This window comes from Macaca nemestrina, chromosome 13, assembly GCF_043159975.1.
Source record: "Macaca nemestrina isolate mMacNem1 chromosome 13, mMacNem.hap1, whole genome shotgun sequence".
Taxonomy (NCBI): Eukaryota; Metazoa; Chordata; class Mammalia; order Primates; family Cercopithecidae; genus Macaca; species Macaca nemestrina.
This window is the reverse complement of record NC_092137.1, coordinates 84,850,693-84,987,812: the sequence shown is the minus strand read 5'-3', so window position 1 is coordinate 84,987,812 and position 137,120 is coordinate 84,850,693. Positions and strand designations below refer to the sequence as shown.

General features: G+C 40.2%; 3 long non-coding RNA genes and 2 pseudogenes across 5 annotated transcripts; 2 read left to right on the top strand and 3 right to left on the bottom strand.

Moving 5' to 3' along the window:
- Positions 1-15,667: 15,667 nt before the first annotated feature.
- LOC105465359 (uncharacterized) lies at positions 15,668-119,361 on the top strand. Of its 3 annotated transcripts, none has more exons than XR_011611954.1 (3): positions 15,668-16,218; positions 116,598-116,778; positions 117,887-119,361. It is a non-coding gene; the product is annotated as an uncharacterized lncRNA (long non-coding RNA). The 3 variants fall into 3 exon arrangements; XR_011611955.1 differs by lacking the exon at positions 15,668-16,218 and adding an exon at positions 77,352-78,226; XR_011611953.1 differs by lacking the exon at positions 15,668-16,218 and adding an exon at positions 115,229-115,598.
- LOC139357916 (large ribosomal subunit protein uL13 pseudogene) lies at positions 39,085-49,414 on the top strand (annotated as a pseudogene).
- Positions 42,969-58,963, bottom strand: LOC105465358 (uncharacterized). Its single transcript, XR_977507.3, has 3 exons — positions 58,875-58,963; positions 54,139-54,252; positions 42,969-43,087 (listed from the first exon to the last, which is right to left on the bottom strand). It is a non-coding gene; the product is annotated as an uncharacterized lncRNA (long non-coding RNA).
- On the bottom strand, positions 78,147-79,936 carry LOC112423722 (uncharacterized). Its single transcript, XR_003014280.2, has 4 exons — positions 79,847-79,936; positions 79,314-79,486; positions 78,733-78,808; positions 78,147-78,284 (listed from the first exon to the last, which is right to left on the bottom strand). It is a non-coding gene; the product is annotated as an uncharacterized lncRNA (long non-coding RNA).
- A 16,798-nt stretch (positions 119,362-136,159) lies between the features above and the next one.
- Positions 136,160-137,039, bottom strand: LOC105465356 (FUN14 domain-containing protein 2 pseudogene; annotated as a pseudogene).
- Between the last annotated feature and the right edge of the window lie 81 nt (positions 137,040-137,120).

Here is a 137,120-nt window from a genome sequence, read left to right as displayed (position 1 = left end):
TCCTAGGATCCTGTGAGGCCACCTGCTCCTAACCAGCTGTGTCACCTCTCTCCCCTCCTACAACACCGCCACTACCTCTGATCTGAGAGCTCAGACGGCAGTGGGTAGAATTTTAGGTTCTGGTGTTTCCTGTTTCAGTTTTATTAACAAAAAAAGTGAAAGGGCTACTCACAACTCCAGTAAATTTGAAAAACTTTTGTTATGTAAACTTTAAAACATTTATAAAAGAATTGTGATGGCATAATGTACTCCCATGTACCCATCACCTAGCTTTGAAAATTATCAACATTCTACCATTATTGTATGATCAGTAAGTAATCTCCAATCCATGTCCCATAGTGGTGATGTTGTTATAAGAGTTCTTTTGTTAAGGTAAATTTTACATACTTTGAAATGCATAAATCTCAGCCATATACATTAGAGAAATGGGTGAACCCATGGAACCACATTTTCCTCATAATATAGACCATTTTATTATCTCAGAAAGTTCCATCATATCCTACCTAATTGCCTCCTCTCTATAGGTTACCCGTATTCTTTCTCACCTGAAATTAGTTTTGTCTGTTTTAGAAACAGATATGAAGGGAATCATATAGTATGTCGTCTTTTAGGTCTGACTTCGTTCACTCAGCATAGTATCTGTGGTGTTCACCCGTGTCATTGTGTAAGTAGTTCATTCCTTTTTATTGCTGAGTACTATTCCATTGTGTGGATACTCCACATTGTGTCTATCCATTCTCCAGTTGCTGGCTCTTTTGTTGTTTCCAGCTTTTGGCTGTTAGTAAATAAAGCTGCTATGATCCTTGTGTGTAAGTCTTTTTGTGAACATACATATTCTTTCTTCTTGTAGACATATGTAGGAATAGAATAGCTAGATGTAATAGCATGTGTATATTTAACTATCTTTTTTCCAGAGTAGTTGTACTATTCATGTTCTATCCCAAGAAAATATGAGCGTCTGTTTTTCCATACCTTCTCTGACATTTGGTATTTTTGTTCTCGTTAATTTCATTCTAGTGGGGATGTCAGTGATATCTCATGCTTAAATTAGTGTTTCCCTGAATAATAATTGTGCTGAGAGGCTGAGACCTTTTTTTTTTTTTTTGGAGATGGGGTCTTGCTGTGTTGCCCAGGCTGGTCTCAAACTCCTGGCCTCAAGCATTCCTTCCACCTCAGCCTCCCAAGTTGCTGGGATTACAAGCGTAAACCATCAGGTCCAGCCTAATGTTGAGCACTTCTAAGTGTGCTTTTTGGCCTTTGGTATTTTCTTCCTTGAGAAGTGTCTTTGCCTATTTTTTATTTCTTTGTCTTTTTAGGACTGCAGTTCCAACAATTCTTCCTATATTCTGAGTACAAGACCTTTCTCGAATCTATATTTTAAGAACATTTTCTCACACTCTGTGCCTTGCCCCATTCATTTTCTTACTGGTGTCTTTTGATGAACTAAGATTTTAAATTTTGATAAAGAGCGACTTATCTTTTTCTTTTTTGTTTACTGCTTTCTCATCCTAAGAAATGTTTTTCTACCCCCAAGTTCATGACACTATTCTGCTTTCTTGTAAAACCTATATTATTCATTATTTAGTTCTTATATCAACTTTGAATTAGTTTTTGTTTATTGAGTGAAGTAGGGGTCAAGATTGAGTCTTTCCTTATGGATATTCAAGTGGGTCTAGCAATATCTGTTGAAAAATCTGATCTTTGGCCATTAACTGCTTTCATTTGTAGTAGAAAGGTCAATTGACCATGTATGTATGGGTCTGTTTCTGGACTGTATTCTATTAGGCCTTTTGTAATTTAAGATAAATTTTAGAATAAGTTTGTCAATTTCTATGGAATTATGATTGTGATTGAGTTGAATTCTGTATATTATTTTGAGAAAAATTTTTATTTAACAATAGTTTTCCATGTTCTTTTTTTGTTGCAGAAATATACAAATATGCATTGATTTTTGTACATTGAATCTAAAGCTTTGCTGATCATTTTTTAGATCTAATAGTTTTAAAAATTAGATTCCTTAGGGTATTTTTTATATAGAAATTTGTCATCTATGGATAGGGTAAGTTTTACTTATTTTCCAATCTTCATGCCTATTTTGAAGATTGCTAGAAGTTGCTAGCTTAAAGATGTTCATAGATGTCCTTTAAACATGTGAGGTAAATTCCCCTTTATTCTAAGTTAGTTAAATGTCTTTGTTATTGTTGTGGGGCTTTTTTGTTGTTGTTGTTTCCTTTTCTTTTTCTTTTTATTTTTTATGTGGAAGAGGTTTCACTATGCTGCCCAGGCTAGTCCCAAACTCCTGGCTCCAGTGATCCTCCTACCTTGGCCTCCCAAAGTTCTGGGATTACAGGCATGAGCCACTATGCTCAACCTTGTTTATTTTTAAAATCATGAATGGCTGATGAATTTTTTCCAGTGATTTTTCTGAGTCTATTGAGAGGACCATGTATATTTTTTACTTTATTTTGTTAATATGGTCAATTTAAATGTTTGATTTTTAAATGTTAGCTTGCGTTCCTGTTTGTAATTGCCACTTGGTCATGATCTTATCCTTGTCATACATTGATGGATCAACTTGCTAATAGTTTGTTAAGAATTTTCGTGAACATGATCATGAGGGGTATTGATCTTTATTTTCTTGTAATAAATAAAATTTCATACACGTCCTTGCCAAGTTTGGTATCAGAGTTATATTGCCTTTATACAATAATTTGGGAAATGTTCTTTTTTCTTCTGCTTTCTGAAAAAGTTGGTGTCAGGTTGATATTGTTTCTTCCTTAAATTTAATAGAATTCGCTAGTAAAACCATCTGAGCTTGAAATTTGCTTTGTGAAAGCTTTTGATTATAAATTCAATTTCTTTGATAGATAAAGGACCTTTCAGATTTCCTATTTGACCTTGTACCAATTTTTGGTTTTTACTGCCTACTGCTTATTGGACAAGGCCTTTAACTTCTGCTACAAACTCAGAAATCTCACCCATCGTAGTGCCCCCTTCACAGGTAATCTCCTTCACTGTCTGCATGATTTGGTCACTCCACAATGCTTTCAGGTAATTGTTGTCTTATAAATAATTTGTCCTGATTTAGTAATTGTTATCTGCAGAAAGGTTAGGTGGATCAAGCTATTCCATCATTGCCAGAAGCTGGAACTCTACTGCATCTTTTAACAGAAATGGAAACCCCCTCTTCTTGGCCAGCACTGCTACTCCCCTAAAATGAGTAGCAGTGAACAGAGCAAGGCATGCCATTCTCACATGTAATCAGATTTTTCAAGTTATTTCACTGAGGGTGTCAGATTTCACCCTGTCCTGTGAAAGTCACCTGCAATGGCTTTCAGCTACATCCACATCATGGGTGAAGTTCATGACCAAGATTTTAACAGATTTCTGTAGTCTAAAGCTGTCTTGGTCACTTCTGGTCTGGTGTTATATTGCCACTGCTTTACTGCTTTGAATATCTCACACATTTCCCATCTCCCTAGATCTACACTTCCCCAACGCAGAATGTAGCCCCTTCTTGAATTCTCCACAACCCATTCTAGAAGCTTAGTTTGTGGTCGACTTTTGTCAAGAGAAGCAGCAGGGTGTGCTCAAGCTGGGAGTATCAGTCATACCTTTCTTGAGTCATACCAAGGCCACAGAGAGATCCTTTCCAGGAACTCTTCTCCTGCAGCTCCTGTTGCAAGCCTTCTCCTGCCTCAGGCTCCCCAAGCTCCCCTGCCACAGCTCTGCATCTCCACGCTGCTCCAGTGCCAGCCATTGCCAACTCTGAAAATCACTTTTATTTCCTTGGTAGAGCTTTTAGCACTTACTGCATCTTTGCCCTAGCATGTACCAGCTTTTCAGGATGTCTTGATCTTCAAAATCAAACATGTTAACACTCTCTAAACAATCACAATTACAGGTATCCCCCTGGGGGGACGAAAATACAAAATACAGTACAAAATAGGATTCTCTTTTTGTCCTGTTGCCCCAGATTCCAACCTGTAATCTGGCTGATTCCAGTTCATTGTTACATTCCAACACCAATTCATTGACACCAATTAGGTGTTCTACAGTTCAATTCAATTCTGACACTAACTACCTGAAGTTAACACAGACCTCATGGGTTAAGGGGCTCAGCCCCATAAGGCTGTTCCCACTTCCAATGCCAGTCAAAAGTCCTGGTTTTACCTTTGCCACCCACACTTTTGTCTTACTTGGTTATGAATCTGGGGCTTCCCATAATCCCCTTAAGAGTCAATAATTTGCTAGGATAATTCAGAGCTCTCTGAAGCCACCACACTTATGATGGTTACAGTTTTATCATAAAGAATACAACTCGAACAGCCAAATGGAAGAGAAAGGCAAGGTCAGGAGGACCTTCTGTCTCTGCAGAGTTGAGGTGTACCATCCTCCTGGTACACAGTGTTGGTGCTGAGATAGTAGACAGGAGCTGAGATATTTTCCAAGAAAAAAGAACGCTGAGTGGTAAAATAGGATTAACTGGAAATGATTATCATTTTTGGCCCCAGATCCTTTTTCAAATTCAATGAATACTATGGACTCTTTGCCCAGAAATGCATACCCTTGCACATCTTTGGCACTAGAGTTAGATCCTTTGACTTAAAGCTCTTCCCTGAGGCATATGTATCATAATATTCAGCTCTTGCAGAAGCAAAGACTAAATCTTACATGGGAATTACAGGATTCATTGTGTCCCTCATCCTTGAAGCTAGTCTATCCTATTCAGGCAATTTATACCTGCTGCTAGACAGATGAGCATAATTTCCCATTGTCAATCCTTTTGGCAGCAGTTTTGCTTGTTTCTGACTGGGTTTGTTTGGTCCTGTCTTTTCTAGGTTCTGGCCTTCTGGCTTTGCATCACTTACTTTGATTCCTGGTCTGACTCTTGCACTGGACATTAGGACCTATTCTCCCATGTATTTGAAAGTTGGCTTTCCTCAGTGGATTTTGGCTTGGGTGACCCTTTAGTTTTCACCACCCTGAATTGTCCCTGGTAGGTGTCCGACGGCACACCCAAAGGTGAAGCTCCCTGCTATCAGCAACAGTGAGACGTCATTGCCGTCTTTAGACATGAATTGTCAAGGGGTGGGAACTGTTCCTAAAGCCAATGAGAGGCCTCAGGCAGAAGCTGTGGCCCTGTGTAGAGGAAAGCAACCACTACCCAAGTCAAACCTGATGTGGAGGGGTGAAGGGAATAAATGCCTCACACCTCTCGGAGCTCCTGTCAGTAAGAGGATTGACTGAACTTAACTGGAAGGCAGAGAGTGGGCAAGTGCCGATTATGCCATGCAAAGAGCAGTCTGCTGGGGGTACACGGCAGGGCAGAGAAGGGTGGAAAATGGATCCAGAAGGCTGACTGGAAACATCCCAATTCCAAGTCATCTACCCTGACTCTCACACTTGGCCACCATCATGGCGGGTGTAGCAGCAGGTCCCTTTTTGGGGGAATTTGGGGAGAAACTAGATATCAGATACTGTGGGAGGTTAGCGTGGGGCACAGTGGGGCAATACCTGATGCCTCCATGGAAGTTCTTGGTGGAATTTGGCATTACCCCCTATACTAAGGGATATTCTCCAGGAAAAAAAGAATGTTAATATTTGGTGTGCTCTCAGAAGATAAAAGGGCATTTGCAGGGAAGTATACCATGGTATTAGGTTTCTTGAGTGACCCATGAAACAAGTAAAAATAGCTTTAGGACTGTTCAGGAAGTGAGGGTTGCAGCTGCAGATGAGCACCCTGGAGCCCAGGAGGTGAAAGGCCTGGGACCTGAGAGGGGAAAGGTCAGGAGGCTGGACCAATGCAGTGTCCCTGGAGAGTCCAGGACTCACACTGTATAGTTTCCCAGAGTCTTGATGGTAATTGTGCAATTGTAAGTTTTTTGGTCCTAGACTGCTCTCTGACTGGGTTTTCTTTTTCTTTTAGTTTTTATTTTATTTTATTTTGTTTTGTTTTGAATTTTTTTTCCTTCAACTGGCACTAAGTCCAGAATCTATTAGCTATTCTTCCTGAGACTCTCCCTTCCTGCCACCCAAGGACAGGCCCCAGTTTGTGCTGTTCCCTTCCATGTGTCCATGTGTTCTCATCCTTCAGCTCTCAAAGTGTTTCTCCCAGAGTCACCTGGTAGGGAACATTTTGCCCAGAGCAAGGCAGACAGGATGGGACTTCTCCCTGAGGCTCACAGGCAGGTAGCACTGGCCAAGGACACAGTTCCCTTTCTGTGGTTTCTATGTGGTCTTTGTCTCTTATTTCCTGGATGACAGAGAGGGACTGTAACTAAGAAGACCTCTAAAGATTGACCTAGCCTTATTTTCTAGATAGGAGAGCTGAGATTCATGGAGATAAAGCCTAAAATCAAAACTGAGTTGGTGACAAACTGAAATTTGAACTGGAGTGGCCTCTCCTGTCTCTTAGACCTGTACCTCACTTTGGCGAGGGGCTGCAGAGGGCATATGAACCAGTCAAAGTGGTTCAGAGGTGAAGGGGTGTGGGGGTTCAGTCAGGATGGTGGGAGAAATTGTAAAATTATAGGAAATAAACACAAACCCTCTTGGAAGGCCTGGGAGTTTGCATAAAGTGTTTGGCTGAAGGCAGCTGAATTCTCTTAAAAGTTTAGGGCGTAGAGACATGGGAATGTAGAGTGGTTTATCTAAATAACTTGTTTACTCATGTGGTCCTAAAACTAACCTTTCATCATTCACGGGCAGGATGGCACTCTTGGGGGAAGGTAACCAGGTTGATTACCCTCTAATGGTGTTGACTCAAAGCCATTGTCATTTAAAGTGTGCTAAATAAATGCCGCAGGGCCAGCGAGTCAGGGCCATGGCTGCAACTCTTTATAGCACTCTTCTTGGAGTCTGTAAGTGGCCTGGATGCTCAGACGGACTGACAGGCATAATATCTGTGTCTGTGTATGTTGTTCATCCACTGTTGGGTCAGGGTCTGCGGGACAGACCCCTGAAAAGGGGAGGAGCTCAGAATAGGCAGCATTTTTAGGGACATCATAAGCCACAGAAAGTTATTCAAACAGTGTGAATTACGCTTGTGACCTACTCTCTTTGAATTTTACTTATGAATAGGTTTGCAATGAGATGGAGGCACAGTCAGAATGTGGTCTGTAGCCATGAGACGGCATCAAAACAAACAACTGGGCAGGAGTCAGGACCTTGCCTTTGGCTTCAGGGGCTCAGAGCTCAACTCTTCTCACTAATGAGCTGACCACAGACGACTGAGATAGATGATGCAGGAGGGTTGTGGTAGCTTTAGGAAATGCCACTGGAAAAGGAATGGCAGTTCCACATCAGTTTCACTTCATCAAGAATTCCATCAAAGCTCTTCAGGGATGGGCACCTCTGATGTCAGCTCTGTGCTATCTGGAACTGAGATTTGAAATTGCTCGTGATCAAAAGCCTGGTTAGTTATGCTGTAACCCAAGGGAAAATTGAGCTGATAATGTAAAGGTCAGTACTCATAGCTTTTATTAAATAAAGGAGTTCTACCTTTTAATAACTTTTTAGCTCATTAGTATTCTGATATTATGGAAAGTAAGGCATCTTCACAGCAGCTGAATTAATGATGTATCAATATTTGAGAACTTTCATTTTGAAACAGGGTAGGGAGGGCCTCTGCAATTCTATCTGTTTTTTTCCTGGCAATTCCTAGCCACTGGGGAAGGTTAAGCAGTGACTCAGAGAAGAGTATGTCCCCTCTAACCAGGCATCTGCAGGTGACAGGTTTCCAGTGATGGGATGAAGTGAAGGAGGTGCCCACAGGAGAGTCATCCTCAAATATCATCCAAACCTGGTGTTATTTTGTTGGCCAAACCCTAAGATAAACCATGTATGTTTTGTCCTTCCCTTGACCACCTCAACTGCTTAAAATCCATCTTCTTATAAGTCTATACTTTAACCCAAATGCCGCCCCTCCTTTCCATCAATATTTTCCAAACCCCAATGTCAAAAGCTCTTAGGGACTATGATTGGCATTTGAATTCCTGTAACCCAAATTTTCTGTGCTCCTCACGGTGTTCAGCGGGGCCTGCAATTTATATTTCCTACATCTACCTATCTTGTGCTTCCCAAGCAGACTATGTTTCTGAAGGGCAGAGCCTGCATTTTATGTTGCTGTGTGTCTCTCAGAGTCATGCCCTATACCTACTTGGTGTTCAATAAATATTGAAGAATAAATGGTACTTTTTAGACCCAACTCTGCAGGCTCAAAGGAATTGTTTTATGCACAAAGTTAAGAAAGAAAAAGCCAAACTCCAGCAAAATCACTTTCTTTTGCATTCTTCATTTTGATGAGGTCTCTGAGGTGTGGTTTTCTAGATTCTTTATGCCCCTAATATACTCCAAATTACCTTATATTTCTGTTTTATCTAAAAATAGGAGGTGACATGTGAGGATACAGAGCTCCGGTCACCTAGAGTCATATACCAAAATCTGTCAGAGTAATCTCAAAGACAGATCACACCAGAACGTTTTATTAAAGGCATTTACCTTGCACCAGGTAATTAGGCACTATAAAGTTAATTCATACTGGAAGGAAGCAACAGGAATTTTGGGTGTGTTGAATGTAATTCAGCCAATTGAGACAATGATGATTAGGATTACTCTGGGACAAACTACTGTATATCATTCTGGTCCAGGCACTATTTGGAGGTCACTGAACAGATGCCATTTGAGATACTGCTATACACTAGGAAAGCAGGAAAGGGAGAAAACAGCAGAAGATTTTAAATGATTCATATTCTGTGTCCAAGGTATTTAAACCTATAAACTCTTTAACTGCCCTCATTGCAGGGGCATTCAAAGTCAATCCATTGAACCTTCAACCTGAACTCAAATTAACCTACACTTTACTTTTACGCAGTAAGTAGATAAATGATAATAGTTGAGGATATGTCCCCCTCTAAAAGAATTTTTTTTAAAAAATGAGGGCTGACCCATTTCTCTCTCACAGTCATTAGTCACCTGAGTTACTTTAGGGCAGTTGGCTACTCAGAATCAGCTCACAGGAATCCAGCTTTCAGCAAGCCACAGCCAAATCCTGCTCTTAGGCTTCTTTGCTGAAGAAGACCATTACCACATCACCACAATCCCACCTACAGAAATTCTGCCCTTTACTTCCTCACCAGGCTCTATTTCCGCCTATAAAATCAAATTTGACTGATTGCTAAGTCCACCTAAACTGTCTTACACAGAGGAATGTTTTATTATTATACATAATATATATGTGTATATGAACACACACACACAATTTGCAAAGATGCAGCAAGCAGCAGAATCCGGGGGTCAAGTGCACCCATTTCTCTCACAAGGCAGTCTTTCTATGAAAGTCTTTGAGATTGTCCTGCTTTTATAGGCTGTCATAATCTCAGCTTTCTCTTTCTCAAAAATTGCAAAGACAGATGAAAAATGCTCAATTTCTGAGACCAACAAGTGTGTCTATCTAATTCACAACTGTAGCCTCAGAATCTGGTAGACAGTAGATGTGAAATACTCCTTGGGTCATGCCCGTAGACTACTAAGTGCTCTATAATAGTCGATGAAGATGATACATTTAAGATTTAATCTAATAAATACATGTAAATTTGTTAAATGACCAAATGAGTCCTGACTGCCTACACTATTGCTTTCTTCTGGATGCTGGCCGAAATGGGAATGAATGTGGTTAGAAGGGAGTGTTAGGTCTTAATTAGATAGTTCCATTGGGAAGCATTCACCCGACTCAAGGCAATGGAGCAGGATGCAAATAGAGGTAGCTAGGCAGGCTTACCATGAAGCCAATCAAGCTTAAGCTTCAAGACTTCTTATTGCCCTTCCAAGACTCTGTGAGGGGCCTTGGTGATTCTGTATTCCCCATCTTGCATTCCTTTAAAAAAATATTTCATTAACACATCCATCACTACCCATAGTTACTCTGTGTGTGTGTGTGTGTGTGTGTGTGTGTGTGTGTGTGGTGTGGTGTGAAGACACTTAAAATATGCTGTCATCAAATTTTAAGTAAACAGCACAGTGTTACTAACTATAGTCACCATGCTGTAGAGTAGATCCCCAGAACTTATTCATCTTATAACTGAAAATTTGTGCTCTTTGATCAACATCTCCCTAATCCCACTACCCTTCACCCCTCAGCCCCTGGTAACCACCATTCCACTCTTTGCTTCAGTGAGTTTGACTTTATTAGATTCCACACATGAGTGAGATCATGTAGTAATTTGTCTTTCTATGCCTGGCTTATTTCACTTAGCACAATGTCTTCCAGGTTCATTCAAGTTGTTGCAATTGGCAGAATTTCCTTCTTTTTAAAGGCTAACTAATATTCCAGAGGGTTTGTGTATACATTCATGCACCGCTTAACAATGGGGAAATGTTCTGAGCAATGTGCCTTTAGGTACATTCATTATGTGAACATCACAGAGCATACTTACACAAACCTAGATGGCATTGCCTACTACATACCTAGGCTCTATGGTATAGCTTATTGCTCCTAAGTTTCAAACCTGTATGGCATGTTAATATGCTGAATACTATAAGCAATAGTATCACAATGGTAAGTATTTATGTATTTAAATACATCTAAACATAGACAAAGTACAGTAAAAGTACAATATACAAGAAAAAATTAGTACACCTGTATTACCATAAATGAAGCTTGCAGGACTGGAAGTTGCTGTGGGTGAGTCAGTGTGTCAGTGAGTGAATAGAGAGTGAATATGAAGGCCTAGCACATTAGTGTACACTACTGTAGAGTTCATAAACATTTTATACTCAGGCTACACTAAATTTATAAGCATTTTTTTCTTCAATAAATTAACCTTAGCTCACTGTAACATTTTAATTTTATAAACATTTAAAGTTTTTAACCATTTGATTCTTTTGTGATACTACTTGGCATAAAACACAAACATATTGTATGGCTGTACAAAAATAATTTCTTTTATTTCTTTGTATCTTTCTTCTATAAGCTTTTTACTATTTAATTTTTTTTTTTTTTTTTAAGTAGAGATGGGGTTTCACCATTTTGTCCAGGCTGTTCTTGAACTCCTGACCTCAGGTGATCCACCTGCCTTGGCCTCCCAAAGTGCTGGGATTACAGGCATGAGCCACCATGCCCGGCCAAAAAATGTTATATTTTTACTTTTTAAATGTTTTTCTTAACAACGAAGAGACAAAACACATATATTAGCCTAGACCTGCGTAGGGTCAGGATCATCAATGTGACTGTCTTCGGTCTCCATATCTTGTCCCATTAGAAGACGTTCAGGAACAATAACACACGTGGAATTGTCATCTCCTAAGATAACAATGCCTTTGTCTGGATACCTCCTGAAGGACCTGCCTGAGGCTCTTCTTGAAGCGGTGTCACTCTTTTCAGAAATATGTCCATAGTGGCTTGCTTGGTTTAGTTCTTTTTTTCATTGTAGATTTGCTTCTAAGCATATAATGCACCATGAACATTCCTCTCTATTAATGAAAACCCTTCAGTGTGAGGGTCCATGCTTTCAAAGTTTTTAAGGAGCTTGTTGAGGTCTGCAAAAGCTTCTGCTAAACCATTCACTGTGAATTTTCTTGGGGGTTCGTCTTTTTCTTCTCCCACAATTTCCTTTTCCTTGTTTCTTCTTTAACTATGTGTTCCTGCTCCATTATAATATTATGTGGTTTGTCATTGATCAAGATGTTATGTGGCTCACGACTATACCAAAATTTTTTATCCATTTATCTGTTGAAGGACACTTAAGTTGTTTCCATATCTTGGCTATTGAGATCAATGCTGCAATAAACATGAAGATATATTACAGATATCTCTTTGAGATACTGATTTCATTTCCTTTCGATATTTAGGCAAAAGTGTATAACCCAAAGTGAGGTGGCTGGATTGCATAGTAGCTCTATTTTTAATTTTGGAGGAACACCCATGCTGTTTTCCATAATAGTCGAATTTACATTGCCAATAGTGTGCAAGGGTTCCCTTTTCTCCACACCATCACCAACCTTTGTTATGTTTTTTCTCTTTAGTAATAGCCATTCTAAGAGGTGTGAGGTGATATCTCATCGTGGTTTTGATTTGAATTTTCCTAGTGATTAGTGATGTTGAGCATCTTTCCATATAACTGTTGGCTACTTGTATGTCTTCTTTGAAAAATTGTCTATTCAGTTTTTTTTTCCCATTTTTTAATTGGGCTATTTGATTTTTGCACTGAATTGTGTGGGTACCTTATATATTTTGGATTTTAATCAAACCTTTATCATATACATGGTTTGAAAATGCTTTCTCCCATTTTGTAAGTTGCCCTTTTATTTTCATTGTTTTCTTTGTTGTGCAGAAACTTTTTAGTTTGGTGTAGTCCCACTTGGTAAACATTTTTGCTTCTGTTGCCTATGCTTTTAGTGTCATGTCTACATAATCATTGCCAAGATCATTGTGAAGGAGTTTTCTAGTTTTCTTTTAGGAGAAACTGTAAAACTCCTAAAAGAAACTTTAATGCATTTTGATGTAATATAAGGCTCCAATTTCATTCTTTTGCATGTGGCTATCCAGATTTCCCAACATCATTTATTGAAGATGCTATTCTTTCCCTATTGTGTACTTTTGAAGACTTTCAGGATTAGTTGACTGTATATGAGAAGATATATTTCTGGGTTCCTATTCTGTTCCATTAGCCTATATGTCTATTTTTATGCCAGTGCTATGCTGTTTTGATAACTATACCTTTGTAATATAGTTTGAAATCCCAGCCAGTATCATGCTGCTATGATAACTATACCTTTGAAATATAGTTTGAAATCAGTGTGATGACTCCATCTTAGTTCCTTTTTCTTTTTTTCTTTTTGAGACAGGGTCTCCCTCTGTCACCCAGGCTGGATTGCAGCAGTGTGATCACAGCTCACTGCAGTCTCTGACTTCCTAGGCTTCCACAGTCTCACTAATGACTGTGAGAGAGAAGTGGGTCAGCCCTCATTTAAAAAAAAAAAAATTCTTTTAGAGGGGGACATATCCTCAACTGTTATCATTTATTTACTTACTGCATAAAAGTAAAGTGTAGGTTAATTTGAGTTCAGGTTGAAGATTCAACGGATTGGAATGCCCCTGCAATGAGGGCAGGTTGAAGAGTTGATAGGTTTAAATACCTTGGACAAAGAATATGAATCATTTAAAATCTTCCAACCTCAGCCTCCTGAGTAGCTGGGACTACAGGTGCATGCCACCATGCCCAGCTAATTTTTGTATTTTTTGTAGAAATGGGGTTTCAAAATGTTGCCCAGCCTGGTCTTGAGCTCTTAGGCTCAAGCAATCCACCCGCCTTGGCCTCCCAAAGTACTGGGATTACATGCGTAGGCCACTGTGCCCAATCCCATCTTAGTTCTTTTTGCTCAATATTGCTTTGGTTATTAGGGGTCCTTTGTAGTTTCATACAAATTTTAGGATTGTTTTACTATTAATGTGAAAAATGTCATTGGAATTTTAATAGGTATTACATTGAATCAGTCTATAGATTGCTTTGGGAGACATGGACATTTTCACAATATTAATTCTTTCAATTCATGCACACAGGATATTGTTCTATTTATTTGTGTCTTCTTCAATTTTAATTTAATTTAATTTTTTTAGAGACGAGGTCCCACTATGTTACCCAGGCTGGTCTTGAACTCCTGGGCCCAAGCAATCTTCTTATGGCCTCCCAAAGTGCTGGGATTACAGGCGTGAGTCACTGTGCCTAGCCTCTTCAGTTTCTTTCCTGAATGCCTTACAGTTATGAGTGTTCAGATCTTTTACCTTATTAGTTACATTTATTTCTAAGTATTTTATTTTTTTTGATGTTGCTGTAAATGAGCTTGTTTTCTTAATTTTGGGGGGATTGTTCATTATTAATATAGAGAAATGCTACTGATTTTTGCATGCTGATTTTGTATCCTGCAACTTTACTGAATTTGTTTATTAGCTCTAACAGTTTTTTGTGGAGTATTTGGGGTTTTCTATACATAAGATAATGTCATCTGCAAACAGACAATATAACTTCTTTTTAAATTTGGGTACTTTTTTTAATCCTTTGGGTATATACCCAGTAATGGGATGGCTGGGTCATATGGTACTTCTAGTTCTAGATCCTTGAGGAATCGCCATACTGTTTTCCATAATGGTTGAACTAGTTTACAATCCCACCAACAGTGCAAAAGTGTTCCTATTTCTCCACAGCCTCTCCAGCACCTGTTGTTTCCTGACTTTTTAATGATTGCCATTCTAACTGGTATGAGATGGTATCTCATTGTGGTTTTGATTTGCATTTCTCTGATGGCCAGTGATGATGAGCATTTTTTCATGTGTCTGTTGGCTGTATGAATGTCCTCTTTTGAGAAATGTCTGTTCATATCCTTTGTCCACTTTTTGATGGGGTTGTTTGTTTGTTTGTTTGTTTTCTTGTAAATTTGTTTGAGTTCTTTGTAGGTTCTGGAAATTAGCCCTTTGTCAGATGAGTAGATTGCAAAAATTTTCTCCCATTCTGTAGGTTACCTGTTCACTCTGATGGTAGTTTCTTTTGCTGTGCAGAAGCTCTTTAGTTTAATTAGATCTCATTTGTCAATTTTGGCTTTTGTTGCTGTTGCTTTTGTTGTTTTAGACATGAAGTCCTTGCCCATGCCTGTGTCCTGAATGGTATTACCTAGGTTTTCTTCTAGGGTTTTTATGGTATTAGGTCCAACATTTAAGCCTCTAATCCATCTTGAATTAATTTTTGTATAAGGAGTAAGGAAAGGATCCAGTTTCAGCTTTCTGCTTATGGCTAGCCAATTTTCCCAGCACCATTTATTAAATAGGGAATCCTTTCCCCATTTCTTGTTTTTCTCAGGTTTATCAAAGATCAGATGGCTGTAGATGTGTGGTATTATTTCTGAGGACTCTGTTCTGTTCCATTGGTCTATATCTCTGTTTTGGTACCAGTACCATGCTGTTTTGGTTACTGTAGCCTTGTAGTATAGTTTGAAGTCAGGTAGTGTGATGCCTCCAGCTTTGTTCTTTTGACTTAGGATTGTAAATCATGCGGCTATAAAGACACATGCACACGGATGTTTATTGCGGCACTATTCACAATAGCAAAGACTTGGAATCAACCCAAATGTCCATCAGTGACAGACTGGATTAAGAAAATGTGGCACATATACACCATGGAATACTATGCAGCCATAAAAAAGGATGAGTTTGTGTCCTTTGTAGGGACATGGATGCAGCTGGAAACCATCATTCTCAGCAAACTATCGCAAGAACAGAAAACCAAACACCTCATGTTCTCACTCATAGGTGGGAACTGAACAATGAGATCACTTGGACTCAGGAAGGGGAACATCACACACCGGGGCCTATCACAGGGAGGGGGAGGGAGGAGGGATTGCATTGGGAGTTATACCTGATATAAATGACGAGTTGATGGGTGCTGACGAGTTGATGGGTGCAGCACAGCAACATGGCACAAGTATACATATGTAACAAACCTGCACGTTATGCACATGTACCCTAGAACTTAAAGTATAATAAAAAAAAATTGGGGTACTTTTTTTTTTTCATTTTCTTGCCTGTTTGCCCCAGCAAGGACTTCTTGTACTTATTGTAGTATGTTGAATAGAAGAGTCAAGAGTAGGCACACGTCTTATTTATGATCTTAGAGGAAAAGCTTTTAGCTTTTTTTTTTTTTTTTTTTTTTGCAGTTTTCCACTGGGATACCTCACATGTTATTCTCTTTGATTCCTCAGCCTACGTACACTATTAGACTGGTGAGTTTCTTCCCAGCCACTCTTTAGGTCTTTTCAGATCCTCCAAATCTATATTTTGACCCTCTCCCTGCCCTTACTAATTTTCTTTCAGAGTAGCAGCCTGCTCATTTCTACTCTACCAATTATCATACATATTTGGCCTAGAGTTAGATATGGTTTGGCTCTGTGTCCCCACCCAAATCTTACCTGGAATTGTAATCCCCATGTGTCAGGAGGGGGCCTGGTGGGAGGTGATTGGATCATGGGGGTGGATTTCTCCCTTGTTGTTCTCATGATAGTGAATGAGTTCTTCTGAGATCTGATTGGTTAAAAGTGTGCGGCATTTTCCCCTTCTCTCTCTCTCCTGATTTGCCATGGTAAATTATGCTTGCTTCCTGTTCGCCTTCTGCCAAGATTGTAAATTTCCTGAGGCCTCCTACCTGTGCTTCCTCTACAGTCTGTGGAACTGTGAGTCAATTAAACCTATTTTCTTCATAAATTACCCAGTCTCAGGTAGTACTTAATAGCAGTGTGAGAACAGACTAATACAGAGTTATATGCCTCCTTATCTGTTTAATATCTATCTCTCCCATAAGCTGTAAGGTTGGTGAAAGTAGAGATAACCTGTTTTATTTACCCACATTGGCCATGGTAGACTCAGTGCCTGGCACATAGTATGTGCATATTGAATATCTAATGAATAAATGAACAGATACTTCCATGGCACTGAGCGAAATCACATTGCATTATGGTTTAGTTTGCTTTTGTTTATTTTGCATGTTTTTACCTTATTATTTTTTTCATTATACATTCCTGCTCTTAGAAGGTAGGAACCATGTGTTTTTTTTATCATTTGTGTCAGACATATAGATAAATGCTTAAAGATGTAACAATTTAAAAAACCCTCTTATGCTCTCCCATATTGCAGTACATATGCTGTGATTTTGCCAATTATTTGCTCTGAGGTATCTAGGACCTACTTGGGCATGGATGGTTTATTTTCCACTTTAGTAGCTGAGCTAGGGAAAGAATATATGAGCTCCTGCTACTCTTGGTATTTTCTTCCCTGTCCTTGTTGGTGAGGAAGCAAGAAATTCACGTTTATTTTGTTGGTAGCTCTAAACAGCATGTAATACACTGAAGCTGTGATCCTCAGATTATGCATAGGAGACTCCTGAGGAAGCTTCCAACACCTGGGCCTCACACCAGTGTGATTACAGCATGATCTAGGTGGTGGGTCCACCACTGAGGTGTTTTGAATTCTCCCAGGTGATTCTAATGTGCAGCCAGGAATGAGACGATTGCCTTGGAGAAACAAACATGGCTGTGGCATCTTCTGGAGATGTTTTTGTAGAGTCGCTGCTGAAACTGGTCTAATTTTTCTGTTACAAACTCAAGTAGAGAAGCTTTGCTCCCAGGCTATGATCCATTTTTGTAATACACAAATGTGGAAGGAATAACCCCCCAAAGTCCCTGTGGCTTGCAGAACTTTGAAAGAGAAGTAGAGCTTTGGGGCCTGGAGTTTCTCCTTTGATTCCCCATACTCTTGCTCTAGTCAGCAGAGCAGGCAGGATTAAATGAGGTCTGCAGCCTGTGGGGCTAAGGTGGTTTGGAACTTGATTATTTGGGGAGTCAGAATATTTACAATGGAATTGTCACCAGGTGAAACAGAAGTGACATTTATCTAGCCTTAGGCCTTTCAAGCTAGGATTCTAGGTTGTCGTTCAATTTGCAGTCAGAAGGCCTAGGTTCGATTCTCAATACTTACCATATGTGTGATTCTGGGCAAGTCACTTAACTCTCTGAGCCTCAAAATCTTTATTTGCCAAATGGGAAGAATGGTATCTGCGTCACTAGATTTTCTTGTGATGATTAAATGAATAATGTTTGTAAAATGACTGTACTGAGTACATAGCAAATTCTCAACAAATGGTATCTGCTGGTAATAATAAAAGCAAATACACGCTCTCTGAATACTTTACATGGCTAGGTTGTAGAGTCTGTGACAGCAGGAATAATTTTATTGGTGTTTCTATACCCAACCCCTGCTGTATATCCTAATAACATGTGTGGAACTGAATTGTTTCTTAAACATTGTTTTGTAATGGATGTAAAAAGTGTTTAGATCAAGCTTCTCCAATTTTCAGCCTGTGGTGGCTTTGAATGCGGCCCAACACAAATTTGTAAACTTTTTAAAAACATTTTGAGGGTTTTTTATGTGATTTTTTTTTTTTTAAGCTCATCAGCTATCATTCTGACCCAGGACAATTCTTCTTCTTCCAATGTGGCCCAGGGAAGCCTTTAAAGATTGGACACCCCTTGTTTAGATGAAGCGTTCCTATGCATTGGCATTATGTGAATCCAACCAGTCTGTTTTATAAAGTTAGGCAAATCTTTCTAATTAGAAGGTATACCTTAATTTTGCCTGGTAGAAGGCAAGTGTGATGCATATAGGGTTGTCTTCACAAAATAAACTTCCCATGACTTTCTTGATTACATAGACATTTGGAGTCTTTGTGATGACTTTAGCTTTAAGTCTCTGGCTAAGGACAGCCTATGTGTGGCTGTTGAGTCAATGATTTTCACCTGGCTGAACATTAAGTCACCTGAGAAGCTTTTAAAAATCCTGACGTCCAGGCTGCAGATTCTTTGAGGATGAGACTCAGATATGTGTCTAACTGAATGGTAGGGGCTGCAAATCTGAATACAATGCTGCATTTCCTAGATTCCCTTATGTTTTGGTTTTACAAATGACCCAGCTTTCTTCTAGCTGATACGCTCATGCAAGATTAGAAGAAGGAAGTGAACATTGTGAGGCAAATATAGTTGTGGAGGTACTTTAAAAAAATTCTATAGCATCTGTAGCAGAGGGCCTAGTGTCTGGTCTCAGCTTTGTGGGTATTGAGAAGCAAATATTAATATTTAATTTCTGATAAGGATCACGCCAGAAGTAAGCAATTTTGGAGATAATTGGTGGCTTCTTGATCCCAGCTTCCTGATCACAGCACAGGCAGCAGTTGTCTAGGTGGGCAAGTTCTGCATTGTTCTGAGAGTCACTCCTGGGAGCTCAGCTCAATTATGCTAGTTTTTTTTATAAGTCACCTAATAGTAAATTCTAAGTTCCTTTATACTAAAACTTGCCAGAATGAGTTCTGCTGTGTGCCGTGAACCTGGAGTAATCACTGCTAGAAGTGATTATAGGCAACAAACATTCAGGGGTGGGAATCTGGGGTGGATTCCGTGGCTTAGCTGGGTTTGAAGGCTCCTGGGTTCCAGTAACTGGTAGAAGAGGGGCTACTGGTAGATCATGACCAGGAGAAACAAAACTTTAAGTTACATAAGTTCCAGGGTAATCTGGAAAAAGTGTCTATTGGACTCATGGCTCTCATGGACTGAGTGACTATATAGTTGGAGTAGCAATACCTGGACCATGGGGGTGTGCTGGCTACTTAGAACAGCATTTGAAAACTTAAAAAGACTTGGAGTTTCAAATTTTTATTTTAAGATTTAGTCAGAGAACTAGTGAGTTTCTTCTGCCCTAAAATAATCTCTTATCCCTTGTTGTTGCAGAGTTTGTATAATCAAAATCATCTGCAGTGTCTGTTGTGTGTGTATTAGGGGAGGGAGTTGGGGGGTATATTAATTACAACACAGTTGGAGCTCACAGCCTCACCAGATCACCTATGAAAATTGATTGTTTATGAGAAGGAGTAGGAACCTAAAATTGGGAATTACCACATTTGGGAGGATTTGGAGAACCCCGAATCTCTCAATCCTACTGAGTCTCCCTTGTACCAGAAGCCTGTTTCTTATATCTTGGGCTCTGCAAATGCCCTCTTTCACCATGCAGACACATGCCCTTGCGACAGGGAAGGTGGCATGGACACAGGGAGGGAGGTGCTTCCATTCTGCTGCTGCCAATTATGGCAGAGGCAGTGTGCTACTGAACCAGCATTTGTGGTGCAGCTCCCTGATTCCTTGGCTTGCTTTCTGATGTGACAGAGGCTCTCTCGGAGGGTAAGTTCTGATGGGTAGTTTTAAAAGTTGTTCTTGAAATCTCAACCTTGAGCCTGCTCTTTTCGCATTTCTGCCAGCCACCTAATTACACAAAATCATTTTTTTTTTTCCGTTTCAAATAGCTAGAGTAGATTCTGTCTTCTGCAACTGAACCCAGATACAGAAGGATAACAAATTAATTCATTATCAGCTTTTAACATTCCAGCTCAGATTACATGATTAAAGTCCTTTAAGGGCCTTAAAGGATCCATTTTCTAGCCCCTAGAGAAACAGCTTCTCACAGCCATAAGAGAAAGGTGGATACGTTCTGCTTGAATCCCACCAGGGATAAGTTTTTTAGGCAACTTATTCCATTTTGAACAAATTCCAACTATTAAAGAAATTAGACTTGTCTGAAACCTATTTGTAACTTGAGCCCATTGATTTAAATTTCATGTTAGCACATTGCTTTAGCTTTCTGCTTAGCTAAAAACTCAAATTTCTCCACCTGATCCTTGTGTAACATGGTTCCCAGATTCCTTAACGCTGTGTACAAACTAGAGACAGAGGTGAGGGGGAGAGAAGAGTTAGTTATTCTTGGTGGGGATTGTGTAAGTTGTCTGCATGTGCAGAATGTGCTGGTATAAATCTTTACACAGAAAAGCAAAGCCAAAAGAGGCTGGTTGAAGTATGTAATTGAAAACCTTCTTATTTAAAAACAGTCCTGGTACCAGCTCATGTTTATTTCTATGTTTCCAGCCTCCCTGGAACATTTTCTTCTCACAATAATTTATCCTTCAACTACCTGTTCATCTTTGTGTGTAAATGAATAATTCTTGGGTCATATACTATGATGATAGCATGAATTTTATTTTATCCGAGTTGTCACCCATACTGAAAAAGAGACAGGAAAGGGGAATAAAAATTAAAAGCAAATCTTAAGAGGGGATTAAACCACATTCCCGTTATTTTTATTTCTCAAACTATCACTATCATCAAAAATAGTTGTTCATATGTTTATTTTCTGTCTTCCTCTATCAGAATGTAAATTCTAAGAGGGTAAATACTTTGTTTTAATCTTCATTGTATCCTTGAAGCCTGGTCCATTTTGTCCTCTGTTTAAACAGCGTAGATTCTAAATATATATACACATATACATATATATATCAATATCAATATCAATTTAGTGGATGAATGAATGTTTGCAGACACAATGATGAAAAGAAGGAGGTAAAGGAGCAGAAGGGAGATTGTGTTAGTTTTCTACTGTGGCAATAACAAATTACCACAAATGTAGTCACTTAAAACAACACCTATTATCTTACAGTTTGCATAGGTCAGGAATCTGGGCACTACTTGACTAGTCCTTCTGCAGGGGTCTCCCCAGACTGTGTTCTCATCTGGAGGCTCATCTGAGAAAATATCCACTTCTGAGCTCACTCAGGTTGTTGGCAGGAGTCATTTCCTTGCAGTGTGACTGAAGGCCTCAGCTTCTTAACCTGTTACTGACTGGAGGCTATTTTCTGCCACGTGGTCCTCCCACAGGCAAGTCACACATGGCTGTTTGCGTATTCTAGTAGGCTAAGACAGTCTTCTATAGTGTAACATAATCAAGAAAGTGACATCCTGTCACCTTGGCAGTATTTTGTTGTTGAGAAGCAAGGCACAGATTCTGCCCCAACTCAAGGGAGGGGATTGTACAAGGGTGTGACTTGCTGTGGGCACCTTAGGGCATATCTGCCATAGGAATTAAGGAAGGAATATAAATGATCGGGGAGTGAGAGACGTGGCATTTTGTTTTTCAAGCATTTCTTCTTCTTATGAAATTTATCCTCCATTTCAAAATCAGAATATCCTACAGCTCACAGATTCAGGTTAGGGAGCCCCCAGTCCTAGGCAGTTTAGAAATTCTCAAGGTCTGGAATTGGTGGCTTGCTTAATGATTCACATTGTTTGGAATCTCTCTCTGGATTTTATTTTCTCTCTGGTGAAGAAGAAATTTCAAGGAGAGAGTTAGATGGGACTCGGGTCCCTTACTTCTTAAGAAGTAGAAGAGTCTTTGTTAACAAGACGGGTAAAAAAATTTTTCTTTTTTCAAGATGGGTAAAATTTTAATCTGAGAACTTACAGAATCCAGCAGGCTTGCCTGCAAAACCCGTGGGTATATAGCTAAAAGGGTAGATTATATATACATATTCGAGAATCACAAGAAAAACAACAGAACAGATTGACTATGCTTGTATCAGAGGAACCTGTGAAAGACCTAACATATTCAGTTGAATCTAAGACATCATCAGTTGTTAGGCACGCTGTCATTTATATGCCACTAAGGAATAAAAAGCAAAGTGCTGGAAATTTAACAATGACAAGTCACTGGTTAGAAGACACATCACTATTTTAGACATATTAGTACAAAAAATGTGTGTCTTAGAATTGAAGACTACAGTTGGGTTTTCAGAGCAAATGTATCTAGAATTGGTATTGCCATGAGGAAGCCCTGATTCTCAGCTAAGTTGAGGTCTAGAAGACCTAGAAATATGACACTTATTACTCTGCTGTCACTAGAAAAATAAAACATTAGAGATGGCAATGTCTTCAGGACCAGCCTCCCTCCTAGGGAAGGGACAGATGGTCTTCCAGCCTCTGCCTAAAAATTCTGAGAGCTGAGGAACTCACTTCCTTACACAATACCCTGTTTCATTTTGGGGTGTATTTTGTCAGGTAATGGGATCCCAGTTGAACCCTAAACCATGCTTATATAGATTTGACTGTGTACATAAATATATTAATGGTTAATAGAGTAGGTGTCACCTGTGGAATGATAAAATGAGAGTCCTGTAGACCCTTACCCTGGGGGGAGAAGACTTTAGGCTGACAAGATGTGCCAACGACAGTGCCTCAGTTTATTCTTTCTTTAATTCAGTGAGAGTTCCTACCATGTGGAAAGGTCTAAATCAATGAGACACACAAGTTCTCAGTGTCCACTCCTCACAGCTCCCCGCTCCTCCACCTCCAGTGTGGAAAACACAGAAGCAGTGCTCTCATTGGACGGGTTTGGCTTGGGCTCCTGCATGTGGTCCCGTCAGCCACCCCCAGTGTGGCTGTAACATAGTACAGATGCTGTCACTGATCTTTCCCTCCTGTGGGACCATAACACAGCAGGTGTTTTGGGTCCTTCTGTGCACTGCATTGCTGGGTGTCAGCTGGAGATGGGATGCACCATGACACTGCTTTGCCTTGGACCTCAAAGAACCAGATTGAGAGTGAGTGCAGAGGAGGTGAAAAATAATTATGTATCAGCTTATTTTTATTAATCATAGCATAAACACCCTTGATGAATTGCCCCCAAATAGTTGGGGATTATTTTAGTAGAGTACGACCTTCCTTGAGGTTTCCATCACAGAAATCGGAGGGATAGAGCCAGTTACACATTATTTGCCAAAGCATTATGAACACTGCTTTGATCATCAGTGAAGAAATCTATGGAGAAACACGATTATATTTTTACCAGATATACTTATGATAAACTGCACCATTACAGTGGTTCTTTTCATTAATAAAAAATTAACATTTTATTTAAACTCTAGTAATACAGTAATAAAGTTCTAATGTGTTTTATCTATTCATATTTGTGCATAATCTCATTCTTCTCTGGCATAATTAATGAGAAAATATTCAAACCTTTAAAAAAATAACACTTTAAGTTCTGGGGTACATGTGCAGAACATGCAGGTTTGTTACATAGGTATACACATGCCATAGTGGTGTGCTGCACACATCAACCCGACATCTACATTAGGATTTTCTCCTAATGCTATCCTTCCCTTAGTCCCCACCCCTGACAGGCCCTGGTGTGTGATATTCCTCTCCCTGTGTCCATGTGTTCTCATTGTTCAGCTCCCACTTATGAGTGAGAACATGCGGTGTTTGGTTTTCTGTTCTTGTGTTAGTTTGCTGAGAATAGACAGCTTCATCCATGTCCCTGCAAAGGACATAAACTCATCCTTTTTTTTTTCATGGCTGGATAGTATTCCATGGTGTATATGTGTCACATTTTCTTTATCTAGTCTATCATTGATGGGCATTTGGGTTGGTTCCAAGTCTTTGCTACTGTGAACAGTGCCACAATAAACATAAGTGTGTATGTGTCTTCATAGTAGAATGATACATAATCCTTTGAGTATATACCCAGTAATGGGATTGCTGGGTCAAACGCTATTTCTAGTTCTAGATCCTTGAGGAATTGCCACACTGTCTTCCAGAATGGTTGAACTAATTAACACTTCCACCAATAGTGTAAAAGGATTCCTCTTTCTCCATATCCTCTCCAACATATGTTGTTTCCTGACTTTATTATTATTATTATTATTATACATTAAGTTCTAGGGTACGTGTGCATAACGTGCAGGTTTGTTACATATGTATACTTGTGCCGTGTTGGCATGCTGCACCCATCAACTCGTCAGCACCCATCAACTCGTCAGCACACATCAACTTGTCATTTACATCAGGTATAACTCCCAATGCAATTCCTCCCCCCTCCCCCCTCCCCATGATAGGCCCGGTGTATGATGTTCCCCTTCCCGAGTCCAAGTGATCTCATCATTCAGTTCCCACCTATGAGTGAGAACATGCGGTGTTTGGTTTTCTGTTCTTGCGATAGTTTGCTGAGAATGATGGTTTCCAGCTGCATCCATGTCCCTACAAAGGACACAAACTCATCCTTTTTTATGGCTGCATAGTATTCCATGGTGTATATGTGCCACATTTTCTTAATCCAGTCTGTCACTGATGGACATTTGGGTTCATTCCAAGTCTTTGCTATTGTGAATGGTGCCACAGTGAACATCTGTGTGCATGTGTCTTTATAGCAGCATGATTTATAATCCTTTGGGTACATACCCAGAAAAGGGATGGCTGGATCATATGGTACTTCTGGTTCTAGATCCTCGAGGAATCGCCATACTATTTTCTGTAATGGTTGAACTAGTTTACAATCCCACCAACAGTGTAAAAGTGTTCCTATTTCTCCACATCCTCTCCAGCACCTGTTGTTTCCTGACTTTTTAATGATTGCCATTCTAACTGGTATGAGATGGTATCTCATTGCAGTTTTGATTTGCATTTCTCCGATGGCCAGTGATGACAAGCACTTTTTCATGTGTCTGTTGGCTGTATGCATATCTTCTTTTGAGAAATGTCTGTTCATATCCTTTGCCCACTTTTTGATGGGGTTGTTTTTTTCTTGTAAATTTGTTTGAGTTCTTTGTAGGTTCTGGATATTAGCCCTTTGTCAGATGAGTAGATTGCAAAAATTTTCTCCCATTCTATAGGCTGCCTATTCACTTTGATGGTAGTTTCTTTTGCTGTGCAGAAGCTCTTTAGTTTAATTAGATCCCATTTGCCAATTTTGGCTTTTGTTGCCGTTGCTTTTGGTGTTTTAGACATGAAGTCCTTGCCCATGCCTGTGTCCTGAATGGTATTACCTAGGTTTTCTTCTAGGGTTTTTATGGTGTTAGGTCTAACATTTAATTCTCTAATCCATCTTGAATTAATTCTCATATAAGGAGTAAGGAAATGATCCAGTTTCAGCTTCTACTTATGGCTAGCCAATTTTCCCAGCACCATTTATTAAGTAGGGAATCCTTTCCCCATTTCTTGTTTTTCTCAGGTTTGTCAAAGATCAGATGGCTGTAGATGTGTGCTATTATTTCTGAGGACTCTGTTCTGTTCCATTGGTCTATATCTCTGTTTTGGTACCAGTACCATGCTGTTTTGGTTACTGTAGCCTTGTAGTATAGTTTGAAGTCAGGTAGTGTGGTGCCTCCAGCTTTGTTCTTTTGACTTAGGATTGTCTTGGCAATGCGGGCTCTTTTTTGGTTCCATATGAACTTTAAAGTAGTTTTTTCCAATTCTGTGAAGAAATTCATTGGTAGCTTGATGGGGATGGCATTGAATCTATAAATTACCTTGGGCAGTATGGCAATTTTCACGATATTGATTCTTCCTATCTATGAGGATGGTATGTTCTTCCATTTGTTTGTGTCCTCTTTTATTTCACTGAGCAGTGGTTTGTAGTTCTCCTTGAAGAGGTCCTTTACATCCCTTGTAAGTTGGATTCCTAGGCATTTTATTCTCTTTGAAGCAATTGTGACTGGAAGTTCATTCATGATTTGGCTCTCTGTCTGTCTGTTACTGGTGTATAAGAATGCTTGTGATTTTTGCACATTAATGTTGTATCCTGAGACTTTGCTGAAGTTGCTTATCAGCTTAAGGAGAATTTGGGCTGAGACAATGGGGTTTTCTAAATATACAATCATGTCATCTGCAAACAGTGACAATTTGACTTCTTCTTTTCCTAACTGAATACCCTTGATTTCTTTCTCTTGCCTGATTGCCCTAGCCAGAACTTCCAACACTATGTTGAATAGGAGTGGTGAGAGAGGGCATCCCCGTCTTGTGCCAGTTTTCAAAGGGAATTTTTCCAGTTTTTGCCCATTCAGTATGATATTGGCTGTGGGTTTGTCATAAATAGCTCTTATTATTTTGAGATACATTCCATCAATAGCGAATTTATTGAGCGTTTTTAGCATGAAGGGGTGTTGAATTTTGTCAAAGGCCTTTTCTGCATCTATTGAGATAATCATGTGGTTTTTGTCTTTGGTTCTGTTTATATGCTGGATTACGTTTATTGATTTGCGAACGTTGAACCAGCCTTGCATCCCAGGGATGAAGCCCACTTGATCATGGTGGATAAGCTTTTTGATGTGCTGCTCGATCCGGTTTGCCAGTATTTTATTGAGGATTTTTGCATCGATGTTCATCAGGGATATTGGTCTAAAATTCTCTTTTTTTTGTTGTGTCTCTGCCAGGCTTTGGTATCAGGATGATGTTGGCCTCATAAAATGAGTTAGGGAAGATTCCCTCTTTTTCTATTGATTGGAATAGTTTCAGAAGGAATGGTACCAGCTCCTCCTTGTACCTCCGGTAGAATTCAGCTGTGAATCCATCTGGTCCTGGACTTTTTTTGGTTGATAGGCTATTAATTATTGCCTCAATTTCAGAGCCTGCTATTGGTCTATTCAGAGATTCAGCTTCTTCCTGGTTTAGTCTTGGGAGAGTGTAAGTGTCCAGGAAATTAACAATTTCTTCTAGATTTTCTAGTTTATTTGCATAGAGGTGTTTATAGTATTCTCTGATGGTAGTTTGTATTTCTGTGGGGTCAGTGGTGATATCCCCTTTATCATTTTTTATTGCATCTATTTGACTCTTCTCTCTTTTCTTCCTTATTAGTCTTGCTAGCGGTCTATCAATTTTGTTGATCTTTTCAAAAAACCAACTCCTGGATTCATTGATTTTTTTGAAGGGTTTTTTTGTCTCTATCTCCTTCAGTTCTGCTCTCATCTTAGTTATTTCTTGCCTTCTGCTAGCTTTTGAATGTGTTTGCTTTTGCTTCTCTAGTTCTTTTAATTGTGATGTTAGAGTGTCAATTTTAGATCTTTCCTGCTTTCTCTTGTGGGCATTTAGTGCTATAAATTTCCCTCTACACACTGCTTTAAATGTGTCCCAGAGATTCTGGTATGTTGTATCTTTGTTCTCATTGGTTTCAAAGAACATCTTTATTTCTGCCTTCATTTCGTTATGTACCCAGTAGTCATTCAAGAGCAGGTTATTCAGTTTCCATGTAGTTGAGCAGTTTTGATTGAGTTTCTTAGTCCTGAGTTGTAGTTTGATTGCACTGTGGTCTGCGAGACAGTTTGTTACAATTTCCGTTCTTGTACATTTGCTGAGGAGTGCTTTACTTCCAATTATGTGGTCTATTTTGGAATAAGTGCAATGTGGTACTGAGAAGAATGTACATTCTGTTGATTTGGGGTGGAGAGTTCTATAGATGTGTATTAGGTCTGCTTGCTGCAGAGATGAGTTCAATTCCTGGATATCCTTGTTAACTTTCTGTCTCATTGATCTGTCTAATGTTGACAGTGGGATGTTGAAGTCTCCCATTATTATTGTATGGGAGTCTAAGTCTCTTTGTAGGTCTCTAAGGACTTGCTTTATGAATCTGGGTGCTCCTGTATTGGGTGCATATATATTTAGGATAGTTAGCTCTTCCTGTTGAATTGATCCCTTTACCATTATGTAATGGCCTTCTTTGTCTCTTTTGATCTTTGATGGTTTAAAGTCTGTTTTATCAGAGACTAGTATTGCAACCCCTGCTTTTTTTTGTTCTCCATTTGCTTGGTAAATATTCCTCCATCCCTTTATTTTGAGCCTATGTATGTCTCTGCGTGTGAGATGGGTCTCCTGAATACAGCAGACTGATGGGTCTTGACTCTTTATCCAGTTTGCCAGTCTGTGTCTTTTAATTGGACCATTTAGTCTATTTACATTTAAGGTTAAGATTGTTATGTGTGAACTTGATCCTGCCATTATGATATTAACTGGTTATTTTGCTCGTTAGTTGATGCAGTTTCTTCCTAGCCTCGATGGTCTTTACATTTTGGCATGCTTTTGCAATGGCTGGTACCAGTTGTTCCTTTCCATGTTTAGTGCTTCCTTCAGGGTCTCTTGTAAGGCAGGCCTGGTGGTGACAAAATCTCTAAGCATTTGCTTATCTGTAAAGGATTTTATTTCTCCTTCACTTATGAAACTTAGTTTGGCTGGATATGAAATTCTGGGTTGAGAATTCTTTTCTTTAAGAATGTTGAATATTGGCCCCCACTCTCTTCTGGCTTGTAGTGTTTCTGCCGAGAGATCTGATGTTAGTCTGATGGGCTTCTCTTTGTGGGTAACCCGACTTTTCTCTCTGGCTGCCCTTAAGATTTTTTCCTTCATTTCAACTTTGGTGAATCTGGCAATTATGTGTCTTGCAGTTGCTCTTCTGAGGAGTGTCTTTGTGGTATCATCTGTATTTCCTGAATTTGAATGTTGGCCTGCCATACTAGGTTGGGGAAGTTCTCCTGGATGATATCCTGAAGAGTGTTTTCCAACTTGGTTCCATTTTCCCCCTCACTTTCAGGCACCCCAATCAGATGTAGATTTGGTCTTTTTACATAATCCCACACTTCTTGCAGGCTTTGTTCATTTCTTTTTCTTCTTTTTTCTTTAGATTTCTCTTCTTGCTTCATTTCATTCAGTTGATCCTCAATCGCTGATACTCTTTCTTCCAGTTGATCGAGTCGGTTACTGAAGCTTGTGCATTTGTCACATATTTCTCGTGTCATGGTTTTCATCTCTGTCAGTTTGTTTATGGCCTTCTCTGCATTAATTATTCTAGTTATCAATTCTTCCACTCTTTTTTCAAGATTTTTAGTTTCCTTGTGCTGGGTACGTAATTTCTCCTTTAGCTCTGAGAAGTTTGATACACTGAAGCCTTCTTCTCTCATCTCGTCAAAGTCATTCTCCATCCAGCTTTGATCCGTTGCTGGCGCTGAGCTGCAAAGGAATGCAGCTGAGCTGCATTCCTTTGCAGGGGGAGATGTGCTCTTATTTTTTGAATTTCCAGCTTTTCTGCCCTGCTTTTTCCCCATCTTTGTGGTTTTATCTGCCTCTGGTCTTTGATGATGGTGATGTACTGATGGGGTTTTGGTGTGAGTGTCCTTCCTGTTTGTTAGTTTTCCTTCTAACAGTCAGGACCATCAGCTGTAGGTCTGTTGGAGATTGCTTGAGGTCCACTCCAGACCCTGTTTGCCTGGGTATCAGCAGCAGAGGCTGCAGAAGATAGAATATTGCTGAACAGTGAGTGTACCTATCTGATTCTTGCTTTGGAAGCTTCCTCTCAGGGGTGTACTCCACCGTGTGAGGTGTGGGGTGTTGGTCTGCCCCTAGTGGGGGATGTCTCCCAGTTAGGCTACTCAGGGGTCAGGGACCCACTTGAGCAGGCAGTCTGTCCTTTCTCAGTTCTCAACCTCTGTGTTGGGAGATCCACTGCTCACTTCAAAGCTGTCAGACAGAGTCGTTTGCGTCTGCAGAGGTTTCTACTGCTTTTGTTGTTGTTTAGCTGTGCCCTGTCCCCAGAGGTGGAGTCTACAGAGACAGGCAGGCCTCCTTGAGCTGCTGTGAGCTCCACCCAGTTCGAGCTTCCCAGCTGCTTTGTTTACCTACTTAAGCCTCAGCAATGGCAGGCGCCCCTCCCCCAGCCTCGCTGCTGCCTTGCAGTTAGATCACAGACTACTGTGCTAGCAATAAGGGAGGCTCACTGGGCATGGGACCCTCCCATCCAGGTGTGGGATATAGTCTGGTGTGCCCGTTTGCTAAGATCCTTGGTAGAGTGCAGTATTGGAGTGGGAGTTACCCGATTTTCCAGGTGTTGTGTGTCTCAGTTCCCCTGGCTAGGAAAAGGGATTCCCTTCCCCCTTGCGCTTCCCAGGCTGACCAGCACCGATTTCTGGCAATCCCTCGTGAGATGAACCCAGTACCTCAGTTGAAAATGCAGAAATCACCTGTCTTCTGTGTCGCTCACGCTGGGAGCTGGAGACTGGAGCTGTTCCTATTCAGCCGTCTTGCTCCGCCCCCGTATCCTGACTTTTTAATGATCGCCATTCTAACTGGTGTGAGATGGTATCTCATTGTGACCTTGATTTGCATTTCTCTAATGAACAGTGATGATAAGCTTTTTTTCTTATGTTTATTGGCTGCATAAATGTCTTCTTTTGAGAAGTGTCTGTTCATATCCTTTGCTCACTTTTGATGGGGTTGTTTTTTTCTTGCAAATTTGTTTAAAATCCTTGTAGATTCTGGATGTTAGCCCTTTGTCAGATGGATAGATTGCAAACATTTTTGATAGTTTCTTTTGCTGTGCAGAAACTCTTTAATTACATCCCATGTGTCTATTTTGATTTTGCTGCCATTGCTTTTGGTGTTTTAGTCATGAAGTCTTTGCCCATGCCTATGTCTTGAATGGTATTGCCTAGGTTTTCTTCTAGGGTTTTTTAAGGTTTTAGGTCTTATGTTTAAGCCTTTAATCCATCTCGATTTAATTTTTGTATAAAGTATAAGGAAGGGATCCAGTTTCAGCTTTCTGCATATGGCTAGCCAGTTTTTCCAACACTGTTTATTAAATAGGGAATGCTTGTTTTTGTCAGGTTTGTTAAAGATTAGATGGTTGTAGATGTGTGGTGTTATTTCTGAGGCCTTTGTTCTCTTCCATTGGTCTATATATCTGTTTTGGTAGCAGTACCATGCTGTTTTGGTTAATGTAGCCTTTGTAGTACAGTTTGAAGTCAGGTAGTGTGATGCCTCCTGCTTTGTTCTTTTTGCTTAGGATTGTCTTGTCTGTGCTGGATCTTTTTTGGTTCCATATGAAATTTAAAGCAGTTTTTTCCAGTTCTGTTAAGAAAGTCAGTGTTCACTTGACAGGGATAGCATTGGATCTTTAAATTTCTTTGAGGAGTATGGCCATTTTCACGATATTGATTCTTCCTATCCATGAACATGGAATGTTTTTCCATTTGTTTGTGTCCTCTCTTATTCCTTGAGTGGTGGTTAGTAGTTCTCCTTGAAGAGGTCCTTCACATCCCCTGTAAGTTGTATTCCTAGGTATTTTATTCTCTTTGTAGCAATTGTGAATGGGAGTTCACTCATGATTTGGCTCTCTGTTTGTCTATTATTGGTGTATAGGAATGCTTATGACTTTTGCACATTGACTTTGCATCTTGAGACATTGCTGAAGTTGCTTATCAGCTTAAGGAAATTTGGGGCTGAGACGATGGGGTTTTCTTTCTTCTTCTTTTTCTTTTTTTTTTTTTCCTTTCCATTTGCTTGGTAAATTCTCCTCCATCCCTTTATTTTGAGCCTATGTGTGTCTTTGCATGTGAGATGGGTCTCCTGAATACAGCACACTGATGGGTCTTGACTATCCAATTTGCCAGTCTGTGTCTTTTAATTGGGGCATTTAGCTAGTTTACATTTGAGGTTAGTATTGTTATGTGTGAATTTGATCCTGCCATTATGATGTTAGCTGGTTACTTTGCCCATAAGTTGATGTGGTTTCTTCATATTGTTGATGGTCATTGCAATTTGGTATGTTTTTGCAGTGGCTGGTACTGGTTGTTTCTTTCCATGTTTAGTGCTTCTTTCAGGAGTTCTTGTAAGGCAAGCCTAGTAGTGACAAAATCTCTCAGCATTTGTTTGTCTGAAAAGGATTTTATTTCTTTTTTGCTTATGAAGCTTAGTTTGGCTGGATATGAAATTCTGGATTGAAAATTCTTTTGTTTAAGTATATTGAATATTGCCCCCACCCTCTTCTGGCTTGTAGGGTTTCTGCTGAGATATCTGTTATTAGTCTGATGGGCTTCCCTTTGTGGGTAACCCAACCTTTCTCTCTGGCTCCCCTTAACATTTTTTCCTTCATTTTTCCTTGGGCTGCACCCACTGTCCAACCAGTCCCGGTAAGATGAACTTGATACTTCAGTTGGAAATGCAGAAATCACCTGCCTTCTGTGTCAATCTTGCTGGGAGCTGGAGACCGGAGATGTTCCTATTCGACCATCTTGCCAGCCATCTAATATTCAACCTCTTAAGAGAGATCTATGAATAGATGTCTATGCCTAAATTAGATTCTAGGAATGTGTAAGTAGACTTTTTCCAAAGTTTGTGCCAATGACTTGATGGTCATTTAAAAAGCCAAATGAAAAGGAAACTATTTTCTTTTGAAGATGAAAGTCACCTTTGTGTATCATAGGTGAAGTTAGAGATATGGATAGGACAAGAACAATTTCCAAATTCATTTCAGTGCTCAACTGTTATAGCATGTTTTCTGACTAATGCTTTTCCAGGTTGATTTATATTGATTATTGGCATCCCATAATTTTATTAATCTTAAATAAAAATTTAATTTTTAAATTAAATTTGTTACTCTTTTAACAAGTAAACATTGTTACTCTTCTCATTTTTAATTTTCCTTTCCTTTCTTCATCATTCTTTGTCTTGATATTGTGGCATTTCATTTTAGAGAAATAGTGTATTTTATTTATTCCACATTGTTATGTTAATGTTTTTTCTTTCAATGTTGCTATCCTGCACTTCTCCCTGTCCCTCGTGAGCTACGTCTATAGAAGCTTCTATGAATCTATATTCTTAATAAACTCTGTGATCTGCCTTCTTTTATCTGAGTTTAGACCCTCATCATCCTATACTACAATGATCGCAGTATCCTACCTCTCTTCACTCCACCCTCTTCTGTCTCCCAGAATACTCCTGACAGTATGTCATTTGCTTGCCACTCTTCAATGGCTTCTCATTTTGTTTTGATGAAAGTCTAATTGCCTTCCGGCGACATGAAGCCCATCCTGCTGACAGGTGGCTGCTTCTCCTGCAGCTCCCTCAAATACACCCTGTTCTGGCTGTACAAGCTCGCTGGCCATTCTGGAGTCTGCCCTCCTGGTGAGGCCTCTCTGCCTCTGCATGTGCCATTCCTCGGTAGAATGCTAAGTCCTCTACAGTGTACAGTTTGTACACTGAACAATTTCCCACTCACATTTCCTACCTCAGTTCAGTGTCACCTTCTCCATGAAACTTTTCACTACCCTCTGAGTCCAGGCAGATTGGCTGTATCCTCCTGTTTGTTTGGTATATGCTTGTTTAAGTGCCTTTCTTTTCTAGACTGTGAACTTCTTAAAGGCAAGAAGTGTGTCTCTATTTCTATTCCCAGAGTCCAGCACAATACTTGGCCTAGTTCATATTTGTTGAGTAAATGGGAAAAATAATATAGTATAACTATAAGAAAAAAGGATTTGTTTTGTAAATAATAGATAACATGAGTTTTGATTCTTGTGTGCTTTTTTCTGTTTTAATGAGAGTGACTTGCCTTCCCAGCTGCGCTGTGAGTTTTATATGGACAGGGACCACGTTTTATAATTGGTTTGTGCCCACTTGGTCCTTACTAGAGTGTTGAGTGTATAACAAAATCCCAGTAAATGTTGTTTGATCAATGAAGGACTAAGTGAAGCACATATTCTGATTACTTGTATTTACCTATATAATGTTTTCTTATTAAAATAAGGGTGTGACAAATTAGCAATAATAATGTACTAATTACATGAACAAGGTCATATATGGGGACATAGTAGAAAGGCTCAAATACCAAGGGACAAGTTCATTCCCCTTCAGTGGAGTCAATGCCACATGGCCACTAGGTGATGCTGGTTAGTCCAATGTTTCTTCAGCAGCCAAGGATCCAGGAGAGTTGCACCTGCCAATCAGGAAATCTTGAAACTTCCTTCTGGTGTATTCACTAGTTTTATTTATTTATTTTTCCTTCTTAAAAACAGAAAAGCTAACAAAACCATGTGTCTTCACTCTAAGTCTACACACAATATTGTGAGTATCTTTTCTTTTTTATTTTTCTTTCCAGGAGAGACTATCCTTCTTCTTTCCAATGATATAAAAATGACATAGGATGGAATCCTTTAACATCCAAAAGCTTATCAGTTTATTAGCCCAGTGTCCATCAATAGTTAAAAATAGTGCTTTAGGCCAGTGATTCCCAAAGTGTGGTTCCCAAGGCAGCAGCAATCGGGATTACCCAGAAACTTGTTAAAGATGTACATTCTTGGGCCTCATCTTGGATTCACTGACTCAGAAACTCTAAGGCCGCTTGTGTTTTAACAAGCTCTCCAGGGGATATTAATTCTGATGCATGCCAAAGAGTGAGAACCAGTGCTTTAGACCTTTAACAGTCATACAGCAATGCTAGAGCAAGACCCTACCAGGTCTCATAGCTGCCAGAAAGGAGGTGGAGAACAGTCATTAGGAGACAAGCTTTGAAGCCAGAGTTGGTCTGCATTCACATCCTGTCTCCACTGCTCACTTGTTTTGTGACCTGGAACACTGTACTCAGTCTCACCATGGCTCTGATTCCTCAATTCCTTATGTCTATCACTCAGATCACAGTCGTACCTACCTTATAGAGAGGGTTGTTGTAAGGAATGGATGAGTTCCTATTCATTAGTGCTTACCACAATGTCCAGCACAGAAAGAGTGCTATGTAAGTGATAAATAAACTTTTTTTGTTTTTGAGACAGGGTTTCACTCTGTTGCCCAGGCTGGAGTGCAGTGCTGCAATTATGGCTCCCTGCAGCCTTGAACTCCTGGGCTCAAGTGATCCTCTGACCTCAGCCTCCCCACTATCTGGGACTACAGGCATGCACCTTCACACATGGCTAATTTTCACATTTTTCTTTGTAGAGATGGGGGTCTTACTATGCTGACCAGGCTGGTCTTAAATTCCTGGCGTCAAGTGATCCTCCTGCCTTGGCATCCCAAAATTTTGGGATTACAGAGATGAGCCACCATGCTTGGCAAAATAACTGAAGGTTTCAAGAGAAGTGTTCCAGGATAGGCTACCATGAGAGAGACACAGAGCAGGTGGGCGGAGTGATGCACAACCCTTGCAGAGTACCCTTTGCTACTACCTGCTGGTGACCACAGCCTATGTATCAGGCCACAGCAGTTCTCCCAGAAGCTGAGGGACCAGATGCAGAGTACAGAAATATTTATCTATTAAAGTAGGATGGACATTTGTGCTGTTCTGATTGCTGAAGGAGAAAGCATCAAGAAATGCAGTTATGCTTCACCAGCACCTGGCAGGTGTCTGAAATCCTCGGGCTGTGATTTGGCTAAATCTTAGGTTTTGAAGCTTTCATATGTACTGCTTTAAAAAAAAATCAATGGCAACATCATCTAGGCACTAACATCCATTCCTGTTGGTTGGTAGTATATTCTCCATCACTTGGCAGATTTGATGTATTTTAATCCAGCCTTTAGCTTTCTCTAATCTCGCTTCATCAATCCTCCTCTGCTTAGACACGTCTGCCTTCATTTGGCAGACATGGCAGGTTTTTCATTTCCCCCATGTAAATGACTTGTTTATTACAGTGGGGGTCCCTGGTCTTTTGAAACAGCTTACAGATATCCTCAAATAGAGCTCAGAAAGGGCTTCATGAATAATAATGCCCAAGTAAACCCGAGATGAGCTTGGACGTTGTCTCTTTGAAATTCATGCATCATCCTAAGTGCTGTCATTTAAACAGAAAGTGTAGAAGGTTTCCTGTGAAGGCTGAGTCTGAAATATGCTTTCATTACAAAACTTATCATTTCAGCACAAAACAAACAAATGGTGGAAAGCAAAGGTGGGAGTAGGTGATTCCTGGTATGTGTTTTACTTGAGCATAAAATTTGCTTTTCTGATTGTATTGAGACTTTTCACAGTCCCTGGTTTTAACTTTTTAATTTGCATTTCTCTTTCTATTAAATATTCCTCAACTTCCTTGCATCTAGACTATGAATTTATAATCCAAAGATGAGGAGATGGCTATCCAGAGTGAGTTATCTCTCAATTTTGTTTTTCGTTTGTCTTGGGAGACAAAAGAGAATTGTCAGGTGTATTTGTAGCATGGACTTCAGCTTCTGTCTAGATCACAGGTTCTCAAACTTAGATGCACGTTGTAATCACTTGGAAACTCTTGAAAAATACTGATGTCTGGGATCCATCTAAGATCTTCTGGTTTGGGTACTTCCTGGATATGGGGACTTTTCAAAGATGCTCAGGTGATTCTAACATGCGACAAACTTTGAGACCACTTGTGTTTATTATGTTAACTCCATGGATTTGGAAATAGCCAGTCATTTCTGGAGAATGAGTCAGATGAACAACCAAAATTTTTGTGGAGGAGGGGCTGATTAGCTTCTTAGGGGAGAATCCATCCCCAAGGAGGAAGGAGCCAGGCATACCCAGGTACAAAGGCCATGAACTCTGCTTTTGGGAGTATTCACTTCACTCTGTCCCCTGCCTAGTGTCACAGTTGCAAATATTAGACCTAGGGAGAGAGAGGACTGTGACAGAAATGACAAGTGTTTTCCAGTAAAAACTCAAAGCATCGGGTCCCAGCAAAACTACTAACAGTGTGTGACATAATTGGAGTGAGGAATGTTCCTGTCTGCTTTGCTGCAGACCATGGAACAAATCAGGCCTCCCAGAGACTGGAAAGCAGCAGTGTAAGTTGTCCATTGAGCCACAATGACCTCCACAGACAGCAGAGGCAGAGTGGTGTGGAGAGGTCTGCACTATGGGGTCTGCAGGAACCTGGGTGGTATCTAACAGATACGCTGGGAGGACAGCAGATCTGTCAGGGTTCTGAGGTCATCTACATGAGCAGGCAACAAGAAGATAAAATTTGCTTGGATTCCATGTCTGTATCTATTTACCAGCAGGCTAGGCCTGGGGACTCAGGGCATAGTTTATCTATATAACTGAGGATGCAAGCATATAACTATACTGCTTCAAATTAGAAAATCAGAATGCTACCTTTCTGACCACATTGGTTTCATTCCCCTTAAGAATGGTTAGACTTAATGGTATGCCTTTTGTCTGACTTGAGGAGATGGCCACACAAAGAGGATTTTGCCATTGCTATGGAATTGCTGTTAGAGCAATTGTTCATTATATCATTCAGTGATCCTCATAAAGTCCCATGTGATGAATTCCTTTCAGAATTCAAGGGTGAATTTATCTTAAATAATTGCCATGCTTCCATTTATGAGATAATAAGAACAGTGTAACTAATTACATTTCTTACCTTCTCCTTCTCAGCAGTCAGGAATTTCAAAATCAAATAGGCTGCTTACAATAAATATAACCTCTGGTGTTAACAACATTGAATCCTCTTTTCTATTATGGTTTGCTGTGGTCTCATAATTTTTTGCAAGTTAATCTCTTATTTTAAACCACTCTGAAATAATTTGTTTAAAGAAGCAAAGGGAAAACAAAAATCTCAGTTTAATAGAATCCAATTAAATTTTTTTGTTGTGGTATAATATATAATTAGCTACACATATTTAAAGTATTAATATAATATCTGATAAGTTTTGACATATGTATATACCTGTGATATTGTTAAATACATATTTGTTCTTCCATCTCTTTCTTGGCATTGAATTCCTAAAATCCTTAGACTCTCTAAAGTGATGTCTTTTTGTATGCTAATATTGTGTTGACTGATGTCTGGCAGTCCCTAGGTAGCTTCAGGATTGGGGTGGTAACCAAAAAGACCAAGTCATGATTAGAGGTTTGGGACTTCCAGCCTTACTCCCCTTTCCCCAACCTGGAGTTAAGGGAGAGAAGGGAAGGGGCTAAAAGTTAAGTTAATCACTTATGACCAATGGTTTAATGAATCATTCATATCCAATGAAGTCTCCATAAGAGGTTCAAGAGGACAGGGTAAGGAGGGCTTCCAGATAGCTGAACACATGGAGGTTCCTGAAGGTTGGTATACTCAGAGAGCACATGGAAGCTCCATGCCACTTCCCTTATAACTCACTCTTTGCATCTCTTCATCTGTATCATTTGTAATATCTCTTATAATAAACTGGTAAACATAAGTGTTTCCTGAATTCTGTGAACTGCTCTAGCAAATTAATCAAACCTGAGAAGGGAGTTGTGGAAACTTTGATTTATAGTGAGCAGGTTGATGGGGAGTGTATTAGTCCATTTGCATGCTGTTGATAAAGACATATGCCAGACTGGGCAATTTACAAAAAAAGAAGTTTAATGGACTTACAGTTCCACATGGCTGGGAAGGCCTCACAATCATGGTGGAAGGCAAGGAGGAGCAAGTCACATGTTACATGGATGGCAGCAGGCAAAGAGAGAGAACTTGTGCAGGGGAACTCCTCTTTATAAAACCATCAGATCTTGTGAGACTCATTCACTCTCACAAGAACAGCATGGGAAAGACTTGCCTCCATGATTCAATTACCTCTCACCTGGTCCTTCCCATAACATGTGGGAATTCAAGATGAGATTTGGGTAGGGACACAGTCAAACTATATCAAACAGAAGCACAGGTAAAATCACCTGGGGCTTGTGATTGGCATCAGAAATAGGGGGAAGTCTTGTGGGACTGAGCCCTCAACCTATGGGATCTGATGCTATCTCCAAGTAGATAGTTTCAGAATTTAATTAGTGGGCATCCAGCTGCAGCTGCAGGATTGCTTGCTTGCTTGGTATGGGGTAAAACATCCCACAAATTTGGTTACTGAAGTTTTCTGTGTTGATCATTGTGGGATGAGAGCAGATAAAAAAACTGCTTGTGCTTTTTTTCACTCATAATTACCCTGGAACCATAAAATATCACCATGATTTAGATAATAAGTGTGTCTATCACCTCCCCATTACCACAGGTTCTTGGGCTCTCAATGCAACTGAAATTGACACAAGACCAAAATAATTTTCCCAGAGATGGTTTTATTGGAACTTATGCCTGGACATAGGGAGGCAACATGAGAGAGAGAGAGAGGGAGAGAAAAGGTGAAGAGGGAGGAAAGGGGAAGGAGGGAAAGGGAGGCGGAGGGGGAGAGGAAATATTCTTAGGCCGACTCCTGTTGGGGAGTTGGAAAGGCAGTTTTATGGGGGGTGGCTATGTTGGGAAAGGAGTGATGTTTAGGCATGTAGAGGAAGGGAATTTTTAGCACCTATGTAGTTTGTTAACATGCTTCCGCATGCATCACATCTCTTTAGCATGTTGAGTCTCCACCCCTGGGTGTGATTTTTAGTATTGTAATGAAGCTAAGGTTAAGGGTCAGTCATTCTCCTGGCATTTAGCACATGAGGGTGGTGGGAGTTTTCTTGAGTAAGATTTATGGTAGAATGTCACTTTTCTTGGTTTCTTCAGATAACTTACAGCTTGCAAGGTCTTGTGGTCAGTGGGAATGCATGAGGTAATGCTCTGGTGGGGGTGAGCTGAAGCCAAGTCCCATCCCTACTTCGTCTCATCCCTAAAATTTCCATACAGCTCTTTGTAACCCCTTTCTCTCACCACCCCCTGCATCCCCTATCCCTAGGCAACTACTGATCTGCTTCTAGTTACTTCAGATTTGTTTGCATTTTCTAGACTCTTTCACAAATGGAATCATATAGTATGCATGTTTTCTGGTCTGACTTCTTTCACTCCGCATAATTATTTTGAGATTCATCCATCTTGTTGCATGTCTAAATAGTTTTTTTATTGCTGAGTAGTATTTCACTGTTTATCTAGCTGTTGATGGACACTGCGATTGCAGTCAGGATTTAGCTATTACAGATAAAGTTTCAATAAATTTTCATGAACAGTTATTTGTATGGATATACGTTTTCATTCATCTTGAGTAAATACCTAGAAATAGAATGGCTGGGTTGTATGGTAAGTACACATTTAGCTTTTTAAGACACTGAAAAAGTGTTTTGCAAAGTGGTTATACCATTCAACATTCCTGTCAGCAATGTATGAGAGTTATAGTTGCTTTACATCCACACCAACAATTGGTATGATAGAATTTTAGCCATCCTAATGATGGCAGTGGTGGCCTCTCTGGCGTAGCTACTGTGAAGATGCTGGCAGTAGTAGGCAAGGCACACTCCACGCACTACGGAGTTGGTGGGGCAGGATTCCCACCCTCCTGGCAACAGCTGTAGCCACCCAGTGGTGGTTGTGGACTTGGGCATCCCTGCACTGTTGGGGACCAGGAAAGCCCCCATGCCTCCACAGTCTCAGAAGTGTCTGCCCGCACTGCCTGGCCTATCCCCACTCCCAGAACCCACTCTGATTGTGGAGCAAAGCTGAGGCCAAGACCAGGTGATGTTACAACCTGGCTGGGTGTGTGCATTCTTGGGGCAGCGCTGATACACCAGCCCCCTGCTGCCTTGGCCCCCCTCCAGACTTTGGATACTAGTGAGCACAGGAAGGGGGCCAAGGGTGGGGATGCTCCTCGGCAGGAATAGCCTGGGTGTGATGGACATGATTGATGGTGACAGGAGGCAGACAGGCTTCTGGGTGGAAAGGGGCACATCCCTGGTGAAGCTCCACCTTTAAGTCAGGGATAGTCTGAAGTGTGGGGGCTGGGCTGTCAATTCTGGATAGAGTCCACAGACTGGAGTGATAACTTAGTGCTTTTTCCAGGCCTGGCCATGCACTTTCTCCCTTCTGACACCATAAATACCCCAAACTCAGCCAGACTCAGACATCAGGAGGATCTGCCCATAAATAGGAGCTACCTACTTTGGGTCTCCTGAGAGCTGTTCTGTCACTTGATGAGGCTCCACTCTGCCTTGCTTACCCTCCAGTTGTCCATGTACTTCATTCTTCCTGGATATGGGACAAGAACTAGGGACTCACCAAATGGTGGAACTTAAAAAGCTGTAACACAAAAAGTGCTGAAACATGCTCCCTGCTCACCATGTTGTGGGTGACGAGAAGGAGAGAAGAGCTTCAGCCCTTTGGGGAGCCCAGGCCTAGGAGCTCCCCAAGCCAGGGCTGTTACACCCTCTTTGGGTGTCTGCAGTTCCTAGTGTCTGCAAGCTTCTGGGTGCCACCACATTCCCCTCATCCAGATGCAGGTTCTTGCAGCAGAAGCCACGTGCAGTACATCTGGTCCAGTTGCAGCCTCACATGGAGCAGACACCTGTGCTGGTACCTGGAGCTGCCTGCCTAGCTGCAGCAGCCTGTGTGCCTGGCTGTATGCAGTGGCCAGGACCTATGCTTACTTGCCCACACACCCCTCACCACTCCAAACCTGGCTCACCCTTGGCAGGTGTGGGATATGAGCAGGTAGCATGAGCTGAGCACAGCCTGCCAAGCTGAGTGGGCCCAACGAGCCCAGTGGGCATGAGCAACACTCAGGCAGAAGACACTGCCAGCCACAGATGTTTCCAGCTGGTGAAGTGACACCCCAGGGGTCCCGTGGCACTAACAGGTATGTAGTGGTATCATTATAGTTTTGGTTGGAACGAGTAATGATGTTGAGCTTCTTTTCATGTGTTTATTTGCAATTCATACATCTTTGGTGAAAAGGCTGTTCAAATCTTTTGACAATCTTAAAAATTGAGTTGTTAGTTTTTGTATTGTTTTGAGTTCTTAATATATTCTTGGATACAAGTTCTTTATTAGATATGTGATTTGAAAATATTTTCTCAAAGTCTAAGTCTTTGCTTTTCACAGAATCTGATTCTTCAGTTCACTGTTTAAGCAACCCCAGCACAGTCCAGGTCTGGGAAACTGTGACAGGTGATGTTTAGAATTATGTCCCTGAGACTCTGTAACATCTGCAGGCATCATCCCACTCTGCAGTCCTGTTCACTGAATGTCTTGGGCTAGCATAACCTATTTACAAATGAGGTCACATTCTGAGGTACTAGCAGTTAGGATTTCAACACATGAATATTTGTGGGAGACACCTCAATTCTTAACAATAGGCAATTGCATGTAGTTCAACCTAACACAAACTTTAGATCAGTCTCCCTGTTTTTAGTTCCTGACTTCCTCATAGCTTCTGCTTTGGATTGACTTGACGATTCCAGATGAGTCACTTTTCTGGGTTCTGTGGAAGGTTACTTTAAAATGCTAATGTTTTTAGAATGATGCACAGCAGTAGAGAACTCAGAATACAAATGTAGTTGGTAGATTGTTCCACACACTTGGGGTGCAAGGAAAAAACATATTAGCCTGTTTTACAAATAAAATTAGGTATAGCTCTGTGCCTGTGTTAGCAATAAATCCAATATCAATGAGGACAACTCTGCTACCATTCTCAGGTCTTGGAATATGTTTAATTGCCTGGCATCTGGAAAGTGGTAATGGAACCTGGTCCTTAGTCCGTGATTGTTCTCGGATTGCTCTCCTACATGCTGCTCCTATTGAGCTTGGGTTGACTTACTCTGCCAGCTCAGGGAGTATTTGTAACTAGCACTGTTAATTGTTTGCCTAATATCCATTTCTTCTTCTTACTTGCCAGGGTAGCTCAGATTTTGTTTAGGGTGACCACATGCCCAGCCCGAGGTGTCCATCACAGCCAGACTAGGTCATGTGACCTAATCCTGATACAAAGGAAGAGTGCTGTGAAAGCTTTTGGAAAACTTTTTTGTTTTGCTGTTAGAAAGAACAGATGGAGCTGGTATCTTTCCCTCTTTGTTTCTACTTTGAATGTGGATGTGATACTTAGAGTTTGGACTGTCATTTTGTGATCACATGAAGAACTATCATTTTGCATTTATCTGTCAGCAAAGGGAAAGACAGGATAGCATGACTGATTTGTTGAAATTGAGTTGTCTTTAAAAAATCTTTAGTCTGTTGGTAACCATGATTAGTTTTTTGGGATGTGTGAAGATCCATTCAGAAATCTCCTTTAAAGAAATTCTCCCTTATTTAGAAATTCAGTTTAATGTCAAGACAATAGAATTTGGATTTAGAACTCCTGGGTTGGCCATGGCTTTATCATTTACTAATGTGAAAACTGGATAAGCCACTAACCTCTTTGAACCTTAATTTCCTCATCTGTGCAATATGAAAATGTTGCTTGGTATCCAGATGAACTGCGGAAAAAATGATTATAGAGAAAAATAAGTGATATAATTTTCATTAAAATAACTTGTTTATGATGAGACTTTATATAATCATTAATATGTTGTCATATCTAATTATTATGACAAAATAATTATTTTGCATTTGTGGAAAACTATGAGATTGAATAATAACAGCTCATATGCACTGAGAGATTCTTTGCATCAGTTACAGTTCTTAGGCCTTTACGGATTAACTCATTAATCATCACAACTACCCCGTGAGGTGATTAGTATTTAGAGTCCATTGCAGAGAGGAGGAACTGAGGCAAAAGAGGTTAATCCTCTTTAAAAGGTTAGTCCCCCCTTTCCCACATAGCTGCGGAAGATGGCGGAGGTACAGGTCCTGGTGCTCAATGGTCGAGGCCATCTCCTGGGCCCCCTGGCGGCCATCGCAGCTAAACAGGCACTGCTGGTCCAGAAGGTGGTGGTGCTATGCTGCCAAGGTATCAACATTTCTAGCAATTTCTACAGAAACAAGTTGAAGTACCCAGCTTTCCTCCGCAAGCGGATGAACACCAACACTTCCAGAGGCCCCTACCACTTCCAGGCCCCCAGCCGCATCCTCTGGCAGACCGTGCGAGACTTGCTGCCGTGCGAGATCAAGGGAGGCCAGGCCGCCCTGGACCGCCTCCAGGTGTTTGACGGCATCCCACCGCCCTACGACAAGAAAAAGAGGATGGTGGTTCCTGCTGCCCTCAAGGTTGTGTGTCTGAAGCCTACAAGAAAGTTTGCTTGTCTGGGTGCCTGGCTCAGGAGGTTGGCTGGAAGTACCAGGCAGTGACAGCCACCCTAGAGAAGAGGAAAGAGAAAGCCAAGATCCACTACCGGAAGAAGAAACAGCTCATGAGGCTACGGAAACAGGCTGAGAAGAACGTGGAGAAGAAAACTGACAAATACACAGAGGTCCTCAAGACCCACTGACTCCTGGTCTGAGTCCAGTAAAGACTGTTAAATCCTCATGCATGGCCTGCCCTTCCTCCATCGTTGCCCTGGAATGTGCGGGACCCAGGGGCAGCAGCGGTCCAGGTGCCACAGGCAGCCTGGGACATAGGAAGCTGGCAGCAAGGGAAGGGTCTTAGTCACTGCCTCCCGAGGTTGCCTGAAAGCTCTCAGAGAATTGTGGAGGTGTCATTTATCTATGGCCAGTAGGAAGAGCAACCAGTTACTGTTAGCAAAAGGGAGCCAGAAGAGGGGCTGGAGGGTCCTGCCTTGTGAGTGGGGCATCTGTTGGACTTTCCACCTGCTCATGTACTCTGCAGCTGTTAGAATGTGCAAGCGCTTGGGGACAGCATGAGCTTGGTGTTGTACACACGGTATTTCTAGAAGCAGAAATAGACTGGGAAGATGCGCAACCAAGGGGTTACAGGCATTGCCCGTGCTCCTCACCTGCATTTTGTAATAAGAAATAAATTGCTTTTAAAGAAAGAAAGAAAAAAAGGTTAATCCCTGCCCCACACAAGACCGAAATCATTTGTCATCTTCTCTCTCCACAGAACACTCTCCCCAAATCTATTTTCTAACACTTCCCTGTGATGTCAGAGAGTAATCTCCCTCCCCTTCCTTTATAGTCTTTTCACCAGGGCTCTACATCCCTTCCCGCTGTGTCTAATTAAAACCCTCACTGTCCTGAATTCCCTCTCACTCCATATTGTCCCTGGGTTCCCATATTTATAGGTTTTGTTTCTTACCCATTCAGAAATTTATAGGAGTTCATTAAAAATAGGGAAACTGCTTGACTCTGCTGTTTCTTTTATCTCCCTCCTATTTGTGCTAATTCTTTTTCCTGTCAAATCATACTGAAAGCAGTCTATAATTAGACTTAATTAACATTTCTTTTTACCTCCTGAAATCTGTCTCCTAATCTCTCCTGCTCAAACACTGTATGGCAGCAAATCTCCTTGGCAATCTTCCTGAATTTCTTTCCCTGCAAGATTAGCAACGTTTCCTATCTGCTACCCATCTCCACCTATCTCAGACTTCAGGTAGTGTCGATCAAGCTTAACTGAAATCACACAGTCCTGGATCTTTCTTTCTTAACTTGTACTTTTTTGGGTTTGATTCAATTGCCTTCCATCCTACTGAGTTACTCTTTATTCCCTTATTCTGTTTGATTATATTTTGAGAAATTATTACCACTGGAAATGATTATATATTTTTCTTTTCTGACTGCTATAAAAATCACTTTCCTTCTTCAGGTTATCTATTTCTATAGCCTGTATTTCTATAGAGGGAACACTGAGGGGATAGAATGAAAAATAAGCCAGCTGCTTCAAAGTTTCTAGCTGGAGTGTGAATATCTCTTGGATCAAATATTTTGAGGGTCACTTAAAGACTTCCTAACATGTTCTCTTTGTTACTACTAGTGGTTCTGGAGATGTCAGAGAACACAGAGTGTGGGAGGAAAAATAGATAAGCAACGTGGCAATTAATGAAGGTACTAAGAGTGAAGGCTCCCTTCTTTCTGAGACTCAATCAGATCAAAAGCTGGTGGAGGAAGAAGTTTGAAGTAGGAGAAGAGATTGAGCCTTTGGTATCAGCAAGGATTGGAGTCAGGAGGCTGTTGAAAAAGGGCACATGAGTGATGTGAGGTGAGGGAAGAGAAGAGAGATGTAGACATTGGCTAAGAGGAGATAAGAAGTGGTTGACATCAGAGAATACTATAAACACCTCTATCCACATAAACTAGAAAATCTAGAAGAAATGGATAAATTCCTGGACATATACACCCCCTCAAGACTGAACCAGGAAGAAATTGAATCGCTGAATAGACTAATCATGAATTCTGAAATTGAGACAGTAATAAATAGCCTACCAACCAAAAAAAAGCCCAGGACCAGATGGATTTACAGTTAAATTCTCCCAGAAGTACAAAGAGGAACTGGTACTTTTTTTTTCTGAAACTGTTCCAAACAATGGAAAAAGAGGGTCTCCTCCTTAACTCATTTTATGAGGCCAGCATCATCCTGATACCAACACCTGGCAGAGATACAACAACAAAAAAGAGAAAACTTCAGATCAGTATTTCTAAGAACATCAATGCAAAAATCCTCAATAACATAGTGGCAAACCAAATCCAACAATACATCAAAAAGCTTATCCACCATATATCAAGTTGGATTCATCCCTGTAATGCAAGGTTGGTTCAACATACATAAATCAATAAATGTAATTTATCACATAAACAGAACTAAAGACAAAAGCCACATGATTATTTCAATAGATGCAGAAAATACCTTCAATAAAACTTAACATCTTTTCATGTTAAAAACTCTCAATAAACTAGGTATTGAAGGAACATACCTCAAAATAATAAGAGCCATATATATGACAGACCCACAGACCATACCATACTGATTTGGCAAAAGCTGGAAGCATTCCCCTTGAAAACCAGCATAAGACAAGGATGCCCTCTCTCACCACTCCTATTCAACATAGTATTGGAAGTTCTGGTCAGGGCAGTTGGGCAAGAGAAAGAAATAAAGCGAATTCAAATAGGAAGAGAGGAAATCAAATTATCTTTGTTTGTAGATGGCATAATCCTATATTTAGAAAAGTCTGTTGTCTCAGCCCCAAAGTTTCTTAAGCTGATAAGCAACTTCAGCAAAGTCTCAGGATTCAAACTATGCTAGCATTCCTATACACCAACAACAGGCAAGCAGAAAGCCAAATCATGAATGAACTCCCATTCACAATTGCTACAAAGAGAATAAAATACCTAGGAATACAACTAACAAGGGAAGTCAAGTATCTTTTCAAGAAGAACTACAAACTACTGCTCAAGAAAATCAGAGAAGACACAAGTGGAAAAATATTCCATCCTCATGGATAGGAAGAATCAATATTGTGGAAATGGCCATACTATCTAAAGTAATTTATAGATTCAATGCTATTTCCATTAAACTACCATTGACATTCTTCACAGAATTAGAAAAAACTACTTTAAAATTTATATGGAACAAAAAAAGAACCCAGATAGTCAAGACAATCCTAAGCAAGAAGAACAAAGCTGGAGACATCACACTACCTGACTTCAAACTATACTACAAGGCTACAGTAACCAAAACAGCATAGTACTGGTCCAAAACAGATATGTAGAGCAATGAACAGAATAGAGAATCCAGAAATAAGACCGCACACCTACAGCCATCTGTTCTTCAATAAACCTGACCAAAATAAGCAATGGGGAAAGGATTCCCTGTTTAATAAATGGTTTTGGGAGAACTGGCTGTCCATATGCAGAAAATTAAACTGGAATACTTCCTTACATATACAAAAATAACTCAAGATGGATTAAAAACTTAAATATACAACCCAACACTATAAAAATCCTTGAAGAAAATCTAGGCAACACCATTCAGGTTATAGGCATGAGCAAAGATTTCATGACAGAAACGCCAAAAGCAATTGCAACAAAAGCAAAAATTGACAAATGGAATCTAATTAAAACGCTTCTGCACAACAAAAGAAATATCAGAGTGGAGGACAGACAGCCTACAGAATGGAAGAGAATTTTTGGAATCTATCCATGTGACAGAGGTCTAATATCCAGAATCTATAAAGAACGTAAACAAATTTCCAAGAAAAAACAACCCCATTAAAAAGTTGGCAAAGGACATGAACAGACACTTTACAAAAGATGACATTTATATGCATTTATAAAGATGCATACATATGTTCATTGCAGCACTATTCACAATAGCAAAGACATGGCATCAATACAAATTACCATCAGTGATAGAGTGGATAAAGAAATTATGGTACCTACACAGCACAGAATACTATGCAGCCATGAAAAGGAACGAGATCATGTCATTTGCAGAAACATGGATGGAATTAGAAGCCATTATTCTCAGCAAACTAACACAGGAACAGAAAACCAAACACCACATGTTCTCACTTATAAGTGGGAGCTGATTGATGAGAACACATGGACACACTGCAGGGAACAACGCACACTGGGGCTTGTTATGAGGGCCAGGGGAGGGATAGCACCAAGAAGAATAGCTAAGAGATGATGGGCTTAATACCTAGGTGATGGGTTGATCTGTGCAGCAAACCACTGTGGCACACATTTACCTATGTAACAAATCTGCACATTCTGCATGTGTACCCCTGAACTTAAAAGCTGAAGAAAAGAAAAGTGGTTGATTCCCTAGAATGTATTTAGAGGGTAACACAAATGATATTTGTAGTTGGTTGGATATGGGAAAGAGAGGAGTGGAGGATTATCCTCAGTTTTGGGGTATGAGCAATAATAATGATATTACTAGTGAGGGAGGAGCAGGTTTAGGGATAAATCAAGATTTAGTTGTAGATGTGATGCTTGAAATTTTTTTTTTTTGCACAGACAAGGCGATGTAGAAGAAACTGTCTTTTTCTTGGCTGGAAGGATTCCTTCATTCTTTAGATTTAAAAAGCTTTCTCTTGCTCTGTGTTTTCTGGCATATAAAAGGCTCTGTAAACCTGGTGAAATGAGGGGTGGCATAGGTTGGTTGGCATGGCTTCCCACATTCAGCACACACGTGTAATTTATCCTATACTAATTTCCTAATCAGAGATGGCAAATGATTTCTTGTTGCCTACCAAACTAAAAAAATAGTCCTCATTAACTATTTTATGTGCCATGAATGGAAAAGTAATAAATCAGTATGATATACTGTAAAATGTTTAATAGAAGTATATTTTCATCACTGTTTCTAATAAAAACAAAACAGAGGTTTTATCAATATTGATGACATAATTTTAAATTTGTTTTACTGTGTAAAATTGTCCTCATATTTCAGGAACAAAGCAAAATTATTTTTTACTCGACACAATTTGTAATAGAGAACATTTAGAAAAATTAGTTATTGGAAAAAATGATAAAATAAAAAATCGTATGCATTAAAAGTCATGGAAAGTATTAGGTTGTAAGTTTTCAGAATAAAGATACTGCAACCATAACCCACAGACAATACAGGAAGTGTCTCTACTGATATCACTTTACAACGTGTAGGTAACTTTCTGGGTTAATTTACAATTTTAACTGCATGGTCTTTAACTGCATTCCAACTTGCTTAAATTCTTGAATGCATATAAAAGTTATTTTGGTCTTTACTTTTCAAATTTTGGAAAAGCAGAACAACTTTAAAAACAAATTCACCTTTCAGAAATTAATCCATGTAATTGACAAACATATGAAATGTACCTATGTGTCATAGTCCAGGCCAAACACTGAGTATGCACAGGTGATGAGAAACAACAAGATCAAGACTTTGTAGAGATTTTGTGATTGTTTTAGGTTCAAATATAAAGATATGAAGCAAATCTCTATTATATAATTTAAACTGCTTACATATGTTAACTTATCTATTTCATATATTTTTAAATATTAGAAAACAATTTCTCATGTTTATTTTTCTGGTGGATAGGTCTATGATTTGATTCAAAATGTCTTTGTGCAGAAAATAATATACAATAAATTGATATAAAATATGTAACACATGAGGATTTACCTTTTTCAAAATACTAGTCTGGAAACTACAATGACTTCAATCACATATATCTTTTCTGTCTGCTTTTTTAACTAGTAAGTTTTGAAGTTCAACTTGGCAGTCTGCATAATTAATTTTTAAAATAATTTTAATTTTAATTTTAGATTCAGGGGGTACATGTGCAGGTTTGTTACATAGGTATTCTGCGTGATGCTGAGGTTTGGGATATGAATGATCTTGCCACTCGATTAGTAAGCATAGTACCTAACAGGTAATTTTTCAACTCTTATTCCCCTCCAGTCCCCACCGGTAGTCCCTGGTGTCTATTGTCATCTTTATATCCATAAGTATCCAATGTTTAGCTTCTGCTTATAAGTGAGAAAATACAATACTTGGTTTTGTTTTCTAGCATTAATTCGCTTAGCATAATGACCTCTAGCTGCATCCATGTTGCTGCAAAGAATAATTACATTCTATTTTATGGCTGTGCTGTATTCCACGGTGTATTTGTACTGCATTTTCTTTATGCAATTCACCATTGATGGGCACCTAGGTTGATTCCATGCCTTTGCTGTGGTGAATAGTGCTGCAGTGAAAATGAGTAGATGTATCTTTTTGGTAGAATGATTTATTTTCTTTTGGATATATACCCAATAATGGGATTTCTGGATTGAATGGTAGTTCTGTTTTAGGTTCTTTGAGAAATCTCCAAACTGCTTTTTATAGTATTTGAACTAATTTACATTCCTACCACCAGTGTATAAGCATTGCCTTTTCTCTGCAGCCTTACCAACATCTGTTGTTTTTTTGACATTTTTGTAATAGCCATTCTGACTCATGTAAGATGGTACCTCATTGTGGATTTGATTTGCATTTTCCTGATTATTAGTGATGTTGAACATTTTTTCATATGTTTATTGGTCACTTTTATCTCTTCTTTTGAAAAGTGTCAGTTCCTGTCCTTTGTCCACTTTTTGATGGGATTGCTTGATTTTTGCTTGTTAATTTAAGTTCCTTATAGATTCTGGATATTAGACCTTTGTCAAATGCAGTTTGTGAATATTTTCTCCCATTCTGTACGTTGTGTGTTTACTCTGTTGATTTCTTGCTGTGGAAAAGTTCTTTAGTTATTGGGTCCCATCTGTCAGTTTTTGTGTTTGTTACGATTGCATTTGAGACTTAATCATACATTCTTTTCCAAGGCCAATTTCCAGAATAATGTTTCCTAAGTTTTCCTCTAGGATTTTTATAGTTTGAAGTCTAACATTTAAACTTTTAATCAATCTGAGTTAATTTTTTTTATTTGGTGGAAGGTAGGGGTCCACTTTCATTCTTCTGTATATAGCTAGCCAGCTATCCTATCACTATTTATTGACTAGGGAGTCCTTTCCCATTTGCTTATTTTTGTTGGCCTTGTCTAAGATCAGATGGCTATAGGTGTGCAACTTTATTTCTGGGCTCTCTATTCTGTTCCATTGGTCTATGTGTCTGTTTTTATGTCACATAGACCATATGTCACATAAACCATGCTGTTTGGGTTACTGTAGCCTTGTAGTATGGTTTAAAGTCAGGTAATGTGATGCCTCCAGCTTTGTTCTTTTTGCTTAGGATTGGTTTGCCTATTCAGGCTCTTTTTTGGTTCCATATGAATTTGGCTCCATGGGAATTTTAGAATTTTTTTTCTAATTTTGTGAAAAATTATATTGGTAGTTTAATAGAAATAGCATTTAATCTGTAGATTGCTTTTGGCAATATGGCCTTTTTTAACATTACTGATTCTTCCTATTTATGAGCATGGAATATTTTTCCATTTGTTTGTATCATCTATGATTTCTTTTAGCAGTGTTTTGTAGCTTTTCTTGTAGAGATATTTCACCTCCTTGGTTAAATGTATTCCTAGGTATTTTATGTTTTTTTTGTGTGTGTGTGTGTGGCCATTGTAAATGGAATTATATTTTAGATTTGGCTGTCAGCTTGAACATTACTGGTATATAGAAATATTACTGATTTTTATACATTGATTTTTGCATCACAAAACTTTACTGAAGTTGTTTATCAGTTCCAGGAGTCTTTTGGTAGAATCTTTAGGGTTTTTTAGACATAGAATCATATTGTCAGCAAAGAGAGATAATTTGACTTCTTTTTTTATTTGGATATATTTTATTGTTTTCTCTTGCCTGATTGCTCTGGCTAGGGCTTCCAGTCTGTGTAATTAAAAAAAATTTGAAGTTCATTTTTGTTTCTGTTAGAATTTTAGGATGCCAATAAAATTATTTAAGAAGCCAATATTAAATAAAATATTCATAACTCAAACTAAAAATCGAAGTATAGCATTCAAACCAAAAGGAAATTCTTTTTTTGAGTTGGGTTTTAAAAGATACTTGAAATGAAACAAAAAATCAGCACACTTGAAAGATTAGAGAACTCCACAGAACAAGATTGCCAAACAAATTGAACATATATCAAGTCACTAGTTGCTATAGATGGAATGCTTGTATACTCCCAAAATTCATACATTGAGATCTAATTTTCAATGTAATAGTATTTGGTGGTGAGACCTCTGAGCAATGATTAGGTCATTATGGTGGAGCCCTCATGGATGGGATTAGTGCCCTTATAAAAGAAACCCAGATAGCTCTCTTTCCCTTTTTGCCATGTTAGGACACAGTGAGAAGATGCAGTCTATGAATCAGAAAGTGGGCCCTCACCAGACAGGGAATCTATTAGTGCCTTGATCTTGAACTTCCCAGCCTCTCAGAACTATGGGAAATAGATGTTGTTTATGGGCCACCCAGTCTGATGCTTTGTTATAACAGCCTGAACAGACTAAGACACTAGTATTATGCTTAGGCAAGGCATGTAGTGTGCACACATATGTTTCAAAGCAACACAGTTATTGTTGTCAGATATCATTATAATCAGACATCGTAATACCTGATTCATTACATCATCTTATACTTTTATGGAAAAACTAAAATAATTCCAAGGTAATTATAAATTTTATGCAGAGATGGAAATTAGTAAGAACTATATCCTTTTAAAGTTCATTTCCTTCTAAAAAGTTACAGTGTCAAATTAGATTATTAAAGTAAAATATTAATTTAAAAGCCTCCCTTAATAATCTTAGCAAATGAACTCTAATGTGTATATGTTATAGCCTTTTTTTTTTTTTTTTTAATAGGGTCTCACTTTGCTGCCCACATTAGAGTGTAGTGATATGTATGAGGTAATAGGTGACTGCAGTCTCAGACTCCTGGGCTCAGTCAGTCCTCCTGCCTCAGCCTCCTGAGTATCTGGGACTACAGGCATACATCACCACACCTGGTATATTTGTTTATTTAATATAGATGGAATCTTGTTATGTTGCTCAGACTGGTCTCAAACTCCTGGCCTCAAGTGATCCCCCCACCTCAGCCTCCTGAGTAGCTGGGATTACAGGCATGCATTACCTGGCCAGTTTATTTATTTATTTATTTGTAGAGATGGGGTCTTGCTACATTGCTCAGGCTGGCCTCAAACTCCTGGCCTCATATATTCCTCCCGCCTCAGCCTCCTGAATAGCTGAGACTACAGGTTTGCAACAGTACACTTGAACAATTTTTTTTATTTTTTATTTTTATTTTTGTAGAGACGTGATCTTGCTATGTGCTCAGACTTGTCTTAAATTCCTGACCTCAAACAATCCTCCTGTCTTGGCCTCCCAAAGTGCTGTGATTACAGGTGTGAGTCACCACACCCAACCTATGTCTATATCTGTAGATACAGATACACATACCATTCCCACTTGAATATATAGCAATATATATGTGCTTCCACATTCTTTATGTCCACATGCTTTTTTTTTTCCCCCCTCCAGGATGAATTTGTGATGATGAATAAAAAGGTTATTCTTATTCTGGTATAGATAAACTACTTCTGTTGCTCTCAAGCTGCTATAACCTGGGCTATCTTATTTGTTTAGAATGTATAGTCAATTATTTAGAATCCAGAAGCAAAGTCATTAATTCTTGCTGGAAGATAAGGGCTAAGCTGTAACTTCTGGCATATGGAGGAAGATCCTGACTCAGGAACCAGAATATCACACTTGGAGTCATGAGCCCTCATTTGGAGTTTCAATTCTGTTATTACCTCAATATGTGAAACCCACGCTTCCACATACTTTACTTTTGAGTATAAAATTGGGTCACATCAGGCCAGGTATGGTGGCTCATGCCTGTAATCCCAGCACTTTGGGAGGCCAAGGCGGGCAGATCATGAGGTCAAGAGATCAAGACCATCCTGGCCAACATGGTGAAACCCCGTCTCTACTAAAAATACAAAAATTAGCTGGGTGTGGTGGCATGCGCCTGTAGTCCCAGCTACTTGGGAGGCTGAGGCAGAAGAATCACTTGAACCCGGGAGGCAGAGGTTGCAGTGAGCCGAGATGGCGCCACGGCACTCCAGCCTGCTGACAGAGCGAGACTCTGTCTCAAAAAAAAAAAAAAAAAAAAAAAAAAAGAAAGAAAAAATAATAAAATTGGGTCACATCAAATTTCATTGTCTCCTCACCTGTGTAAAATGAACCTCAGTAACCTAAAACAGATCTTTCCTTCAAGGATGTCTCAGGTACACTTGGCAAAAGTCAACTGGTGTTCTTCCTTCAGTAAGCCCCTCCAGATTGATCTGTGGATACATGTCATTTCCCTTGAACATATTGAAATGGAATTTCTGGCTTTGTTACCTGTACTCTCAAGCTAGTACATCTTGTTCGTTACATGGGATTTGCTGAAGTCAATGGGGTTTTCACAGCAGGAATCTCTCACTGCAAATGCTTATACTTAGCACTATAATGTGTTCCTGGAAAAGTTAAACCAAATGCAATGGCAAGCTTTATTGTCTTTTATAATTGTGGTTGAGGCCTGCATGCTGTACCAGCCTGGAGCAGAAGGATGGATCATTCATCATTGAATGGGGGCACCAAATAACAAGGTAAGAGACATTATGAAATCTCTGTTCCAGGCTTTTTGTGAGAAGCTGGCTTTGTCTGTCTAATGTTTGTATGTGATCCCACCATGCAACTCTTTGTGGTCAGGCTCTTTGTGCTCAATTCTAGCAGCTAGACTCATTTTAGGTAAGAAGAGTAGTGAAATGTTATATCAACATAGGAGGTTCTTATTATTATTTTAATTCTAAATAAGTCTTCAGGCCCTGACTGAACTTCTAATGCTATGTGGGCCAAGGGAGAGTGGCTATTTGCCTCTGCCTCAGATAGCTCTTTGGCTGTCCACCTAAAGGTGACCTGGTCCTGGAGGATAAAACTCAGGTGAGGTTGGTTTGTGCACAGTGAGAAATTTGACCTGAGAGGAACTTGGTTTCTCTGTGTTCTTTATGAGTTGAGGTTTCAGAGTCTAAAACTATAGGTTTGGGCATTATCACAGCAGTATCCTTGGGCATATCAAACCCTGGCCATTTCACTTAAGTGGAATTTTTTCTTGGAGCCAGTGATTCTCAGTCCTGGTTGTGTAAAAAAAAAAATCATCTGAGGGTTTAAAAAATGCCTGGGACCCAACCTTAAATATTCAGATTCAATCAGTTTCAGGTGGGGTACTACATCATTGTTTTGAGATAGGGGCTCACTCTGTCACACATGCTGAAGTGCAGTGACACAATCAGCTCACTGCAACCTGCAACTCCTGGGCTCAAGTGATCCTGTGATCTCAGCCTCCCGAGTGGCTGGGACTGTAGGTGTGTCACACCACATCTGGCTATTTTTTAAGATAGAGATGGGATCTTGCTATGTTGCCTAGGTTGGTCTCCTGGCATCAAGCGATCCTCCTGCCTTGGCCTCCCAAAATGTTTAGATTACAGGCATGAGGCATTGTGCCTGGCCACATCTATTGTTTTATCAGCAGTTCTAATGCAATGCCAGAGTTGATAAGTAATTCTAATGCAATGCTCAGAGAAATGGGTTATCAACCCAGATCACATTGGAATAACCTGGGGTATTTACATTTTCTCCCCTCCAGGAATTCTCATTTAATTGTTGGGAGTACTGACTGTATTTCTTTTTTTTTTCCTTTGAGCACCTGTGCTATGTTTTAAAAAAAATTATATAGGGAAAGGGTTGTTTTCAACAGTTCTGAAAAGTTCTCAGTTGATCATATTGTATAGTCCGTGTTGAAAATAGCTGCCCTAGGGTTTGTAGACCTAGAGGAGATTGTCTGTGGCTGTCAGGGGACCTCCCAGCTGCCTAGTTTGAGTGTATTCTTCTTCTTTCTCTAAAACCCATCAAATGACTGCTGTATCAGCTAGGTCTAAAGACGGGAAGGTGCTCTGGGTCCTGACTGCTGTCTTGTCTCCAGCATCAGGCTGGCATTGCACCCTGACACATCTACAGTAGGACTGTGCTTCCGTATAAGGTATTTTAGGTGCTCTACTTCAGGACAGGGGCTTAGCTTGTGGGGTTCATTATGGATTCAGGAGGTAAGTGTTGCTTATTCTCTATATTCAGAGTGATCTGTTGTCCCTGGAGCTTACTACATCACGTACTCTATAGCCAGCCAAGAGTTTTTCAGAACTAGACTTCCCCGAATGCGTGGTGTTTTATAACCTCTGAGCCTGATCAAAGACCGAAGGTTGTGGGAGAACCCTGTGCTCAAAGAGTTTGCTATCCATTTCTGTAGGAATTTAAATTGTTTAAGTATTGAGGTATGTGTGGGAAAGGGTAAAAAGAAGTGCTTGCTTCACCAAAAACACCCGTGTGTTTCTGGTGGTATTCACATCAGGGCCATAGCCTTAAGAATGGAAACAGAATCCCACAGAGGAGTCAGTAATTGGTACCCCCGGGTCTCTCTAGTCCCTGAGATCCAGTGCAAGTCTTACTGGGACTGGTGTGAAGAAACAACATAGTATGTAAATTCCAGCCACTGCACCGAATGAAAAGTATTAAGATTCCTAAGGGAGAATGTGGATATGGTCAAAGCTGCCCTCTTGTAGCTCCCAATGTGACTAAAAGATACTAACTCTTTGGATATCTTTAATTATTTTATCTTTTAAATATCAAACAAACAAAAACCAAACAAGGTGAAAGGGATTTGAAAAAATATCACCATTACAGTGGTTAGCTTCTCCAAACAGGTGAAAAATTCACGGGCTGCTACAACAAAGTACCACGAACTGATGGATTAAACAACAGAGATGTATTTTTGTACAGTACTAGAGGCTGAAAGTCTGAAATCAAGGTGTCAGCAGGGTTAGTTCCTTCTGAGGGCTGTGAGGCAAGGACCTGTTCCAGGCCTCTCTCCTTGACTTGTGGAAGGCCGTCTTCTCTCTGTGTCTTTTCACAACGTCTTCCTCTATGCATGTCTCTGTTTCTAAATTTTCCCCTTTTATAAGGACACCAGTCATATTGGATTAGGCCCCACCCTAATGACCTCACTTTAACTTGATTACCTCTATAACAACTTTATCTCCCAATAAGATCACATTCTGAAGTATTGGGGGCTAGGACTTCAACATATGAGTTTAGGGACACAGGGGGAAACAATTCAACCCAGAACAGGGTCTATCTCCAAGTACCCCATGATTTTTCTGTAGACAATCACAAATATCTGTACATCTCTGAAACTCAGTCATGGATGGGAATAAAGTACATTTTTTTCCCCACAGAAGTTTCCCCAGCACTTTAAAAAATTAGTGGATATAAGTTATGTGGCTTGACCTGATCACCTTACAGAGAAGCCCATGTATTGGACGTATCCAAATATTAACTCCAGTACCAGAAGCAGATCAATAATTTAGTTCCTAAGCTTGAGATTTACAGAAATAGAAAGACATGATTATGTATTAATATAAATAGCATAACTATTAAGATTGGTGCAAAAATAATTGTGGTTTTTGCTGTTACTTTCAATGGCAAAACCCACAATTTTTCACCAACCAATACCACCAAAGGAGGTAACATTTCAGGAAAAAAACTAAATATGCATCAGGAAAAACTTTTTGAAAGAGGTGGATTTGAGCTTTGGGAAACAGGTAAAATGTACATTATTATAGAGGGGATAGACAGTAGAGATAATTTCAGATGAAAATCTTTTATTTGTAGATCCTCTTAGAGTTTATGGGGACTACATCATTGAAGAGATTTCCATGGATGCAGTAATGTTTTCCTTCAGTGTTTGGGAAGAAAGTGTTTGTGTATGTAAGTTGGGGTCAGATTATGAAGACTCCTGTTTTCATCTCAGAGATCACTAAGCACAATCGAATGTTTTTCAGGAGATGGTTACATGATTAGGAAAATGTTTGAGGGACAAATGATTAAGTGGAGAGTGCACAGTGAGAGGAGGGAGGGATGGCTCCAGTGTGGGTGGTCCATGTGGTAAAGATGAGGAAAGCAGACTCATTCTTTCTGAGCCTGTAACTAGCCCTTGACAGTATATGCTATTGAAAGAGGCAGCATATGAGCTCACATGTGTTCCTCGTGTTGGGGCCCCATGTGGTGACTTGCAGGATCTTCTCAAAGTCACACTTGCTTGTAACTTAAGGTAGGGGTTTGTGCTTTTTCCACCTTTCAATTAGAGATGTAAACATTCCTTTTGAAGAACTTGCAATACCAGGATTCCTCCAGTAGTGGGGATATAAGATGTCGTTTAATATTTCAGGACCTAACTATTTGCAGTGACAAAGGTCACATGGTATTGATTCAGGTTATATTATTTATGCTAACACTTATATTAGTGATAGTAAAATCCCACAGGAAGATATTATTTTTAGGGTCATTAAGAGAAGTATCTATAGCAGTTCAGTGTACAAGTCTTACGTGTCTTTCGTTGAACTTATTTCTAAGTAATTTATTCTTTTTGATGCTACTGTTGTCTTAATTTTATATTCAGATTATTCATGGCTAGTGTTTGGAAATACAACTGAGTTTTATATATTGATCTTGTATTTTTCAGTCTTATTTATTGCCTCTAATAATTATTTTGTGTGGATTTCTTAGAAACTTTTTATGTACAAGATCTTTTTATGTATAAGGTGTCATCTGAAAATATAGTTACACTTCTTTCTTTTCAATCTGGATTCCTTTTACTTAGTTTCTTGCCTAACTGACCCAGCTAGAACCTCCAGTGCAGTGTTGAATGAAGTGGCCTAAGTGGACATCCCTGTCTTCTTTCAGATCAATATTTCGGCATTAAATATGATGCTTGTGGATGGTTTTTTATGGATGCCCTTTTGTTAAAATGAGGATTGTTTGAGGCCATTTTAATAAACTTTTGAAAAAGCTGTTAGACACAGAGCTTACTCACCTCTGAGTGAGTGCTATCTTTTCACCCTGGCAGAAGATTGGAAGTTTGTCTTCTGAAGAGAGCAAAAGAGAAAGTCTCTGGTCTGGAACACCAGTCACAGTCGACGGCAGGAACATCATAAGTAGAGGATTGTCTACTGAATGTGGAGATCTCCAGCCTTCTTTCCCACCTAGCCCTCAGAATGTGGGCTTCCAGGATTATATCTTCCAGCTGCGACATTGTAAGAACCTTTTCTAGAAATTTTGACTAGTCCAAAAGAAAAGACATTAAGATGCTGAGATCCAGGTTTATTCTCCCCAAACCCCAGCCACATTATTTACTTGAAGCCCCATGGAATTCACAGTGACTGAGCTTCTCAAGATAATGCTGGATATTAGAATACAATGGAACAAAGCTTTACAAAATTCTGGGGGAAAATATTTCTACCTTGGAAGTCTAAACTCAGTCAAATTATCAAGCAGGTATAAGAATAGAATAAAAACTCTGTAACAGGTAAGGTCTAAAATATGTTGTCTTTCATGCACACTTTCTCAGGAAGCTACTGGAAGATGTGTTTAATGAAAATGAGGGAGTAAATCAAGAGAGAGGTAATATATGAAGGGAATCCCAGAATGATGCTGAAAGGAAAACTGAAGACAACAGCAACAGGCCCAGAGAGCAGCCAGCTCAGACTGCAGCTGGCCAGAAGGCTGGGGACTGGCTTTTTTAAGAAGATGAGCATGAAAATATATAGAAAGGTAATAGGTGGGGTCAGAGTTTGGGAACAAGTCAGTCACAACTAAACAGGGAAACTAAGAAAAAGACGCAGCAAAGCAGTTGTTTTTTTCATGAGAAACAAATTGTTATGCAGGAAAGGAAAAGGCATATTACTTTAGATTACTCAGCTCTCAGTAGTACTTACATCATTATGAAGTTAACGCCAAATACTGGTATAACCAAAAGTACAGAGTTCTGTAGTGGGCAGTTGGGAAATGGGCATGTGTGTGGTTAGGAAAAGAGGCAATCGTGTGAAAGAGCTAAATCTTCATCTCCAAGTATGGAAAACCCATAATAATGATAAAGAGGAAGCCTCAAAAACTTCGAAGGGAGGGAAATATCAAAATACTCAATTCAGTATTTTGCAGTGGTGGCGTGGGGGTGGGAATGGTGGGTGGGAGTGGGGGTAGCGGGTCAAGGGGCTATTTTTTCTAAAACACACACACACACACACACACACACACACACACACAAACAAACTCAGAACTATTTGACTCTTTATTTTGTTTAACTTTTATTTTAGGTTCAGGGGTACATGTGCAGGTTGTTATATAGGTAAACTTGTATCCTGAGGGTTTGTTATACAGATTATTTTGTCAGTCAGGTACCAAGTCTAGTACCCAATAGTTAGTTTTTCTGTTCCTCTCCCTCCTCCCACCTGTCACTCGCAAGTAGGCACTGGTATCTCTTGTTCTCCTCTTTGTGTCCAGGTCGGTTCTCATCATTTAGCTCCCACTTATAAATGAGAACATGTGGGATTTGGTTTTCTGTTCCTACCTTAGTTTGATAAGGATGATGGCCTCTTCTCCACAACCTTACCAGAATCTGTTATTTTTTTGACTTTTTAATAATAGCCATTATGACTGATGTGAGATGGTATCTCATTGTGGCTTAAATTTACATTTCTCTAATGATTAGTGATATTGAGCTTTTTTTTTTTTTTTCCCAGAATGTTCATGTTCTTTGCCTACTTTATTTTTATTTTTAATTTTTAAATTTTTTTTTTAAATGGAGTCTTGCTTGCTCTGTGGCCCAGGCTGTAGTCCAATGGCGCGATCTCGGCTCACTGCAAGCTCCGCCTCCCGGGTTCACATCATTCTCCTGCCTCAGCCTACAGAGTAGCTGGAACTGCAGGCGCCCGCCACCACACCCAGCTAACTTTTTGTGTTTTTAGTAGAGACGGGGGTTTCACCGTGTTAGCCAGGATGGTCTCGATCTCCTGACCTCGTGATCCACCTGCCTCAACCTCCCAAAGTGCTGGGATTACAGGCGTCAGCCACCGCGCCCGGCTCTTTGCTGACTTTTTAATGGTGTTTTTTTCTTGTCAATTTAAGTTCCTTATAGATATTGAATATTAGACTTTTGTCAGATGCATAGTTTGCAAATATTTTCTCCCATTCTGTGAGTTGTCTCTTTACTCTGTTGATAGTTTCTTTTGCTGTGCAGAAGCTCTTAAGTTTAATTAGATCTCATTTGTCAATTTTTGCTTTTGTTATGATTGCTTTTGGCGTTTTTGTTATGAAATCTTTGCCTGTTCCTATGTCCAGAATGGTATTGCTTAGATTGTCTTCCAGGTTTTTGTAGTTTTGGGTTTTACATTTAAGTCTTTAATCCATCTCAAGTTGATTTTTGTATATAATATAAGGAAGGGGTCCAGTTTCAATTTTCTGCATATGGTTAGCCAGTTATCCCAACACCATTTATTGAATAGGCAGTCCTTTACCTATTGCTTGTTTTTTGTCAGCTTTGTTGAATATCAGATGGTTGTAGGTGTGTAGCATTATTTCTGGATTCTCTGTTCTCTTCCATTGGTCTGTGCATCTGTTTTTGTACCAGTAAATACCATCCTGTTTTGGTGACTGAAGTCCTGTAAGTGTAGTTTGAAACTGGGTCTTTGTGCTTTTTGCTTAGGATTGCCTTGGCTATTTTGGCTCTTTTTTGGTTTCATATAAAGTTTTAAATAGTTTTTTCTTTTCTAGTTCTGTGAAGAATGTCATTGGCAGTTTGATAGGAATAGCATTGAATCTGTAAATTGCTTTAGGTGGTATAGCCATTTTAATGATTGATTCTTCCTATTCATGAGCATGGAATGTTTTTCCATTTGTGTCATCTCTGATTTCTTTTAGCAGTGTTTTGTAATTTTCACTGTAGCAATCTTTCATCTCCCAAGTTAGCTGTATTCCTAGGTATTTTATTCTTTTTGTGGCAATTGTGAATGGGATTAGGTTTCTGATTGGCTTTTAGCTTGGCTGTTGTTGGTATATAAGAAAATAGTGATTCTTCAACATTGATTTTGTATCCTGAAACTTTGCTGAAGTTGTTGATCAGCTAAAGGAGCTTTGGGGCAGAGAATATGAGATTTTCTAGATATAAAATCATGTTATCTGCAAACTGGGATTGTTTGGCTTCCTCTTCTCCATTTGGATGCCCTTTATTTCTTTTGCCTGATTGCTCTGACCAGGACCTCCAATACTGTGTTGAATCAAAGTTGTGAGAGAGGGCATTCTTGTCTTATGCCAGTTCACAGGGGTAATTCTTCCAGCTTTTGCCCGTTCAGTATGATGATGTCTGTGGCTTTGTCATAGATGGTTCTTATTATTTTGAGGTATATTCCTTCAATACCTAGTTTATTTAGAGCTTTTAACATAAAGGAATATTAATTTTATTGAAAGCCTTTTTCTGAATCTATTGAGATAGTCGTGTGATTTTTGTCTTTAATTCTGTTTATGTGATGAGTCACATTTGTTGATTTGCATATGTTGAACCAACCTTGCATCTCAGGGATAAAGCCTACCTGATCATGGTGAATTAGCTTTTTGATGTGCTGCTAGATTCAGTTTGTTGAGGATTTTTACATCAATGTTCATAAAGGATATTGGCCTGAAATTTTATTTTTTTATTGTGTTTTCTGCCAGATTTTCTTTTTTCTTTTTATTATTATTATTGTTATTTAATATAAAGACAGTGTTTCCTCTCCCTATGTTGTCCAGGCTCGTCTCAAACTCCTGTCTCAGCCTCCCAAAGTGCTAGGATTACAGGTGTGAGCCACCACACCTGGCCACTGCCAGTTTTCATATCAGGATGATGCTGGCCTCACTTAATGAGTCTTTCTCTATTTTTTGGAATAGTTTCAGTAGGAATGGTAACAGCTCTTTGCACATCTGGTAGAATTCAGCTGTGAATCTGGTGCTGGGATTATTTTGGTTGATAGACTATTTATTACCGATTCAACTTTGGAGCTCATTATTGTTCTGTTTGGGGGATCAATTTCTTCCTGTTTCAGTGTTGAGAGAGCATATGTGCCCAGGAATTTATCCATCTTTTTTTGGTTTTCTAGTTTTGTGTGAATAGAGGTGCTCACAGTAGTCTCTGGTTAGTTGTATTTCTGTGGGGCAGTGGTAACATCCCCTTTGTCATTTTTCATTGTGTTTATTTAGATTTTCTTCTTTGTCTAGCTAGTAGCCTATCTATATTATAACTTTTTTTTTCAAAGAACCAATTCCTGGATTTATTGATCTTTTGAATGTTTTTTTATGTCTCAGTCTCCTTCAGTTAAAGTCTAATTTTGGTTATTATTTGTCTTCTGCTAGCTTTGGGATTGGTTTGCTCCTGGGTCTCTAATGCTTTTAGTTGAGATGTTAGGTTGTTAATTTGAGATCTTTCTAACTTTTTGATGTGAGCATTTAGTGCTATAAATTTCTCTCTTAACACTACCTTAGCTGTGTTCCAGAGATTCTGGTATATTGTATTTGTGTTTTCAATTAGTTCAAAGAACTTCTTGATTTCTGCCTTAATTTAATTATCTATGCAAAAGTCATTAAGGAGCAGATTTTTTATTTTCATGTACTTTCAATTGCATGGTTTTGAGCGATTTTTTTTTAGTCTTGATTTCTATTTTTATTGCATGTGGTCTGAGAATGTGTTTGATATGATTTTGATTTATTTCCATTTGCTGAGGATTGTTTTATGTCCAATTGTGTGGTTGATTTTAGAGTATGTGCCATGTAGTGATAAGAAGAATGTTCTGTTGTTTTGGGTAGAGAATTCTGCAGAGGTCTATCAGGTCCATTTGGTAAAATGTTGATTTTAGGTCCTGAATATCTTTGTTAATTTTCTGCCTCAATGATCTGTCTAATACTGTTTGTAGAGTGTTGAAGTCTTCCACTATTATTGTGTGGGAGTCTAAGTTTCTTTGTAAGTCTCCATGAACTTGCTTTTTGAATCTGGGTACTCCTGTGCTGGGTGAATATTTATTTATTTATTTTATTATTATTTCAATAGTTTTAGGAGGTACAGGTGATTTTTGGTTACATGGATAAGTTTTTTAGTGTAGATTTCTGGGATTTTGGTACACTCATCCACTGAGCAGTGTACACTGTACCCAATGTGTAGTCTTTTATCTTTCACCTCCTCCCACCCTTCCCCGAGTCCCCAAAGTCTGTTATAACATTCTTATGTCTTTGCATCCTCCTACCGTAGCTCCCACTTACAAGTGAGAACATAACAATATTTGGTTTTCCATTTCTTATTTACATCACTTGGATGGGGCTCAAGACCATTATTCTAACTTGCTGTAAAACACATTATTTTGTTCATTTTTTATGGTTGAGTAGTATTACATGATTGATGGGCACTTAGGTTGCTTCCATATCTTTGCAATTGCAAGTTGTGTTGCTATAAACATAAATGTGCTTGTGTCTTTTTCATATAATAACTTCTTTTCCTTTGGGTAGATACTGAGTAGTGGGATTGCTGGATCGAATAGTAGTTCTACTTTTAGTTCTTTAAGGAATCTCCATACTGTTTTCCATAGTGATTGTACTATTACATTCCCACCAGCAGTATAAAAGTGTACTTTTTTACCACATCCAGGCCAACATCTATTTTTTTGACTTTTTAATTATGGCCATTCTTGCAGAAGTAAGATAATATCTCATTGTGGTTTTAATTTGCATTTCCCTGATAATTAGCAGTGCTGAGCATTTCCTCATATGTTTGTTGCTTGTTTATCTTCATTTGAGAATTGTCTATTTATATGCTTTGCCCATTTTTTGATTGGATTATTATTTTTTCTTGCTGATTTGTTTGAGTTCTTTGTGGATTCTGGATGTTAGCCTTTTATAAGATGCATAGTTTGCAAATATTTTCTCTTACTTTGTGAGTTTTCTGTTTAGTCTGCTGATTGTTTCTTTTGCTGTGTAGAAGCTTTTGAGTTGAATTAGAGTCCATTTATTTATCTTTGTTTTTGTTGCATTTGCTTTCGGGGTTTTAGTCATGAATTCTTTGCTTAAACCGGTGTCTAGCAGAGTTTTTCTGATGTTTATCTTCTAGAATTTTTATGGCTTCTGGTCTTAGACTTAAGTCTTTGATTAATCTTAGGTTGATTTTTGTATAAGGTAGAGATGAGGATTTGGTTTCATTCTTCTACATGTGGCTTGCCAGTTTTCCCAGTGCCATTTAGTGAATAGGGTGTCCTTTCCCCAATGTATGTTTTTGTTTGCTTTGTTGAAGATTAGTTGGTTATAAGTATTTGACTTTATTTTTGGATTCCCTGTTCTGTTCTATTGGTCTACATGCCTATTTTTATACTAGTACCATGCTGTTTTGGAAGTAGCCTTGTAGTATAAAGTTGGGTAAGTGATGGCTTCAGATTTGTTCTTTTTGCTTAGTATTTGCTTTGGCTATGGGTGCATATATGTTTAGGATAGTTAGGTCATCTTGTTGAGTTGAAGACATTACCATTATGTAATGCCCTTCTTTGTCTTTTTTGACCTTTGTTGGTTTGAAGTCTGTTTTGTCTGAAATTAGGATTGAAACCCCTGCTTTTATGCTGATTTCTATTTGCTTGGTAGAATTTCCTCCTTCCCTTTATTTTGAGCTTGTGACTGTCATTGTGTGTGAGATGGATCTCTTGAAGACCATTGGGTCTTGCTATTTTATCCAGCTTGCCACTCTGTGACTTTTAAATGGGGCATTTAGCCTGTTTACATTGAAGATTAGTATTTATATGTGTAGATTTGACCCCGTCATTGTGTGGTGAGCTAGTTATTATGCAGATTTGTTTGTGTGGTTGCTTTATAGTGTCACTGGTCTGTGTAACTAAGTGTGTTTGTGTATTGGCTGATAATGTTTTTTCCTTTCCATATTTGGTGCTCTTTTCAAGGTCTCTTGTAAGGCAGGTCTGGTCATAACAAACTCCCTCAGCATTTGCTTATCTGAGAAAAATATTATATCCCCCTCTCTGAGGAAGCTTAGGTTGGCTGGATATAAAATTCTGGGTTGAGGCCAGGCACGGTGGCTCATGCCTGTAATCCCAGCACTTTGGGAGGCCAATGCGGGCGGATCACAAGGTCAGGAGATCAAGACCATCCTGGCTAACACAGTGAAACCCCATCTCTACTAAAAATACAAAAAATTAGCCGGGCATGGTGGCAGGCGCCTGTAGTCCCAGCTACTCAGGAGGCTGAGGCAGGAGAATGGCATGAACCCGGGGGGTAGAGCTTGCAGAGAGCCGAGATCGCGCCACTGCACTCCAGCCTGGGCAACAGAATGAGACTCTGTCTCAAAAAAAAAAAAAAAAAAAATTCTGGGTTGAAGATTTTTTTCTTAAAGAATGTTGAATATAGGCCTTCAGTCTCTTCTGGCTTGTAGGATTTCTGCAGAGAGGTCTGCTGTTAGCCTGATAGGGTACCCTTTGTAGGTGACCTGTCCTTTAACATTCTTTCTTTCATTTCAACCTTGGAAAATCAATGCTTATGTGTCTTGCCAATGACCTTCTTTTGTAGAATCTTGCAGGTGTTCTCTGTATTTCTGCATTTGATTGTTGGTCTCTCTAGTTAGGTTGGGGAAGTTTTTGTGGATGATATTCTGAAAGATATCTTCAGTGTTGTTTGCTTTCTCCCTGTCTCTTTCAGGGATGACAATGATTCATAGATTTGGCATTTTTATATAATCCCATATTTCTCAGAGGTTTCATTTCTTTTTATACTTTTTTCTTTATTTTTGTCTGATTGTCTTCTTTCAGTAAGCCAGTCTTCAAATTATGAGATTCCTTCCTCAGCTCAGTCTGTTCTGCTGAGATTGTATTGAGAAATTCTTGTAGTGTGTTTTTCGGCTCTATCAGATCAGTTAGGTTCTGATCTGATAGACCAAGTCTCATTCTCTTGCCTAGGTTGGAGTGCAGTGGCATGATCTCAGCTCACTGCAACCTCTGCCTCCCAGGTTCAAGTGATTCTCCTACCTCAGCCTCTTGAGTAGCTGGGATTACAGGCATGTGCCACCATGCCTGGCTTTTTTTTTTATTTTATTTTTTATTTTTTATTTTTTTAGAACTCCTGACATCAGATGATCCTCCCTCTTGGTCTCCCAAAGTGCTGGGATTATAGGTGTGAGCCACCATGCCTGGCCAGGCTCTTTCTTATAGTCGCTATTTTGTCTGTCAGCGCCTGTATTATTTTATTGTGACTCTTGGTTTCCTTGGATGGATTTTGGCATTGTCCTGAGTCTCAATGATACTCATTTCTATCTATATTTTGAATTCTACTTCTGTCATTTCATCCTTCTCAGCCTGGTTAAGAACACTTGTTGGAGAACTAGTGCAATCATTTGGAGGACATAAGACACTTTGGCTATTTGAGTTGCCAGAATTCTTGTTTTGGTTCTTCCTCATCTCTGCATGTGGGTGTTTCTTTCACTGCTGGACTGCCTCTGATTGAAGTCATCAGGCTGGAGCAGAGTGCTTGTGCTGGAGTTCCAGGTCAGGTGGCCCTGCCCAGTGAGGAGAAGTGAGGACCAGAACCTGCATGGAGAACAGTCCAGCCACATTTCTGTGAGATGGGTGCTTTGGGCTGGGGATCCAGATCAGCCCCTAGTCCCATAGACTCTCCAGAGCCTGGGGACAGCAAGGGCAAGGGCTGTGAGACAGCAAAGATGATAATCCATCCTTCCCACTGGGACCTCTGTCCCAGTGAGTTGTGGAGCTGCTAATGACTGGATAGTCCCAGTGGGAGTAGCTGGAGATCCAGGTTGGGAGGACCTGCTCAGTGAGAAGATATGGGACTGGGGACTCACATAAGAAACATTCAGACCACTTTTCCTTACGGCTGCTGCAGTATGCTGGGGGTCCACTCCAGTCCCTAGTCACCTTGGGTTTTCCAGCAAATGAATATATCAACAGTGAACGTGGCCAAGGCAGCAATATGGGAGCTGTGGCTCAAACACATTGGTAGGGGTGGCTAGGGACCCCTGTTGGAGGTCCCATTCAGTGAGGAGAAATGGGATTGGGGACCTGTGCAAAACAGCAGTCTGGCTGCTTTTTGTACAGCAGCTGTGCTGTGTTGGGGGTTCACTCCAGCCCCCAGTCATCTTTGACTCTCCAAAGCCTGAAGGTGACAATGGCTAAGGCTGCAAAATAACAAAGATGACAGCCTTTCCCTCCCTCTGGGAGCTCCCAGGGAGGTTTTAAAAGGTTGCTCACTTGAAAACACCAGCAGGGGTGGTTGTAGACCTCAGTTGGGAGATTTCAGCCAGTGAAGAGAAGCGGGACCAGCATGAAAAAGCAGTCTGGCTGCTGCTTCACAGAGCTACTGTGCTGTGCTGGGGGACCACTCCAGTCCCTTGTTGCCTTGGATTCTTCAGAGTGCTAAGGCTGTGAAAAAGCAAAGATGATGGTTTACTTTGCCCTCTGGGAGTTTTGTCTCAGGGAGGTGTAATACTGCTACCCATGGTTGGCTGGAGTTCCAGGCCAGTGGGTCTCATCCTCTGAAGTACTAGGGAAGCAGGGCTTGCAGACTGTCTCTGTTTAGCCTCCTGGATTCAGCCCCTTTCCTAAGGGTTTGTACAGGGGAATAACTTCCTGCTCAGCTGGAGTTGCAGCTGCTTTTATCGGGAAGCCCAGGTATCTAAAGTTCTTGGGTCGCTGTGTGTGCCCGAGTGGCAGCTCTGCTAAGACCCCACAGAGCTCTGTGTGTCAGACTGAAGACCCTCATGGAGTGGGTTCACAAGGGGATCTCCTGACTCAAGGGTTGCAGTGATCCATGAGAGAAGTGTCTGTCCCTGGGGTCACTCACTCATTGCTTCCCTGGGCAGGGGATGCTTACCTGGCTCTTTGTTATTCCCAGGGGAGTGGTCACCCTGCCTTCCTTTTCTCCATTCTCTGTGGGTTGAGTTGTTTTCTTGATGAGCCCCAATGAGTGTACTTGGGTGTTTCACCATTGAAGGTGCCGTTTTTAATTTTTTATACTTTAAGTTCTGGGGTACATGTGCAGAACGTGAAGTTTTGTTACATAGTTATACACGTGCCATTGTCGTTTGCTACACCCATCACTTACATTAGGTATTTCTCCAAATACTATGCCTCCCCTAACCCCTTACCCCCTCAATAGGCCCTGGTGTGTGATGTTCCCTGCCATGTTGTCCGTGTGTTCTCATTATTCAGCTCCCACTTATGACTGAGAACATGTCGTGTTTGGTCTTCTGTTTTTGTGTTAGTTTGCTGAGAATGATGGTTTCCAGATTCATCCATGTATCTGCAAAGGAAATGAACTTATCCTTTTTTATGGCTGCGTAGTATTCCATGGTGTATATGTGCCACATTTTCTTTATCCAGTTTATTATTGATGGACATTTGAGTTGGTTCCAAGTCTTTGCTACTGTGAATAGTGCTGCAATAAACATACGTGTGCTTGTGTCTTTATAGTAGCATGATTTATAATCCTTTGGGTAAATACCCAGTAATAGGATTGCTGGGTCAAATGGTATTAGTAGTTCTAGATCCCTGAGGAATCACCACACTGTTTTCCACAATGGTTGAACTAATTTACACTCCCACCAACAGTGGAAAGGTGTTGCTATTTCTCCACAACCTCTCCAGCATCTGTTGTTTCCTGACTTTTTAATGGTTGGCATTCTAACTGGCATGAGATGGTATCTCATTGTGGTTTTGATTTGGATTTCTCTAATGAACAGTGGTGATGAGCTGTTTTTTGTATGTTTGTTGGTTGCATAAATGTCTTCTTTGGAGAAGTGTCTGTTCATATCCTTTGCCCATGTTTTGATGGGGTTGTTTGTTTTTTTTTCTTGTAAATTTTTTAAAGTTTTTTATAGATTCTGGATATGAGCCCTTTGTCAGATAGATAGACTCCAAAAATTTTCTCCCATTCTCTAGCCTGTTCACTCTGATGACAGTTTCTTTTGCTGTGCAGAAACTCTTTAATTAGATCTCATTTGTCAATTTTGGCTTTTGTTGCCATTGCTTTTGCTGTTTTAGACATGAAGTCTTTGCCCATGCCTATGTCCTGAATGGAATTGCCTAGGTTTGCTTCTATGATTTTTATGGTTTTAGGTCTTATGTTTAAGTCTTTAATCCATCTTGAGTTAATTTTTTATAAGGTGTAAGGAAAGGGTCCAGTTTCAGTTTTCTGTATATGGCTAGCCAGTTTTCCCAACACCATTTATTAAATAGGAAGTCCTTTCCCCATTGCTTGTTTGTGTCAGGTTTGTCAAAGATCAGATAGTTGTAGGTGTGTGGTGTTATTTCTAAGGCCTCTTTTCTGTTCCATTGGCCTATATATTTGTTGTGGTACCAATACTATGCTGTTTTGGTTACTCTAGGCTTGTAGTAGACTTTGAAGTCAGGTAACGTGATGCCTCCAACTTTGTTCTTTTTGCTTAGGATTGTTTTGGCTATGTGGGCTCTTTTCTGGTTCCATATAAAGTTTAAAGTAGTATTTTCCAATTCTGCTAAGAAAGTCAATGGTAGCTTGATGGGGATAGCATTGAATCTCTAAATTACTTTGGGCAGTATGGCCATTTTCATGATATTGATTCTTCCTATCCATGAGCATGGAATGTTTTTCCATTTGTTTGTGTCCTCTCTTATTTCGTTGAGCAGTGGTTTGTAGTTCTCCTTGAAGAGGTCCTTCACATCCCTTGTAAGTTGTATTCCTAGGTATTTTATTCTCTTTGTAGCAATTGCAAATGGGAGTTCGCTCATGATTTGGCTCTCTGTTTTTCTGTTATTGGTGTATAGAAATGCTTATGATTTTTGCACGTTGATTTTCTATTCTGAGACTTTGCCAAAGTTGTTTATCAGCTTAAGGAGATTTTGGGCTGAGATGATGGGGTTTTCTAAATGTATATGTCATCTGCAAACAGAGACAATTTGACTTCCTCTTTTCCTAATTGAATACTCTTTATTTCTTTCTCTTGCCTGATTGCTCTGGCTAGAACTTCCAATACTATGTTAAATAGGAGTGGTGAGTGAGGGCATCCTTATCTTGTACCAGTTTTTAAAGGGAATGCTTCCAGTTTTTTCCCATTCAGTATGATATTGGTTGTGGGTTTGTCATAAATAGCTCTTATTATTTTGATATATGTTCCACTGACACCTAGTTTATTGAGAGTTTTTAGCGTGAAGCGGTGTTGAATTTTTTCAGAGGACTTTTCTGCATCCATCAAGATAATCATGTGGTTTTTGTCATTAGTACTGTTTATGTGATGGGTTACATTTATTGATTTGCATATGATGAACCAGCCTTGCATCCCAGTATGAAGCTGACTTGATTGTGGTGGATAAGCTTTTTGATGTGCTGCTGGATTTGGTTTGCCAGTATTTTATTGATGAATTTTGCATCAATGTTCATCTATTGGCCAGAATTTTTTTGTTGTTGTAGTGTCTGTGCCAAGTTTGGGTATCAGGATGATACTGGCCTCATAAAATGAGTTAGGGAGGATTCCTTCTTTTCTATTGTTTGAAATAATTCCAGAAGGAATGGGGCCAGCTCCTCTTTGTACCTCTGGTAGAATTCGGCTGTGAATCTGTCTGGTACTAGACTTTTTTTGGTTGGTAGGTTATTAATTACTGCCTGAAGTTCAAAACTTGTTATTGGTTTATTTAGGGATTTGGCTTTTTCCTGGTTTAGACTTGGCAGGATGTATGTGTCCAGAAATGTATCCATTTCTGATAGATTTTCTAGTTTACTTGCTTAGAAGATTTTACAGTACTCTCTGGTTGTAGTTTGTATTTCTGTGGGACCAGTGGTGATATCTTCTTTATCATTTTTTATTGCGTCTATTTGATTCTTCTCTCTTTTCTTCTTTATTAATGAGGCTAGTGGTCTATCTATTTTGTTGATCTTTTAAAAAAGCCAGCTCCTGGATCCATTGATTTTTTGAAGGATTTTTTGTGTCTCTATCTCTTTCAGTTCTGCTCTGATCTCACTTATTTCTTGTCTTCTCCTAGCTTTTAAATTTGGTTGCTTTTACTTTTCTAGTTCTTTTAATTGTGATGTTAGGGTGTCAGTTTTAGATCTTTCCTGCCTTCTCTTGTGGGCATTTAGTGCTATAAACTTCCCTCTACACACTGCTTTAAATGTGTCCCAGAGATTCTGGTATCTTGTGTCTTTGTTCTCATTGATTTCAAAGAACATCTTTATTTCTGCCTTCATTTCATTATTTACCCACTAGTCATTCAGGATCAGGTTGTTCAGTTTCCATGTAGTTGTGCGGTTTTGAGTGAGTTTCTTAACCTTGAGTTCTAATTTGATTTCACTTTGGTCTGAGAGACTCTTTGTTATGATTTCCTTTCTTTTGCATTTGCTGAGGAGTGTTTTACTTCAAATTCTGTGGTCCTGAATATCCTTGTTAATTTTTCTGTCTCATTGATCTGTCTAATATTGACAGTGGGGTGTTAAAGTCTCCCACTATTATTGTGTGGGAGTCTAAGTCTCTTTATAGGTCTCTAAGAACTTGCTTTATGGATCTGGGTGCTCGTGTATTGGTTGTATATATATTTAGGATAGTTAGCTCTTCTTGTTGCATTGATCCCTTTACCATTATGTAATGGCCTTCTTTGTCTCTTTTGATCTTTCTTGGTTTAAAGTCTGTTTTAGCAGAGATTAGGATTGCAACTCCTGCTTTTTTTTTTTTTTTTTGCTTTCCATTTGCTTGGTAAATATTCCTCCATCCCTTTATTTTGAGCCTATATGTGTCTTCACACATGAGATAGGTCTTCTGAATACAGCACACTGATGGGTCTTGACTCTTTATCCAATTTGCCAGTCTGTGTCTTTTAATTGGGGCATTTAGGCCATTTACATTTAAGGTTAATATTGTTATGTGTGAATTCGATCCTGTCATCATGATGCTAACTGGTTATTTTGCCCATTAGTTGATGCAGTTTCTTCATGGTATCGATGGTCTTTACAATTTGGTTTGTTTTTGCAGTGGCTGGTTCTGGTTGTTCCTTTCCATGTTCAGTGTCTCCTTCAGGAGCTCTTGTAAGGCAGGCCTGGTGGTGACAAAATCACTCAGCATTTGCTTGTCTGTAAAAGATTTTATTTCTCCTTCGCTTATGAAGCTTAGTTTGGCTAGACATGAAATTCTGGGTTGAAAATTCTTTTCTTTAAGAATGTTCAATATTGGTCCCCACTCTCTTCTGACATGTAGGGTTTCTGCCAAGAGATCCGCTGTTAGTCTGATGGGCTTCCCTTTGTGGGTAAACCGACCTTTCTCTCTGGCTGCCCTTAACATTTTTTCCTTCATTTCAACCTTGGTGAATCTGATGATCATGTGTCTTGGGGTTGCTCTTCTTGAGGAATATCTTGTGGTGTTCTCTGTATTTCCTGAATTTGAATGTTGGCCTATCTTGCTAGGTTGGGGAAGTTCTTCTAGATAATCTCCTGCAGAGTGTTTTCCAACTTGGTTCCATTCTCCCCATCACTTTCAGGTACATCAGTCAAACGTAGATTTGGTCTTTTCACATAGTCCCATATTTCTTGGAGGCTCTGTTCATTTCTTTTTATTCTTCTTTCTCTAATCTTGTCTTCTCACTTTATTTCATTGAGTTGATCTTCAGTCTCTCATATCCTTTCTTCTGCTTGATTGATTTGTTGATTGATACTTGTGTATGCTTCATGAAGTTCTTGTGCTGTGTTTTTCAGCTCCATTAGGTCATTTATTTTATTCTCTAAACTTATTATTCTAGTTAGCAATTCATCTAACCTTTTAAAAAAGTTCTTAGCTTCCTTGCATTGGATTAGAACATGCTCCTTTAGCTCGGAGGAGTTTGTTATTACCCACCTTCTGAAGCCTACTTCTGTCAATTTGTCAAACTCATTCTCCATCCAGTTTGGTCCCTTGCTGGCGAGGAGTTGTAGTCCTTTGGAGGAGAAGAGGTGTTGTGTTTTTTGGAATTTTCAGCCTTTTTGCACTGATTTCTCCCCATCTTTGTGGATTTATCTGCCTTTGGTCTTTGATGTTGGTGACCTTCAGATGAAGTCTCTGAGTGGATGTGCTATTCCTTTCTGTTTGTTAGTTTTCCTTCTGGCAGTCAGGCCTCTCTGCTGCAGGTCTGCTGGAGTTTGCTGGAGGTTCACTCCAGACCTGTTTTCCTCGGTATCACCAGTAGAGGCTGCAGAATAGCAATGATTGCTGCCTGTTCTTTCCTTTTTGTCCCAGAGGAGCACCCACCAGATGGCAGCCAGAGCTCTCCTGTATGAGGTGTCTTTCAGCCCCTACTGGGAGGTGTCTCCCAGTCAGGATACACGGGGGTCAGGGACCCACTTGAGGAGGCAGTCTGACCCTTAACAGAGTTCAAGCACTGAGCTAGGAAGTCCCCTACACTCTTCAGAGCTGTCAGGTAGGGACACTTAATTCCGCTAAGCTGCACTGGCAGCCGCCACTTCCCCCAAGTGCTCTGTTCCAGAGGGATGCGGGTTTTCTCTGTAAGTTCCTGACTGGGGCTGCTGCCTTTTTTTTCAGAGATGCCCTGCCCAGAGACGAGAAATCTGGCAGTCTGGCCATAGCAGCCTTACTGAGCTGTGGTGGGCTCCACCCAGTTTGAAGTTCCCAGGGACTTTGTTTACACTGTGAGGATAAAACCACCTACTCAAGCCTCAGCAATGGCAGACGCCCCTCCCCCCACAAAGCTCCAGCATCCCAGGTGGATCTCAGACTGCTGCTGTGCTGGCAGCCAGAATTTCAAGTCAGTGGATCTTAGTTTGCTGGACCCTGTGGGGGTGGGACCCGCAGAGCCAGACCACTTGACTCCCTGGCTCAGCCCCCTTTCCAGGGGAGTGAAGGACTCTGTCTCTCTGGTGTTCCAGGCACCACTGGGGTATGGAAACAAAAAAACTCCTGCAGCTAGTTCAGTGTCTGCCCAAATGGCCACCCAGTTTTGTACTTGAAACCCAGGGCCCTGGTGGCATAGGCACTGGAGAGAATCTCCTGATATATCCGTTGCAAAGACCGTGGGAAAAGTGCAGTATCTGGACTGGAGTTCACCGTTTTTCCTGGTGCAGTTTCTCACAGCTTCCCTTGGCTAGGGGAATGAATTCCCCAACCCTTTGCAATTCCTGGGTGAGACAACACCCTTCCCTGCTTCTGCTCACCTTCCGTGGGCTGCACCCACTGTTCAACCAGCTTCAATGAGATGGGCCAGGTACCTCAGTTGGAAATGCAGAAATCACCCACCTGCGTTGATCTTGCTGGGAGCTGCAGACCAGAGCTGTTCCTGTTCAGCCATCTTGCCAGCATCTCCTGTACTCAAAGATGAAGGTGCTGTATTTACCTGTCCCTTCTATTTCTCTTCATGAGACTAGCACATGCTAACTCCTTCTAGTTGACCATCTTGACCAGCCCCTCCTATTTGACTCTTTAAATTATGTTTATAAATAACTTTGATAACATTAAATATTAAATACAGAAAAGAAGTGATAATAAAAATAATGACTTATTTTTATCTATTAGATTGGAAAAGTTTAAAAATATTGACTTTTTTTCTGAAGGGCTGTTAAAATTTAAGCTGTATAATTTTGTGTTCAGAATCCCCAATTTCTATTTCTAGAAATTGACCCTAAGAGTAAAGCATAACTACATTCAGATAAATGATCAAAATGAATGATAAATGGCCATATCAGCTGCCATTCATGAGGATTTATATATACCTTGCACTTTATAGACAGTGTCTGAGTTAATTCCAATGACAACCAATCAGGTGGTTATCATATCCCCTCTTTATGTACAAGTAAACAACCCTCCATTGTTCTTGCTTTCCTTTTACATCCTCCCATTCTTCCTCTTTTGTCCACAGTGTATGTTCTGTAATGTTTTTGTTTTTAAATAAAGACTGTAATTTGTCTCCCTGTTTTTCTTAATTGGTGAGAACTTGAAATGGAGGACAGTAGGTGAGTCTCAAACCTCCAAAAGTCCATGTCAAAGGAAGTCTTAGTTAATAAAATGATGAGCTAAAAGAATATTGGGTACAAGAAGAAAATAGGCCAGATTGGAATGATTGATGTGAAAATAGGCTAGATGTGGATGTTTGATGTAATTTTAAAGAAACAGATACTCTTCCTTAAAAAGTAACTCAATGACATCCATAGTTGCAGCAGCAGCAATTTTAATCATCACTAACTCTCATGCTCACCTCTAGTGCCCAGATTTTTATTTTTTATTTTCATCTCTCAACTAAAATAACTTAAAGGACAACTGATTACCATATTTTAATCAGAAAAACTGAGAATGGGTCTGAAATGTCTTTCTGCTATTATAAAGCAAGGATTACTTCAAAGTGTGAAAGACCACCAGTCAAAGACCATCAGGAACATGTTTAGGTTTTTTTTTTTTTTAGCTTGCAAGGAAGAACACACTCTAGGGGAATTTTGTGGTGTCAGGGAAATAGGTAATTGGGAAGAGCTTATTATAAGATTTTTGCTTATGTTGACTAATTTTAGGAAGAGACTGAAGAAGCAGGGACCATCTCTGGACTGGACAATGTCAAGAAACTAGGAGCAGTTTGGCAATTGAGTATCTGTTAATCTTTCTACAAAATTTGGTAGGAGTGAGGCTAGGCTGGGATGTCATTGGTAAGAAAGCAAAAATCACTCAGATATATTTTTTCCTCTAGTTGAATTACAGCTTTGACTGTGCTTGTTAGAGATTTTTTATCATAGCTTGATAGCCAGCTAGCAGGGCTGATACTCACTTTCTCAAAGATATTCAAGGAAGTGTAAAAAGCATAAAGAAACTGACTTAAAGGAATTCTTTCTGGCTAAATTGAGAAAATTTAAGCATCAAAAAGAGAATAATTATGACTATAAAAGCTATGAGGTCATTCAGATATTCAAATGAAAAGTTAATGAAAGTATAAAAAATGTAGCTATAATAAAAAGAAAGGTGAGCATTGTGGGATATATTTAATTTTTACTGATTACATAAGCTTCTAATTAATACCTACATGCAGATATTTTATACCAACATGTTAAGAAATGTCAGCCATGCCAAGGATAAATAACATATTTCTGGGAATACAACATGTTTCAAAAGTTTAAAACCCATCTGAAAGGCAGAGACGTAAAAGTCCCTTGATGTAATACATAAAACCTTATTATAAAAGAAAGCTCAGTCTAATGCCCTAAGGCTTGAGTTTAAATCACAGAGGTTTACACAATCAGGATTCTTGGCCAACCAAGATTTATCAGTTGCAAAATTCTACAACTTGACATTTCAGCTGGTCTAAGGTGGTATTCTTTTGCTTTTGTCACTAGTAAAATTACTTCAGCCTTGAGAAACCTTGATAATACATAAAACTCCTAGAAAGGAAGAAGCATGAGTACATCTGATAAAATTTATCTTGATTTCAGTCCCTTTATAACTGGTTTAAAATGAAAGTATAATAGAGATTTAAAACATTTCTTATTTTTGTATTTTGTTTGATTTTTCAGAAAATATAAAATATTAGAATAATACTTTAAATTATTTAGGACTTTTAAAAACTTTTAAGTTCAAGGTACATGTGCAGGTTTGTTACATAGATAAATGTGTGTCATGGGAGTTTGTTGTACAGATTATTTCATCACCCAGATATTAATCCTCATACCCATTAGTTATTTTCCCTGATCCTCTCCCTCCTCCCACCCTCCACTTTCCAACAGGCCCCAGTGTGTGTTTTTCCTCTCAATGTGTCCATGTGTTCTCATCATTTAGCTCCCACTTATAAGTGAGAACATGTGGTATCTGGTTTTCTGTTCCTGCATTAGGTGGTAAGGATAATGGCCTCCAGCTCCATCCATGTCCCTGGAAAGGATGTAATCTTGTTTTTTTCATGGCTGCATAATATTCCATGATGTATATATACACCACATTTTCTTTATCCAGTCCATCAGCAGTGGGCATTTAGGTTTATTCCATGCATTTGGGACATACTATTAAAAATGTTTGTGACCAAAAAGTTTTAGTAAATCTAATTTGTTTTATTCCAAGTCTATATTAATTAATTTTGTACTATGTGAATACTTAAAATAGTGATGGTTTACTCCTTCAAAAATGATAATTTTTTAATGAAGTCATACAGTTAACAAATGGGGCATTAAACAATGGTAATGAATGTTCCTCTTTATGTACAGAAACTTTTCAGACATCAAAGAATCTACCCATAGAACAGAGGCGAGGATGTCATAGAACTGAAAAGCAACGTGTTGGAGAATCACTCATCCATTTTCTTTTGGGATGTTTTCACAACAAAACTCCTTTTGAGAGCATCCCATCACCTATAAACCTTGAGAACCTTCTGATTCTATCATCCTGGCTAAAAACAGGTTAGAGAAACTGATGTTTGTTTCTCTTGGCCTTTTTCTTCTGGTCACAAAATGTCATCTACAGATCAGGCAAGAAAAAGAATGAGTAACCAGGATGCTGCTGCTCAGAGCTGTCCATAGACAGGTGCATTCAATCAATGATCTCCCACCTCCCTGCATTATGACTTTCTTCATATGAAAGTCATACATGGTAATGCCTTGAAGTTCCCAACCCTAACATGGGGTCCCAAGAATTCCCTCCCTCATATTCCAACTAAGGGATATATGTGATGTCTCTTTGGTTAAAAAGGTAAAGGAAGTTGAGAAGGAAAGAATTTATGTGGGTTATTGCCACTTTGAAAAAACTTGGGCAATTTAATAAGGAAGATAAGAAATATGAATGTTGGGTGATCAATTGCAGTATCTGCCACAGGTGTGATCAATTTCTCAAACCAGGTATAATGCTTCAAATGAGGAAGAGAAAAGAAAAATGGTTCATAGAGGGAAAACTCCCAGGAGATTCTTACCCAGGTGAGGACCAGGCACATAGGGCAGTCCATCTGGACGCGGGAAGATGCTATCTTTTGTGATTTTGGATTTGACCTGTTGTAAGATGTAGTAATCAATTGTGCATTCTAAGAACCCTGGACTTTATCTCCCATCAGCAATTTCCCTCCCATGATACTCTCACACTTTCCCTGTCTCAGAGGCAGAAAAGACCTGATGTCTATTGAGGTCATAATTGCAGTCTGCCCCTGCACCATGGACCCCATTGATTCCAACTGCATAATGTTCTTGTAGTCTGTCTGTGTGCCTCTGTCTCTCTTACTCTGATTTTCAGTCTCATCCTCTTGCCTTCAAATATTTATACATTTTTCTTTGTAAATTGTGAAACCACAGGCCTGACATTTAATCCATCATAATTCTTTTTCTATGATTCTTTCTGCTAAATACTTCAATCTTGTGTCTCATGCCTACAGTTTTTTTCTTTTTCTGGCCCTAGAAATTTGAAGTTTCTCATTTCACTACTTTATGAAGTCTTTCCCTTAGAGGACACCCAGAATTCTTTCTATACAAATAGAATGCGTTTTAAAAAAACTTGTATTACCACTTTCCAACTTTCGGTTATAACAGGTATTCTTGACCTTGTACTCTTTCTAAAGACCTTTCCTCTTCAGTGTTCTTTCTTTTACAACTTTCCTATTAGCTCTTTTTCTCTCTCTGCCAATCTGTTGATATCCCTGAAGACTGTTTTTTTTTTCTCATTTTCTTTTCTTCTGTCTTTAGAGAAAAAAAGTCACACAAATATTTCACTGAATATTCTGAGTAGGAAATTCCAAATCAATATGTACCTCTAGTTCTCTTGTCTCTCTTCTACACTAGTTCCACATTCTGAGTTGCCCTGGGAGATTTCCACTTCAAAGTTCCACAACCATTTAAAGCTTCATTAATCTCTTGGAAAACCATTTCCCCTTCCCATGGTCTCTATTTCTAACAGTGAGACATGGTGCTTCTCAGCACAAACTTTGGAATCAGAGAAATAGAAATCCAGCTCTTATAATTGTGTGCTGAAGGACATTAGGCAAATTACCTAACCTCTCTCTATCTTTGTTTTCTTACCTGCAAAGTGAGGATACCCACCTCAGAGGAGCCGATACTTCTTGTGAAGTTATTAGCTGTTTATAGATACTTTTAGAACTAAGTAAATAGGAGGGCTATATTAACCTGTCCTGTTGAACTCAGTCCGGCCATTTGCTTTGGTCAATGAAATGGGAGCTGAGGTGACAGGTTCCATTGCTTAGTTAAAAGCCACAACAGCATTGTTCACAGTGGTGCAGAAAGAATGACATGGGGCAGAGTCTCACCCATCCTTGAAGGATATGTAATGTTAGTGAGAAATAAACCTTTATTATTTAAAGACTGAATTTTAGGATTGTTTTGTTACTGTAGCACAACTGAGCCTACATTGATTGTTACATCTTTGCACTAAGAACAAGATAGGAGGGTGGGGCCAAGATGGCTGGCTAGAAACAGTTGTGTTCAGAGGCTTCCATCAAAAAGAACCATAATAAGCATGTGAATCCTTCACTGTCAACCAAGGTATCTAGTTTCTCTCATCAGAACTGAGTAGGAGACTGGCGTGATCCACGGAGAGGAAGGCAGGCAGTGAGAATGCTACCCAGCCAGGGAAACCATGCTTTTTCCATGGAACTGTGTAACCCATGGATCAGAAGATTCCACTTGTGAACTCATGCCACCGGGGCCTAGTGTCCCAACCCTGCAGCCATGCAGATTCTCCACAGCCTTTCAGCTGGGATCTGCTTAAGCCTACTGAGCTCCCGGGAGGAGTGGGTGACCAGCACCACAGCTGTGGCTGTGGCTGCCTGCTGTCTAAGCCATTTGCACTCTTTGGTGGAGAGGCAGCAGCCAGCACTGGGACTCACAACTGCCTAACACACTAGACTCCCTGAGTGTGGGAAGGGTGACATCCATCTCCATAGCTCCAGGCTGTGCTTTTCCCCTGCTAGAGCCAGGGAGGCTGGATGGCTTGGTCCCAAGATGTGTCCCCTACAGCCCAACATATCAGATGGGGCAGACTGTGGCCAGAGTGCCTTTTCAGGCCTGACCCTGACCCATCCTTCCTTATTGGGTGGGGCTTCCATGCAGGAACTCCAATAACTCCAGTCAGAGGCTCAGGGACAGAACCCAGATCTCCCTGGGCCTGAGCCCTTATGGGGAAGGGTGGCCGCAGTCTCTGTGGACCAACAGACTCAGCTTTTCCTCCTGGTAGTTCTGAGGAATCCAGGCAGCCCAGATGAATGGGCTTCCCCCCGGAGAAGCACACTCCCTCCACCAAGGCACAAAGTACTTCATTAAACAGGTCCCATTCCCCATGGCACCCAACTGGGTGAGACCCTCCAACAGAGGTTGGCAGACACCCTATACAGGAGCAGTCATACTGGCATCAGTTGGTGTCCCTTGAGGTCAGAGATTCCAGAAGAAGGAGCAGGCACCCATCTTTGCTGTTTTCCAGCCTCCTTGAGTGACATCTTCAGGTGTGGGAGCAAACCAGATGAATAAGGCCTGAAGCGAACCCCCAGAAAACTGCAGCAGCCCTACAGAAGAGGAACCTGACCATTGAAAGAAAAACAAACAAGTAGAAAGCATCAACAACAATGAAAACCCTCACAAAAACCCCATCCAAGAGTCAGCAGCCTCAAAGATCCAAACTAGACAAACTAACAAAGATGAGAAAGAATCAATGGAAAAACGCTGAAAACCCAAAAGGCCAGAGTGCCTCTTCTCCTCCAAATGATCACAATACCTCTCCAGCAAGGGCACAGAACTAGACAAAGGATGAGATGGATGAAATGACAGAAGTAGACTTCAGAAGATGGATAATGAAAAACTCTGCTGAGCTAAAGGAGCATGTTCTAACCTAATGCAAAGAAGCGAAGAACCTTGATAAAAGGTTAGAGGAGCTGCTAAGTAGATTAATCAGTATAGAGAGGAGCATAAATGACCTGATGGAGCAGAAGAACACAGCACAAGAACTTCATGATGCATACACAAGTATCAATAGCTGAATTGACCAAGTGGAAGAAAGCATTTGAGTTTGAAGATACCTTGCTGAAATAAGGCATGCAGACAAGACTAGAGAAAAAAGAATAAAAAGGAATGAACAAAGGGTCCAAGAAATTTGGGATTTCATAAAAACACTGAACCTACAATTGATTGGAGTACCTGAAGGAGATGGGGAGAATGGAAACGAGCTGGAAAACACACTTCAGGATATTATCCAGGAGAACTTCCCCAACCTAACAAAACAGGCCAACATAAAAATTAAGGAAATACAGAGAACATCACTAAGATACTCCATGAGAAGATCAACCCCAAGACACACAATCATCAGATTCTCCAAGGTCGAAATGAAGGAAAAAATGTTAAGGGCAGCCAGAGAGAAAGATTAGGTTACCTACAAAGGGAAGCCCATCAGACTAACAATACATCTCTTAACAGAGGCTCTACAAGCCAGAAGAATTTGGGGGCCAGTATTCAACATTCTTAAAGAAAGGAATTTTCAACCCAGAATATCATTTCCAGCCAAACTAAGCTTCATAAGCAGAGAAATAAAATCCTTTCCAGACAAGCCAATGCTGAGGGATTTCATTACCACCAGGGCTGCCTTGCAAGTGCTCCTGAAAGAAGTACTAACTGTGGAAAGGAAAACTCAGTACCAGTCACTGCAAAAACACACCAAAATATAAAGACCAACGACATTATGAAGAAACTGTATTGACTAGTGCACAAAAAACCAAATAGCATCATGATGATAGGAACAAATTCACATGTAACAATACTAACCTTAAATGTAAATGGACTAAATGCCTTAATTAAAAGACACTAACTGGCAAATTGGATGAAGAGTCATGACTCATTGGTGTGCTGTATTCAGGAGATGCATCTCACATGCAAAGACACACATAGGCTCAAAATAAGAGGATGGAGGAAAATTTACCAAGAAATGGCAAGCCAAAAAAGTAGGGGTTGTAATCCTAGTCTCTGACAAACCAGACTTTAAACCAACAAAGATCAAAAGAGACAAAGAAGGGCATTACACAATGGTAAGGGGAACAATTCAATAAGACGAGCTAACTATTCTAAATGTATATGTGCCCAATACAGGAGCACCCAGATTTATAAAACAAGTTCTTAAAGACCTACAAAGAGACTTAGGCTCCAACACAATAATAGTGGGAGACTTTAATACTCCACTGTCAATATTAGATCAACGAGGCAGAAAATTAACAAGGATATTCAGGACTTGAAGTCAGCTCTGCATCATGTGGACCTAATAGACATCTACAGAACTCTCCACCCCAAGTCAACAGAATATATATTCTCAGCACCACATCACACTTACTCTAAAATACCACATAATTGGAAGTAAAACATTCCTCAGCAAATGAAAAGAACAGAAATCATAATAAACAGTCTCTCAGACCACAGCACAATCAAATTAGAACTCAGAATTAAGAAACACCCTCAAAACCACACAATTACATGGAAATTGAACAACCTGCTCTTGAATGACTCCTGGATAAATAATGAAATTAAGACCAAAATCAAGAAATTCTTTGAAACCAATAAAAATAAACAGACAATGTACAAGAATCTCTGGGACACAGCTAAAGCAGTGTTAAGAGGGAAGTATATAGCACTAAATGCCCTCATCAGGAAGCTGGAAAGACCTCAAATTGATACCCTAACATCACAATTAAAAGAGATAGAGAGACGAGCAAATTAATCCAAAAGCTAGCAGAAGACAAGAAATAACTAAGATCAGAGCAGAACTGAAGGAGATAGAGACAGGAAAAACCCTGAAAAAAAATCAATGAATCCAGGAGTGAGGTTTTCTGAAAAAATTACCTAGATAGACTGCTAGCTAGACTAAAGAAGAAAAGAGAAAAGAATGAAATAGACACAGTAAAAAATGATAAAGTGAATATCACCACTGATCCCACAGAAATACATACTACCATCAGAGAATACTATAAACACCTCTATGCAATTAGACTAGAAAATCTAGAAGAAATGGATAAATTCCTGGATACATATGCCCTCCCAAGACTAAACCAGGAAGAAGTCGAATCCTTGAATAGACCAATAACAAATTCTGAAACTGAAGCAGTAATTAATAGCCTACTGTATTAATCTATTTTCATGCCGCTGATAAAACAGACCTGAGACTGGGACGAAAAAAAAAAGAGGTTTAATTGAACTTACATTTCCACATGGCTGGGGATGCCTCAGAATCATGGCAGGAGGTGAAAGGCACTTCTTACATGGTGGCAGCAAGAAAAAATGAGGAAGAAGCAAAAGCGGAAACCCCTGATAAGCCCATCAGATCTCGTGAGACGTGTTCACTATCCCAAGAATACCATGGAAAAGACTGGCCCCATGATGCAATTACCGCTCCCTGGATACCTCCCACAACATGTGGGAATTCTGGGAGATATAATTCAGGTTGAGATTTGGGTGGTGCCAAACCATATCACCTACCAACCAAAAAAGGCCCAGAACCAGATGGAGTCACAGCTGAATTCTATCAGAAGTACAAAGAGGAGCTGGTACCATTCCTTCTGAAATTACTCCAAACAACTGAAAAAGAAGGAACTTCTGTCTAACTCCTTTTATGAAGCCAGCATCATCCTGATACCAAAACCGGGAAGATACACAACAAAAAAAGAAAATTTCAGGCTAAGATTCCTGAACATCAATGCGAAAATCCTCAATAAAATACTGGCAAACCAAATCCAGCAGCACATCAAAAAACTTGTCCACCACAATCAAGTCGGCTTCATCCCTGGGATGCAAGACTGGTTCAACATATGCAAATCAGAAACATAATCCATCATGTAAACAGAACCAAAGACAAAAACCACATGATTCTCTCGATAGATACAGAAAAGGCCTTTGATAAAATTCAATATCCCTTCATGGTAAAAAGTCTCAATAAACTAGGTATTGATAGAATATATCTCAAAATAATAAGAGCTATTTATGCCAAACCCACAGCCAATATCATATTGAATGGGCAAAATCTGGACGCATTCCCTTTGAAAACTGGTACAAGACAAAGATACTCTCTCTCACCACTCTTATTCAACATAGTATTGGAAGTTCTGGCCAGGACAATCAGGAAAGAGAAAGAAATAAAGGGTATTCAAGTAGGAAGAGAGGAAGTCAAATTGTCTCTCTTAGACAACATGATTTTATATTTAGAAAACCCCATCACTTCAGCCCCAAAACTCCTTAAACTGATAAGCAACTTCAGCAAAGTCTCAAGATACAAAATCAATGTACAAAAATCACAAGCATTTCTTTACACCAACAATAGACAAACAGAGAGCCAAATCATGAGTGAACTCCCATTCACCATTGCTACAAAGAGAATAAAATACCTAGGAATATAACTTACAATGGATGTGAAGAACCTATTCAAGGAGAACTACAAACCACTGCTCAAGGAAATAAGAGAGGACACAACTACAAACCACTGCTCAAGGAAATAAGAGAGGATGCAAACAAATGGAAAAACATTCCATGCTCATGTTTAAGAAAATCAGTATCATGAAAATGGCCATACTGCCCAAAGTAATTTATAGATTCAATGCTATTCCCATCAAACTATCATTGACATTCTTCACATAATTAGAAAAATTCTAATTCTTTAAATTAGAAAAACTTTAAATTTCATATGGAATCAAAGAAGACCCTGGATAGGCAAGACAATCCTAAGCAAAAAGAACAAAACTGGAGGCATCACACTACCTGACTTCAAACTATATTACAAGGCTACAGTTACCAAAACAGCATGATACTGGTAACAAAACAGACATATAGACCAATAGAATAGAACAGAGACCTCAAAAATAACACCACACATCTACAACCATCTGATATTTGACAAACCTGAGAAAAGCAATGGGTAAAAGGATCTCGTATTCAATAAATGGTACTGGGAAAATGGCTAGACATATGCAGAAAACTGAAACTGGCCCTTGTCCTTACTCATTATACAAAAATTATCTAGAGATGGATTAAAGAGTTAAATGTAAAACCCCAAACCATAAAAACCCTAGAAGAAAACCTAGGCAATATCATTCAGGACATTGGCATGGGCAAAGACTTCATGGCGAAAATGCCAAAAGAAATTGTAATGAAAACCAAAATTGACAAATGGGATCTAATTAAGGAACTCTGCACAGCAAAAGAAACTATCATGAGAGTGAACAGGCAACCTACAGAATGGAAGAAAATTTTTGCAATCTACCCATCTGACAAAGGCCTAATATCCAGAAGTTACAAGGAACATGAACAAATTTACAAGAAAAAAAACCCCATCACAAAGTGGGCAAAGGATATGAACAGACACTTCTCAAAAGAGGACATTTATGTAGCCAACAAGCATATGAAGAAAGCTTAACATCACTGGTCATCGGAGAAATGCAAATCAAAACTACAATGAGACACCATCACATGCCTGTCAGAATGGTGATTATTAAAAAGTCAAGAAACAATAAATGCTGGCAAGGCTATGGAGAAATAGGAATGCTTTTACAATATTGGTGGGAATGTAAATTAGTTCAGCTTTGGTGGAAGACAGTATGGTGACTCCTCAAGGATCTGGAGCCAGAAATACCATTTGACCCAGCAATCCCATTACTGGGTATATACTCAAAGGAATATAAATCACTCTACTAAAAAGACACATGAACATGTATGTTTATTGCAGAGCTATTTACAGTAGCAAAGACATGGAACCAACCCAAATGCCCATCAAGAATAGACTGGCTAAAGAAAATGTGGCACATGTACACCATGGAATACTATGCACCCATAAAAAAGGAATGAGACCATGTCCTTTGCAGGGACATGGATGAAGCTGGAAGCCATCATCCTCAGCAAACTAATGCAGGAACAGAAAATCAAACACCACATGTTCTGTCTCATAAGTGGGAGTTAAATGAATGAGAATGCATCGACACAGAGAGAAACAACACACATTAGGGCTTGTTGGGGGGTGGGGGGCGAAGGGAGGGAACTTAGAGGATGGGTGAATAGGTGCAGCAAACCATCATGGGACACGTATACCTATGCAACAAACCTATTCTGCACATGTATCTTCTTCTTCTTTTTTTTTTTAAGAAATAAAAACAAAACAAAGAACAAGACAGATGGACAGATATAGTACTTGACCTCTTAGAGTTCATAGCTGAATGGGGGAGATAAACCCTGAAAAGTAATTACAGAAGGCTTTTCTGTAGTAGCTCTTATGTCTTTACAATTTAGCATTTAACACTGTCAAGCGCTATTAGCTCTTTGACAAAAGCTTCCCTTTTATCTCACCTAAGTCCTTTCAGTTGCCATTAAAAACATTTGTTTTATTTAAGTTACTTTCAAGTGGAAGCATTCATTAAAATCACCTGAAGGGCTTGTTAAAACAGTTTTTATTTAAATTATATTTTTAACTGGCAATAATTGTATACATTTATAGAGTACAATATGATGTTATGATATATGTATACACTGTAGAATGATTAAATCAAGCAAATTAACATATCCATCCCCTTACAGACTTATTTCTTTATGGTAAGAATATTTAAAATCTACTCTTAGAAATTTTGATAATAGCCATTCTAATAGGCGTAAGTGACAGTTCATCGTGGTTTTAATTTTCATTTCCTTGATATTAGTGATGTTGAGCATATTTTCATACACCTGTTTTGTATTTGTATGTCTTCTTTTGAGAAATGTCTATTGAGGTCCTTTGTCAATATTCTGCTCAGTTTGTTTTCTTGCTATTGAATTGTTTGATCTCCTTATATATTTTGAACATTAACTCCTTATCAGATGTATGATTTGGAAATATTTTCTCCCATTCTGTAGGTTGTCTCTTCACTCTGTTATTTTTCCCCCCTGTGGAGAAGCTTTTTAGTTTGACGTAATACATTTGTTTATTTTCACTTCTTTTGCCTGTGCCTTTGGGAGCACAACATGGATGAACAACATGGATGAACTTGGAGGACATTATGTTAAGTGAAATAAGCCAGACCCAGAAAGACAACAATACTTTATAATCTCACTTACAGGTAGAATCTAAAAAAAGATGAATGAGAGTAGGATGGTGGTTACCAGGATCAGGGGCAGGGAGGATACAGACTGAGAGATGTTCGTGAAAGAACATAAAATTTCAGTTAAGAGGAATAAGTCCAAGAGATCTAATACACAACATGGTTACTATAGTTAATAACAATGTATTATATATGTGAAAATTGTGGAGAGTAGACTTATAGGTGTTCTCACCACAAAAAGTGATATGTGAGGCCAATTTAACCATTCCATAATGTATACACCAATTTAACCATTCCATAATGTATACACATTTCAAGACATAATGTACATATAAATATGTACAATTGTAATTTGTCAAGGCAAAAATAAAACAAAAAGCAAAAAAAAAAAAAAAAAGTTAAAAAACCAGATTGCTGGGCTCCACCTGAGATCCTGATTCAACAGGTCTTGAGTGGGGCCCCAGAGTTTGCATTTCTAGCAAGTTGCCAGATGTTACTAGGGACCACACTTCAAGAGCTACTGTTTTACCAGCTCTGGTCCCTAATGACATGGAGCATTGTCATCTTTAATGCTAGTCTTCCTATACTCACTAGATATTGTTAGGTCCAGGTCCAGTTCATGGGAATTGTTTATATAACACCAGGGAGAGAAAGAATACTGGGGGGTATTTGGAAAGAAAAACCACAGGAGTAGGAGTCGTGATGTTTGGATTTCCTGGGGTCTTTGTGATGATGCTAGGAGCAAGGCAAACAATATTTTCAAGCTGGAGCTTGAACCATGGTGGAGTTCAGTACTGCTTTTATTGATTAATGAGGGGGCCACATTGTCTCTGCCAAGAGCTGATCTTGGTAGAAAAATAAGGGGATTAAACCCTAGAGCATCAGCCTGCTACCTTCAGCAGTCTACTCACACAAAATGAGCCACCCTTACAGAAGAATTGGGTCCAGAATAAAATAAAAAGTCTGGTGCAGACTGAGCCATGTTGATTTAGTCCATGATGTATAGGTTTGTAGTTTTTCTTAAGACAAAACAGAATATATTGAAGGCAATTTTCATTTAAAATGCAGATAAAAATCAACTATATCTTAAATGTCCAACTCATTCCTTGCTATTCCTTTAGGAACCCTAACCACTGATGCTCTTTAACTCTAATAGCTTGTTTTCCTTCTACAGTTTGTGGCTCCTTGAAAAATAATAAATATAACTAGTGTTTACTACATCCCAGATGTCATGTTAAAACCTTTTATTGCTAATTATCTTATTAAATCTTAACTTCAACACTAATGTCAAAAAATTAATTTTAATCCTAACTTTGATGTGGGCATTGTTATTCTCATCTTCTTATAGTCAAGAAAACCAAGGCCCTGGAAGGTAAAATTGCCTAATTTTACCTGCATCGTAAATGTCAGCATTGAGGCTAAAACTGGCTTCTGAATCCAGGCAGTTAAATACTGTGAATAATGTGCAAAAACTCAGGTTAGGCTTACGATTAAATTTGAAATCTTCTCCTTCCTTCTACGCATTTTCAAACTTCCCTTTCTGTGTCAAAAGCACCCAGAAAGGATCATTAGGCAACAGAGTGAGTCAGAACAGGGGGTGGAAAAAGAATAACCCTAGGTAGATTTGTCTCCAAAATTAACTCTTATTTTTAACTTTAAGATAAAATGGGAAATTTTTATCTTTAGGCTTTTGGCTGACATTCCCAGACTCGTGCTCTTATTTTAACATCTTTCTGATGTTTTTAATTAAGGCCAGAACCCTCACATATTTGCCTGATTACTCAGTAAGATATTTTAGTGCCAAATGGCAGGCCTGCCCAGTACCCTCCATCTGTGATGGCGTAAGATCGTGGCTTAGAGAAATATTTTTCTTCAATGACAGTACCTTTCTTCAAACAATATTTTACATAGTGCTTCCATATATAAAAGACATCCTAGTGGCACTGTTGATGTTGGGCCTCACTTACTGACCCTTCTCTCCACTCTGGTGGTTCTAAGGACATAGAGGAGCACTTGGTCCTGATGGTCAAACCTCACTAGAGCATCAGCTTCCAGCCCTCCGTTAGCTGGGACCACTGACTACATATTAAACTGACTTTCAACCGGTCCTTCTGCTTTCAGCACTACCTTTACCTCCTCTTTCAGAACTACTTGGTGCTCTCAAATTCCTGAGCCATTTGGGGCTCTTCAGTACCCCAAATTTTGCCTTTTCCTGGCACATTTCAGCACTCTTGTGTCTGTTGGTTTCCATATTTCTATCTGCTTCTCAGCTTTTATATGCATGTATGCACATATGTATGTAGTGTATGTATTTAGTCACTCCTTCCATTTTGTGGGATTGTGCCTTTACAGATCCATTCATGATCACTTTAGTAGAATTTTGATAGGGCAAAGGGGCTTCTTTAAGCAGAAGCCATCACTGACTCTTATTTTTATTTTTCTTTTCTTGTAGGTATATAGCTGGCATGTATATTTATGGGGTACTGACATATTTTGGCACAGGTATGAATGCAGAATAACCACATTAAAGAAAATTGGGTGATAAACTTGAGCATTTATCCTTTGTGTTACAAACAATCCAATTATACTCCTTTAGTTATTTTAAAATGCACAATTAATTTATTATTGACTATGGTACCCCTGTTGTGCTAACAAATACTAGGTCTTATTCATTCTAAATTTTTTTTGGTACCAATTAACCTCCCCCCACCGCTCCTGCCATCTCCCTACTACCCTTCCCAGCTTCTGGTAACCATCCTTCTAATCTCCATCTCCATGAGTTCAATTGTTTTGATTTTTATATCCCATAAATAAATGAGAACATATTTGTCTTTCTGTGCTTGGCTTATTTCAATTAGCACAATGACCTTCAGTTCCATCCATGGAACAAATTGACAATGACAAAATCTCTCTCTCTCTCTCTCTCTTTTTTTTTTTGGCTTAATAGTACTTCATTGTGTATATGTACCACAACAGACATTTTTCTTAACCTATTCATCTGCTGATGGACACTTATGTTGCCTCCAAATCCTGGCTATTGTGAACAATGCTACAATAAACATGGGAGTGAAGGTATCTCTTCAATATACTGATTTCCTCACTTTTGGGGATATACCCAGCAGTGAGATTGCTGAATTGTATGATAGCTTTATTTTTATGCTTTTGAGGAACCTCCAAATTGTTCTCCATAGTAGTTGTACTAATTTACATTCCCACCATGAGTGTACAGGGTTCCTTTTTCTATGCGTCCTCTCCAGTGTTTGTTATTGCCTGTCTTTCGGATATAAGCCATTTTAACTGGAGTGAGATGGTATCTCATTGCATTTTTTTTTTTTTTTAAATGAAGTTTCACTCTTGTTGCCCAAGCTGGAGTGCAATGGCAGGATCTCAGCTCACTGTAATCTCCACCTCCCGGGTTCAAGCGATTCTCCTGCCTCAGCCTCCTGAGTAGCTGGGATTACAGGCACCTGCCACCACACCCGGCTAATTTTTTTTGTGGGTGTGTATTTAGTAGAGACGGGGTTTCACCATGTTGACCAGGCTGGTCTTGAGGTTCTGACCTCAGGTGATCCACTGCCTCAGCCTCCCAAAGTGCTGGGATTACAGGTATGAGCCACCGCGTCTGGCCCCTCATTGTAGTTTTGATTTACATTACTCTGATCAATGATGTTGAGCACTTTTTCATATGCCTGTTTGCCATTTGTATGTCTTCTTTTGAGAAATGTCTATTCAAATCTTTTGTCCATTTTTTGTTGTTAGATTTTTTCCTACAGAGTTGTTTGAGCTCCTTATGCATTCTTGTTAGTAATCCCTTGTCAGATGAGTAGTTTGCAAATATTTTCTCCCATTCTGTGGGTTGTCTCTTCACTTTGTTGATTGTATCCTTTGCTGTGCAGAAACTTTTTAACTTGGTATCGTCTCACTTGTCCATGTTTGCTTTGGTTGCCTGTGCTTGTGGGGTATTGCTCAAAATTTTTTTTTCCCAGACCAATATCCTGGAGATTTTTGCCGAAGTTTTCTTGTGGTAGTTTCATAGTCTGAGGTCTTAGATGTAAGTCTTTAATCCATTTTGATTTGATTTTTACATATGGTGAGAGATAGGGGTCTAGTCTCATTCTTCTGCATGTGGATATCCAGTTTTTGTAGCACCATTTACTGAAGAGACTGTCTTTTTTCCAGCATATGTTCTTGGCACCTTTTCCCAAAATGAGTTCACTGCAGGATTTGTTTCTGGGTTCTAATTCTGTTCCATTGGTCTATGTATCTGTTTTTATGCTAGTACTATGCTGTTATGGTTACTATAGTTCTGTAGTATAATTTGAAATCAGGTAATGTGAGTCTTCCAGTTTTTACTTTTTGCTTAGGATAGATTTGGCTATTCTGGGCCTTTGTGGTTTCATATAAATTTTAGAATTGTTTTCTATTTCTGTGATGATTGTCATTGGCATTTTGATAGAGATTGCATTGAATCTGTAGATTGCTTTGAGTGGTATAGACATTTTAGCAATATTGATTGTTCCAGTCTATGAACATGAATTAACTTTCCACTTTTTGGTGTTCTCTACAATTTCTTTCTTCAGTGTTTTAGTTTTCATTGTAGAGATCTCTCACTTCTTTGACTGACTCCAGGGTATTCCATTTTATTTGTAGCTATTATACATGGAATTACTTTTCTCATTTCTTTTTCAGATTGTTCATTGTTGGCCTATAGAAATGCTACTGATTTTTGTATTTAATTTTGTATCATACAACTTTACTGAATTTATCAGTTCTAACAGTTTTTTGGTGGAGTCTTTAGGTTTTTCCAAATACAAGATCATATCATCTGCAAACAAGGATAATTTGACTTCTTCCTTTCCAATTTAAATGCCTTTTCTTTCACTTGTCTGACTGCTCTAGCTAGGACTTCCAGTACTATGTGGAATAACAGTCGTGAAAGTGGGTATCCTTCTTGTGTTCCAGATCTTAGAGGAAAGCCTTTCATTTTTTTTCCCATTCAGTATGATACCAGCTGTGGGTCTGTCAAATACGGCTTTCATTATATTGAGGTATGTTCCTTTTATACCTAGTTTTTTCAGTTTTTTTTTTTTAAGCCATGAAGGGATGCTGAACTCTATCAAATGCTTTTTCAGCATCAGTTGAAATGATCATATGGTTTTTGTCCTTCATTCAGTTGATATATATCACATTGATTGATTTGCATATGTTGAATCGTCCATGAATCCTTGGAATAAACCCCACTTGGTCATGATGAATGATTTTTTTTTCTTTAAATTTCAGTAGTTGTTTTTGGGAACAGGTGGTGTTTGGATACATGAATAAGTTCTTTAGTGTGATTTCTGAGATTTTGGTGCACCCGTCACTCAAACAGTGTATGCTGTACCCAATGTGTTGTCTTTTATCCCTCACCCCCCTCCAACTCTTTCCCCTGAGTCCCCAGAGTCCATTGTATTGAATTAAATTTTTAAATGTATTGTTGATTAGTTTTCTAGTGTTTTGTTGAGGATTTTGCATGAATATTCATCAGAGATATTGGCATGTAGTTTTCTTTCTTTTTTTAATGTTTTTTTTTTTTTTTAAATTTTGTCTCGTTCAGGTATCAAGGTAATACTGGCTTCATAGAACGAATTTGGAAGTATTTATTCCTTCTCTACTTTTTGGAACAGTTTGCGTATATTAGTATTAGTCCTTTTTTAAATGTTTGGTAGAATTCAGCAGTGAAGGCATCGGGACCTGGGCTTTTCTTTACTGGGAGACATTTTATTATAGCTTGGATCTCATTACTTGTTTTTGGCTTGCTCAGGTATTGGATTTTTTCCTGGTTCAATCTTGGTAGATTGTATGTGTCTAAGCATCCATCCTTGTTTTCTAAAATTTCCAGTGTATTGGCATATAGTTACTCATAGTAGCCACTAATGATCCTTTGAATTTCTGTGGTATCAGTTGTAAAGTCTCCTTTTTCATGTCTAATTTTATTTATTTGGGTCTTCTCTCTCTTTTCTTCGTTAGTCTGGCTAAAGGTTTGTCAATTTTATCTTTAAAAAAACATTTTTTGTTTCATTTATGTTTTGTATTGTTTTCTTCACTTTTAAATTCATTTATTTCTGCTTTGATTTTTATAATTTCTTTTCTTCTATTAATTTTGGGTTTCGTTTGTACTTACTTTCTTAGTTCTTTAAGATGCATCATTAGGTATTTATTTAAAGGGTTTTTTTTCTTTTTTGTTGTAGGCACTTACAGATATAAATTTCCCTCTTAGTACTGTTTTTGCTGTATCTCATAGGTTTTGGTATGTTGTGTTTCCATTATCATTTGTTTCCAAAAAGTTTTCAATTTCCTTCTTAATTTCTTCTTTGACCCACTGGTCATTCAAGAGTATATTGTTTGATTTCCATGTGTTTGTATAGTTTCCAAAATTGCTCCTGTATTAATTTCTAGTTTTATTTCATTCTGGTCAGAGAAGATGTTTGATATTATTTCAATGTTTTTGAATGTTTTCAGACCTAACATATGGTGTATCCTTGATTATTCCAAGTGTGTAGGAGGAGAATCTGTATTCTGTTGCCTTTGGATGAAATGTTCTGTAATTTTCTATTAGATCCATTTGGTCTATAATGCAGATTAAGTCTGATGTTTCTTTGTTGATGTTTTATTTGGAATATCTGTCCAATACTGAAAGGGGGTTGTTGAAGTCTCCAGCTGTTATTATATTGGAGTCTCTCTCTCTCTCTTTAGCTCTAATAATATTTGCTTTATATATCTGGGTGCTCCAGTGTTGGGTGCATATATATTTACAATTGTTATATTCTCTTGCTGAATCAATCCCTTTATCACTATATATTGACATTCTTTGTCTCTACTTATTGTTTTTGGCTGGAAAATTTTGTGTGATATAAGCATAGCAACTCCTGTTCTTCTTTGGTTTCTATTGGCAAGAAATAACTTTTTCCATCTTTTTATTTTCAGTCTGTATGTTTCTCTTTAGGTAAAGTATATTTTTTATAGGCAACAGATCACTGGGTCTTGTTTTGTCATCCATTCAGCCAGTTGTCTTTTGATTGGAGAGTGTAGTCCATTTACATTCAATGTTATTACCGAAAAGCAAGGACTTATTCCTACCATTTTGTTATTTATTTTGTGGTTGTTTTGTGATTCTGTTTTTTTCTTTTCTTTTCTTTCTTTTCTTTTCTTTCTTTTCTTTTCTTTTCTCTTCTTTTCTTTCTCCCTCCCTCCCTCCCTTCCTCCCTCACTTCCTTCCTTCCTTCCTTCCTTCCTTCCTCCCTCCCTCCCTCCCTCCCTCCCTCCCTCCCTCCTGTCTTTTTAGTGAAAGTGATTTTCTCTGATGGTATACTTTCATTTCTCACTTTTCATTTTTTGGTGTGTGTATCTGTTTTATGTTTTTAAATTTAAAGTTATTATTATGAGGCTTGTAAATACTATCTTATAACCCATTATTTTAAACTGATGACAACAGTCATTGTATACACAAACATGCCAAGAGAAAAGAAAAACTTTGCGCTTTAACTTTATCCTCCCACTTTTTATAACTTTTCATTATATCTCTTTATGTCTTATTGTACAGTCTATGTTTTGAAAAGTTGTTATAGTTATTATTTTTTGTTTTATCATTTCATCTTTCTACTTAAGTGAAGAGTAGTTTACACACTACAATTACAGTGTTATCCTATTCTGCATGCTTACTATTACCTGTGAGTTTTACACATTCAGATGATTTCTTCTGCTCATTAACATCCTTTTATTTTAAATCGAAGAATGCCCTTTAGCATTTCTTGTAGGTCAGGTTTGGTGTTGATAAAATCCCTCAGCTTTTGTTTTTCTGGGAAGGTCTTTATTTTTCCTTCATGCTTAAAGAATATTTTTGGTGGATATGCTCTTCTAGGGTAACAGTTTTTCCCTTTAGCACTTTAAGTATGTGATGCCATTCTCTCCTGACCAGTAAGGTTTCCCTTGAAAAGCTGCTGTCAGATGTATCAGAGCTCAGTTGTATGTTATTTGTTTCTTTACTCTTGCTGCTTTTAGGATCCCTTCTTTATCCTTGACCTTGGGGAGTTTGCTTATTAAATGTCTTGAGGTAGTCATCCTTGGGTTAAATCTGCTTGGTGTTTTATAACCTTATTGTACTTAAATATTGATAAAATAAACCTTTCTGTAGGTTTGGGAAGTTCTCTGATATTATCACTTTGAATAAATTTTCAACCCTTATTTCTTTCTCTACCTCCTCTTTAAGGCCAATAACTCTTAGATTTGTTCCTTTGACACTGTATTAGTCCATTATCATACTGTTATAAAGAACAACCCAAGACTGAATAATGTTGAAAGAGGTTTAATTGAGTCACAGATTTGCATGGCTGGGGAAGCCTCAGGAAACTTACATGGCAGATGGGGGAGCAAATATACCCTTCTTCACAAGGTGGCAGGAGACAGAAGTGCAGAGTGAAGGGGAAAGAGCCCCTTACAAAACCATTAGATCTTGTGAGAACTCATTCACTATCACAAGAACGGCATGGGGGAACCACCCCAAGATCCAGTCACCTCCCACGAGATCCCTCCCCTAACATGTGGGGATTGCAATTTGGATTACAGTTCAAGATGAGATTTGAGTGGAAACATAGAGCTAGACCACATTATTCCACCCCTGGCCCCTCCCAAATCTCATCTTTCTCACATTTCAAAACATGATTATACCTTTCCAACAGTTCCCCAACGTCTTAACTCACTTCAGCATTAACCCAAAAGTCCAAGTTCATAGCCTCATCTGAGACAAGGCAAGTCCCTTCTACCTATGAGCCTGTAAAATCAAAAGCAAGTTAGTTACTTCCAATATATAATGTGTGTATAGGGGTTGGACAAATGCACCCATTCCAAAGGGGAGAAATTGGCCAAAACAAAGGTGCTGTGGACCCATGGAAATCCAAAATCCAGCAAGGCCCTCATTAAATCTTAAATCTTCAAAATGATCTCCTCTGACTCCATGTCTCATGTATGGGACATGCTGATGCAAGAGGTAGGCTCCCATGGTGTTGGGCAGCTTTGCCCCTGTGGCTTTGCAGGTTACAGAGCCCCTCCTGATTGCTTTCACAGGCTGACATTGAGTGTCTGTAGCTTTTCCAGGTGCACAGTGCAAGCTATTTGTGTATCTACCATTTTGGTGGCCCTCTTCTCACAGCTTCACTAGGCAGTGCCCCAGTGGGGGCCCCAACCCCATGTTTCCCTTCTGCACTGCAGAAGTTCTCCATGAAGGCTCCACCCCTGCAGCAAACATCTACCTGGACATCCAGGTATTTCAATACATCTTCTGAAATCTAGGCATATGTTCCCAAACCTCAATTCTTGACTTCTGTGCACCTGCTGGCCCAATGCCATGTGTAAGCTGCCAAGGCTCATATCTTGCACCCTCTGAAGCAATGGCCTAAGCTGGACATTGGCCCTTTTTAGCCATGGCTGGGACATAGGGTACCAAGTCCTGAGACTGCACAAAGCAGCAAGACCCTGGGACCAGCCCACAAAATCATTTTTTCCTCCTGGGTCTCCAGCCCTGTGATGGGAGGGGCTGCCATGAAGACCTCTGACATGCCCTGGAGACATTTTCCCCATTGTCTTGGGGAAAGGAGCCAAAACATTAGGCTCCTTGTTATTTATGAAAATTTCTGCAGTGGGCTTGAATTTCTCCCTAGAAAATGTTTGTTTTCTGTCACATCACTGGGGTGCAAATTTTTCAAACTTTTATGCTCTGCTTCTCTTGTAAACATAAGTTCCAATTTCAGATAATCTCTCTCAAGTTCAAAGTTCCACAGATCTCTAGGGCAGGGGAAAAATGCCACCAGTCTCTTTGCTAAAGCAAAACAAGAGTGACTTTGCTCCAGTTGCCAATAAGTTCCTAATCTCCATCTGAGATCACCTCAGCCTGGACTTCATTGTTCATGTCACTGTCAGCATTTTGGTCAAAACCATTTAACAAGTCTCTAGGAAGTTCCCAACTTTTCTGCATCTTCCTATTTTCTTCTGAGCCCTCCAAACTGTTTCAACCTCTGCCTGTTACACAGTTCCAAAGTCAACACCACATTTTCAGGTATCTTTATAGTAGTGTACCATTACCTCCATACCAACTTTCTGTATTAGTCTGTTCCCACACTGCTATAAAGAACTGTCTGAGACTGGGTAATTTATGAAAGAAAGAGGTTTATTGACTCACAGTTTTGCATGGCTGGAGAAGCCTCATGAAACTTACAGTCATGATGGAAGGGGAAGCAAACACCTCCTTTTTCACAGGGTGTGAGGAGACAGAAGTGCAGAGTGAAGGGGGAAGAGCCCCTTATAAAACCATCAGATCTCGTGAGAACTCACTCATCATAAGAACAGCATGGGAAAACCACCACATGATCTAATCATCTCCCATAACGTCCCTCCCCCAACATGTGGGGATTGCAATTCAGATTGCAATTCAAGATAACATTTGGGTGGGGACACAGAACTAGATCATTCTGAGGCTATTTTCTAGATCTTATAGGCAAGCTTTATTGTTTTTTATTCTTTTTTCTTTTGTCTCCTCTGTGTATTTTCAATTTGCCTCTCTTCAAGCTCACGGAGTCTTCTTTCTGCTTGATCAATTCTGCTATTAAGAGACTCTGATGCATTCTTCACTGTCATTTGCCTTTTTCAATTCTAAAATTTCTCCTTGATTCTTTTTAATTATTTTGATGTCTTTGTGAAAATTATCTGATATAATTCTGAATTTTTTCTCCATATTATCTTGAATTTCTTTGCGTTTCCTTAACACAGTTATTTTTAATTCTCTGTCTGAAGGGTTATATATCTGTTTTTCCAGGACTGGTTCCTGGTGCCTTATTTAGTTCATTTGCTGAGGCCATGTTTTCCTGGATTGGGTTGATGCTTGTAGATATTTGTCAGTATCTGGGCATTGAAGAGTTAGGTATTTATTGTTGTATTCACAGTCTTGATTTGTTTGTGCCTGTCCTTCTCGGGAAGGCTTTCCTGCTATTCAAAGGGACTTGGGCTTCAGGTTCAATAATGGTGTGGTTTTCGACCAAAGTAACACCTTGTTGGTCTTGGATAAGATCTGGAAGAATTCTCTGTATTACCAAGCAGGGACTCCTGTTCTTTTCCATTACCTTCTCCCAAATGAACAGTGTCTCTCTCTGTGCTGGGCCACCTGAAACTGGGGTGTGGTGATGTAAGCACCCCTGTGGCCATCACCAGTGGGACTGTGCTTGGTCAGACCTGAAACCAGCATAGCACTGGGCCTTGCCTAAGGCTCTTCCTTTCGGGGAAGTGAGTTTCCCCAGGTCCCAGGTGTGCCCAGTGACACTGTCAAATTTTTGGTTCTTGAGATGGTGCTTTTCTGTATGCAGATAGTTGTTTAAATTTAGTTTTCCAGCGTGGAGGGGTGAAAATGTTATAGGCTTCTATTCCTCCATCTTGCTTTGCTGCCTTTCCCTCATTAACTCTATAAATCTTGACTCTTCACCTCTTTCTTCTGGCCTCTTCTTCTGCAACATGTTTTGGCCATATGTGGGTTGTTAGTAGCCTATCCTCCTATGTATATAACTTCTAATTTATATACTTAAAAAATTTTTTTTCTACATTGATATGTTCTAAATTTCTTACTACTTTCTTCTCATTTACTTATCCTTTCCTACTAAGATTATTTTACTTGAGTAATTATGGTTTAATTTTTGGTATTTCTGATGGGTTCTTTTAAAAATCTTAAACTGTTCTTGATTCATAATTGCTTGTTTTTGTTGCAGAATTTATTTTTCTTGGTATATGGATATTAGTCATTTCTTTATCTCATTGAGGATTTATACTATTTTAAAGTCGTCTTTTACAGAAGCATGCATTATTACTTACAATCTTATAAAAGGGAACTCTGTTATTTGTTCAGTTTGTTGACTATCTTTTCTGACATTAATTATGCTCTTGTGATTTGAAATTTTAGTTTGTGAGTTTAAGGGCGTGGATATTTATGTATATGACCTTTTTCTTGTTGTGCTTATCCTTGTCACTTCCTCCACTCTTCTCAAAGCTCCAGAACCAGAGTTATACTGGTGGCTTAGAACTCTCTTTTAGGGACACTGCAAGTTTATGAGTTCACTGGTAACTGCCTCTGCTTCTTCTGGCCTTTCCAGGCAGCATCATGTTACAGCCACGAATATGGCACATAGATACAGCCTTGTTATCCCTCCAGGTAACAGAGAGAGATGCCAAACCCAGCTCCAGTTTTACTCCAGGGGCCTGGCTTTGATATACCAACGTCTTTGGGGACCATTATCTCTCCCAAGCCCAATATATCCATGGCTTCAGCCCTTCAGCTGTTCTTGTGTTGTGCCATAATTGTTCTGTGTTTCAACTTCACCTCCTCAATAGTGCAAGTCCTGTTCTATTTATGGTGATCATGAGTGAGGTTAACACTTGCATGCTGTTTTTGGTGTGAATGAAGGTTCTGTATAAAATTGCAGTTTTATCCTGTACAAAAATCAGGTCTTTCAGATTCCTTGGTAAGAAAATATGTAAGATACACCTTCCTTTTGCTAATATTTACACCTTTTCTTGTATAACTTACATGAATCATGGGTAAGATCTGGAAGAATTATCTGGATTACCAGGAAGGAACTCTTGTCTTTTTCCTTACTTTCTCCCAAACAGATGGAGTCCCTCTCTCTGCTGAGTCACCTGGAACTGGGGGTTGTGGTGATGTAAGCACCCCTGTAGCCAATAATTGGTTAATAAAGCTTTGTGTCTCTTTGCCATAGAACCATTTTCAAACCTTTTTAGGAATAAAGTTTAAAGGATGTAGGCTTTTCGGGGGGAGGGAAACTGTTCTGCTGTAAAACATGTTTTTCAGGTCAGCAAGATTAGTTAACATTGATCTCATTTCTAAACCGAGGTTTACAGAGTTAGAAACCTTTAAGGGTCCAAGAATTAGTGATTAGTTCTTGGACTTCAGATGTTGTCTTCAAGGCTTAGCTCAACTGTTTCCTTTTCCATAAAGACTTTTGCCATTGCTTGAACCAGTTTCTCCTATGCTTTCCCCGACTGTTACATGAAAACACATTCAGAGTTTGCATATGGTAGTGTTGCTTACTTTATATTCTTTGTTTGGGAGAGGGGCAATTTGCACTGGTATTACTCTCTGTGTTTCAATCTCACCTCTTTAATAGCATAAACCCTACAAGGGCAGGCTGTGTCTTTTCCTATGAGCACATTATGATGGTTTATGCAACAAAAAATGCTTATTGAGTACAGATTTATTTTTCTTGGAGATGTATGAGATAGTTCCAGCCAGGATTGCTACCCTAGGTGTGCTAGTTTTGACAAATCTTGGAAGCTTATACTTCCAAGACCAGGATTTATCTTCTTGTGTGGTGTATTTCATGTCTCCAGTGCCAGAGAATGTTAACTAATCAGAGAACTGTTGGATTGGAAGGAATATTGGGGACCTATGATCCAGTGGTTTTCAAATGTTTTCTTATCCAGGGAGTGCTGCCTTCAGAACTCTTAGTGTGAAATAGATAAAAGAGAGAGTGATAAATCTGTTCGTCTTACATGGGATCTGGAGGAGGGACTCACACTCCTTTGCCTCCATGTCCTTACCTTTCTCTTCTCCGCCTTTCCAGATGTGACCCCAAGTATCACTGGGGAATCCAGAATCTGCAAAGCATATTTAAAAACTGTGATCTAGTCCAGACTCATCATTAGTACAAACTGAGGCCCACAGAGGCAAAGTAGTTTGTCTAAAGTCTCATGGCTGGTAACAAAGACAGCATTAGGACAAACCCTTTACCCAACTCTGCTTCTACTAGGGTGCTTTTTCCACTTTACCATGGTGTTTTAACAGAGGCAGAAAAAAGTGAAAATTTAAATTAGACTGTTAACCAAAACATTGCTGAATGCTCCCCACTTTCTAACCTGTACCTTCAGATTCCCCATCCTGTGGTGAGCCCCAAATAGCAGAACCCGCTCGGCCAGCTGCCTGACTGACTGGCTTAGTCCTCTAGGGCAGACCACCTCCTGGAGACATGTGAGAAGGCCTAGGCTTCATGTGACCTTCCAGAAAGTATTTCATTGAATGTGTAATGAGGAAGAGCCATTTAACTTAGCCCAACAATTCCTTCTAGCCCCCCATTAAGCCTCTGACCCATGCACAATACACCAGTTTATGAGGTCTTTGCTAAGAGCACAAGTGAGCAGAGAGCCCAGGTCTGGGGAAGATTCAGATATAAGGGTGAGGAAGTGAGATGACACAGGAAGGCATTAGATTCTGTAACATACTTTGTTCACTGTAAGATTTCGGTTAACTTCCCTGTTAATTGTTTTGAAGTTGAATATGCTAAGATTTCCTCTGAAGTCAGAGACCCAAAATTTTTCATGGGTTTGGGATTTTTTAAAGATATATTCCTACAAAAGTCAACAATTGAATTTCTTAAAAGAAATGAATGATCTTCAGGATACATATGAAAAGCAAGCTTTCACACATCATTCAGCTACATTCATTCACATGCTTAGACTGCAGAACAGTCTATAAAGTACTTTTAAAGATAGCATCTCCTTGAATTTTCACAATGTCACCAAGAAGAAGGTATTGTTAGTGCTGTCTTACAGATGAGTACATTGAGGCTGGGAGTAGATAAATAATTTGGTCATGTAGTTCAAAGTGGTAGAAACAAGCCCCAAATCCAGACACTTCTGTCTCCAAATTGCTTATTCTTTTATGTCCTTTAAAAGGCAAAATACTGGACAAGATAGACCATTGATCTGAGCCAGTTCGGTAGTTTTTATGCACAGTGATGCCTCATTAATCTCATATTACTGGGGAATGAGCTGTTCGACGTAAGTGAATATTTCATGTAATGGAAGCTTTAAGTACTAAAGCTTAGCATAAAACTTTACCATTTTGAAGAGACTCTTTTTGGCTTGTGTTAGATATTTTTCTTCTGTAGGTCACTTCCTGTGCCAGCTCCATTTTCTGTCTCCAGTGTTGTCTGCCATCTGCAGACCCAACCCTGCATAGGCTCAGGACTAATGACTGTGGACCTGGGTGTGCAAGTGTAGTCCTTGCCACTGTGGAAATTGTAATCCGAGTTTGCAGCTACAGTTGCTTGGATTTAAGCCCTTGGATGCCTTCATAATCACTGAGCTGTGGCTTCCCAGGCTGATACTATCTTGTGCCCAGACAGTAGCTGTTCTTGGCCTTTTTCCTTTGTGTCTGCTGCTCAGTTACCCCATTAGAGACTTTGGAGACTGACCTGAATGACTAACGATTGTCTCCAGAACTGGAGGCCAATCCATGACTCTCCATGGCCATTTTTCTTAAAACGGAGGCCTGCTTCAATTATTGACATATTTAGGGCCCCTGAATTAAAGACTTGTGCTCTTACCTGATGTCAAGAAGCACAAAACTCAGATTATTTTCATTGCATCTTGCCTCATCCCTTTGGACAAGACCCCTTGGATTTTGATGATGTCTCAGGTCACCTTCAACTTTGCTGGTCTGGTCAGTTTTCCATAATCCCCACACTAGGGTCATTCTAACTTGATAGCATCGTGCAATTATCAAGCTCTTTATGATATCTGACTTCATTTTTAAGTAGCTTAAAATTTTTTACCAAAGTAAATTTTTATCAAAATCAAACAATTAAAGTTAAAAGAAAAACAAAACAAAAACCAAACATAAAATAGCCGTTTCCTGATCCACTTCTCCCTAAACTCTATTGAATCAAATACTAGCTCTTGGTTTATAAAATTTCATCATTTTTCACCTTTTATTGGCTTATTATGAAGATGAGGATTTAGCATACTTATATAATCCAACATCCTTGCTCCCCCTCCTGTTTTCCACGTGAAATTATACAAAAATGTTTAGATAAAACCATATTAAATGTTTTCCTAATTTTCCACCTAGCATTTTGTGCTTACATTTCCTTTCTCATTCAGAATGTTTTGCTTTCTAGAATTAATACTTAACTCATTTTTTTCCTTACTTGAATGTTTGTCTGTGTTCCTATCACTATTTTCAAACTTCCCAACACCAATGACTGTTATTTCTCAACCAGGCAGAAGCATCAGCTTTTCATTATTCTTGGGGACGCTCCTTCAGGAGTTCTCTCTCCTCTTCCAGGCTGTGCTCTGGGCATTCTGTACAGCTGGTTTCCTGGCCCTTCTCTTCACCTGTCTCCCGGGATGTATCTCTTATTTCCTGCCTCCCCTCTCTTTCTCTTCTTTGGTTATATCCTGATTTCAGTAGAGCACCACCAGTAGCTTCTTGAGAAAGCATGTGTGAGCAATATTTTTTGACACCCTGAAAGCCTTAATATGTATTACTCTTTCTTCACACTTTAATTGGTAATTTGGCTGAATGTAGAATATTGGGATGCAACTTTTCATTCCAAATTTGAAACTGTTGCTGCACTGACTTCCGGCTTTGATGTTGTTGAGATATCTGATGACATTCATATTTCCAGTCTTTTTTTCTTCTGTGAACTAGGTATTTATAATGTGAAGATTTTAGTATCTTCTCTTTATCCCACATGCTCTGAAAATTTGCAGTAGTGTGACATGGTATGGGCAACCTCTTTATTCATTGTGCTATACATTCAGGTGTCATAAAGAGCCACCAGACTATTTTAATCTGAAAACCTATGTTTCTCGGTTAAAGGAATATTTTGGGCATCAATATTTCGATAATTTCATTCTCTTTATTTTACTCTGTTCTCTCTCTTCTCTTTTTTTGGAACTCTGTTATACTGTGGCTTCTTGGACTGACTGACACTCAAATTTCCCTTTTACTTACTACTGTTTTATCTCTGTCTTTTTGTTCTGAGAGATTCTCTTGACTTTGTATCCCAAACTTTCTATCGATTTTTTTTCTGTTGAATTTTTTATTTCAAATATCGTATTGTCCAATTTTAAGAGTTCTAATTTGTTTTCTATTCCCTAAAAAAATGACATCTTGTTATTTTGCCAAGGATGAATATTTCTGTTTCTCTAAAGATATTATCTCTGTACAAAGTTTTCTTCTCTATCCATTGTCTTGATTTCCTCTGAGTTTTTTATTAATTTGTTTTAGTCTTGTTTTTTCTCACTGGAGGCTTAATTTTAGCATTTTTTTTGTCTGTTGATACTTGAGAATATTACATTAGAGCTGACTGGTCACTCTTTTTAGGTAGAGGCAGAGCTTGTCAATTATAATGTGCTAGTTGGGGATCCAGCTGTTTGTGGGAGAATCCTGAGTGTCAGAATCAAGAGATTGTGGATATATTCAGTTTCCCCATCTAAGAATCCTCCAGTTTCCTGCCTGGAAAGGTGGTAGTGGGAGAGGTATGTCCCTAAGCTGCCAGTATTTTTAAATCCAGAGAGTCAGGGAACCTGGAACCTCCTTGTTCTGTATGTAGACTCACTCATACACTTGTTTTCAGATGTGTCCCTCTCCCTACCATCTGCCACAATCCTGGGCTAAACTTTCTCTGTATCCTTTTCTTTGTTGAATAAATCTCTAGTTTACTGCCAAGGCAGGAGAAGAAACTTGAGAATTTAACTACTTTCTTAACAGACTTTAAACAAATTCTCCTGATGCAGTCCAGTTCCTCGTGCCTGTTGTGTGGCTGCCTCTGATTTCTGAGTTTTCCATGGATCTGAGGCCCACCTGGCTGGTTTCTCACTGGATCACTTCTGCAGGCCCTTGCTGTTCAGCTTCATCAGCTCTGACAGTTTTATTTGATGTTTTCTAGTCCTGCGTAACTGACATTTCTTGTCCACTGTTGATCCTTTCTTCCTTCTTTTTCCTTGTGGAGATGACACACACATACACGTTGATTTTTAGTAGAGTGTTTGGAGAGAACAGAGATAAACATGTGCTCAATATACCATGTTTAACCAGAAGTAGTAATTTTTCATCTAAATGAGAGCTTGCTGAGCATAGTTTAAATTTTCCTTGCTGAGTCTTAGCCACCCTCATGAATATTAATTGCAGCATGTGAAACAATCATTAGGAGGCTCTCCCAGATCACTGTACTTACACAAATTTTATCTGCTTTTTGTAAGTATTGTTTTCATTCATTCATTCATCCGACATGTTTTGTGCACATACTATGTGCCTGACACTGCGTATGTAGCAGTGAACCAGACAAAGTCCCTGCCTTTTTGAAGTTTTCTATCTATTTTTTATTTTTTCCTCTACGGCCATTTACTTATTATTGTCAGTGTTTTTGCCAGCTTTTTTTTTTTTTTTTATTTGCCTCTTCTGGTGTGTTATGAGCCTTGTGAATAAGGAAATCAAATTCATTAGGCCAGCATATGAAGGAAGAATAACTTCATGCTGAGTATGGACCTATGAGATTCTGGGATGCTTAATATGCATGGACTTTGTAATATTATGCTTTTCATGGATCTTTTCTCTTTCCTTTTTTTGCACCCTAGTTTTGATTCATGGTTGTATTTTTGATAGTTAAAATAGTCAGAAAAAGGGCTTCTAAGTATAGAATTTGTTTAGGATCAAAGGATTTTAGAGCTGAAAGAGATCTTTGAGGACACACAATAAATCGTTTTCATTTTATAGCTGTAGCAGTTTGTGCCTAGAGAGGTGAAAAGAATTGCTGTAGGTCACACAGCTAGTGATTCACCGATCCAAGGCTAGAACCCAGGCCCTTGGGGTTTTGTGCTAAAACATGCTTTGATTTATACCTTAAGAAGCATGCATGGAAAAAATAGCAGCCAGTTTAGGTGATGGGAAGTTATAGCGGAGATGGGGTTGCCTTTTCTGAAGGCAGTGGGTCTCATTAGATTGCCAGGGCATCTGCAGCTTGAGCTATCCCAAGACCTGAACAGGAAGGGCTTTAATATCTGCACCCTTCTTATGTGTAATGTGGCTACATTCCCCCTTCAGTCTAACTGGAAAAGGGGCTTGAATTTACAGTGTGCATGATCTTTATGTGTTTTCTGCTGATCACTGCTTAACAAGGTATTCCACAGAAGAGGTTTGTTAGTTTTAATAGCCCTTAAATTACTTATGGCAATTACCTGCATCACTTTCAACTCCATGGAGGTTATTAAAATGCTCTCATGGCAGCAGTAAAGAAATATAAAAATAGGTAAAGATGAAATTATGCCTGCTCTCTAGGCATCTGCTTGAAATGCATTTGCATTGCTTTTATACAGGGGGATACATTTAGTTCAAGACAAATATCCTAACTCTGAGGATGGATCAACTTAAAAGCAGATATGTATCATCTTAAAAATTATTTTCACACTCCACCAACTTTATTCCAGTGCTGTCTTCACAGAGGTAACTGGAAAATATTTTGCTTAAGATTTAATAAGCATTTGTTGAGACTCAAACATATGTCAGGTACTATACCAGGTAATGTCACATATGCTATTTTGTTTGAGACTCAAAGAACCTCTGTGATATTACACCTATTTTATAGATAAGGAAACTTAGATTTATAGAAGCAAAGTGATAATCATAACATCACATGGCTGGTAACGGCTAGTAAGTATAACAGAGGGGGATTCAAATTCAACTTCAATTCCAGCATGATTTGTAATATCCCACAAGTGCTGCCTACTAATGAGACGGCCTTACCTGTAAACAGAAATGCTTCTGTAGTATTTTTTTGCAGAATTCAGGGGACATTTTATGTCTCATGAGTCCCATCTGATCACTTAAATGCTATCATTTCTTGTATTTCTGTGGGCTAAAGTGCTCTCTCTGGGATTCTTTTCTTAAAACCTAAGGCTGGATAAAGCTTTACATAGGTCTTTAACCCCCAGTGCCCGGCTACTCAAAGTGTGGCCCATGGCCCAGCAGCATCAGCATCTTCTGGAACATCTTAAAAAGTAGAATCTTAGTCTCCACCCCAGACCTACTCAGTCAGAATCTACATTTTAACAAGATCCCCGGGTACATATGCATATTAATATTTGAGAAGCACTGCCGTAATGTGAGAGAGTCTGCCAGAGACTCCTTTTTCTGTTGAGGGTATTGACCACTGGGAAAGTGGGGTGAGAGGAAGAGGGAGGACTTCTATGCAGAGCTGGAGAACCCTGCTATGTAGAAGGCATTGCACATGAATCTCACCCACATCCCAGGCCTGTCCAGGACCTGCCCCAGGTAATTAACCGCAAGAGGGAAGTAGTGCATCTGCATGCTGAGATGAATTTCTCATGATGCATATTATTATTTTCCTTACAGATGACCCACAGCATTTTTTTTTTTTTTTTTTTTGAGACGGAGTCTCGCTTTGTCGCCCAGGCTGGAGTGCAGTGGCCGGATCTCAGCTCACTGCAAGCTCCGCCTCCCGGGTTTACACCATTCTCCTGCCTCAGCCTCCCGAGTAGCTGGGACTACAGGCGCCCACCACCTCGCCCGGCTAGTTTTTTGTATTTTTAGTAGAGACGGGGTTTCACCATATTAGCCAGGATGGTCTCGATCTCCTGACCTCGTGATCCGCCCGTCTCGGCCTCCCAAAGTTCTGGGATTACAGGCTTGAGCCACCGCGCCCGGCCGACCCACAGCATTTTTATGTGAAATGAGTGGATGCATGTTTCTGCTTTCTATGGTAAAGGTAACCGTCCCAAACCATGCCTCCCTAACCTTTATTTTTCATCCTGTTCCTTTTCTGATCTTCCATCTCTCTCTCTGACTTATTTCTGAGCATCATTCTCCAGGGGTCTCATAGTGCTTCTAACTTAAAATCCTTAACACCAAATACATTCCCTTTCTCTCCTCTTCTATCTGTGGTTAATAGTGACACTGATTTTTGAATTAATCTGGTCAATCATTCTACATAGAGTTATGAAGCAACTGCTATGAATTGATCCCTGTTGATGGTTCTGTTCTTAAGGAGCTCCACTCTAATAGGGCAGGTGAACTTGTAAACACAGAATTTCAGAAAAATGTGCTAAGTGTTCTGTTAGGGCAGTGCTGTCATTCAGCAGCCTCTAGTCACATATGGCTGCTGAGTGCTGGAAATGTGCCTAGTCTGAACTGAGATGTGCTCCAAGTGTAAAACACACACCGTACTCTGAAGACTTAGAATGAAAAAAGAATGTAATATATATATTAAGAGACAAGGTCTCACCCTGTCCTCCAGGCTGTAATGCAGTAGCACGATCATATCACTGTAATGTTGAACTCCTAAGCTCAAGATCCTCCTTCCTCAGCCTCTTGACTAGACTAGCTGGGACCACAGACGAATGCCGCTATCCACAGCTAATTTATTTTTCAATTTTTTGGTAGAGATGGGGTCTTGCTATGTTGCCCAGGCCGGTCTGTAACTCAAAGACTCAAGTAATCATTCTGCCTTGGCCTCCCAAAGCACTGGGATTACAGGCACGAGCCACCACACCTGGCCTAAAACATTAATGTTTTGAAATGTTGACTACATATTAAATTGATACTATTTTGGATATATTGAGTTAAATACAATGTATTAAAATTAGGTTCATCTGATTCTTTGTACTTTTAAAAATGTAGTTACAAGAAAATTCAAACTTGCTTGTGGCTAACATCATATTTTTATTGAGCAGTGCTCCATTGCTGGTTTGGGAGCACAGTGAAATCACAGAGTCAGGGAAGACTTCAAAGGAGGATGGAGGGGAAATAGAAGCTTTCCAGGCAAAGGAGAGAATTCTCTGTGGCTTTAGCTATTAGGAAAACAGGTGAGTTGAATTAAAGGAAATTAACAGGACTATTGCTTTTTCATTACTAACAACCATATCACCAGTGAGGTCCAGCCAGAGAACAAGAACATATCTCGTCCTGCAGTTCTATTATTGAATGGAGCCCTGCCTGGTTGTGTGGGGCTTTCTGAAGAATCACCCCATCTTTCCTTCAGTCCCTTTCAGGCTGCTGTGAGACAGTGAAATAAAATTCATTTTTAGCTCCAGATAAAGGGTTAAAGATGGTTCAAGGTTTTTCTGTTGACGTTCTGTTTTCCCTTCTAAATGGTGACTTAAAGTCAATCAAATGGCAAAAGGCAAAAATTGCTGATTCTTGAGGCTTTGGCACGGGGGAGGCTGGAGCTTTCTCTCCCTCTTCCGCTTTTCCTCTCATTTTTGTCCCTTAGATAAAATCTGGCACTTGAGAGCCCACATTTATCCTGCGACTGATGTGAGATGGCACATTTATACCACGTGGGAATCTTCTACCCCACATCCAAAACAATGAGAACTGTGGGCTCCGCAGCTGCGAGAGGCCATGCTCTCAGCTGGGCAGCATCTGCCCTCTGTAGCCTGCGGGTCTTTTCATCTGTCTTCTGTTTTGGAAAACACAGGCTTCTGCTGGGAGTCCTGAGATCTACAAAAGAGAAAAGGATGAGACAGGAGCTAGAGACCTAGGTAAAATCCCAACTGATGTACCCTGGATTCATCTTTCAGCTTTAGAGAGAGCCTCTAGGGGAAGATAACGAGATTTTATCTGTGGGCTCTGAGCTGGCTCTGGACAAAATGTGAGGTTTACTCACTAAATATGGATCAAATTATTTCCCTCTGCCAGGCACTGCTTGGAGTGTGAGGAAAGGAAGAGAAACCCGACTGTCCTGTATGATAGCAATTTTTATTCCTATTTTATGGATGACAAAACTGAGGTCAAATGCCTTGCCTGCACCACACATAAATGCTAAGTATGTGAGATTATGTGTGTGCTGAGTAGCTGAATTTAAACATTGTACGCTGAATTTAATCATTGTACATATATTGTGACTTCACATTGTACCCCATAAAGATACATAGTTATTATTTGTCAATTAAAAATTTAAAAATATAAATGTCTTGCTTCATTTGGTCTTAAAAGCCAGGTCACTTGCCAGGGGTTTGTGGTTTTGTCCTCTGCAAGGTCATAGGAGCTCCCTGCTCCCCTTTGCCTGCTGTCTCCACTCCCACGCTGTTGACACCCCTGGGTGAAGATTTCTTAGCCCAAGAGAAGCAGTTTGGAGCGGCTGCAAGCATCCGCCTTCCCTCTGAGATGGGGAGAGGCAGCCTGGGCGGGCTCTAAACTCCCAGTGTGTGTTTTGAGGCGTCAGGAGTCGGGGGTCAGCACATCCTGCCATGTCTGCCTGACACAGGGCACAGATGGCTGCTTTTTAAGGTAAAGCTAGCAGGGAAACAGCTGACAACAGAACTCTCTTTATTTTGATTCTTCTTTCTTCTGTGACTTAGTGTGTCTGAGACTGGCTGCAAATATGTTTCTCAGATAAAGTAAAATTTTCCTCTACTTTATCAGATAATGCACCATCATCCCCAGCCCACAAAGCCAAACGAGTGCCCCAAGAGTACACATTTTGGGCTGGGTATGGTGGCTCATGCCTGTAATCCCAACACTTTGGGAGGCCGAGGTGGGCTGATGGCCTAAAGTCAGGAGTTTGGGACCAGCCTGGCCAACATGGTGAAACCCTGTCTCTACAAAAAAAAAAAAAAAAAAAAAAAAAAAAAATTAGCCGGGCTTCGTGGCAGGCACTTGTAATCCCAGCTACTCAGGAGGTTGAGGCAGGAGAATCGCTTGAACCCAGGAGGCGGAGGTTGCAGTGAGTCGAGATCGCACCATTGAACTCCAGCCTGGGCAACAAGAGTGAAGACTTTGTCTCCAAAAAAAAAAAAAAAAAAAAAAAAAAAAAAATAAAGAGTACACATTTCTTCTTAGTTCTGGTTGCCATGTATATGTACGAAACACTGAAAACCACTTTTGAGTACCAAATTGTGAAAACATCAGACTTTGTATGTAGAATAAGTTGATATCATTTTGGTTGATAAATATTTGTCAAGCATGTGAGGTATTTTTGTTGAAACCCTCTGGCTGGCTGATCTCTCCTTGCTACTCCTTCAGACACGCCAGGGTTTAATGGCTGAAGAGCTAAACACTGTGTCAAAGGCAGGTATGAAAGAAGTGAGGAATTTAACCTGTCATAGCACCAAAGAGAAAAGACAGCTGGGGAGGGCTTTAGAAATCTTCCATCCAGGCTTTGTTGGACAGATGTGGAAACTGAGGCCAGAAGGGACGTGGCAGAGTAACCTAGCTTGTGGGGGGCAGGGTTAGGCTGGGAACTAGGACGGTTGATGGCTGGTCTAGCCTAGCCTCTTTCAGGGATCGCACGGTGAAGGGCTGCCTCTCAAGAGTTTATGTCTGTTAGGAGCAGAGAATACAAAAGTCCTGTGGTCCCTTCCCTTCACCAGTGCTTTCTCCAGGCTAGAAAAACTATGATGTCAGAAGGAGCTCATAAGCCCTGTGTGAAGATTTGCCATTCAGCTCCTCACTCTGGCCTAGAGAGGTTTTGTTATGCCAGACAGGGGCTCTGAACATCTCTGTCTGTCAGTGAGTGAGAGGCCTATTGGACTTGCTGGCTTCATCAAGCAAGGTGTGGAGAGATGTCAAGAGACCCTTCGGAGGATCCAAATCAATACTAGGCATGAAAACAAAGCTGGCTTTGAAGCCCCTGAGTTAACAAAGGAAAGTTTCTTTGCGCTCAGACAAGTTAGAACCACACAAAAATGGTCAAAAGTGTTTTAGGATCTTTTCCCCCACCTTGGATAGTTTTGGCTTTGAGAAGAGACTTTTCCCATGGTGCAACTGGGCAACTAGGATCTACATAAGGAGGAAAAGTAAGAGTATAAGGTAAATGAGGAGTTTGTCTTGTGTTGGTTGATAATCTACAAAGCTTCCACTCACCTTCTGTCCCAGCACCCAGGACTCATATTCCTCTCTGACTGCTCACTGCTACCAAACCAAGCCACTTTCCTGCACATCAGTCCTCATTCTGCAACTTTGCTTCTCTCACCCAAACTTATATGCACCATGTTCACACACTCCCTAACCCCTTATTCCTTCAAGGCCTTGCTTGAAGTGCTTCATGCCGGTTAAGTAGCTAGTGCTGTACAAGTTTATAGTTTTGGATAAAAATACTTTGCCCTAGGAGGCAATGTATTTGCCTCTTAGTCACAGACTAATGCTCTGTGATTTTGGACAAGCCATTTAGTATCTTGGAGCTTCCATTTTTCTTATCAGTGAATAAGTGATGTTTGCTCTACCAATGCAAGAGGATTGTTGCAAGATTTAAAACCCATGTGAATTAATGAATGTAAAAAAGACCTTGGTCAAACTGTTGCATGCTTTATAATAAGTGAGACAGCACGATTAAATGCCTTAAGTCAATTTTCAAGGCTTATGTCTGGTTAAGGGGTAGATAATTGTTGGTAGATAACCCCCCACCCCCAGATTCACCTGCAAAACTTACATTCCTCCACCTGTGTCTGTTTTGCCCCACTCCTTTGTTTAACCCCTTCCTTGTCTTAGCTTTCTTCTAGAGAGTGTAAGGGGTGCCCCTAGTGACTTAACCTCTTATGCATATTACACTGAGGCAAATCTGAAATGAGTCTCTGCAGAAGGAGAACAAATGCCAGCCCCTGGAGAAGGACCAGCATGCTTTGCTTTTTATTCCTTTCAGGGTTCTGACTGCCGGATTGCATAGTCTAGCGAGGAGATGCTGAGTGCAACTTTTCCTGTTTCTCAGAATTGGTGCCTGGGCGCCCAAAAATGAGGCTGAAAAGGCCCCAAATAACCCATGTTCTAAAAAAAGAAGCCAAAAAATGCACCTGTTTCCCGGCTCAGCCTTCCTGGTCTGTGGTTGCCATCCCGGGTGTCATCCTCACTCTCCACTCTGCCTTCTGGTTCATTGTTCATCGCTGTAAGGGATGAGAACGCGAGGAGGGGAGAGAGTTAATGCTATCGTGAACCTCAGGAGTGAGGTGCTCCTGGAAAGAGGTGTTTCCTACTATCCCTGAAAAAATATATATAGTTTGGATTTGTACCCACCCCCACCATCGAGCTGTCAACCCCCCTCATTAAGACACTTGTACCAGGGAGAAGGAGTGACGGGAATAAAAGACAAGAGCAACTTGAGTCTTCGTTTCACTGTTCACATCTCTCTGTCCTGCTTCTTTCCTCACCGAAGTGCTGGGTTTCTCTTCCAAACCAGCTACAATGAGCAGTCTTCATTAGGAAATGGGACTATGGTCCCAACATGGGACTATTGGGGACCCTCTAATAGCCTTGTCCTTGACACACATGACTTTGGCCACCTCAGTAGCAAGAGGCATCTGAAGGGATATGCTCGAGATCCCTGGAGTCCTCAGAAATGTCTACAGGCAGGTGTCCTGGGGTCCTGCATAGAAGGGCACTGGCCAGGCCCTGAGTGAGCTCAGCTGGGCCTCCAGACTCACCTGCGATCACAGCCAGGTCGCTCTCCTGGTGCTGATCCCAGCTCCTTTCTGTCATTCTGTAGCCCTCCGGATTTGGGTGTCCTTCGGACTGTCCTGTTGGGAAGCCTTCATCATAGTCCTCACATCGACTGAGCAGCCTGAGCAGGCACCACGTCTGGCTCCTTTTCTTAATGCTCAGCTACTGGATTGTAGTCCCAGAAACGCCACTTTGGCAAGGTTAGACTGCAACGTGTGAGGCGAACGAAGGCCACAAGGTGGCAGCAGAGGATTACCCACTTGCTAGTGGAGTTGGGAGGCTCTATGGGGGTAGGGAAATGGATTTCCTTACCACAGGGCAGGTTGGAAAGCAAGTGAACCAACATTTTAGAGGACTAGGAGATCAATAGGAACAGGTACAGAAAGATTCCAGGAGGGTGTTGAGGTAGGACTTGAATAGAAAGACTAATAATCATGTATTAAATGTTTGTTATGAAGCAGGCAATGCTCTTAGCGCTTACACATTACACGATCCATTTCTTAGAACAACCCTGCAATTATTCCTATTCTGCTTGTGAGAAAATAGAGGCTCAGATTGATTGAGTTACTGGCCCAAGTTCACAAAGCTATTAATCAATGGAATTAGGGACAAAACCCACATCTGACAGACTGTAAAGCCTGAGTTTTGAACCTCTATGTTAAACAGTGCAAGCATCAGGATAGACTAGTGGTTCTCAAAGTGTGGTCCTGGAACCCCCTGGGATTGGCATCACCTGGTGACTTGTTATAATGCACATTCTTGGCCAGGCGCAGTGGCTCACACTTGTAATTACAGCATTTCAGGAGGCCGAGGTGGGCAGATGACTTGAGGTCAGGAATTTGAGACCGGCCTGGCCAATATGGCGAAACCCTGTCTCTACTAAAAACACAAAAATTAGCTGAACATGGTGGCATATGCCTGTAGTATCAGCTACATGGGAGGCTGAAGCAGGAGAATTGCTTGAACCCAGAAGGCAGAGGTTGTAGTGAGCTGAGATTGTGCCACTGCACTCCAGCCTGGGTGATAGAGTGAGACTCCATCTTTAAAAAAATAAAATAAAAATAAAAAAATAAAAATAATAATAAATGCAAATTCCCAAACCTACTGAATCAGAAACCCTGGGGTGGGGCTCAGCAATCTGTGTGTGTGTGTTTTAATTTTAAATCTATATTTTAGTAGAGACAGGGTCTTGCTATGTTGCCCAGGTTGGTTCCCAACTCCTGGCTTGAAGTGATCCACATTGGCCTGCGAAAGTGCTGGAATTACAGATGTGAACCGCCCTGCCTGGCCCCAGTCTGTGTTTTTAAAAGCCCTCTGCCAGGATTCTGATGCTGCTCCAGTTTGACAAGCACTGGGATAGATAGTATTCCAGCCTGTCAAATGCTGAGCTGTGGATTTGCCTAGGAGCATTGCCTGTCATGGTGCAGTCACCTCTGATGGAGCTGGAACTGCCCCACCCTTGACCTTGACATCAGGCCAGCTGGCCCCAAAGGTAAGGAAGTGGTTCACTCCAATTCTACCCCTTACCTGCTGGCATTTTTCTCCCTCTTTAGCTGTAGGTGGGGGAGGAAAGTCTTTGTGGGAACTGGAACTTTTCTCTTCATTAACATGACAAACAGGCTACCTCTATCAAGGACAGCCCGGTGAGACTGGCCTGGAATTTAGAATCTCCTTATAAATAAAGTGTCAGCTTTAAGCATTAATGAAAGACATGAGATCTTTATGGTGCCATTCATTTCTGATCTTGCCAATTTGGTAGCTAAAAATGACTGCTATCTTTGTCCAAGCCACTAATTATGCAACTCTGTACTGATGTGTGCTAGTTCAGGTTCTTAGCAAAAATGGTTATTCCTCTAGAAATATTATATAACATTTAAGACTGGAAGGAAAGATTCCAAATAATTAATCTCTGTATTTTCGCTAAGAATTTTGGAGTGATTTTAAGTTGTTTCTTTGTGCTTTAAGAAATTTTTGTTTTTAACTTTGAAGTGTGTGTGCATTTTTCAGTAAGAGAAGAAAACGATGCTGTTTTATAAACAAGTCTTTTATTCTGGGAGATGAACCCATCAGAATGAAAGTTATGTGCCTGAAATTCCTGATGATTTGACAAGGGAAGACTGTTTGAAGCTTTTGTATAGTCATTTAAAGAAAAAGAAAACTCATTAATTTTCAGCTTATTTATTTTGATGTTTGTGATTATATCCACAGGATATAGGAGGTATTTTTTTTTTTCTGAGGTTACAAAAGGATATTAAGAACAAGGCAATGTTTAGGAGAGCAGATTGTTTAAATGGAGTTTGAACTACCTTTGACATTCTCATGTATATGCTAACACTGATGAGCTTATTACAAATTTTTTCTTACATATTCATTCGTCAGATTATAGATTATGCATCTCTCTACATTAACACCTATCTGTAGCTTTAAAATCAGACTGTGGGATATAATAGTATACCCAGTGAGCTCTAATCGTTTGTGACTGTTAATTCAGACACATGCAGAAATGACATGTTCGGGAATCCTCTTTCTCGGGTGAATCCCAGAAGACCTTCAATGGCTTGGATATCTAAGGTTGCAGACGTGAAGCAACAAGATCTGTTTAAGTGATCGTCTCTCACAGGATGGCTTTCGGATACTTCAAAAATGTATGGAAGCCAAGTAGCCTTGGGGAGGTAAAGATCTCCTAAGAGCGAACTCCTCATTAGCAAAGGACCCTTCTGATGTAGAGAAACTAAGACCTTTGGGTGCCCCTAAAAGGCAAGCTGTTTCTCGGTCTCCATCAGATCTCAGATAAGCTTCTGAGGATGGGGCCACAGCAGCAGCAGTGGTAGCAAATGCCAGCTGATCCCCACGGACTGAGCTGTGGAGGACCCCCCCAGCCTTACTAGAAAGGAAAGTGACTCTTCTGAAGCTGGGGGGACACAGCAGGAGCACCATCTGGCAGAGCCCCTCCTCTGCAGGGCTGCATGCAGACAGGCCTGAGAATGAAAGATGTGTATTATGCATCTTATCTCACTTATACATTTGTCCCTTGCTTGTCTTCCCCATTAGAATTGTTAAAAAGGAAAAATCTCAAGTTTAAATTTATCCGAGTTTGTATAAGCAAAAAACCCCAAAAAACAACAACAAAAATGATTAGTGAAATGAATCTGGCAGCCCCCAGAACCAGAACAGTGTCAAAGAGCTTCTGTGTGCCACGTGATCAGACAGCAGTATTTATGGACAGAAAGGGGAAGTTGTGTAAAAAGAACAACTTATTATAGCTCAGCATTTTGTCTTACTTGAATCAACTGACCACCTACCATTGACTGAAGTTCAGCTGTTTGTTACATGAGTATACTCCTAATTTGTTTCATTTAGTATGAATTACCATATATTGGTTTGATCTGTTGGGCTAGGAACCCAATGCAAATCAATGGCATGCTACAAATTTTATTTTTATTATTATTTTTAAAGATGGGGTCTCACTATATTGCTCAGGCTGGTCTTGAACTCCTGAACTCAAGTGATCCTCCCACCTCGGCCTCCCAAATTGTTGGGATTACAGGCGTGAGCCACTGTGCCTGACTAAATTGTATTTTAATAGAATAGACGCTTCCTAAAAGCCAGACCTTGTCTCTCAACTTCAAGGTGTACCCTCAGCATCTAAAACATAGTAGACAATAAATATGCAGTGAATGAATAGGTGAAGGCTCCCACAAACTCTAAGTTTATGGTATTTGTTGACACTTTCATTAAGTTATGGTGTTTTTCTAATTCCAGCAATTCTTTGCTTTTCAGCAACTGCACACAAGAACTCCACTAACCAAAGTGCCAGTAGGTAACCTTGAAGATGATGCTGAGAAATAGTTTTCTTGACACAAGAACCCTGTGGACTCTTGACATCTAAGAACCTTAAGACGGTGGTTTTCACACTTATTTCTGCGGCAACAGAGCCCGTTCTTTTCTGGAAACCTGAGGCAGAGGCCCACAATAGAAACAAGACAAAAGCAGAGATGCTCAGGTTCAAGCTGGGATATGTGACTCTGAGCCTGGCCTGCTCAGATCTCACCCTCCTTCCTTTCCTCCAAGAAATCCCAGAACACTTTCCTGCAACACTAGAATAGTGGTTCTCACCCTTGGCTGCACAGTCATCTCCTGGAAAGGCATAATTTCAGCCCATGAGACCGAGCACACAAGCTCTGGCTATGATATATGTTAAATAAAATGTCCAGATAGAGTTTGAAATCAACCCCATATTATGCTTTACGGAAGTCACTTCTGAATTGTATGTTACCAATCCTAGCACAGTAATTCTCAATCCTAGATGCTCACTGAAGCCACCTGGGGAGCGTTAACAATTACTGATGCTGAGACTAACTCTGTCCCATTCCCCAAGATTTTGATTTAATTTGTCCACTGTGTAATCTGGGTGTCTGGGATTTTAAAGCTTTGTGGGTCTCTTACAAACACTCTCTACCCCATGCTGGTGGGGAATAAGCAAACTACGACAGAAGCAGGCGGAGGGCATTCTGCCTTATGTTGTAGGTAGCTGTCTGTCTTCTGTTATCATGGCTATAAGTGATCCTGAGGGCACGGAGTGTGTGTTATTCATTTCTTTATACTTTGTTTAGGACTGTCTGTTACTGCAGTCCCTCAGTAACAGGAAAAGCATATGCCTTTCATTAGCTGAGTGATTGCAAGCAGCTTCTCCTTTCTAATCCTCAATTTCCTCATCTGCAAAATAACAAAGTAATGGTATATACCTTGTATAGTTTATGTAGGGATTAAATACAATATGAAAATGGTTTAACAGAGTATCTGATACATTATAAGTGCTTATTAAATGCTTTAAAGATACTGTTCTTCGTATTAGCTATTTATACCAGAACTAAGAGTTTCTGCCTTATATTGTAAGGGAGGTAAGACTTGGTCAGGTGAAGTTAAGATTACATCTATGAAACTTGTTTATCATAAAGAGGGTTATTAAAATGATAAACAGGTTTAAAGAAGATTTAAGCAAATATTTATATATAGCATTCGTAGCAACTGGATTTTAGGGAAGGTAAGTATTCTTATTCCTAATCATTTGACTTAGACATGGACGGCAACTTTGACTTCCCAGAATCCACACCAGGCTATACTTTTAGAGAGAGGCTCCTGGATTAGGTATGCCCACTATGGAATTTCTTATGTCCCTAGGAATTAGAAGGCTTCATGTGAACAGATGTAGCTTTGGGATTTTGTAACTTTGTGAATAAAATTTCAGATGAGGACTAATATCCTGTGGTCTACTTGTATCCATCTGTTTTATGTGGCATTGTTTGTCACTGGGTATTAATTTACTCCTTCCTTTGTCCAGCATGAAGAATTAGAATACGTGTTAACTTGTTGAAATCACTGATTGCTGAATTTGCAGCACAGTCAGGAAATAAGCAGGTGGTAAGTGGTGAGTAACACAGTGCTTTGGAGGAGTGTAAATTAACAGCTTCATGAGGTATTGTAGTCAACATTTCTGCCTATGTCTATCATTTAGGGCAAAGCTGTCGGGGTACACAGCTTCTCCTTATCATGACCCAGATGGAATAAAAGAGGCCCAGACCCCGCCTGGATCCTTTAGGCCTTCCCATGCCTGGGTGCTCCTGACTTGATTCCTAGTAGCCACTCTCTCTGTGTCTGAGAGCTTGCCCCAAAGCAGCAGAAAGCCACTGGGCCTTCACTTATGCCAGGCCAGAAAGGCTGGGCAGTCCTCACCCATGACTCATGGGAGTTGAGGCATAAATGCCCGTTGCTCCTTTGCCCCTTGGGGTGATAATTATGAGGTGAATTATCTGTACTGTTTCTAGAACCTGCCTGTGGAATTATGATTCAGTTCTCTGTTGTGGTTGCTGGCTTCATAATGCCCACTTTATTCTGTTCCCTTACTTCATTGCAGCACTTCTCCCAGTAAATTACCTATGCCCTAATCCTCATCAGGGAACCCAAGCTATGACCCTGAGTTTTCTCACATATCCTGTGTACTTGGTTGGTCGGGTAGCATCTATGAGCCTCAGTGTTCTCACTATGTTTGTGAGGTTCCTAGACTCCCATATCAAAGGACCACAAACCTGGTGGCTTAAAACAACGGAAACATGTTCTCTCACAGTCTCCCATTCACAGGGCAGGGCCATGCTATTTGGTAAGGCTCTAGGGAGAATCCCTTCTTGCTGGTTTTCAGCCTCTAGTGGCTGCAGGAAATCCTTGGTGCTTCTTGGCTTAGGGCTGCCATCTGATCTCTGCCTCTATCTTTACATGACCTTTTCCTCTGGGTTTCTCTGGATATCCCAGTGTTTCTCTCCCTTCTCTTATAAAGACACAAGTCATTGGCTTTAGGACCCACGCTAAATTCAAGATAATTTTATCTTGAAATTTTTAAACTACATTTGCAAGACCTTATTTCCAAATCCTTATTTCCAAAGACCTTATTTCACATACTGAGGTTCCTAATGAACATGCATTTTTTGGGGGACACAATTCAACCCACTACCCTGTGAAAGGGGACCAGGAACCCCTATTCTCCATTGCTGTGAGGATGCAAGTTAGGCAAGTTCTTGGCGGAGGGTAAAGTGTTGTTCAGAGGTTCAAAGGTAAAGGTTTGCTGTGGTTGTTCTGGACTCAGGAGCTGCCGATGCTTGGCGGGCTGGTGGTGGGCGGGTAGGGGGAGTGGTGAAGCTCTGGTTCCACAGGTGGTTTCCCTCTCTCCTGGAGGCAGCTTCTGACAAGGGTACACTCACGATTTTCTCATTGGCTTTGCCTTCATTTTAGTATTGACAGTGTAGGGCTTGGAGTCAGACCAAGGTTCAAATCCCAGCCATGTACTAGTTCTTTGTGTTTGGACAAATTACATTAGCCTACTAAGGATGAAGTTTTTGAAAATGCCCCCCAAGAGATCCCTATAGCAGACACTTTGTGGCATTTAGCTATATCTTTCATGTGCTTCTAAATAGGGGTTTTACTCGGCTTCTTTCAAACAAAAACACAAGGACTAGACTTTACATACATGGAGGACTCAACAAGGCCCACGTTACCATCCTCAAGTACAAGGCACAGGGAGGTCATGGAGAATAAAAAAAAAATTATGTTTCTGGAACACCTGCTCAATAACAACCTATCCATGGTCCCTCAGTTGGTGGTGTTGACCCATTACATGAAAGAGAACCTGTCCAGGGTTTTAGTAGGACATAGTAGCGACTTAGGTGGGCACGAGCATTGATGTGTGGATAGATAAATCCATGAGTCAGCAAGATAAATCCAGAAAAAAAAATGAGGGAAAAATGGAGGTAAGAAGAAAAAAACAGGAAGGAGAGGAGAAATTCAGACACATTTTGAGGATGGCTGGTAACATCAGTTCTCATGGGAGGATTTTCAAAGTATAAATGGCTTAATTCACCTTGTAGAACTTTGTCTTTCAAGATTCTGAGGACCAGTGACTTTTCTCTTCCTTAGCAAGCAAACCAATGCAAGATTGACTGAGAAACAGACACAGGCAGTGTGTGCGTAGTGAGAGCAAGATGATATTTTTAAAAATTTTTCTCAGAGCCATGCGAATGCTAAATAGACACAAATGCCACTTTCCACTCACTGACATGGGAGTTACAGTTTATGAGGTCTGTAAACTGTTTTTATTTGACCTTTTTATAAGCAACCTCTGAGGCAGGCAGATTAGGTATTTAAAAGGCAAAACTATTTCTCTACTCACACTGTTGATGGCTGTTGTGAAACTTCAGTTCTTGTCTTCCTTGTTTAAAAGAATTTACACAGGACATGCACAGCAAAGGAGATGCAGCACAGAGCAACTTATTGCAAAGGAGAAGAATATTCTGAAAGCTAGGTGCAGAATACAGAGAGGATTCAGGGCGAGCTGCTCATAAGGATGAGACAGCAAAGATTGGCACTAGGGAGACTCCCTTCATGGGAGTCTTACATGACCATTCATAAATGGGTGGGAAGAGGTGTTACTAGTAAGCATGTTCTTGGTGCACAGTCACAGTAGCTGTACATGATTTTTCATATATTGCATGTCTAATTAGCATCTCCACGCTGGGGTATGTTTTTCTACTATTATCATGAGCAAAGGGTCAGTTTGAGGACGGGTGAAATTAAAATGTACATGCTGTCTGGGAGCGGGTGGGGAGCGGGATTCCCTGCTGGAGATAGCTTTGCTGGGGTAAGCTTAATTATAATGTGAGTGCTGGGGCTTATTGTGTTGACTGTATGGCCACCGTGATTGCCCCACCCTGAGAACATGTTTACTTCTTGACTACCTATCCTGCCTCAACGCAACACTTCTGGAGCCAAATGTGTGGATTTTATTTTTCCCCGACATTAACCACCTCTTGGAACACTGCCTAAGTGTCCTACAAGTTACCTCGATTCTGACACTAACTGCCTGGAATTAGCACAGACCCCATAGATTAAGGGCTGAGTCCCACAAGACTGCCTCTACTTCAGAAACCAAATCACAAGTCCCAAGCTGTCACCCGTACTTCTAATCAAAAGGCTATAAATGGAAGTTCCCGCAACCTTCTCCTCATGTTCAATAATTTGTTAGAACAGCTCACAGGATCCAAGGAAACAGTCTACCCACTGTTACCAATTTATTACAAGGATATTGAAAAATACACAAATGAGCAGCTAAATAAAGAGATACACAGAGGTCTGGAAGGGTCCTGGGCACAGGAGCTTCTGTCCACACGGAGTTTTGAAGCGCACCACCTTCCCAGAAAATGTATCGTCTTGTTCACCAACTCAGAAGTTCACAAACCCTTTGGTTAGGGATTATATGGTGGTTTTGTTACGTAGGCATGACTGATTACATCATTGACCATTGGTGATGACCTCCAGCCCTTCTCGCCTCCCTGGAGGTCAGGGGGTGGGGCTGAAACCCTTTACCCACAGGTTTGTTCCCCTGGCAAACAGCTCCCCATTCTTCGGTGTTTCTGGAGATCACTCCGTTAACATAAACTTAGGTGTGGTTGAAGGAGTCTTGTTAGGAATAACAAGATATATATTTTTTCTCTTTATCACCCGGCAGCTATTTCAGGAAGTGGGGACAAAAGCAAAACACAGCAAAACATGCTCCCATTGCTGTTATCTCTTAGGAAATTATAAGGGTTTTAGGAGCCCCGGTCAGAAGCTGGGAATGAAGATTAAATATATATTTATTATTATATCACAGCATCACAGTATTGTTCTCCCCACTTCATAAATCAGTAAGTGCATGAAAGTTAAAAACAATTATTCCAAGATTCCAGGGCTGGGAAGTGGAGGTTGATAGAAATCACACCTAAAATGTCTGCTGTCAAATCTGGGACTCTGTGCTGAAGCCTAATGTCTGAAAAAGGTTCTTAAATTCATTACTACTGTTCTTTCATAGACTCTAAGATTTGTCAGGCCTCTAAAGTTTATGGTCCCATAACGTCTGCCCCAGAAGCCAGGCTCACCCTCACCTCTTTCAGCGGCGGAGATCAGACAGGGCCCAGGGTTTGGGTTGGTCATGTCTGGAGAAGTTGGAACAAGGCAAATGTTCTGCATCCTCAAGAAAATATTTGCCAAATGGGAGATAAACTATATCTTCAGATTTGATTTGGAAAGTCTAACCCTTTAAGTGACTTTGCAAAGCACTACATTAATAATATTGTCTCCCAATTAATGGTGGGCTGGGAGCTGGTGACCCATGACATAGCTTTGGGCTGTTAGCTAACATGGTTATTACTTTAATGGGAAACTCCCAAGCCCTCGTCTTTTTGGTTCGTAATGGAAACCATTTTAAGGGAAATGAAAGTTTTCTTTGAGTCAGAAGAATTTTAAAGATGAGATATTATGCAAGAAACCTCTTCTTAGTAGAGTCCCTGGAGCATGCGTGTGTGTGTGTGTGTGTGTGTGTGTGTGCGCGCGCGTGTGTGTGTGTGCGTGTGTGTGTGCGTGTGTGTGTGTGTCTGTCTGTCTCTAAACCTAGGTCGTGGATGCTTGGGAAACTTAGTGAGGAAGGTGGGTGACCTCTTCAATCTTCATCAACAGAAGTACTCACAAAGGCACTATTGAAGTAGTTATTTTGTTTGAAATTTTTGATTCACTTTAGGAAAAAAATGAAAAATCTTGGTTAAATTCTGTGTTACAGAAGAGGGAGTGCCACTAGAAAAGAGTTAGAGTTGGGGCCATAGGCATCTAGGTGTGGCCAAATTATGGTTTTGGCTACCTGTGCCCCTTGAGCTCATTCTCTCACTCTACACTTATGCTGTTCCACGGAGGCAGATGGGCCTTGATGTCTGTCACTTAGGCAGATATCCAGACAGACAGAATGGCTCTATAGTGAGTGTTGTTCATTTTAGGCTATCGAGCTTCCATTCTACCTCCCAACAGCATCTTGGTTTCCTTCTTGGGAATTACCTCTGTCTTGTGAAGCAATGAGGGTGGGTGCTGGGCCTCTTGCCACAGACTCCTCTGAGAGATCCCTGGGGATTCCCTTCCAGCCCTGGAGTCCCACAAGACTGCCCCCACTTCAGAAACCAAATCACAAGTCTCAGGTTGTCACCCATACTTCTAATCAAAAGGGTATAAATGGAAGTTCCCACAACCTCCAGCAAGCAGCATATGACGTAAGTTCAGCCAATTAGATCTTCTCTTCCAAAACTGTGACCCTGAAACAGAAGGATCAAAATGGGAGGAATGGTTTGAATCTACGTATCTGTCAGCAGGTTCTATGCGGGGAACAGACAGATGGTTGGATCTTGTCTTCACACTTTCTGGAGCTGTTCCATATTCTGAGAGTTCTCGTTCTCCAGCCTCCCCTTCAACCCTGTGAGTACCTCCATTGCCTTTGATTCATTGCTTCAATTGGTCAGAGTTTTGTTGTTTGCAACTACAAAACTGTAATTGGAGAAGTCCCTTCACTGATCCCCTTGCCTCAAGAACACCCTGCACATTTTGCCAAATTGCAAGTCGGACGATAACATGACCATACCTGAAAGGTTTCAAAGTCTGTTTCCTGTGGAGAAAGCTCATGCTCCTTAGTATGGCAGAGAAACCTCCCCCTTCCCTTGCCACGAGGTGGTGCTACCTCCTACTCAAAAATCATCTCTCTCCCAGATCTTTGCCCTCTTATCACAGTTCACCTCACAAGTACCTCACCATTCTGAACTTAGGGCAAGAGTCACCTCCTGTATGAAACCTTTCTTGACCTGCTTCTCCCTAGAATTGACTACTCTCTACACAATTCTGTTTTGATCTGCTTATTTGTGTCTCTATGACCCTAGTAACTGAACTTTCTTTGAAGGTGAGCATTATATCACACCCACCTTTGTATTCCAAGAATAGATTTTTCATTTTGTATTTGTGGAATGGATGGATAATGAACAAGTGTTGCAATCATTAAGGCATACTCACACATGTAAGTCTGGCCCCTGTCCTTCTAAATGCCGGGACAGGGCTTGGACCTGGCTTGTAATCAGGGAAATGATCGTGATGATAGAAAGAGAGTGTAGTGACCTGTTCATAAAGATGGCTGCAACTATTCCTCCCCTCCTGTGCACATGCACCCTGGTACTGTGACTTTACTGCTCCTCCCATGAAAAAGTGGGTGTAATTTTCCTCCCGTTGAATCTGGCCCTGTGTGATGGTTCGACTATGTCCCCCAAAGTTCATATGTTGGAAATGCAATCCTTAATGCAGCAGTGTTGGAAGATGGGGCTTAATTAGAGGCGATTAGGTCATGAGGACTCCACCCTCATGACTGAATTAATGTCATTGTTGCAGGAGTGGATTAATTATTTTGAGAGTGGCTTTGCTATCTTGAGAATGGCTTTGTTGTAAAAGCAAGTTTGGCTCCCTTTTTCTTACTCTCTCTCCTAGGTGCTCTCTTGTCCTTCTCGCTTCTGCCATAGGATGATGCGGCAAGTAGGCCCTTGCCAGATGCAGGGCCTTTGGACTTCTCAGCCTAGTTTTCTTTTCTTTATAAATTACCCAGTCTGTAGTATTCTGTTATAATAGTGGTAAATGCACTAAGATACCATGTGACTTACTTAACCAAATGAATGTGTTTGAAGTGATGTTATGAGACTTCTGAATCTCAGCCTCAAAAAGTCTTAGGGTTTCTGCAATTGCTCTTTTGGATTGCTGACCTGAGACCACCATGGAAAGCAATTCTGCCCAGCATGCTGGAGCGTGAGAATGAAGGCACTGCAGTGAGCAGCCAGCACCAATTTCCAGGCATGTGAACCAGGCCATCTTCTAGCATCTCTCCCTGAGACAAGCTGCCAGGTGGCTGCATCCATGTGAATGGCCTCTAGAGACAGCAGCAGAAGTGCTGCCCAGATGCTCCAGACCAAATTGTTGGCCCAGAGTTGTGAGCAAATAAATGGTGATTGTGTTAAGCTGCGAAGTTTTAGGTGGTTTGTTATGCAGGGGTAGAGAACAGATACAGAGATATTGGTAATCAGTTAACATAAAGAACAGGGGTGCATTGTCCCCTGAATGTCCTCTATTCTTCAATAGTTGTGACAATTTGCCTCCAGTGACCATTTAAGATGTTGACCATTGTGGCAAATGGTCACAGTTTACCTCAGGCTCTTTGCTGCCTGGATTAGTGTGCTTGGGTTGCCATGGCAAACTGCCACAGGCTTAAATAACAGAAATTAATTTTTTCATAGTTCTGGAGGTTGCAGGTCTGAGATCCAGATGTCAGTCAAGTTGGCTTCTTCTAAGACCTCTCTCCTTGGCTTGTAGATATCTGTCTTCTTCCAGTGTCTTCACGTGGTCCTTTCTCTGTGTCATTTGATATCCTAGTCTCTTCTTCTCATAAGGACACCAGTCATACTGTATTAGGTCCCAGCCGTATGAACTCAACTTACCTTCATTACCTTTTAAAAGATGCTGCCTCCAAATATAATCATACTTCGAGGTACCAGGGGTTAGAATTTCAACAAATAATATTTGGGGGGAGGGGGGGTACATAATTCTGTCTAATCACTGCTTAAAGTTTAAGCACTAGCTTATTTTACCATCGACTCCTTGCCTACTGGTAGTTGAAGAAGCGATAGTAATGTGCTTGGACTGACCAACAATTTAGTAGCCAGGAATAATTCTGAGAAATACCCTTCCAGGTCTGCAAAAACCATAAAGCAATTGAGGGAGTTGAGGTCCATATGTCACCTTCCTATCCAAGAACCAAGCCTTTTCTGGCTGTTTGCTGGGGCTGTCTGGACATTTTCTGGAGGCACACCGCAAAAGGCAAGTAGGCGCAGCCTAAGGTGGTAGTTTGGCAATCCATAGAGGCTGATGCAAGCTGGGACCAGCTCTGCAGATGCTGTCGGGTTCCTACTGTGGGAGATATCCTCTTGCTAAGAGTAACACATTTCCTTGAGTAAGTGACAGGGTGGGAATATAGCTTTCACCAGACTCTCAAATAGAAAAACAAACTCACATGATTTGGAGACAAGGAATGTGCTTAAAATCTGGTAATTAAATCTGGTCCCTTAGCAGCCAGCCCACAAATGCAGACAGTGAAGGCAGAGGTCAGTGGAGGCGGCAAGATGGACACACAGATGTGTGTCTTTGGATATTTACCTTGATTAATGGATACACATACAGCAAAGGAGGAATTTGGTTAATAGAATTATCTAGATATCTGAAGGTTAATCAGTTAGTATTTATTGAATGTTTGCTGCCTGTGAAGCCCCGTATTATGGGTTGTGAAGAAAGATGCCAATCTGAACTCTTGCTGTTTAAATAATTTGAGATGCTTGAGTCAATGTTTCTGCCTAATTAAGTCTAAGTTAGCTTGCAAGACTGAACCTGATGACTGGCTTCTAGACAGCCTCAGGGTGCTAATTCTTATTCCTAGTGATTATTGGTACAGGGCTGGAGCTGGCTGTGGAAAGCTGATTGGGCTGCGTGTCAATGGATCCAATCCATTCTTTCATCTATTTACACAACAAGCATTCATTGAAGATCTCATTATGGATGCCAGACCTGTGTTATGCACCCTGAGATCTGCAGAGAATACGGAATCAGGGCTGCTATGTCAGAGAGCTTAATCCCAGTAGGTTCTTTAGAGACTCAACCTAGAAGTTGCTCATTTGAGTAAATTCTTAAAAATAATAGCTCATGTCCTGTTACTCATATTACTCTAAAAATGGACTTCAACTTACTAGAAGGATTCATATAAGTTAATACCAGGTAGGTTACATGAAATTTTACGTTATGTGTTCACTTGAATCATACATGTCTCATTGCATAACTATATGTAATGATCATTCCCATTAATCAAGTCATTGCTGCTACATGCCTGTCTTTGCTTACATGTACATACAGGCACAATGACATAGAAATTGACCTGTATAAACATGTCTGTATAAGAAAAGAGAAACTTCATATACTGCCATTCCTAACAGAGAGTCCACAGGGGCAGCTGCTAGCATGAGATTTTGGAGAGGGGGCCCAGTCTAAGATTCACGGTGAGTGGTCAGCTGCAGGTACTGGCATTCGCTGGGAGAACAGGTTTTGGTGCTGAAAGCACAACCAAGGGCTAGGATGAGGAGGGAGCAGGATGCAGATGAGGTGACAAATAGAAAAAAGTCTAAAATACGTGGGGCATTCAAGAAGGCCAGAATGATTCTAAGTCTACTAGGTGGTGCCTCTGTGGGAGGCTGCCTGCTGTAAAGAGTTTTCATCTGGAAGCTAGAAGGACTTTGTTCTGAATGCAGAACTTCTGACTCTTCTGCATATGAGTTACCTCCCTCTCTCACTTATGGGGTAGCTTAAGTAAAATAACATACGTGAAGTACTTATTATAACTTAGAAAACTTTCAACAAATGCTGGTTCCTTTCCTTTTCTGGCTTGAAGCCACTTTTGGTGTCTTAAAGGTGTCACCCAGTAACAGGAAAAAGACAGACAGATCATGCAGTGTCCCCAGAAATGTACATCCTAGTTGAATGAAAGTTGAGAAATTTTTCTCTTTTCCACCACCTTCAGAGCTATTTTACTTCCCAGGGAGCATAACAAATATCTGGGGAGAATTGAATTCCACAACTCTCTGATCTTAAAGTCGACAGAACTAGGCACGTTTTCTTAGAAGGTTGAGGTGCCTGTAGATGGCAAGTGAAGCATATAAATACTGACACATGCAAGAAAATTGTACAGTGAAAAGAAACTCTTCAGGCGGAATATTGATCATGACAGCACAGAGCTTCCATAGGGTCACGTTTCTCGGCTGTTGTTAGGTCATGGCAAGCATGATCATTGGGTCTGAGTGAGCCGAGGAGAAACTTTAAGGGCAGAAAAAAGATGTAGCTAAGTCCTATAAAGCATTAAGTGTGTGCCAGACATTCTTTCTTCTAAACACTTTTACATATTAACTCATTTAATTCTCAGAAAAGTGCTCTGGTGGGTACTATTACAGCTGGGAGACGGGCACAGAGAAGAAAAGCAGACTGTCAGAGTCACACAGCTAGTGAATGTCTGAGCCATGACTGAAACACAGGCAGCCTCCAAGCCAGGGCTCAAGAACATGATGCTATGGTTCCCATTATAATTTGACAAAGAAGTTTGAGACATTTTAAAATTTAATGCCAGAAGGATAAAAGATCTAAATGTGAACAGCAGAACTATAATTCTTCTAGAAGTGAGTATGAAACGATATCTTTATGTGCTTGGAGCAGGGAAATATTTCTTAAATAAGACCATGAAACCACTAACTCTAAAGAAGAGACAGATAAATTCAACTCTATGAAAACTAAGAATTTCTGTTCAACAAAACACACCAACAAGAAAGTGAAAAGACCAACCATGGGGGTGGGAATGGTATTTCCAACAGTTATCGTTACAAGAGACCAGTGCCCAGCACACATGTACAACTCCTTCACCAAGTAAGAAAAAGGCAAACAATACGAAAGAAATACTGGCAAAGGAATCTAATACATTCATCACAAAATGAAAATATAAATGGCCAAGAAATATGTGAGAATGTGTTTAACTTCATTAGTCATTGAGGAAATGCAAAATAAAACTGCCAGGGAATATGGCTAAAATTAAACACTCTGAAATACCTTGTGTTGGTGAGGATGCAGAAGAGTGGAAATGCTCAGTAACACTGGTAGAAACATAAGATGGTGCAAACGCTGCAGAAAACTCAGTTGAAGATTTTCACACTTTATGAAGGACACCCCAGGGCATCCTTTGCTGAGTCTATGCCTAGAAAAATATATGTACAAGTGGACACATGGAAAAAGCAAACAATGTTCCTAGCAGCTGTGTTCATAATTGCCCCAAACTGGATGCAACATAAGTGCCTATAAACAGATAAGTGGAAAAATAAATTGTACTGCATGCATACAACGGAATACTATCCAGCCGTGGAAAGGAATGAACCATAGCTACACACAGTGACATGCATGGATTTTACAAACATTAACAAATGTGAATGATTAACATAAGAAAGGCATTGATTCTGCCATTCCCTATGCCAGACCCCACCCCCTCCTACCACCACATTCCTTACTACTGGGAAGGGGCAAGAAGCAGCCTCTGGTCCTCACCAATCATAAAGTGGGTGAGGTTCAACGATTTCCCTGGGGCTGGGCATGGTGACTCACACCTGTAATCCCAGCATTTTCAGAGCCTGAGGTGGGAGGATCTCTTGAGCCTGGAATTCAAGGTTACGGTAAGCTGTGATCATGCCACTGCACTCCAGCCTGGGTGATAGAACGAGACTGTCTCTAAAAAATAAAAAAATAAAAAAATAAAAAAAGGATTTCCCTGGACCTTTCATCCAAGGTCATGGGCCTGGTCTGTTCTCTCTGAATTGCACAAACAAAATGGGTTATGAAGATGCTCTCAAAAGTAGCATGTATATTTAAAAGGAGTCTTCTGGAGAAAGTGAAAAAAGTGCCACAGTGGGCCACTGGGGACAGACTTGGGGACAAGCTTTCATTTGCAGCAGAAAGAATGGCTTGCTCATTGTTAAGACCGTATGACCTAGAAGCTCTTCTGCAGTCTACTGACAAACTCTGATACAGGGTTCTAACAGGTACAACTTAAGATATTTCCTCCGACTTGGAATTCAGAAGAAACACACATGAATGGTTCAACATGGCAGAGAGTGACTGAACTTTTAGAGGAGTCAATGTTCTTGGAGCAGGTAATTTCCCAATTGGTCCCAGTTTTCCCTGGAGTTGCAGGAGAGGACAGCAAGGATGATGTGAAGGGCTGATTTTTTCAGTCAACCCTCAGCATGTCCTATATTTTCAACCTTACAAGAAGAAAGGCCCTGGGCTAGATAGGTCTCAGGAGCTCAGGGTTCTAGACCTGCCTCTGACATTTTATAAACTTTGGAACTCAATTTCTTTCTCTGTATAATGAGAGATTTAAACAGGATGATTGCTAAGTCAATGTTAATTCTGAACTACACTCCCCTTTCTCTCTACACATTTCAATGAACATAATTCAAGCCAGCATATAGCTTTTACAACTTTCAATTCATTTAGTTGCCACCAATTCCCCTTCTATGGATGGAATACCTGTATCTTTTATTGGTTGAGAATCCCCTAGACACCTGCTGGGTGCTTGATTTGGGTTGGACAATCCCTATGTGGTGATACTTGTTCGATGCATTTTGAATCAGTCACCCAAACTCTATCCAGTTGTGTGACCTTAGGGTGCAGTCTGAAGAGGGCTGTCCCACATACTTAGGTCCTGGACCAGTCACATGGAACAGAGAGGTGTTTGTGGGGCTTTCCTCATTTTGACTATATTTCTAATATCAAGGGGACACAGGTCTGGCCTAAGGCCAATGTGGCTGAAATGTTATTCATGTGTTGTGACTTAGTCCCCCCATGCCTAAGGCAGATATTTCTAATCCTTCATAGTACAACACTCTAATTGACCACAGTTGGCACCCAAGATGGGATCAATTTATCATCTTTGAGAAGGAGGAAGGTATATACATTTAACTCAGTGTAACCTCATTTAGCCCCAAAATGCATGGCATGCGAGGATCCATAGCTGATTACTTAACTCTATGAATTCCTGGGACTTGCTTTTTCAGGGCCTCTTCTGCTTCTACTTTTGTGACATGTGCTTTTCCTGTTATACTTAGTATTCACCTTTAATGTCAGATTTTCCCTAATAAATACACACCATGGTTTAGGAAAGGCTTTTGCTGTCTCTTGGGATTCCTCTCTCTGAATTCTCCACCCATCTCCTGGCCATCTCTTCTCCGGGAGTGAACAGATTGCTCTTTCCCTTTCCTTCATGGCATAACAGCTTATTGAAAACTTCCTTTGTGCCAGGTACTAGTTTTAATTCTTTGCAAGTACTATTTCATTTAATCTTTACACAACCTCTGAAAGATCTACTTTCAATATCCTCATTTTGCAGATCAGAAAACTGAGGTATAGAAGAGTTAAGTAACTTGTCTAATGTCACACAGCTAACAAGCAGCAGAGCTGGGATTCGAACATACACAGCCGTGTTTCAGAGCCCATGATCTCAGCCCCCACACTGTACTGTCTCTTATTAAAGTGTTTCTTCTAGACAAATGCAGGATTCTTCCTAAGAGGAACTTTGGTGAACAGAAACTTCTTCATCTCTTTCTGTAAATATGCATATTTTAAAATTTTGCCTTGGATAGCCAACACTGGAAATACTCAACCTTGAAAATACTGTTTTATTGATTCTAAGACACAATAGAAGGGAAGGTATACCATTATTTTATGTATTAAACTATGACAACAGCATAATGGTAGTCTACCATAACTCATAACTTGGTTACATTGTTTCAAAATTTCTTAAACAAATTCCAAAAACCTAGGCAATTCCTCCTGCCTTCAATCTCAGTAACAAAATATTACATGCTTCATCCACTTGTAGACAGCTTTCTTTCTTAGGTCCTGGAAAGGGCTTGCTTATTATTTTCTAAGAAAATGTGAAATTTCAGTCATTCCTTCAATGTCAAGCATTTGTTTTGCTAATATCATATTGACACCTCACTGCTCTATTTTTCTCCCTTTCTGAAAACACAATAAGCATTTCATTTTAATGCTGAATCACTGTATATTTTGGAGACCTTTTTTCCTTTTTATTTTAGAAATGTTTAAATGTATAAAAGAGTGGAAAGTATAAAATAATAAACTCTGAATCCATTACCTAACTTCAATAATTACTGACATTTTTCTGGTTTGAAGACATCTTACATAACTAAACTCAGTACATGAGTAAAGAAAATGGGACTATCTCTGTGCATGTTGGGGCATGTGGGCAATGACAATTTTGCTGTAACTATTCTCTGGCTAGGAGGAACTGGGGGCCACCATTACTGCAAGGACCACTCCAATTTCAGAGATACTAAAATGCGAAAAAAATGTGCATCTTACAATTGATGACATGCAGAAGCAGTGAGGCTAGGCTGTTTTAATTATGAATTTGTATCTAATGGGTCAGAATTTTCCTTAATACTTTGTGACTTTTAAAATATTTATTTTACTGTTTGTCCTTTCAGCCCTCTCTACCACCAAAACACAGAGAGAGAAGACCATTTCCATGTTTCTTCACCTAGACTTTGGACTTTATGGTCAGATAGGTGTTTAGCACTCCACTGATTACTTTGGTGAGGTCTTGGTGGAGATAGTCCAGTACCTGTTTTTCCCCAGTAAGAATGGAACCTTGTCCCTGGGGCATTGGGCCACTCACATGCTCCTGGCAATGTATGCACAGCTCAGATCTGGCTTGCTGTATGCTTTTGGGCTACAACCAGGACATATGCTTCTGTAAACAACAGGGATGCTCACTGTTTGCAGATTTAGTAACTGAACAAGGTACTGAATCCCCTGTACCCTCTCTTGCCCTGATGATCTTGTCACTTGGACTCAAGGACTTCCCTCTCAATTGCGTTTTTTCTGGGGTGACTATTACCTCTCCTGTCAAAATGTCTTCTTGGATTGGTATTCTGTTGACAGATATCCTAGGTCTGGAAACAGACACCCAAACCTGTGAATTCTCATGTTAAGGAACTTGTTCTAGGCTTGCAATGCTGAGCATTCTGAGCTGAGTGCCAGAGCCCGGAGAGGATAGTTTGGCCAAGGGATGCCCTCTCCCAGCTCTGACCCAATGGTGTTACCACGTATGGGAAGAACAACATTGGCAGGAAGCAGTCTGGGCATTGGCAGAAACCTCACGAGGAGGAGAGTCAGGAGAACTGAGCCATAATGTCAGAGGGAGCTGTGATAGTGGGAAAGACCCTAATGGGATGTCAGGGAACCGACGTTGAGATCTTAGCCTTGTTGACTGTTAGCTGTCGAAGCCATCGCAATGACACACATGTACCCAATGGGCCTTGCCATTTCCATGCATTCTGACCAACCTCCACTAGCCAGCCTCTGCTTCCTTTTGTCTGCATGCTTTTCTTTCTTTTTTTTTAAAAAGCCATGAAGTCCACTCTGCTCACATCCTGCCCCAGCAGCCTTAACCAAGGACTCTGCAGGACTGGCATGCAAATACCCCAGCTCCCTCATTCCATGGGCAGGATAACTTCAAGGCCTGCATTGTACTCCACTTCCAGAATTTCCTCAGGGAATTAACTTTCAGTTGTCCCCAGAGGGAGAAGACTGATAAATCATTTTACTGGCTACCTTCTCTTCCTGGGTTCACTTTTCCACTCTTCTGGCAGTTTTTCTTGCCTGTCTTAAATACACTACCTGTATTTGATTGCTTGTTTCAAGGTCTGGGGACACTCAAACTAAGACAATAGGTAAGTGGGTCATTTAATTTCTTAGGCCATAGGTTTTTCACCTGTTAAGTGATAGAAAAGCTGAGAAGATAGAAAAGCTGCTAGAGTTTCATGAGCTCAGGACAGACTTGTGAGTAGGCAAGGCAAGTTTCACTATCCTTCATTTTTCAGATAAGGAACCAGAGGCCCAGAGAGGTTTTCTGGATTGTTCATGGCCCCTCCCACTGATAACTTGCCAAACTGGGATGGGACACAGACCTTTGAACCCTGAAACCAGTCAGCTTCCATCCCTGTGTTTCTTGGTCTCTACTGTTTCTTTCCAAGAGTAGTTCTTACATTTCTCAGAATGCAAGAAAGAAGAGTCCAGTGTCAGAGACAGATTCTGTTATCTGGGTTTTGTTCTCTGGACTGTGGTCAGTCTTGGCTGGAGGAGGTACTCCTGGCCTCTCTGGTACCCTGGTTAGGCTCAAAACCTCCTGCACAGATCATCTTCTGGGGCTGAGTTCTCAGGGCCACAGAACCTTAAGGAATGTATTCATATCTCATGTCCCACCTTCTGGCAGATCCCTGCAGTCCTCTAATGGGCTTTGGTCAATCAATCCCAGGGCCATGGTTGAGAAATTTTTGATGGATAGACTGTGGTGCTCCAATTGAGGGAGTCACTACCCAGTAATATCTATACCTATTCACTGCAGCAGTGCCTGAAACTCTCACAACACTGTGGAATTCAGGTTGAGTCAACAGAACCCTTGTCAAAGTAGCAGGGTTGCCAGGGAGGGGTAACACAGGAGTGGCTTTCAATCTTCATTTGATACCTTAGCACACATGCAGAGCATCCTGACTCTCAGAGTGGAAGGTACTTCCTAGGAAGTCAAATGATCAGGTTAAAGTAGATCAGTTGCCCAGAGAGAAATTGAGGGAGAAGAACACAGGTAGGGATAGGTATGTTTTGAAGGGGTAGAAGGGGTCAGGGAAGCCAAAGTATGAGGTTCTGCTCATGTGGGCAACAGAGAAGTGTTGCCTTGTTTAGCAAAAGGGTAGAGAATGAGGGCCCTGGGCATTAGGGGTTTGGAAACAGGGGGCACCTGGGGTAAGGGTAAAAAATATGTAAGGGTCACCCAAGGTTATCCTTCACAGTTTTGCTTCAGATCATCCCTTACCTTGATCTGCCCTGACCACATTTGTCCATCCATTTTGCAAGTGTGACACCCCAATTTTTCATTTTTTTTTTTTTTAATGCTTAAAGGCAATTGTATTCAGTTCCTTTCCATGCAGCACATAATAAGGTAATCCATGTGCTTATTTCTTTTTCAAATCAACAGTTCAGGACAACCTTTCAGGATCCACTCATCCTCCACAGTCAGCCATCTTGCAATGTGTTCTCCTAAGTGTCTTGCATGGAGGTAGAAGAACCTTCTTGCTGACCTACAGACTGACCAAGTAGGGGGTGTACTGGAAGGAGAGCTAAGGACTATTGTCTCTTCTGCAACCATCAAGCTTATGGTGCCACATTAACTTGTACCAACAGATGCTTATAGAAGCCACTTGGATTTGCCACAGCAGGGAGGAAGGCATGGGAGAAGAGGAGGAGGGACTCAGTGTCCTATGATGGAGTATAGAGGCTGCTGGCTGGAAAAAACCAGGAACAATGAAAATGAGGTTATCTTCCTCAGGATGCCATGCCAAGCAGAAAGCCCCCGAAAAATCCCCCAGTCACTAGAAGATTCTTCTTCACAAATGACACCACCTCCTCAGCTTTGCTCCTGACCTCGGTAGGTATCTGATTGCTCTTACGGATCTTCAGCTGCTCTTTGGCTTTCTTCATGTCCTTCTCCACTCGTTGCCAATCAACTTTGATGTACCCAGAATGGTTTGCAAGTTGAAGGAGAAAAAATCCACCTCCCACAGCTGTTGCAGCCAACTTTCCAACCTTCTGGAATATGAAACCCGTGCACCATCCAGTGACACCTCCAATGAACAGCTGGGTTGCCACGCTATACTTTTCGGCTGAAAGTCCACATTCTGGCCCGAACAGCTTACGCCACCATGGCTGCTGCTTAGCAAATTCTGCAAGGTCCACTGACTCAATATCTCCCTCAAAGTTTCCTTCACTGGACGCGGCCATTTTGGTGAGCTAGTCTCACAGGGACACACGCAGGGGATCTGCGCGGTATGCCACAGAGTGGCACGCTGTTGTGACCACCACTTGGCTTCCTGCACGTGGGGTAGATGTTTCCACCTGGCTTCCTGCACGTGGGGCAGATGTTTCCATTCCC